At 41.9% G+C, this 102,274-nt stretch overlaps 2 protein-coding genes and 1 long non-coding RNA gene across 3 annotated transcripts; 2 read left to right on the top strand and 1 right to left on the bottom strand.

Moving 5' to 3' along the window:
- Positions 1-15,752: 15,752 nt before the first annotated feature.
- On the bottom strand, positions 15,753-62,153 carry LOC120451798 (ABC transporter G family member 20). Its single transcript, XM_039635753.2, has 9 exons — positions 61,522-62,153; positions 48,291-48,538; positions 30,539-30,698; positions 29,754-30,016; positions 29,451-29,544; positions 22,317-22,744; positions 21,918-22,137; positions 17,575-17,752; positions 15,753-16,936 (listed from the first exon to the last, which is right to left on the bottom strand). The coding sequence occupies exons 2-9, from the start codon at positions 48,524-48,526 to the stop codon at positions 16,182-16,184; spliced, it is 2,334 nt and encodes a 777-aa protein (XP_039491687.1). The 5' UTR covers positions 48,527-48,538; positions 61,522-62,153; the 3' UTR covers positions 15,753-16,181.
- Positions 34,162-35,393, top strand: LOC120451799 (protein phosphatase 1B). The gene has a single exon (XM_039635754.1). It carries the CDS (start codon positions 34,261-34,263, stop codon positions 35,362-35,364), a length of 1,104 nt encoding a protein of 367 aa, XP_039491688.1. The 5' UTR covers positions 34,162-34,260; the 3' UTR covers positions 35,365-35,393.
- On the top strand, positions 44,933-50,735 carry LOC120451800. The gene is made up of 3 exons (XR_005616410.1): positions 44,933-45,020; positions 50,092-50,282; positions 50,353-50,735. It is a non-coding gene; the product is annotated as an uncharacterized LOC120451800 (long non-coding RNA).
- Positions 62,154-102,274: the final 40,121 nt, after the last annotated feature.

The following is a 102,274-nucleotide window of genomic DNA, read 5'->3' on the forward strand; positions in this document are numbered from 1 at the left end:
ATTTATTAAGAGTTCATTCTTTCAAATGAATTCTGGGCAGACCTTCGAAATAAATTATGCAGCGGCGTCATCAAAAGGGTCTTAAAATAACGTTTTCAATTGCTTAAAATACCGCGATTTGCTTTCATGTTTATTTATAAAAGCTCATCTCATTCCTTCGCCAAGAAAAGTCTCACCCGCGGGCTCGTTTAATTGCTGGAGCGTTTTTTTTCTCTCCGCCTCTGAAAATTCCAAGATTGCTTTTGCTCGCTGAAAGCTGCACTTGTGATTATTTTGATATCTTTATAATTTCTCCACCTTAATTAAATAATGGTGTGCTCTTGCCGCATATTTTTAAAGGCAGCCCTTTTCGTTTGCGCCCTAGATTATCCCCAGGAAGTGGCCATTTTTCTTGGAGTGGCGCATTAAATTCATTAAATTTTCAACAACATTGCCAGCCAGCGAAGGTATTTAAAATTCCAGAAAATGGCAAAGGAAAATGTTTTTGCTGCATGCTGGCAAAAATTGTTGTAAAAGATGGAAACCAGGACATTACATAGATAACAATTAGGGTCTGCTTTTCGGGGGTAAAAATACAAACACAGTCAGCGGGCAAATGCCGCACAAAGTTGCCACACAGACGGGACGGTTAGCACTTTCGCTGAACGCACAATGGCATTAATTCTCGTTGCCGAAGGATTTAAATTTTCGCCGGCCAAAATTTATGCAGCTTTTGCGAAATACTCGTATTTCATAAAATTATAAACCAATTTTTAGTATATTATAAAAGACACGAACCGTGGCCGCTGGATACGCGCTAAAGGACTCGCGGGCCTTTTGTCGGTTTAATTAGGTTAAAGAGCCGGCCTGCGGGGGAATGTGTAAACTAAATTCAAAGGGAATTCAGTCGCGCCCCCATGGCAATCGCAGTTTGTTGACCAAAGTGACCCCACAACCGCCAAGGCCCCAAGCAAACAAATTACCCGGTTTTAAGCTCCCTTTCCTCCGATCCACTGTCGCTGTGATATCCATCCCATGATCCCGTTTGGGGATGTTTTGTATTTGGTACAATGACATATTTATTTTTGGCACAATCAAACAGCAAACCTTTGTTCATCCGTTACCTGAAACCCACAAAAAATGGGAAATCCTTATCTCCTACTGCATTGTGGCACGTTTTTCCGGCACGTTTCAATTTTTGTCTATTATACGAAGCCTGTCGCTATTGAAAACAAAGCTTTCCAGCCTTTATCTGTGCACTGCTATAGAAACCCTTCGGACACCATTGACTCGTATAGCAATTACATTTATTTGTTAATAAAACGTTTATCAGGATTTAGCTTTTAGTGATAGGTTAGTATGACAATCGTAGATGAGGAAAGCACTGTTGCCACGCAATAGAAGAGCAAATAAAAACCCATTGATAGAATAAACTGAAAAATGAATTAACCGCACCAAGTGTAATGCAAGGTAAACAGACCTTTTATAAAAAGAATTTCAATGAACAGCTTGGGCAAGCCAAATGTCAAATGATACACCTTGCAATCCTGATCTGTGGTCGTGAACTGTTCATCATCGGGTGGAGGGAAGGCAATCAAAATGTTCTCGTGCTCCTTCACATTCAGATATTGCTGCTGCACTTTAAGTAACACATACAGGAGTAGTGCGACAAGTGATTCAACATGCAGATGCAGGGAAAATGCTGTATTAGCCCTGACAACTGTCAAAGGCAACAGGCGGAACCGGTAGCCAACAGCCAGTAGCCAGCAGCCAGGAATCAGGATCTCTGGCCCACATAAAACAACATACAGTACGCTTACGGAGATGTCTGCGTTGGCCAACTGGTCAACTGGTCAACTGGCCAACTGACCGACCACCCGACCATCCGACCAGCGGGCAAACGACAAACGGAACGGCAAACAAGTCAAGTGCTCCGAAAAAGACTTGCCTGCCGACCAAGTGGTGGCCAAGCGGAGAATTGCTATTAAGCTGCAAGTTTAAAGCAACTAAAAATGGCAGCAAATAAACAGGCAACCGAGTGGACAAGTAACCAGGCAAAAGGACGAGGAGGTGAACACATTCTGCATTACACATACGACCCGTAATCCAGATTCAGCACTGAAAGCTGTCGATACTCTCCGCTCCTCTGTTGGTGCACAGAAATAAATCTTGATGCGATACTCGTACATATTTATTATTAACTATGCACAACTTTATTTGTCCACATGCTATATGGGGTCTACTAAGAGTATGCTTAGTTGAATGGTTTTTTTGGTATGCAATCCAAAGCTAAATAGTTTTGAGTAGAAAGAGATTCATTTTGTTCAGTGTGAGTCTGTGCGTTGGTGTCTGTGAGGGTGTCTGTTTGTGTTTGCATGAGTCATAAGCAAATGTGTGCGCTGGGATATATGGGGATTATGCTTGTTCCATGCGCTGGCTTATGAGCAATGCCAAGTTTACAACAAAACGTGTCAATAGTACACGAAGTCCGACTCTTGGTCCAGCTGAAATTTAAGTCATTTTATTCGGCCACCCACCCACTCTTTGGTCCGCCCAATTCCACAGCACGTACGTAAAAGCGTCGACATGCCATTTACGTGGCTGGTTGAATGGCCACGGGGTTAAGGGGTCAAGGGGTCAGAGGCGTTCGGAGTCCACGACTCGGGGCTTGGAGCTTGGGACTTGGGGCATGGGGCTGCGAAGGAGACACATATTAATGCCGCCCGGCGACAGAGAGCACATTAAACTGATGAGCTTAATTGGAGGCTACCTTCGGAGCGTTCTCCAACTGGCCAGCATCGGGAGCCCCATTCATTGCGGCACGTACAGCCAAAGAATGCTGCCAATTCGACATAGTTTCTGGTTCCAGGCCAACATTTTCCCAAGGCCTGTATTTGGCTTAAGAACACCCTGTGATACTCTGCAATTTAATTTGGCTTATTATGTTGAAAATGTGGCTCACCAATTACCGAAATATTCGGACTGTGTGAAGCTATTACTTATTTTACGTGAAGGGGTAACATTTTCCCATGATACGTTAAGTAATTAATTAACAACGCAGGTGACAAAGTGGCACGCATCTGTCAAAAACTCTTTTCACAAATTGTACAAACAATGAACTGGTCAGCACCAGTCCAAAGGACTCGGCCAAAGGCATTTGGTGTCCTTAAGCCACTGGGCTGCAGTTTTTATTTTCGTTTCGTATGCGCTTTGTGCGGTTGTCATGCGTCTGCCACGTAGCTTCCTTTATCCTTTAGCCTTTGGACTCTGGGTCCACCACCCTTTTCCCCCCTCAAGGACTCCTTTCCTTCTGAGTCCTTGTTTTGGCAGTTTCGGGTGCTGTGCATGTGTTTGTATAGCTCCCGCTCACAGAGTCACTTAATTAAGAGCATAATTTGTAACAAATATTTAGTTGGCCGAAACACAAAGGTGCACGGGGTTGGTAGCCCAAACTCTGGGGTTTCCGGTAAGAGTATTATTTTTTTATACGACTGGCTGACTTCATTAAACGAAAGCGGGAATAAAATATGAAATCAGGAAAAAACACCATTCCATTCTCACAAAAAATATGCAAATTTGTTGGGGGTAGCTATAAAAAAACTAGCGTCCAAATGCAAATGTAAAATATTTACTCGCTGCTCGTGTGATTTCAACATTTTTAATGCCATAACGCGCACACCCCAGCAACTACAACACACTCACACACACACGCACACTCACGGTCACAGCAGGTGTTCAAGCATTTTTCAGTCCAATTACAAAACTGCCAAAAACGGGCAAACAAACAGAAGCACATCCGAAAAACACACGTAACTCAAACAAATGCGAGGACCATTCGTGTTTTGTAGGCCAACTTCATTAAGTCTTACCTGGCATCGGTAACCTGGCACCTTAATGAATTGTAGCATTTAGCTGCTAATTTCGGCACGAGTTCGCACGGCGGTTGTACAAATTTTCCGAAGGATATTCGCCCAGCATGACTGACACCCTTCCGACAGTGAAGGATGTGTCCTGCTGTTGTTGCCTGGGTGTGAGTTCCGGGAACAACAATTCCTGGAATTGTAGCTTAAGTGTATTTAATGGAATATACTGACTTTAAAAGTAATTTTATATGACAAGGAGTTCGTTGTGCAGGATTAAGATAATTTCTTTAAAAAATATAGCTGATACGAATCTATTTTGCTCTGTGGTTTGTTAAAAAGTTTATCATTTGACAGGCAGCTAGGCTGGCAGTCGCAAACAAAATGAAAGCCAAATAAATAAATATTAAACAGAATCACAATAAATGGAGTCACAGCGACCGCGAAACGATAACGTTAGTTTGTTTGTTTATTGAGGCCCAAACAAAAAATAGCAATAAACGCAATTGTTGGGCTTTGCGAGTCGCGGCCAGTGCATAAATATGCAAATTATGCGTATTTGTTCAACCAATCTTGTCGCCATATACCAGAGAGCTTTGCCTCACATTGTTTGCCATTTCGTATGGCTGGACTAATTGCGCACATAAATAAATTGTTATTAATTTGTGCCAAATCAATGCCAAACAATCAGCAGCGACAACAATGCGAGTTTCACACTCAGCTTGAGTTCGCGATGCGAAGGCTGCCAGTTATGGGCATTAATGTTTATTGGGGTAAAGGCTGTTCAAGGGACATAGTGTGGAAAATCTTTATATTGAAGTCAAACTTGAAATTGAAAATATTAAACAGAAAATGAACTTTCTTTCCTTTCATTTTCGCTCCACCATTCAATGCCGTATTAAATCCTTTCAAGTCAAAGCGAATGCCAAGTAATTCACTTCCTTTCCTGTTGAAAATTTGCCATGACTGTCGCAAAAGAGTTTTTAACAAGTAACACAGCTTCAGTTTTTGCCTTTTATAAATAACTGAAAACCTTTCAAAATATTTTATGCCCTGCTTGATAGCTCACCACCCACGACTCCGCGGATCTGACCAAAAAGTAGTTCGTTTCATTGAGTGGAAATATCGAATAATTAAAAATTCAGTTAGTTTTTACAGCCTTCCTTCGCGATACGGTGCCCGTTGAAATTGTTTTTTGTTCGGTGCTGTTGATGCTGTAGTCACAGAGTGCCGTCAGCTTATGAAAACTTTACCAAGCTCATGAAAATTTTACAACCAAAAAATTTGGGAATTTTTGTATGGCAAGCCCAAACAAAGGCATCGACTGACTGACTGAACTGTGGATCTGACTGCGCTTAGTTGCTTGAAAGTTGAGCTTACTTTTATTGTTCGGCTTTTGTGGTAAAGTCCACTTGTACCTACTGCTTAAAATATTTGCACGGGGCTCTGACGCAGACAGATGGCTCATACTTTCAGGCGGGTCTAACTCCGACTGCCGAATTTGGGTATATTCATTTAGAAACTATTCAAATTTTCTAAGATTTTTCTTAAGCATTATAAATAAGAAGTTATATGTGTTTGGAAATTGGCAGCTTATGTTAACTTGTTGACTTACAAGAAAAAAGCAGATGCTACGAATCATTCCGTCTTTTTGTTGAATTAAAAATACATTTCTAATAACTCGACTTTTTCCATTTAAGCGGATATGTGAAAAGGGTATCCCAGCTTTTTGGCCATTAAGTGCCAAAGGCTCCGGCAGTCCTTATGCTTTCATTATTTCTTTGGCTGCTCCTTTTCAGGCGAACGCGATATGCGCGCTAATCTGGCCAACTTCAAAGCTACTTAACTTTTATCCATTTAAGCCATCAACGCAGGCAGGCAGCTGAAAACAAATGGGAAGAAAAAGAGGATTGGTAAGACGCTGGCAAGCTGAGGAGCAGAGCATGATAGAGTGAGAGAGAGGGCCAGATAAAATGCGAAAGAGACAGTGAATTGTCTGTGTGGCCTGGCGACATTTTCGCCTGACTGCACTGAGAGCTTAAAATGTCGCTCGGTTTGCTTTTCTGCTCCTACTGCTGCTGTGCTGTGATTGCGATGGCGGCAGCTGTTTATGACATTACTCATACGCCTCGTTGACCCCTGGCATTGTCAGTGGCCGGCCAAGTAGTAGTCATCGTCATACGTCTCTACGTCTCGCATCCCTTTGCCAGCACTTAAAGTGCACCAGCATATGCCGGCCCATTCTGCAAGTTTTCCCCTGCCATATAGCTTCACTGTACTTCCGTTTCCCCAGAACAAAAGCAACGGGGGTGGGGGCTCAACTGCACTCTCTTTAGCTTTTTCCCCATCAACAATGTTGCCTGCGCTCAGCCTGCTTAGAAATGCAAAGCAGCACACGAGGCAAACACAACACACAAAGTGATTTTTATATTAAGACCACAAGTGCCTGCCACCCGACCACGACCATGCCCGCAGCCACGCCCCCATCTCCGCCCACACTGAACTGCGTGCTACCGCTTTGCTGCCATTATGATGACTACCAGGGCACGCTGATTGCTCAGGAGCGTTTTCCAAGTCGAAGGCTCCACGGAGAAATAAATACTCAACATAATAGGAGTTGAGCAAATTGCATAAAGCTGAATGCATTCATATAGTTACTCAAGCTTAGTTGGGTATACAAATCAAAAAATACTTAAAAAGTGTTTATTCAATTTAGACAAAACAATAGTCCAAGTCAATCTGGTGTTCTCGCAGTGTGCTCACAGGAACTACTAGTGGTTTTGTGTTTGGAATGCGCGTTGCATGAGATAATCTGTGGCTATGTGCGTGCCACACGCCAGGCGTTCTTGCCTAGGATCCAAGGTTCCCCACATCCTGGGGATGCCCGCAGAACACTGCTCCCGGCCACAGTAAGCGCGGATTTTTGATGGTTAATAAAAATTCCAACATTGTCTCTCGCAGTTCATCATGACCACCACATAAGCACAATATGAAGCTGCAGTCGCAGATCTGGCAGGGCAACATGGGAACTCTTCCTGCGAGCGATGACAACATTAAGACGACGCTTGCCACAATTCCTTTTGACATTTATGTCCTTTTATGAGCCAGTCTCAAAACTTCTCCTTGAACACAACCCGCTCGCAATATCTTTTTAAAATATGTTTAAATTGGTAATAAATTGTATCCGAGCTGTTTTATGAATGCTCGACATTTTGTCGCTCTTCGCGAGGACCCACTGCCCCCAAGGCGACGGCGCTTGAGTGACAGGAATTTAAAATTATGTGTCAGCGAAATTTACATATGAGCGGATTGCCGGGGAATAATAACAAAAGCTTTGCAGCCGCATGCGGAAATCTAATGAGCAATATTCCGATACCCAAATGCACATAAGAAAATTCAGTAGATAAGTCGAAATTTAAATATATTCGAGTAAAGATGAATATAGTTTAAAATAAAAATATTACTTTTCCTTTCTAATTACCAATTTTAATTAAAGTGGATTATTCCTCGGAGTTATAGTTGAGCGCTCTCAGCTCTCATCGCCTCTAATGTCAACATAAAAACGAGAGGAAAAGCACAAACTGCTGCGTTATGCTTGCGATTCATTTTGCTTCACTCATAAATGAAAAAGGCAGGCAATCACCTGCAGCTATTTTCCAATCAGCCGGCGACGATTTTCCATCCACCCGACAAATCCCCGCACATTTAACGCTGAGCTCAGCTCAGCTTTATGACCAAAACAAACAAAAACTGGCAACGAGGATGGTCGAGGATGGGAAATAGGGTTTACGTGGGACCTGAATCCTGAACAGCTGCATCGTCCTGGCGTGTGGGGGTCCTTCCCGAATACGTCATCATCATCAACATTGGCATCATCAGCGCGTAGAATTTAGATTTTCAATAATCAGGCATCATTGAAAAAACAAATACGCGCTGGATTTTTGGATCCGATTGAATTGTTTTAGCTGCTGAACTGGATTCGTGGAGTTTCGGATATGTAACACGGGGAACGTGATTGGCTTTGCTGAGTGCGTAACTGAAAACGACAGGTGGGGGATTGGCATTTGTGTATGCCGGTTGCAAGTAGCAAGTTGCAGTTGCAACAATGGCAGCCACAGGGGGGAGAAACAAGAGAATTATTGCGGAGATCCCGTGTTGACAGTGGGGGCAACGTTCAAAGCCAATCAAAGATTTATACCCTCGCAAAATGCAACCATGGACCATGGAAATGTAGCATGAAATCGGAAGAAAACTTCCGATAAGATAATTATGTCGTTTCCCCTTACAAAAGATGACCAAGCTCGATATATTTTTGGATAATCGGCTTAGGGTTGCAAAAGTTGGTTCAGTGACCCTAAATTCACTCACGTAAGTTCGAGACATTGTCAGCAGAGCACGGGCAATCAATTTTCTCTCACTTTGGATAATTTGCTCACACTCGACTCGAAATGAACGAGGCCAGGCCATCCGCATTGACAATTTGCTATAAGGCCATGCAACATTTGCATAATTCAATGAGCATACAATCAATGGCAGCCCACATAATCATGCACGTGGTCAGTGCAAAAAAACAAAAGCAGTGGCAAAAGTATAAGCAAAAAGTCGAGAGTGCAGGGAATTCTATTCGAGCAATTTGGTGTGATTAACTGCTCAATTATTTAAGCATCCCGTGGCGCTTGGGAAAAAAGAAATCCGATGGAGGAATCAGCATCCAACCGACATGCTCCACTGGCTCTCAAATAGCCGGGTGGAAAATGGCAATGGGATCGGTCAGCATACAAAACACTTAGTGGTGCAGGACGCTCTGGTCCTGGAAAGGGTTGCAATCAATTGACATTGATGTTCGCCAGACCAAAAACTATTCCAATGCCCCGTGCTGGGACCTGTCGCTTTTCATCTCACTGAGAGAAATAATGGGGTTTTGCCTTTACGAATGAAACGCAAAGATCTGTAATCGAGAACTTTAAAATAGAAAATATGTAATTTGTAACTAATTCAGTTTAGTTCACTTTAAAAGCTCAGTTTTTCAAATATTTCTTGTAGTGCTTACAATGTGTATCTGATGCCTGCCAGCCTCAGTCGCAGTGACTCGTAAAATCTAACATTTATAGCTGATGACTTTCTGGCTGTGACTGTGCCTAGTTCACGGCTAGTTTGGCATACTTTTAATGGCCCAGGCAGAGGCCGTCTGTCTACCAAGGACTGCGAAGTCGGGCCAACCTTTGTATCATTATAATCCGTGGCCATTTAGTGCCGCTATTTGTCGCTGATATGACTCCCTTTACGGGCTGGGCCGAGCATCTCAGTGGCTTGGCTTGCATGCAAAGTATGCCACTCGAATGGGAGGACTCGTAAAAATACGTTTTATTGCCCAGCAGGACGCGCCTCAAGACATGTCCTGGCCAAAGCCACTTTAATGTCATGCGTGTGTGTTCCTGTGGGCGGAGCGGATGGGCAACTAATTTATATGGGCGGGGGTGGTGGTAAAGGAGGGCTGGGCAGCCTGCTCGTTAATTCGCAGCATGAAAAGCATGAAAACTAAAGTGCAAAGTATGTGGAAAGATGCCTGGAGAAAGGAGAAAAAAAAACAACAGCTACATCCACCACCAACTATAAAAGGACAATAAAATTTAATGATTATGTCAACACTTACTGTACACGGTCATGACGCTTTACAAGAAGCCCATCTACTGACACCCTTTAAAATTGTCGCCGGGCTGTCAGCTCGGCTCTCGATGCTGCTTCATTGATTTTTATATCAATTTTCACACTAATATCTTTTAATATGTAATTTTTATGCATGACACACGTTCACGAGCGCCCGTCTTCATTGTCATGCTCGTGGCACACGTTGCGTATGCGTTATTTTTGATTTTTATTATCAGTTTGCTCTGCTTTTTCTACCTCCCCCCCCTCCCTGTTGCTCTCATTGTTGAGCGATTCAATAAAAAATTGTTGTTCGCATTTCTGCACCGTTAATTAAGTTAATTTTTGATTACATTTTGATAATCAAAAGTTTTGTAAGTGGCTGGCACACGTCCCTTGCATTCATCGTCCGTTGATGCATGGTATTCATTGATTCACGCAGCGCTCCTTGTTGTCGGCGCTTTTTTTATTAATAAAATTGTGTTGATAATTTAAAAGTGCTTTGCACGCGCATCATGTGCATCGATAAGCCTCTTCCCCATCCCTCCCGCCCAATGGTGGCAATTAAATTGCATTTAAAAATGGCATTAAAATCGTTATTAATGCATGTGAAGCAAGGGCAGTTTTATAAGCTGTTCGTGAGGAAAGGGTATATGCGGATAATATAGAATTTAAATTTGCGTAGGTATATTCAAGGAAGTTGTGATGTCAATGTAAAGGTCACTTAGATTTATAGAGTAAAGAATTAACTGCCTATCTATAAATCAAAATAAACTACTTGATCGGCTGCATGTGATATCTCGGTTATCGCATATCCTTTTACACGCTGCTGCATCGATTGAACAATGTCCAATGCACATTTGATTATACCAATATGTTCAATACACACTTAAAATCGGCCACAATGCGTTTTTATTTAATTTTTATTTGCCTTTATCGCTGCGTGTCCGTAGAAGTGTCTGTGTTTGAGTGCCGGCTAATAAATGAGCCCAGCCTAGGGCCAGGCATCATGTCGCAGCCCAACGTGCCACATGGCGGATGCGTGATTCGGTCCAGGCACGTGTCATTTATTGATTTTTAGACTGCCATCGTTTCTATGGTTTTTGCATATTTTCTCTTTTTTTTTTGATAAAGATGATTACAATAGACGGCGGATAGAGACTAAGATGCTTTAAGCAATATTAATGAAGGCATATTTTCGGTTAATGTGGTTCTAAACTCTGACAACAAAATTGAGGGGAAAATATCAATAAGTATACAAACCGGAAAGGTATTATTTTATTTAAGAATATTTTGCATTATGGTATGCAAAATGAATGCATTAAAGGTATTTGCTTTTTTTCGTAATGAATAGTATCTGTGGTTATGGATTATTTAAAACTATTCACAACACAAATTTGCATATCAACAATTCCATACCTCATGACTCTATATTATATTATATTTTTTATTCTTTTTTAATTTATGCCCATCATAAAAGCCATTATTAACCGCTAAAAAGATTGGTTTTTACTTTAACTGAAGTGAAATTAAGTTTTCATATGCATAGGGTGCGCTTTAGGGGAAACATTACGTATTTTACATAATATGAAATACCATTTAATTCTCTCTGCATACTTTTAGTCTGGAAGGTAGGTAAATACAAATAGTTTATATGCGGGGGCATAAATCGTTCTCCATGGCAAAGTCCAGTAACTTTCGCTGCACTGGGAGTGTATAAATACTCAGAGTTCCCGAACGGCTCTCTGGCATTTCGAAAATCATAAATATTTAAAAGGAAATAACTGAAAATGAGCGACCAGTCGACGGATGGAACAACTGCCGCTGGCATTTCATTGAGCCAAGCTGTGGGAATGCTCACAAAAGAGCCATTAGCAGGGAATTGGCAGACACATACAGTGCGAGACGTACGTATATGGCAGGACGACGCTTAGCTAGGCAGTCTCTATGCTGTACGAATATACGTACGTGTATGTGGCATGATGCTCAGCATTTTTCAATGGTCCCGCAGCATCTGGCTGCTGTTATTAGTCGAAGAGAAAAGGCGTGGCAGGACAAGGAATATTCTTATTCTCGTGCTCATATTTCTGGGTGGGGGTGACTGGCGATTCCTTATGGCTGACTTTTGGCTCGGTGTCATTCGCTCCTTGGCCATTATCACGTACTATCCCAGAAGCCAAAAGAAATGTGTATTTATGTACACAACAGGCCGCGGGCTGTTGACGGAATTGGCTTCATTGTGGTAATGTTTTCGCCTCAAGCCGGCGCAAAGGAAAGGAAAAAAACTAAGTAGTTCATTTTAAGATGGAAGCCTCTTTTGTTATAAATTTTAAGTATGGCTAAGTAAAAAAACAAGCTTAAAACTGTGGCGAAACAAAAGACTAAATATGCTTCTGCCAAAGGAAAATGCCTAAAAAGAAAAGCGGGCAGCGACAAAAGGACGATAGGAAATGCAGGGAAATGAGGGCGAATGCGAAGGCGAAGGCGCTGGCGGAGGTAGATGTGGAGGTGGATGTGGATAAGCAGAGTGGAACGCTGGCTGCGTCTTGACACAAATAGGTTTCCGCCCCAAATCCCAAATATCCCCGGAAGCCGATTAAGTGTTGCCTGTGAGCGCGCGCAACAGCATGAAGGCGGCAGAGACTGCAAATTGTCCTCATATTAGGAGTGTGGGCGAAGGGGAGTGGGGTGTGGGCAGGGGGGGAAATGGCGGGCACCAGGACAACGAAGGACTAGGAAAAGCATCGGCGAAGACATCAGATCCTGCTTGGAAAATAATGGCAATACACGCTATTTTGGCAGTTGTTATGGCTCAGCGAGGGTTGCCAGTCAACTATTTCCTTTCATCTTGGATAAAGCCAGATCATTTGATAAGTCTGACTTACGTGAATTAAACTTTAAGCTTTTACTGTAATACAATACTTTCCACAAATAGGTTTACTATAAGCAGGTATACAAAGATCTAATAAAATAGGCTACTACTATTTAACTTGTATTTAAAAGACCTGCTTTGGCATTAATCAATACAATTACATTCAACTACCTGATTTCTTAAAGATTGTTAAACATTTTTTATATCTACTCTTGTAAAAGTGAACTTTTGAATCCGCCCTCCCCAGCTGCCATAAGGCGCAGCCGGCATGTAAACACTGCAAGGCACATTACAATAAAAAATTTATCGTTATTATCCTTTTCCAAAGTGCTTTTCAATTGAGGTATGGACAGAGGCGGCTGCCTGACTAACTGACTCAAAGACAAGTCTTTACTCTCCTTTTTGGTGCTACATATATGTACGTATGTGGAATAATCGAAGGTTGATTGATGGAGGATTCTGGCGTGCTGACAGCGAACGACTTCATCAAAAACGCCAGAAATATCCCGAAATATATGGGAATATCGACACGGTTTAATACGCGGCATATGCGTAATGGAATGCTCAAACAATTACCTAGGAAGCCGAATGCAAAGTGTTGATTTCTCTGATCATATTTACTTAGATTTCGCCAGGCAATTTGCATATGAATGTGCTCCCAAGGAAAGCAAAGCATGGCACAAGAAATAAGAGGCGGCTTACACGCTTAAGCTCGAAGCGACAACTCCATTTATATTATTTCGTTTCCCCTTTGGAAATTAATATGTCATTTCTGCCACCTACACAGACTATTCAAACTCAGCCAGGAGATGAAGGACACACCAGAAAGGAGAGCCAAGGAGTTTTCCCCCCTCTCACACATACACACAAAACTTGATGCTGGGGGAAATTGAAAAAAGGCGAAAAATATACCAGAAACGGGACAGAGTGGTTGCCAGCGGGCGGAGAGTGAAATAAAAATGCAAATAAAATAAAATAAAATAAAAATGTGTCTGTCATGTCAATATTTGCCGCCAGCAGATGAACTCAATTTGCAATTGGCATTGAGTGTGTGCGAGTGAGCGAGTGCACGAAGGTGTAGATGTGTGTCCGGAAAATTCCCGCCCACTTTAATGGCAAATCATGGGAAAATTGATTGACATTTTCATTACACAATTTGCCAGACAAAGCAAACCGAAGGATAATGGAGCGGGTCACCTCAAACGGCTGCGTTCAGCTCAGCTCAGTTCAGATGCTATTGCTGATGCTGTTTGTTGCCGGCAAACAAATTGCACATTATGCACCGCAAATAATTAATGTCAATCATTAAAATAATAAAGTGCATATGAGAGCCGTATGCAGTGTGCCTTAAGTAAGCGTGTTTTAATTGCGATTGAATAATTGAAGATATCTTGCCCGATGACGGTTGGCCAATGGTTAATTATGGAGCATCAATAATGCAAAAATGAGCAGGGCCAAACAGATGGCAATAATTCAACCGGAATGGATGGATGGTCTTTTGTGGCTCTAGTGTGTGATGGAATCTCTTAGGTTCACCTGCCCAGAAGGGCTATTAATTAACATGCTTATGTTGACCCAAGATAAACAAAGGATGAGGGATTTAGGTCCTAGCTGGTAACTTGACATTTCTTGTAAAATTCAAAAACCACCCAGGATAGCGGACAATTGACTTCGGCAGAAGAAACAACGAGGCATCCAAGGGGTCTGCACATTAAATTAATTGAGCAATTAATTAACACGCCGTTGGAGAGGCAGAGGACCTCCATTTGATGGCGGGAAAAGGCTCAGATTGCCTCCGACTCAGCCGCAAACAAAGAAAGCCATCGAAGGCAGCTGGCTTCTGGCGGCATTTCGGTTGGCGGATGAAGATGACGATGGCGATGGCGATGAAAATGGCAAATGCAAAATGGGCCGAGAGGTTATTAAAGCTTCACGGAGCACGTGAAATTATGAAGTTGAAAAATTAATTCAGCGGCAAGACGAAAACTTTTTAACTTTCAATTAAGTGGAAAGCGAAAAGCGCCAAGTCGAAGCAAGCGGAGATGGGTAAATGAGAACGAAATCCACCTCCATCGAAAATGAGATTCGGATTCCCTCGCCATGGCTGCTGTACGAGTATTTTCCAATTTGTGTGCTCGAGTGCCGCCGTCAGCTACACTCGAGTAATCAATGATGGGCGAGGCATCAGGATCGGCATCGCAATCCCAGACGCCGCCAATCGAAAGCGGAATGCCAGAAAAATAATGGCAAATGTGGCTCCTTCGAATGTCCTGGTGGCTGGCTGATGCTTTGAAATGTTATCGATTGCTGACGGTCATCTAATTGTAAGTACACACGTATTGGGCGCCATTCTGGACCCGGACTGGAGTCCAGTGGAAACTCAATGTCTGACTGATTTGCGAGGATTGCGGATGGGGTGCCACTGGACACATCGTACGGATAAATTGAGTCCCAGTTCTGGCAGCTCAATGCAGTTCGATAGAGAGCAGCAGTCACGGAACCGGACGACATGTGGATCCAGTTAGTGTTGTTCCAGCCACGCCCCATGCTGGCTGACCTACATATGCATATGTAACACCTAATAGCATAAGTCGTGTGCATGTGTGTGTGCGCGTCTCTGCTTTTTTTATTGCCTGTTATTTACACTAAGAAAAAACTTGTTTAAGATGCTTTTAAGCAAGCTGTAAGTGAGTATTAGATATTGTGTAACACGTACAATTCCCCTTTTATTAGTAACCATTTCAGATTAAGGATCGACTTAATTGAAATCCTTTCGATTACAGTTTCCGCGTATTTCAAGTGCACCTGGGTAGTAACTCCATCCGTTTGCTTCCTTGGCACTTTGTTCGCTTGTTAAGTTGAGTTTTCGTGTTAAGCGGATGCTGTGTGCCAACCACCCAGCCATCCAACCACCTAACCACCCACTCACTCACTCAGTCATGGTCTACATGCATTTCCGGCTTAATTGATTTTGCCACAAAATGTGAAATGTGTCGAAAACGAGCCACCATGACATCGCCCCTGACATTCCATCTCTCTACGGGAGGCGCCCGAATAATGTCCTGGGCGAAAGGGTCTCTGAGCGGTGGCCCAAACTGAGGTCTTTTCTTTTTGAGGTCTTTGATTGCAGATACTTGGTAAATAAATATTGGCAAAACCAATGACTGATTGAAAGGACCACAGGACCACTTGGCACCAACTTCGACAATGCGGCAACTTTGTCTGCCGTTTGTCCGGAGTCCGGACTCCAAAGTCCGAAGACCGAAGTCCGGACATTTCGACCAGTTTGCTTACCGACTTACCAAGTGCAATCAGAGCAATTACAGGACTCTCTCCTATGTGAATAAATCACAAATACCGAAAGCAAAGCTTTCTGCAATAATTTCTGAGGTAAATCTCGGCAAAGTTTATCTATCAATTTATTCAAACTTTTCAAATTTTTGTTCACGAGCTTACAACATAAATAGAATGTTTCGATTTTGTTTTTAGGGTGAATGGGCATGAAAGTACAATGAAATGGGAAGGCTTATTCTACAAGGCACAACAATTTCCATACTAAGTAGTCGTGGTGATCCGGAACCTATTGCAAGTGAAGTAAGGCTAAGACTAATTACTGGCTAAGAGAGCGTAAGTCTACCCTTAAAACCTAGTAAAATCATAAGAAATAGGCACAGGAAATAATGCGAGTTCAGAAGTCATGACAAGTCCCTTAATTTATGCCAAAAGCAATCACTACTTTAAGTTTGGATAGACAGATAGATTTCAGCTTCCAACATAACATCACATTTATTTCCTGTGTCACATTTGTTTCCCAAACGAAGATCTTAACCCTTCTTGAACTTGAGCAGCAGGATGGTGAGTACGAGGAATACCAGAACCCAGGAGGAAATGGAGATGAAGCCATTGTAGACGACGGGATTGTCGATGCCCCAGCCGCGTTGCAGAATGGATCGCATTGACTCCGTTGGTTTGGTGAGCGGCAGGAAGGCTGTGAAGAACTGCAGAAGCGGGAACATGCCCTCGATCGGCCAGATAATTCCGCACAACATAACGATGGGCAAGAACGAACCCATGGCCACATAAGTCGCCGTTCGCTCCGTGTCCACAGCACAGGAAATAACGAATCCAAAGCTCATGCCGCACAGTCCATTCAGGATGCACAGTGCCACCACCAGCCATATGTTGCCCACCAAGGTAAGTTCGAAGAAATAGAAGCTGACAATCAGCACGAAGATCGTCTGGCTCAGCATCACGGTGAACTGGGTGACCACCTGGGAGAGAAGGATCTCCGGACCCGTGATTCCAGCGACCAAGCAACGCTCCAACATGCCCTCATTCCGATCGATTAACATAGCTCCGGAGGTAACAGCCACGGCCAAGAAGAAGATGATGGTCAGGATAACTCCGGGGGCAGCAAAGTCCGTGAAGTTGGGATTGCGATAGCCATACACAGGATGCTGGAAGTCCACGGGCACACGTCCTAGTTTCGGATTCATATCACAGTCGCTTAGCACGTCGCCCACAAAGTTGAAGAACGTGTACTGGAGATCGCGGTACAGCAACTGTGAGATTTGTTGATCTAGAAAGTAGATAGAAATAATTAGTTTCTCTTATTTACATGCTGATATGTTAGCATTTATAACGGGTGTTTTTTTTAGAGGTATAGAACTTTAAGTTGGCATTACTGTTCAAGATGGCGACCGATTTAACAGCTGTCAAGTGATTTATTCTCAGTTTGGTTTGGCAATTCGTCATGCGTGCTTACAAAATCCAACTCGTGCAAGAATTGAAACCAAACGATCATCAAGCAAGGCGTAGATTCGTCGAATGGGCCCAAAACGAGATTGCTGTTGTTCCCGATTTTTCATAAGCCTCCAAGATCTTGTGATTTAACACCGCTAGACTACTTTTTGTGGGGCTATGTAAAGTCATTGGTCTATGCGGATAAGCCACAAACGCTAAACCATTTGGAAGACAACATTCGCCGTGTTATTGCCGATATACGGCCAAATATGTTGGAAAGTCATTGCAAATTGGACGTCCAGATTGGACTACATCCGAGCCAGCCGTGGCGGTCATATGCCAGAAATCATATTTAAAATGTAATGCCACAAGATTATCTTTCATGTCAATAAAATTCATGTCAATCGAATAATCCATCGTTGTTTTATTGCAATTTAAAGTTCTATACCTCTAAAAAAAACACCCTATATTTACTAGACCAGTCCATTCGCACTGCCAGGTCGGAGGACTCGATGGTTCCATCCTCTGCATACCGACCATCCTCCACGCGTTCCACCAGAGAAGCGGTATAGTTAGGTTGGATTACCAGGGCGGCCCAGGCTCTGCCTTTCCTCACTTCCTCGTAAGCCATTTCATCTTCCGTCACATATTGCTGCAAATGAAACATGAAACAATGTGTCAATCAAATGCTTGCAAAGTAATTTGAAGTTAATATGTTTTAAAATCATGATACGGACAGCTTTTATGGCTTTCTTAGGACTATTCAAACCGCTGACTTGTTCATCTAAGCACATCGAACTGTTTTCGGGTCTTTAGATGAACAGTCGTGTGGGCAAATGCCAGCAGTCAATCAAAAGCTCATTCAATTAGCTTAAAAAGTCATTGCACCTGCCTGCCAGACAGATGCCAAACGGTTGGGTATTGTTTTCGCCGTTGCCGTGCAATTAAAATCGGAGCCGTTGAATTATTGAGCAACGCATGTCGCGATTCGAGGACTCGGCGGTAGTCAGGACAGGATTCGGGGGTTTCCTGCCCACGGCACTTCCTTTCTTGGCAGCTTTGTGAGCTGTCTCTTTGTGCGTCCCGCTTCATTTCCTGTCGCATTGTTTGCTGCATGTGGGGCGTACTGTTGTAGCAACAATAAAAGTAACTCCCCGTAATTAATGTGCGTACTTTGCGCCAGGCGATAAATTCAGCGAGGCAAACAAATCAACAACAAAGGAGAGGCGTTTTCGTTGCGTTGCGTTTCGTTGCCTACTTTTTTGCGGACCCTGTTCTCCTTGTTGTCAACAATATGTTGTTTGTGTTATCTGTAACAATTTCATTTCACTGTGAAATAAATAATGAACTGGCAGCGACTACGGCATCAGCAACGGCAGCGGCAGCAGCAGCGGCTGCCACCAGAAAGTGGAGCAGTCCCAAGGATCTTGAGCTAGTTCCGGGAAGTGCTCGCACATTTATTAAGTCACCATCGAACTGGAGGGGCGTAAAACTTTGCCTAAACTTTTGCCAGTCACTTATGTGTGCCACAACAGCCACAGGAATCACAATCACAGCCGAGGGAGCAAGGCCTGGCCACAAAAACCCAGGCGGCGTGTTTTGGCATTTGTATTTGGGCTTAGTTCGGGCAATTTTGCGGCTTCGATCTGCAGTTATTTAAACGAAAATGGCATAAGGACAGACGCCTCGCAAACAGGCGTGAAATTTACGCAATTGCCGTACTAATGCTGCACACACATTGCTCGATTTTGGGGCCAACACTGGAGTGTGTGGCTTAATTGGCCTCATTAGATTTGATGGCCCAGAAAAGGATGTGTGCGTGAGTGTGGGTTCTGGCCAAACTATGTTGCGCAGGGTGGATTTGAATTCACCTGAACTAGAGATTCGGGTCGGGTGAGGTTTACACTAGGGACCTGGAATAAATTATAATGCGAAGAGCCATGGCTACAGACAATCAAATTGTTGGTCCTGAACAACTTTTATGCTACTATTTAACCCCAACTTCAACATTGTTTATGACAAACTTGAGCCGCAAACTATGCGCAAATGAAGTCAACTTGGTCAGAAGCTCGACGCAAATGAGCTCGAAAGAAGCTGGGAGAAAAACTTTCCCCAGCTACCTTGGCAATTTTTGTTTCGACTTTGCCTTAACTTCGCTCATAAAATCTCTCTAGCTAGGGAAAAAATAAAACCGAGGATGCACTTTCGAGCACTTTCTTCGAGTAGGAGCTTCTTGCTAATCAAGTACCATCAGAAGCGTAGTAGAAAAGGGATTTCAGCTAAATAAAAATATTTGGGGACCTTTGATTAAATCAATTATTAAAATACTTAGGAAACTGTAAAAATTACCATTATTAAATTGAATGATTCTGTTAAGATAAAGATATACTTCTCTAAATTACAACTTCTCCTACCAGAATTTCATAGATTTTCCACAACATCGAAAAGCATGAAATTGGCCAGATTCTACACTAATGAGCTACATTTTCATGCTTAATGAACTTTTAATTAGAAGCAAGGACAACAGCCAAAGACATCGGCCGACCACAATATGTTTTTCAATTTTCCCATAAATTAAGACTTCTTTTTTCGGGCTCCTAGCCGTGGGGGAAGTTTATAAAATTATTACTGCAACCATTCAGGGAGCTGCCTCAGAAAATTGGGAGGTTGGCCCAACAACACAAAGGACGTTAAGACAAGGGTAAAGGAAATGCTTTTGATCTGGTGAAAAATAACCACAAGCCAAAAAGGCTGACAAAATTCAAGAGACAATGAGTGCTGTCGCTACACCCTTTTATTTTCGTTTTCTGAGTACGAATCAAAAGTCTCGAGGAGCAAAAGTCACTGAAATTACATTTTACAGAGTTAAAAGAGATATTTTCAATTCCAAAATGTTTGTATTATCTTTCCGATAAATACATCATACCCCAACTGCACTCCGTTGCCGTTTTGGAAAAGTGGTATGGAAAAAACAGAAAACGCGCCGACTTCAATACAGGAGGAAAATTCAAATTTTCTTGACCCCACCCTTGAGGCCCGCCTGGAGCTCAAAATCCTCCACAGGATTTTGGGAAGGTAAGCTGGGGCAGGGTTTTAGCCAAGTGCTGATGGCACGTTGATACGCTGTTCATTGACCAAAATTAACTTGGCCTTCGTGCTCCCCCTTCGTTCGCTGTGGGTCTTTTTGATGCGGCCTTAAGATACACGTTCGCGTATTATTTTTTCTCCATTTTTCCTTTATTTTTCTCCGAAGTTATACAAATTTAGTCTGATAGCCAGCGGTTTGGGGATGCTTTTCAATTTCCAAAGGTAAAAAGTTTTCTTCACAAATTGCCAGTTGAGGCATGCGGACGGTTGCTGCTGGCCTTATTATTGCGGTCTTTATTATATTGTTATTTGAAAATTTTCTAAAAGTTTAGGAGGTCACGGTCTGTTGGCTGGATAATTTGATGGGACATTGAGGTCTCAATGTTGATTTTTATTTATTTTTTTTCATCGGAACGCAATTGACTGTCGAAACCGATTCTCCGAAAGGACTGTTTAGAAGAGTATCCACAGATTTCCCTGGAATTTACAACAAACCAGCTAACAAGTTTCAATTTTACATGAATGCTGTGCAAACTAATCGTAAAAATACCCACACTCTCAACGACTCTCTTTACTGTTATTATGCTTATTATAGTGTCTAATGTAAAATGCATGAAATCGTAAGCCAGGACTCGAGCCCTCGACCGAAACGAAACTCAAATTAGGCAGCAAAAGCGACTTTGTTTTTGAAGCGTAATTTGCAATAAATTGCCACAAGCGGCTTTTCTTGGCCTCGGTAATACGGTTCTGCTCTGCAATGGCCCACTATTTCTGGCCATCGCCGCCCATGGCAGTTCAGCAAATTTATTGATGATCTCGACCGACTGGCCTGTTGTTGCTGTGCCAAAGATAAGCAGCTGTAATTTGTGTTCGCCAACACCAAGGGCAACGGCCACATCGGAGGCAGAGGCAGAGGCAGAGGCAATGCCAATGGAAGCATCCTCTTCATTTTGCATCGAAGAAGGAGCACGAGTGGGACCAGGAGCAGAGTTGTTCGTTTGGTGGAGAAATAATTGCTACATTATTTAAAAAAAAATAATTAAGAAGTATATATGTACATGCACGCAATGAAATTCGTATAGATATATAGCTAGTAAGGTTTCTTGAATTTAAATTATTATTTATGTAAGTTACGAAAAATGTCCTGCATTTTTTACTCAACGATAAATATGTCTATTAACATTTTATTATATAGGAAAAAGAACTAAGGGCCTTTAGACTCATATGTTAACTAGAAATTGGCCAAGTAAGCAGCACTGCCTAGGCGACTTGGCCAAGACAAAGCCAAGTATATGGAGGGGGTGATTTAGGAGTGCGGCAGGGCGAAATGATGTGTGCAGTAGATTGAAGACCCGGCAGCCTTAGCTTCAGCTTCAGCCCCAGCCTCCACTCGGACCCAACAGGGGGAGCCACTCGGCTGTCCACACAAATTGAAATAAATTACAGGAGCGGACGGCAGGGCGAACGTATTCGAATCGGGGGGCTCTGAATATAAGCCACATGAGTGGTTATTGTAAAGTTCGCACTGCACAATTTAACCAAAACGCCAATGACAGTTGATATTGCACCCCCGGGCTGGGTCTGGCTGCATCTTCATCTGCACTTGCCAGTGCCTCATCCTCTGTTTTATTCAGCCCACTGTTCAGTTCATGTCCTTCTGCTCCCAGGGGATTGCGAAATAGGGGCGTTGGTGCTGGGTAAGTCGGGTAGGTAATTTGCATTGCACTCACCACAACCATGCTCTTGTTCTTGACCAGCATATCGAGATAACGGCAGCTCAGCATCGTCTGATTGCATCCGGTGTGCACTGGACAGAATTGTTCCATAATCATTTCCCCCGACATCTCGTGATTCGCCACGGCCAATTTGAGGCCAGTGGGATCATGGCCGATGGCGTAGCAGAAGAGCAGTATCTGCACCACGGGCAGGCCCACGATGAACAGCATCACCCTGTGGAAAAATCACCCAGAGTTGGTTAGCAATTGATGAGCACTAGTAAGCTCGTCCTATTATTATGCAGCACAAGTTGCATGAGATTGGAACTAGCTTAAAGTAAATAATTCAGTAATATTACTTTAATTGAATAGTTCATTGATTTTTGATGATTTTCTAAACTCCTCATGACTCACCCCACGTTGCGCATCATCCACAAGAAGTTTTTCCAGATGAGGGCGTGCAGGTGATGCGACTGCATCACATGGAGATTATACCAGAAGGATGTGGGTATTTCCTGGGGCGGTGGCAGCGGTGGAGCTGCGGGAGCGGTGGTACTGATCGGATCCCGAGCCGCGGACGACATTGAAATATTATCGCCGAATTCGCCGGATATTTCGGCGGCATGCTGCTCATCGGACATGTCCAAGGCGGGATTAGAGATCGCCGGCACTGTAACCTGCTCCACAATTTCCTGAGCTATCGACGATCGACGGCGTTTTCCCATGTTCTGCAAAACGGAGAGCTTCAGGAAGACATCCTCCAGCGAGTCGGCATTGTACTGCTGACGCAGATAATCCGGCGATTCCTCAGCCAGCATTTTACCGCCACGCAATAGACCGATCTGAAAATGTTGTAAAAATTATATATATAATATATATATTGAAAATAACCCCCAGCTAATAGCCTGGCTGCCCTGACAAACACATCCGAGTGTCCTCGAAATTAAGTTGAAATAGATTTGTGTAACATCCCTGTTTTGTCAGTCAATTGATTTGGAGCGTGCTCCGCAAAGTGTCGTCAAGCCAATTTAACTTTTCGACTTTGATGCGACTTGCCAGTCGTCCATGTCCTTGTCCTCGCCCAAGTCCGCGTCCCAGAATCTTTGTCAAAGTTTGCGCCCCCTATGCACATCCTATTCCTGTTCCTGTTCCTGGCGCCGCTGCTGTTGTTGTTGTGGATGTGTCGATGAAGTTTTATCGACTACCACTGTTCGACGTAATCCCTTGCTCACGCAACGTGCGGAAATTAACTTAATTGATTTCTGTGTCCGTACATGACCAGCCGTCATCCCCTTGGCCTCTCTGCGGGCGGAAAAGTTAGCCATGAAGACGACGCTGCTTGTTCATCAGTTCCACACATCAAATGGATGGCTTCATTAGGCATGCACATGAGTGGGCTGGCTACTGCAGGACCCCTTTGTACCGATTCCGATTTTGCCCCCGGATTTTTCCGAGTGCACAGGCAAATTCTATGCTAAATAAACCACACTTGCACACATAGCTAACAAAGTTTTGCCACTTGATTTGGCTTCGTTCGGCTCCTGATTTTGGCCAGCAAGGAAGGAAATCACCCATTTCCCCCAGAGCATGTTGTGTGTTTGGGCAATACGACTGGCAACTTGCGACTGGCTACTGGCTGCTGGCGACTGTCTTTTCGACTTCTCGGGGCCAATTAACGTCTTAATTGAATTGCAATGGCAAACTAAATTACGGACCTCCTGGCGAGGCAGCCAATTGTAATTTTATTGCCCAACTATGTGATATGCATTATTATGGCCGGCAATTTTGCATGCCATAAATAATTTTCCGTTCGCCTCGTGCCCGGCACGCAGAGGAAATTGAAAAATGCACATGATATTTATGACTGGGTTCGTAGGTGGCACTCACTGCATGTGAGGGAGCTTGAAATTTATTCTAGAATATATAGTATGCAGCTGGCAAAATAAATCTTGGATGTTCATCTGAAATTCCCTAAATTTACATAGGTTCTGAATTTTTACAAGCATAAGGATGCTCAAAGCATTTTCATTAGTGCTCTATTTGTATTCTATTAAAATTGTAATCTACATAAGCCACATTTGCTTACTTACGTTATTATATTGCTATAAGTTTTTTTTTAAACTTCGTAAGCCTTTACAAATAGCTTCAACAGCGTAATATGGCGATAGTTAATCCCCAAATCGTTAACGTTTTATACAAAAATATATACAAAACTCTTGATAAAATTCGTAAGCCGTTTTTTTGTGCTGCAGTTCTTGCAGCTTAATGCTTAATAGCACGCTACGTGCAACGTAGCATTAAAGTGGCAATCAAAGTGGTTGAATCACATCAACACTTCATCAGCGAACGGAAAACCAGTTGGTAATGATATTTTTTCTTGGTTATTGTGTATCTCCCGTCACTCATCAGCTTTAGCAATTATTCAACTGTCCATTTGCATTTCGGTTGTGACTTTTTTTTTTTTCGTTGAGTTGGCTGCTCAAAAGCAACATGCGGAAAATTACGCGACAAACAATAAGGATAAAAACGGGAAAAACGGCAGCAATACAAGAGGAAATGCAACAATATCAACTATTAAAGGCGCACCAGGCGAGGGAATTCGGGGGCTCCCCTCGCCCAGTGAACGCTGAAGTAGAGCACTCGTAACAATATATCCATCACATAATGTTACGCTCCCTGATTTCATTTATTAGAGCAGAAAGTGCTGCATGTACAACTGGGGACAGTCGGAGGCGAAGACACGCCCCTGTGTCTTTGCTGTGTGGCCATGTGGCGTATACGCGATTCTCTGCCTTATTTTTTTTTTTTTGTTTCTGTCCTGACTTTCCTCTTTTTGTTTCAACTGCTTTCTTTTTTTCTTCGCTGTTATTTTCTTTTTTTTTTTGTGGGCCAACCAACAATTTCCCCAGAGGCAAAGGCACAGGCAAAGAAAGGCAGCAGTGCTGACATTAAATTTGGGGAGCAATGTCTGTCAAAAAAAGTGAAGCGCTGCACTTTGTTAGGAGCGAGAGACTAGAAGCCATTTCAGAATCTGTTGTGTGGGACGAGTTGATTGACCTCGTGGTTTAGTGGGTGGGTGGAAAGGTTGAGTGGGTGCTTGTGGGCACATATGACGGAACTGCAGGCGTTGGGGCTTTTCATAATGCGGACCCAACTTTGATGTGGGTTCCAATGTCACCGTAGGTGTTACACTTTTGTCAAATAGAAGCCCAAAAATATTCTGTACTTTTGCAATAAGAATTCTCTTATGGAATGCTAGTTTAAAATTGCATCCTGCCCTTTGGAAACAAGTTATTCCTGCAGAGATACTTTATTAAAATTAAAGAAAAACAAGAGAGAACGCTATAGTCGAGTTCCCCGACTATCTGATACCCGTTACTCAGCTAGTAGAAGTGCAGGTTTGTGGGCGTTAGAGTGGGCGTGGCAAAAAGTTTTTTGGCAAATCGATAGAAATTTAGACGACTAATACAAAAATGAAAAAATATCTAAACATTTTTCAAAAGTGTGGGCGTGGCAGCTTTGGGCGGTTTGTGGGCGTTAGAGTGGGCGTGGCAAAAAGTTCTTTGGCAAATCGATAGAAATTTGGAAGACTAATACAAAAATGAAAAAATATCAAAACATTTTTCAAAAGTGTGGGCGTGGCAGCTTTGGGCGGTTTGTGGGCGTTAGAGTGGGCGTGGCAAAATTTTTTTTGACAAATCGATAGAAATTTACAACATCAATACAAAAATGAAAAAATATCAAAACATTTTTCAAAAGTGTGGGCGTGGCAGTTTTGGGCGGTTTGTGGGCGTTAGAGTGGGCGTGGCAGCATGATTCGACAAACTTGCGCTGCGTCTATGTCCCTGGAGTCTGTATGCTTAATCTCAACTTTCTAGCTTTTGTAGTTCCTGAGATCTCGACGTTCATACGGACAGACAGACGGACAGACGGACGGACAGACGGACAGACGGACAGACGGACAGACGGACAGACGGACAGACGGACAGACGGACATGGCCAAATCGACTCGGCTATTGATCCTGATCAAGAATATATATACTTTATATGGTCGGAAACGCTTCCTTCTGCCTGTTACATACTTTTCAACGAATCTAGTATACCCTTTTACTCTACGAGTAACGGGTATAATAAAGTGTACACATTTGTATTGAAATTCGTTTAATAGGATTATTTACGGGGCTGAAAGTTGTATGCCAACACGAAGTTGTTATTGTTCAATATTTGCCTGCATATTATTTTAAGAGCAAGCTGCATTAAAGAGCAAAGTTACATTTACCACAAAAACCAAATCCTTCAGTGGCCCATTTTACTAGCTTACAGGATTGCTATTCGGTTGCTATTAAGTATTTTATATTTTTGTTATAAATACGTGAATATTACACATCATTCACACATTAAAGTTTTATAATAAAATGTGTGGCCCAATGTGAAGACGATGCCGCAGAAACGGTTTATGCCACATATGTGCTGAATACCCCCAATCACACCACACACCGGCAAACACGTACAAATTTTTAATGTCCATAAATATTTTTCAATTAAAATAAAACTTTTAATCTGCGCATCATACAAATAACAATAACCGAATTTAAGCACGGCAAAGTTTTAACAACACTCTGGGATGCAGTCGTAAATGCATTTTACGATTATGTTTAATGCCCCTGCTTTTGTTTGAGTGCATCCCCGCTGCAGCAGTAGAATCAAAAAACTAATAGCTGTTTTTGCCACCATGGTGCATATAATTTTTATTGCCACATGAATTTTCAGCTTATAAATTGCCAGCAGGCAATAATCACTTTAAAGCCCCTGTTTTTAAGGTGCTTGTGGCATTTGGGGTGGGAAATAGATCAAGTGCCATGTACTCGTTCGTTCCCATTGAAGTGGTTCACTCAATCAGGCTCCAGGGCAGTTAAATTTATGTGTCTGTCTGTGCTGCATTGAGCATTGAGCTCTACTTTACCAGATATTGGCTAAGGGGAATCCCATTTCGGGCACGCAATTCTGTTGACTCAACAGAAAAAATTGGCCCAAAACAAAGGCAGCAAGAAAACAGAGAGTACAGAGTACACAAGGAAATCCAGCAGAAAAACACTACGGCGAACTCCACGTGACGTGCAGAATTGGCGAAAAATATGTGCAGATAACTACCTTCGGCCAAGTTGAACTGAAGTCTTGTCCTCTTCTGTCCCGACTTCCTCGACTTGAGCTGGCCGAAGCCAAAGCGTGCCACGAAAAAGTGACAAAGCTGAAAAAGCAATTTGCTGCCGGCCATAATACTCGTACACCGCAAAGAAATATCAGCAAATTGGATGATCTCAGAAATCGTTAGAAGGCCTTTTAATATTCTTGAAATATTTAGAAATATCCCTGCAACTAGTCAAAAACTAAGGTATTAAGATAGCACTCGAAATATGTGAGTAGCTTTAATAAGGTTAGTTTTTTTTTCAGTGTTTTCTTCCTGTGAGCCAGCTCAGGCGTGCACAATCTAAGCTGAGACCCGCTTGCTGTTCCATTTGAGCTGAGCTGCGAGGCCAACACGTGTTCAATATGAGCAATTAAACACTGTCACCAGAAGTTACACAGACACAACAACTTCTCATTCCCCTGCGTGTGGCCTCTGGTCCCAGGGGCTTTGCATATATGTTAGGAACGTAGAATGGGAACTTCTTCCGCAAGTTTGTTTTTTATAGAACCCATAAACCATAAATTTGGTCCAACAATTCGCATTAAATTCACATTTCAACGCCTGACGCTCGGATTAACTTGGCCAGAATACCTCGTTGTCGATCCCTGTGCCTTGTTTTATGGACTTGGACTGCGGCTCAGTCGATTGTTTTGCTTGACACCCAATCCCAATCCCAATACCAATTCCAATCCCAGGGCGATTCCCAAGTGCCAAATGCTGAATGTCGATTGCCCGCAAACAAAGGCGAGTCTTCTATTCCTGCCAGTGATTTTGTTTATTGGCCATAACTCTTTACCGCAATGACTTTTGGCGGCAGAGCGCCATGACAACGGATTCCCATCCGGCACATCACATGTGGCGTGGTGCTTACTTACGAAAGGGTTCTGGTGGTTTTTGGTGGTGGGGGTGGGTGTGGTGGTGTAAGCGTGTTGACAATTGCTGGCAGCGGCACAGCATGTGAGCCATTTAACACCGTGAGTGTCCTTGGGGGTCAAGTGGTGTTAGGGAGATCAAGCCCCAAAACTGTCTGATTGTTTCCATAATCGGGGACTTGGACCCGAAGGGCTGTGATTTGAATTATGTGCAATAAAGAGCGTTTAATGTTTAAATAGGTATTTTGGCAAAGTTATTTTCAAACTAATAAATATTCCGTGCACACATTTCTGATTAATATCTTCTTGCCTCAATCAATCATTTCTAAGGAATCGATATATTGATTCGCATGCCAAGTGATTAGCTTAACTTTAAAGCATGCAAGCATAACCAAATTGTTAGAAATTATCTTTAGCTTTAACGCTTTTCAAAGATGCCAGGCCATTAAGTCAATTTTTTGCTATACCCCCGAAGGTTTAGCAATTAAAATAATGATCCGATAATGATAAAAATTGTAATATATTTTGTAGTATCAAATGCTCCTTTAAGCCATCCTTTTTATTGAATATCTTCGTGCACCACCCGATCAATCAAATTAAATGGGCCCCCTTGTAGAGTGTCTCAAGTGTCGATCCTGGGCCCAATTCACAATTTCTTCACCGCTCCCCACATCAATCTTTTGCAGAGTGTTGTCATTGATATATTCATGCATCTCACACTCCACTTGAGCTTACGTGTGTGTGTTTCTGGGTAAGGATTCTGTTTGTTTTATGTGTGCATATCCCGTGCGTGTTGCCAAGTATCTGTATCTCAGCCTGTCGCTTTGGCCGTGTATCTATCTGTCTATCCAACTGTCCATTGTGATGGGCGTTTGTTTGCGAGCCTTGTCACGATTTATTCTTGTATTTTTTCTACGCCTGAAAGCGCCCGAGTTCATTGTTTGCTGCACGCATTAAATGACTAGCGCAGTTATATTTCCCTATACAGATCTCATCTGTTTCGCTGGTGGCATAAATAAATCTGAAGTAAATTTTTGCAATGTGTCTCGCTCGGAAATGCCTCGTAAATCGCGCCACGGCCATGGGTCAACACAGAAGACAGCCGTCAGTAATGTTGTACTCCTCGGCTTTCCTCTTTTGGCCATTCATTTATTTTTATTTTTTTTCACTTTCGTACAGGACACGGATTTGTTGCAACCGGCCGCAGGATACAAATTTGCCAAGGGGCAGGCGGAAGCACTTAGCGCCGCATGTTGACAGCGCTTGCCGGAGCTGATAGCTGAACTTTCACCTTGGCAGTGGCAGCATAATATTGCTCATACGCCGCATATTACACATGGATGTGCTGGCTGATCATAAATCACCCGGACGAACAATGCGTGGGTGGCAAGAGCCATTGACACTTGCTTGCCACAGAGCATCCCGAATCCCTTCGTCCCTTCGTCCCTGCCCGCATATCACTTCACCGGAAATCCTCTGACTACTTACCATATGTGCCTGGGCACACTCGTCGATGTAATGCGTGGTGATTATCACAGTCGTGTGACCATTTTTCGTAATGTCCACCAAATGATCCCAGATGCTGCAATCAGGAGAATGAAGAGTTAATCAGTTGTCATCGACATGTAAAGTGTGCACAGTGTCTATTAAGTATGAATATGTATGCAGCTGAAGTAAAACAACGTATTGTCAAATACGTCAACATATAATAAAGTTAAATAAAAGTGTTTTAAATCAAGGAAAATATTTTGATTTAGTCCCGGTGTACGAAGCATTTAGTTTTGCACTCACCTCTGACGCAAAACGGGGTCCACACCCACAGTGGGCTCATCCAGGATGAGCAGCTCCGGCTCATGGAGCAGAGCCACCGCCAGACTCACTCGCCGCTGCTGGCCGCCACTCAAGTTCTTGACAAATTTGGAGGCATTTGGCAAATTGAGCAATTTGAGAAGGAATTCTGTGCGATCCTCGACGTCGCTTTTGGACATGGCAGAAATGATGCCGAAGTAGATTAGGGTCTCACGCATCGTGAACTCGCCGTAAAGGGCTATCTCCTGCAATAAACCAAAATTGGAATACGGATGTTATAAATTTTCGCCAGCTGAATACGGTTTCCTCCTAAAAACACAGCCCACTTTTCGGCATCGCTGGTTTATGACTCCACTTTTCCCAGCGGACTTTAATGAAGATTGGCAATTTATAATATGCTTTAAACTTAAGAATTCTACAATTTTCATAAATAATTTAGATTAAATATTTGTATAGCTTGACAAGAAAATATTTTAGCTTTTTTTACTTATCTAAAAAACATAAATTTTTCTTTAAAATTAGCACCGCTTTTGCTCAGACAAAGTGCATTTGAGTTATTCTTATGGATTGTGAAAATGAAAAGTTTTCCTCTTTTTCTGTGTGAGTGGGTATACGTTTTCTTTTGTGCTTTCACCATTTTATTGCGTTGATTTAATTTAGTCGGCTCTGGCATGGGATAATAAAAAGCACATGAAAAATGTAGCAGTTTCCCGACAAAAAGTGGAAAGTGGAAGGCAGCCGACGCAGTATGGGCGAGGTCAACTCACCTGTGGCATATAGCCAATCCGGGGACCCGGCACTCCGGAACCCCGAGACCCGGGTCGACCGCCGAGCACCCAAATCTCGCCAGAATTGAGGCGACGTCGTCCGACGATGCAGCTGAGCAGCGTGGTTTTCCCGCATCCAGAGGCGCCCAGGAGACCGTATCTGCAATTGCACACGGTTAGTTGAGCTTAAAGTCGTTTTTACTATATAATGAGCTTAAGTGTACACGTATGCAGATGGTTTCCTGCAGGAGCGGCTCTTTCGCAGGATTCCACCAAAAATAGTCTTAAAACTAACTAGTTCCTTAAAATTAAAATAAATGTTAGTTATACTTTAAACACAAATTCCTTAGTTATATTTCGATGCATTTAATATGTTGTAGAAGTGAAGTACTGTCTTTTCCATGTCCCTTTACAGCCATTTAAATTCCAAATCCCCTTGGTGTTCCCTGGCTAAATTCCTTTGGATTGCGAGCAAAGATAATTACAAGTAAATCTGTAAATTCCGGCAGTAGAAAAAGGGCAAACCTATCGGAAAAATTCAACTGGCATTGGAGCTGCATTTGAGTTGGGACCAAAAGGAGGCCAGAACTCTGCTGGTCAGATAGTCGGATATTTTTCGGGCAAGGAGTCGTCCGTGTGTGCATGCCGCTCAAATATTTTAAGCCCTCACACAAAGACTCGGCGGCAGGTGCACTTGCCAACACAGATACAAGCCAACACACTCACACACACACCCGCACTTTCCGAGGCACAAGGATGAAAAGCATCAGGTGAAAAATCAACTGTGAATAGTTTCGCAAAAATATTCAGGCGCAAAAAGTTTCATTGCTCGGCGCACGGTATTCTCTGAGCGCTCTCTTAGTGCCCAAAACCCCTCCGTTTCCCTTCGCCCATTTTCCAGAGCCCATTTTCCACCCCATTTTCCGAGCGCTCTTGTCGTACACCCCACATTTTCCACCCGCACTATCTTCATGTTCAGGTTCAGGTCGGTGTGGTATGTGCGCCGCTTATCTCGTGTGTGGAGGAGCTGTTGCAAAATATATTTAGGGAATGTTTAGCACAGCTTAGCGCGCCAGTCAGCCTCCGCCCACCGCCCACTTACCACCCCCCTAGACGACCTTACCCAAGTTGGCGTATTTTTTATTACGTGCGCAGCGCGCGAGTTTAGAAAATTGTTGGTCTGGCAGTTGGCAGTTAGATGGCGCAGAGGTCGGGGGTCGAGCGGTACGGGGGTCGCGGTTTGAGGTCGGTTAAGGTGTGCAGGCGGGTGTGCGGGTGTGCAGGTGTGTGTTTAGCCATGAATAACATGCAGGTCGATTGCAGGTGGGGGAGCCAGAGAAAGAGCCACACTTGTATAAGCCAAAGCCAAAGCAAAAGCCAAAGGGGTAAATAAAAGCACTGCCCTGCTCCGTCCAGCTTAAGGACACCCGAGTTGGCCAAAAAGGTTGGTTGGATGGTTGGTTAAAACCGGCGGGTGGGCAAAAAACAAGCATCGGGTTGGACAATGAAGCCAGATATGATTAAACACTCCACTAAACTGAAGCACTGAGATAAAACTAACGAAAAGTGGATAATTTGTTGGCTTTAATTAAGTGTTTCATCTCAAATGAACTATTGTCAGACTATTTTCAAAAATATATGCGAAATTAAACTGCAACTCACGAAACCCAATTAAATACATTTATGTGCAAGGAGAAAAGGAAGAATAGTGGTAGAGAAGTTCAATATGTTCAAACTTAATTAGGCTCAAAGTTATGTTGTTAACTTTTATTGAGTCTGAAAAATTAACTTTTTATCCTTGCTAGGTGAATTAATCATTAAAGGATATATAGAGTTTTAACCACATAAAAAGGGTTTCAAATTTTTATAAGCATTTTTAGCTATATGCTCCAATAGTCACAGCTCTTGGCAGGCTAATTGAATTCACCTGTTATGTTTTTGTGTGATATTTTTCCCTGTTTTTTTGTGGTTGTCGCGATTTCATCGTTCGCAGGCCAATTGAGTATGCCCGCCCAGTTTTATTTCAGTTTCCTGCGGCGAATTTCGCTACTTTGCATGCAATTGCCTTTTTGCATATCGCATAGCATAAATGCAATGCCATAAAGCGTTAAATGGGCAAGTGTCGTGTTAGAAGAGGTCGCTGCCGTTAAACTATGCAGGGACTCTAAAGCAGACGCTGGAAACTGAAAAACTGAATTCCAAGTCGCAAATTACCAACATTTACCTGCGGTGTGCGCATATTTCAGCCCCTTAGTAAGCCCTGTTTTTGTCCACCTTCACAGTTGGGTCTGCTGTTTTGCCCGCAGGAAAAACAGTGCAAACAAACAATAAGCAGCGATGCAGACGTTGACGTTGACGACCCCAGTTGATGTTGATATTTCAACCCATTAACCTTTTTTTTTTTAGCTGTGCTGTGCTGTGCTGTTCTGTGATTTTGCTGTTCTGCTGCGACGGCATTTAGTCTGAACCCGATGCATTCCGCAACTCATTTCTGGATGGCCGTGATTGATGATTTCAACGTACATTAGTTCATTAGTGTGTGCAATTAGGTCGCCTGGCATGCATTTCGCTGGGAATGAATTATGCGCTTATTAATTGAAGACTGCCATTGCCAAGTCGCGTGATTGGCAAGGATCATTACTTTGTATTTTGTTTTGAAACTACTTTTTAGCGACAGATATGTCTCTGCCACATTGGGTAAATAAAGTTACCATTTTCCTAATTTTACCATTAATCAAAGTTTGCCTCTCTGCTTTTTTGGGGTTTTATTATGAGCAAAAACATTTTTAATTACATTTTTAATAAGAAGTTGCCTACTCAATAGAGCTGGGCTATATATATGTTACTTGGCACCCATACCCATATCATTTTATTTACCTTGCCGTGACACATTGACGAGTGCAGGGGTAAAAATCTGGCAGAGAAACTGAGATGGTTAGGGCGCTGAAACTTTGCACTTGACTTTAACAATTAGTTTGTGTCCTCCCCCATCCAATGGCGGAGTGGGAATTCCGTAGATGCTTCAGCCCATTCCGCACCTTGTGCCACCCCATTTCATTAGTAGGTGTAGTTGTTGCTAAGCAGCGCGTCACAGGCAATTACAGGGGCGGTAATGCGTATTTAATTAACAAGCTTACTTAGTAGTTTTCCATGGAAAATTTAGCTCATTGTTCGCCAGAATGCCAGAATGCGATGCGAATGCGACCGAATAGCAGTAGTAGTTGGCCGTGTCGGGGGAACGAGCTAACTGACATTTAGACTCTCAACGGCTCGGTAACGCTCCCTGCTGCCTATTTGCCTGTCTAATTAAACGGTAAACTTTTCTTATGGCCATTCAATTCCCACACCGATCTGTTCAGTTATTTGGTAGTTAGTTCGTCGTCGAAAGATGCCCGTAATCGAAAGTTTTCGGGGTACTCGGGATGAAAGTTATCCATGAGTGAGTGGGGAAATTTTCTGTGTGTTTATGGGCTCGATGCTAATTGAATTGTCATTGATTAATTGAGCCTGGCCAAAAATTGTTCGATACTGCAAAAGCAATAACTTCCAGTCGTCACGAGTGTAGATGGATATAGATGCTTCAGAGTACGAGAACGAGAAGCCTACACAGAGAAAAACTCATTCTGAAATGCCCTGCTTCAAATCTCAAATTATTGATTTACGAGTACAGCTACAGTCAAAAAAAATTTCGAGTGCTGCGTAAAAATCAGCTGGATCATAAAATGGGTGGCTTTTTGGAAAAACCGGAAACGGAAAAGCATGCTCAGGAGGGTCACGGAAATGGTCTGCGTTACTGCGTGAGTTCCATGCAAGGCTGGCGATTGGAAATGGAGGATAGCCACGCGGCTTTTTGTCGAGTTAAGGATCCCCATGCAAAGTGGTCCTATTTTGCGGTATTCGATGGTCACGCTGGCAATCAAATATCACAGCATTGCGCTGAACACCTATTGAGTACTATATTGGAAAACGACTCATTTTTAAGGCAGAAATACGAGGCTGGAATACGAGAGGGCTTCCTGCAGTTGGATGACGATATGAGAAAGCAGTATCAGGACAAGCAAGGTGGCTCCACGGCCATTTGCGTTTTCTTATCACCGGACAAAATATATCTGGCCAATTGTGGCGATTCGCGAGCTGTGATATCGCGAAATGGAACAGCTGTCGTCAGCACAATTGATCACAAGCCGTTTACGCCCAAAGAACAAGAACGCATTCAGAATGCCGGAGGCAGTGTAATGATTAAACGGGTAAATGGCATTTTGGCCGTTTCCCGGGCATTGGGAGACTATGATTTCAAAAATGATATCTCCAAGTCTCAGGTCGATCAAATGGTTTCACCGGAACCGGATATAACTGTTTGCAATCGTTCCGAACAAGATGAGTTTATAGTAATAGCTTGCGATGGCATTTGGGATGTGATGACTAGCAACGAGGTTTGTGAATTTATTAGCTCACGGCTTTTGGTGACCTATGACCTGCCAGTGATTGTCAACAGCGTATTGGATATTTGCTTGCATAAAGGCAGCAGGGACAATATGACTCTGCTCCTTCTACTTTTGCCTGGAGCACCAAAAGTAGATATGGATGCCGTCAAGGCCGAGAGGAGCCTTGATCAAACTATTGTTCAGATAACCAGAGAAGTGATTGAGAAGCACGAAATACACGACTTTGAAACACTTATTCGACTGATGAAAAGAATGGCCATCAACATTCCAAATCTACCACCTGGTGGTGGTCTTTATGCAAAATATTACATTATTGAGCAAGCTTTTCACGAGAAATTCCCAGATACTCCGGCTGAAATATATGACTATTTTTCTATGTAGAATATTTGATGATTGGAAAATAAAACATAACTACAGTAAATTGTTATAGTTTATTAAAGTTATATTCTATTTTTCCCCAGTGTATTCTTGGCTTCATTTGTTTATTCCCAAGAAATCCTCCCATTTTGTTGGCCAAAGGAAGTGTGCTACTATGTAGCAACAGCTGTGCGTTATGGCCATCCAATTGCCAGCTTGTGCTTTTGCTTCGTCAAAAGCAGTGGCACAACATGGCGTATACTTGATTTTTTCAATTAGATACAGACGCACGCATTACGCATACGCAATGCGTGCGCACCGAAGAACAATCAAACTCATAAAACTCAGACTTGGCAACAGATTCGCAATCGGACCTTTTCTCGACTGCCTGGTAATAATTAAAATTTGCCTGCCACAAAGGATAAGCCCCAAAAGACAAAGTGAAGGAGTGGCACAGAGGGGCCAAAATGAAAAGTTATGAACTACAGCCTGGGCAGTTACTGGTCCAGTTCGGTTCAGTTCAGTCCAGTCCACTCCACAAAATCCACACCCATGTACAGTACGTGCCGCCATACACACAACACTTGACCCAAGCAGTTGCAACAGTCATAACAATGACTGCTACTGCTACTCCACTGTTCCACTGCTCCACTGTTTTCTGCTTTTCGTTTTCAGCCCCTGAACAGCAGCTGTCCATTTTAATTTTCCAGCTTGTGTAAATAATTTAAACAATTCCATGTCCAGTCCGACAGGAATAAGGCTAAAAAGAACTGCAGAGCGGAAGAGGAAAGTGCTCGGTTATTATTTGTTACCTCGACTCCCGTCCAGACTTGGCCTATTACTTGCGGTTGCCGAGTCAGCATTTGTTTAGCTTTCTTTGTTCCTTGCCATGTTTCTTATTTGCTCCTCCTGTCCGTCTTCAAACCAAATATTTTTGCTAGTCAAGTGCGTCCGTTTTGTGGGAGTACACATAGAAAATAAGTTGCTGAATTTGCATTCGGGATTTAAGGAATCGATTATTGAATTTGAATCGCAATATTCGCTGATTGTTTTCAATATCCATTTCAATAAAGCATAACAAGTTTGTATGACACTTTTTTTTGAGTGTAGATTGCGGGTGCTCTGGCACGAAAAAACAAATGAAAACAATAACATGTGGCCCCGATCCTCCGGACGTCCTGCATCCCAGTCCTCCGGTTTGGTATCTGGTTCTGAGAAGACCCTTCACCCTGGCTGGATGCACTCATGTCCAGTTTGTTTGTTTGTTCTCGTACTCTGTCTGGCAGCGTGTCTGTTGCATATCAGTGACCAGCATATCGTTATTTTCCTATAATTTAGACAATTTTCAGAAGGGTTCGCATATTCAAATAGTTTCTCTTGCGTTTTTGTTTCCATTTTTGGACGGACTGGCTTTTGCCATTTTAATCAACTGTTCTTGGATGCACGACAATTGCTTATTAAATGGCAAAATCAGACAGAGAGTTTGTTCAAACTTTCGGACTGTCTGGCCATTTGGTTTATGGAACTTTGGCCAAATATTTGACTTTGGCTAGGGCCGGTCGACAACATTTGCAACATTTTTCTATTTGCTTCGTTAACCGCACACGAAAAAAAAAAAACGTGGTCTTCCTGCGACTGAATGTTTGCGAAAACTTTGTTTGCCGCCCGTCGCTGGCCATAATGCTAAACTTTCTTGCGTTCAAATCCATTTTTTTGCTGTTAGCCGGACTCTTTTATTTCATTCCTTTTGTCAAACGCAGACCAAACCAATTACAAAATCCACACAGCCAGCCAGGGAACCAAACAGAACTGGGCCATCGGAGGGACAAGCAAAGTTTGGCTTGCAAACAATTGCAATTTATTAAGCCAAGAGCCAAGCAAAGCGCAAACAATGTCCGTGTTCATGTGGCCAGCATAATTAAAAGTAAGTTCAATGCGCTGCTCCAGACAACGGGGATAGTCAAGAATCTCGACTAGAGATGAGCAGAGAAATTTCAAATATTTGCAATTTAATTTGCATTCAAACACAATTATTGCAAGAGATAATACAGTTTAGGAAATAATTACATTTCATTTGGTTAGCTGCAGCAACAAGAAAACGAAATATAATTGAATTGCGGTCAAAGGAGAGGTTGTGAAAAATGTGCGCAAATTCTCAAATACTCTAGAGAGTGATAAAACGGAGGGTAAATAAATTATTAATGATAGCTCTCAACTTATTAGAAGATAGAAGGCTTTATGGAAAACGAACTACTGACGTTACTTAATTTTTAAATTATTCTCAAATTGGTTATCTGCGATTCCATACTCCCTGTAGCACGAACTTAATATGCAGCGAAGCTCGTGTAAGTCGTAATTATGTTGCAATAAGTTGGCCCGGTCTCGAAGTGCGGGTTTTGCTAATGCGCTGGTTGCAAGTATGTGATCAGGCACTTCAATTGCGAATTTGTAAGTAGCAGAAGTATGACCAAACAATGGGGCCACTGATTAGTTCTGAATTTACTGCTGATTAAGATGCTTTTCAAAGGAATTCACTGCCCACTCTGGTCAAATGAACTTTTCCACCAACTTTTCGCGTTTTCCCTGTATCTGTGTGTTTCCGAGGGCCCGCTAACTTTCTGTTGAATTGGCAGTTTATGAAAAATTCAAGGACAGACATTAATTTCGCGCTAACTTCTGGGCCGAAGTCTATATAAATTACACGAAATATCCGTAAGTCATCCGGAAGGAAGAAATACATTCGAAAGTCAGCTGCAAAGATGAGCAAATTAATCAAAAGTGCTGAGCTTGCTTTCCCATTCGACTTTGACTTTATTAATATATATATATTTCCTTCCTTCAAATAGAATACAGTAAATTGGTTTTAAACCGAGCATATTTCCACATTAACACTCTCGACAAATGGCTTTATTTCAAAGGCCTGCATGTTAATGAAATCACCTATTTTCTATTAAATACTTTAAAGAATAAAAAGCGTTGTAGTTTTTATGAGAGTTAATTTATATTTTTTCCCTAAATGAATAAAAGTTAATTTATTATCTAAATGAACACATATTGTGTAGTCCAGCTCTAAGCGTATTTAAAGTGAACTTTATCGTTGTTTCAGCTGGTCGTTTTCAAAATTTAATCAGTTGAAACCACTTAATTATGGAATGGGTTTTAGCCCTCCTTTCTTTGTGCGCGGAAATGTTTAGCCATTTCTATGGCGCAAAATAAATCACAGTGCAGACCTTTTGTTTGGCCATTTGTTTACAGGCTAAATGAAATCATGACAATGTAGCGTGAATCAACAAAATCAGCTGAGAGACAAATTGCACAGAACACGCAGCACCATCGAAGTGCAGCTTCAAACATCGGTTGTACGAGTATCTATATATGTACATATGTATATACATATGCCAATTACTGTTTTTTGATGTCGTAAGCCTCGATTCGTTGCCATTCTATTGACAAGCTAAACGGATCCGAGTTAGGTCCGTGTGGGTATTTATTTAAATTTATCGCACTGAGTTGTGCGTGCGGATGCGAAGCCAATTGCAAAATTCCCATGCAATTTGGACGCGTAGATTCCATGTAATTAACAATTTAGCGATTGCAATGGCAGCCATTTTGTCAGGGGTCCATAACAATGAGCGAATAAAATGCATTTGCTAAATAATGCAAATTCAGTTTTGACGCACATAATTCCATTTTAATGGAAATTTTCTACTTAGCACTGGCGTTGTTATTTTTGCGGCTCGCCTGAGGCGATGCAGCATATAAATAAAGGTGCTGGCCAACGTAATTTAATTGCTTATTTTGCCATTATGGCCATGCAGGCTTCCATAGTTTCGCATTTATGTAATATTTCTGCCGGAAGTTGCGCATACGCCATGTTGAAGGAAGGTCAAACGAAAAAAAACTAAAAAAAAAACAAAAAACCGCCGCCAGTTATGTGGGGAACGTATTCTAATGGTGGAAATAAAAGGGGTGCTCACATACGTGGCATCGCAAGAAGCCAGCTAGTTAAAGTTTTATCATGCCTGACAGCCTGCGCTATTTTATTTGCCCAGCTGCTACACTTTAAATATTTATTTCGCCCCAAATAGTTGTAAATTCTCGGCTCCCATAATCCTTTCGAGGTAAGCCCCTTCCTTATCAAAGGACATAAAGTATGGCAACACCTGATTTATACACGAGGCCCACTTGAATGGAAAATGGACATACAAAATCGGAGAGCAACTTTGTATCTGACTGCCCAGTAATGTTTGGAAAGCGATCTACACTTGGAAAAAGCGGGACTTCAACCGCAGAAAGTGGCTCAAAACCTAAGATTGCAAAAAAGTTATTGCTCATTTAGAAAGTACATTAAATATACATATACTTCTTTATGCTTTTCCATTTTTGTTTTAATATTGATTTCGGTTTCATAATCCTAGGTATTGGTGCAGTGTACAAGTCGCTTTTGGTGAGGGAACGCTTAACTTATTAAATGCGCACACTCCGTTTTAATTACTCACACACATAACCGTGTGTGCACGTGTGAGTTGCTAATTGCGGGCCCATACACACACACACATGCCAGCCGAGCACAATTTTAATGCGCACTTCCGTTTCCGCTGTAATGCCTGCGGCATAGTTTATTTTTATAACCCGCAACACGGGACTTCCACTGCCGCCGCCTCCTTTTGCGGTGCGTAATTGTTAATTTTCAACAGCGCATACTATGCCGCAATGAGCGACCGACTGACTGAGTGACTGACTGCCTGAAGGACTGATGGACTGATGGACTGATGAACGGAGGGACTGAACAACTGACTGACGGATGCATCGGCTTCACAAGAAAGAAAGCCTGACATTTTGATATTGCTGTGCACTGCAAATTACCAGCATTTTAAGTGCGTGGCCGCAAAGAGGAAAAGCGTTAACACGGATAAACATTGACAGCAGCCGACCATTCCGCATCAACCGCAGCACTCACGGAAAAAAATTAAAGGCTCTTTCCCGTTTTAATCGTACGTCTTTGTAAGCCAGAAGAGATAACAGTTCGCAGTTAATTTATTATTATTACGGAAATTTGTACCGTCAACAATCTGTGCTACAACATCTTCAAATAAACCAACAGCTGTAAAAGCAGTCTTAAATACCACCGAAATTTACCTCAGTGCACTTGAATGGTCGGGGAAAAAGGTCGAGGGAGTGCGGAAAGCCAAGAATGAAGCGCAGCTTAAGCAAATTAAGCGCAAAATCACAGCACTGACAGCAAATGGATGGGCAAACAGAAGCCAAGGAGGGCGCATCAGATCTCCAGATTCAGACTTGAGAGCATTATGCAATTATTTAAACATTTCCCAGTAACAGCCATAGCAGCAGCAGCAGCAGCAACAGCGGCCACTGGGCTTAAGCAAATTGAATTCGTCGCATGCTCCTAATTGCGGCCAACACTCAAATGCCGCGTCCTCGCCACCCACCATGTAAAGTCCTGGACCAGGATACGCCGAGTCCCGTACGGCTTTCTTCCCCTTCACCGCCCGAAATTCGTTTCATTTCTGGATAATTGCTGCTTGAATTTCAATTCGAACGGCTGCTTGGCAAGGGGGTGGTGGTTGCCTTAAAACGCTGCTGAATGCTTTCGGTTATCCTGCACTTGTCACAGCCTCAATGCAAATTGAATTTCCAGCGAACCAAATTGGGGCGAAAGCCGCCAGCAAGATATCCTAGTGCTGCATTTCATCTCAACTTACGAAACCATAGCCGAATAAAAGTGTTTCCGGACTAGAGATATAAATCTGATCTGTAAATAGGTCGTAATCCGATATTTTTAGATATTTTCGATATTTTTAGATAAAGTTCTAGTCCAGGCTAGCGAAGTAGCTGCAATGCTCAATGGCAGGCAAATATATGCGGAAAATTAACATTTTACCTCTCAGGCAGAACTAATTTTCTATGCCACTTAACCAAAGGGGGTTGTGCAGGGAATTCGATGACGATGGCTATAAAGTTCGACGACGTTTTGCCTTCTGGCGCGACCAGTACTTCAGTCCTCTTTCAATCAATTAATTATTGTTTTATGCCGCTTTCAATCGCTCAAAAGGACCAAGGGCAGGCAAAGTGGGAGAAAAAACACAAACGGGCAAAGTAGGAAGAGAACACAAGGAGTGTCCTTAGGCGAAGGCAAAGGCAAAAACCAAAGCAAAATGGACGCATACTTTACAATTAATTTGCCATTACGCCGGAATCTTGAGGCCAGGGAAGTGCGGATTGCCCTCTGCCATTTTTAATCGATTTTCATTACGGACTCGTTGGCCCCGGTCCTGTCTGCGTTTTTCGTCTTACCCTCTCGCTCGTCACTCACTTGACGCTTCAATTGGCCCTCTCTAAATGGGCAAACAAACTCTCGACGTGGCGCGATGTCCTTTCCCCACCCTCCCCCAGCCACCAGCCCTCAGTTACCAGTCCTTGGCCCTCGCCAACCGTTGGATGCCTAATTTGACTAATAAGCTGGCCATTGCAACGGCTGTTGAACTTCCGGCGCGACGGGGATGTGGCTGGATGGCTAAGCCTTCGGCCACTTTCTGTAATTATATGCCAAAACAGTTCAGCGGCGTTGAAGCGGCAGTTGGCCTCCACACAAAAAAATATTAGATGCCACTAAATGGGATTTAAGGCCGAAAAAAGAAAGTGGAATACATTTCAATTCAAGTCTCGAACTTTGATATAAACAAAATATTATTATTTTAGTTCGGCTTAAATGTATGCTGTTTTTGGTAACCTTTATATTTATTCCAAAAAATAATAGACTTTTTCTGTTTTTGGTAACCTTTATATTTATTCCAAAAAAGAATAGACTTTTTCTTAAGTGATAGCTTCAAGCCAGCACCAAATTTCAAGTTCTCCGGCTGATTTTCCTTTGAGTGGCCCTTTTCTGTTGGTTCTTCCTTATTGGTTAATCATTTGCCATAAAGATTTTAATTTCCGCTTTTTAATAGGAAATAAGTCTATTGCTGTGGTCTGGGCTGAAGGGACTAATCCTTGCAACACTCTTTGGGCTTTCTGTTTGCCTTTTGAATATTTTTTAAGAATTAAGCGAGACCTTAATTGGTTTGCCAGCAGCCAGAAGCTGTCAGTCCCGATTAAGATTTCCTTCGAGAAGGGTTATTCCAATCTCCACTCTCCTATAGAATTTCATTAATTAGGTTCATTTAACAAGAGAATATCTCAGGGCCACGTGTGAACGACACAAATGACCAAAAGTGATATGATTGCAGCAAGGCAAAGTGGTGTGACTAAACGATTTGACATACCATCAGCCACTCGAACTTCCAATTAGATGCACACAGAAAGAAATGAAAGAAGTATTTTAACAAATAGTAGGTGTTGGTACTATTAAACTCTATCGTTCTATAACATTATTTATTATTTTCAGTGCATCACTGGGTGCTGGTTTATTTGTGCTGGATAAATCGTAGGCACACACGAAAATTGGAAGGCAACTAGCAGTATTATAGTAGTAACTGCTCAAAGTCACCTGGGTGGTCATCGATTGACAGTCCAACAAGGCGTTTGAGTTTCTGTTGAAAGCCATTCAATAATGTATTAATTCCTGTACTCCGGACTGTGATTGCCGGGCTGTGACTGAGGGAAATCAAAGCTCATCAACAGCCGACACTGAAATAATAATTCGATTGACGCACTACCTCAGATACAGGACCGATTATTGCCCGGGCTAGCAATTTCTTACGCAAATACAGGTCGAATTCAAAAGGCGTAACACCGACATCAACAGTATGAGGTTAAACAAACTATTGATTGGCAGGTTTTGTGCGGCCTAATGACCACATTCCCTGATGGTCAATACTATTGAGTCCGGTGCATTAAATGTAGATTTGTTTATGCATAAATCGGTCTGTAATTAGTAGATAATGATTTTGCTATTGACCTCAAATAACTACAGACTCGAGTCCGGATAAATTACACATAGCCTACACACGTGAAGTCAATTGCAGTGTTAAGTTTATGATATCGGGTAAATATAGTTTGCAATAAATAAGATAAAATCAGTAAAAGCTGAATTCTGTTGACGTTGAATCCATACTCCGTTTATTACTTTATTCGTGGCAAAAGTAATATAAAACTATTTGTATATTCCCTAAATGGTGAAATGCATTAAATTTTCCACTAATGTTTAGTTAGCCAGTTCATTTGTAACACTTGTTTGACTTAGGCAATGTTTTTCAGAGTGTGCTATACTTTTTTACAATCAATTTACGGTTAACAACACATTAATTGTTAAGGCCGAGTCAAGTATCAACGACGTTATTTACAGCTCTGAAATGGAGCTTCTATTACGCACAAATAAAACCTGTAATTGAAACACAAGTAGTAAAGAAAGAAAATGACAGTTACGTGTACGTAATCTATCACAAAATAATTATAACCCCATTAAACTGCTCTGCAAAATGGCTTACACTTAACCTTAACCTTGGCCCTGACTTTGTATTGAATAATTCAATAACAATTTACAATCAATTAAAAGCGGCTGCCGGCTGGCGGCTAGCGGAGATTAAAAATCTCAGACATTGGCCAAGTTTATTATGTGTGCCTGAACTCAATTTAGCGTTACTCATGGTCCATTAATTCGCCATTTTCATGGTAGGTGCAATAAAGTGCAAAAAAAAAAAAGCAAAGCCAGAGACCGAGCGAAATACAACCAAAAGTCGACGCTGCCAAGGACCCAGAAAAAGGGTCACTTCCAGTCGAGAGGAGGGACCAAGCAAATGGCAACCCGGCAACTGTCTGGACCCCTCTCAACGACCAATTACAACTAAACAGCTTTAATTTAATTTGAGCCACCCAGCCTACCTACCAACCAGGCCCACTGCCCCCCATCCAGCCCATCCAGCCCATCCAACCCATCCACCCTGTTGACCCGATCCCTCCTCCTCTTGGCCAAGAACAATGGCGCGGATGTAATGTTCGCATTATGCTCGTTCACAAATTGTAAGCAGCCATTATGTTTCTTCGTGTTGCCCATGTTTCCCCATCCTCTGCGTGCTCGGAACACCCCTTTCCCCTGAGCTTTTAGCATTGTAATGCCTCTTGGTCCTGGGGGCAGGGTTCCCGCCCCAAAACATCGCCGTGTTCTCCATTGTTCCAAACTGGTCGGTCTGGTCTGGTCCCCTGCTTTTCAGTCGCCCAGTGGGCTCGAGTTCTCGTATGTCAAAATAATGGCGGCAACGGGCAGTCATTGTTATGGTCCTGGTTGTTTCACCTGGCAAAGGATGGCGGTCACGTCATCATCATCATTATCATCCGAAAAACCCGATGGTGACTGCACACCCAGAAATGCTGCTGCATTCCTGCTTCTGGGTATGCCCAAATGGTTTTGGTAGAGCGAATTTCAAAGTCTGAACTATTCGCAATGTTTTCAATAACTACACACGGTACATATCTGCTGCCCATATAAATCTTCAAAATGTATATTTGAAAAATAAATGGATATTTAGCATTAAATCGCAATTAGAAACAGAGAGAAAAATTAATTAATTTATTTTCCTGCAGTTAAATAAATTCAAAATCCCAAACAGTGCATTCAATCATTCCAATTAAATAATTTAAATGAAAACAACTCTCTCGGCTTCTAGCTTCAGAATTTGAGTAAAAAAGAACTTGGCAGTAAAAGTGAAAAGACTTCGTATACGGTAAATACAATTTGCAATATACAAGTGGCAGGCAGAAACGGCGATGACCACAAGACAAGACACAAGATGTCCTTCTGTTCGGGCCAAGAAAACCTTCGACCTGTGGTCAAGAGCAACAAGTTTGCAGTGGGACGGGATGGCAGGGGATAAAAGTTGAAGTTTGAGGAGAAGTTTCGAGTGTTGTGGTTTTATTTGATGTCATTGCGGGACACTTCGTTTTTGGGGTCAGTGAAATAAAACATTTAATTACTCGCACGAGACATCGGACAGGACAGCAATTAGTTGATCAATTTGTTGGCAGCGACGCCTTAAAGAAAACCACTTTGTCTTTAAGTAATTGACTGCGGAAACGGATGGGCATGGAAGTCGATTATGAAATCGTCAGCAAATTAACCACTCCAGTGAACTGAGCTGGAAAACCACGAGCAACTTACTGTTCGGTTCTGGTCTGATATTGGTTATGGTTCTTAATTTAGTTAATTTCCAGCCCTTGAAAATGTTGAACGGCCTTTAACTTTTCTCCAAAAATACCTACTATAAAAATTGACAGGAAGTGTAAATAGATCTTAAGAGCTTTCGCGTCCATTTGATGGTCACAATTAATTCGTCGGTCTGGCAGCTGAAAGCGTGGGTCAGTGAAGTTTTTTGGCTGTCTTGCTTTTATTTGCCTGCCATTTGCAAAAGCCATTTTCGCAATTCAATTTATTCAGCCGATGCGCGACTTTTCAATCCGCCAAATCAAACACACACCGATGGCCATAAATTCAGCCGCTGCAGAGACCGCGTAATTTCTGCGCTTTATTTATGCATCAATGGCGTGATTTATTTGCAAACACTCTGGCCCAGACCACAAACATCACTTCAAGTGTTCATTGTTGTCTACACTTGTCTTGTTTGCCTATCCGTACGAGTGTGTATATGATTTCTGCTCTCGGTGGCTGGGTAAAAAAATAACTATAATTCATTGCAAATAAAGCAAGAAAAAACACAATTATTTATCATGAAGCAGCCAGACATTCAGACATCCGAATGATGGCCACAGGCTCACAGCCACCCACCCACCTTCCACCCACACCGCCCACCTTCCACCCACTTCCTCCGCTTTTCCACGGACACGGACAAAGAATTCAACAAAACAAATGTCAGTCAGTCCACAGACAAAAAAAAAAAACAAAAAAAACAAAAAAATGGGGAAGACTGTCTGTGCCGCGCCTACAAAAGCGGCTCAAAGTTTTGGGCGACAACAAAAACACAAATCTTCTCAAATTTTTTCCCCCAATTTTTGTGTGCACTGAAGAAAATATTTAGAAAAAACTAAAATAATTGCTGTTTAAATTATTCACAATTAACTAATTTGGAAAGAGATATTCTTTTTTCTCCTGTTTGCATTTTAGACATTTTAGTATTTGATCTTATCGAATTATTGAATCAATTATTATTATTATTTTGAAGTGTAAAAGGCTCAGGCATTTCGGGTGCGGTGACTGACAGCGTGGGCCCAAAAGCTCAGGGAAATCGGATGAGGAAGTGGAAGCGGGTCCGTAGTCCGGAGTCCCCAGACCCGGAGTCCTGAGGCCGTAGTGTGAGTCCGGGCGACATATTTTGTGCTAAATCTTCTTGTTCACACTAACGCGCCGCTGACAGTTTTTCTTTCTTCATTTTGGTGTTTCGGTTTTGTGATTTTTTTCCAGCTGTGCCTCTTTTGTGTGTGGTTGTTGTTGTTGGTTTCTCACAGATTTTCAAGTGTGACAGTCAGTCAGTCAGTCAAGTCTGTTGGGCTGCTGCCTGAGCAGTGTGAAATATCTCGCTAAATGACCAAAACAAACACCCACATCAAGGCAATGGTTATATCATGGCCAGGCCAACGCCATACCCCTGCATCTTACTCAACTTTGTGGCTGGCACTGACGGAAATGTTTTTACCTGGGCACGGTACAAATTACTGAATAAGAACTAGGGATAGATGACTCAAACTGGTATTCCTAGAACAAGTATCTTCTGTTTTTTATTAAAGAGATTGCAAGTCACTTAAACTTGTAAAAGCACACAATTAAAATTAACGTTATAGCGTTATTAGCATGAAGTTAGCCTACAGATTAGCAATCATTAAATGCCAATTAGCGTCGTTAAAGGCGGTCGTTTAAGAAACAAATTACAGTTTCCTTATTACTTATCAATCATCGTGCATCAATTTACAATTAAATTAAGTTTTTAAAGTAATGTTTGAAATTTCAAACAATCTATGGTACTTAAAACTGACATCAATTTCCTAGGTACAGTATCTGTGCGCTGGGGCAACTCTGAAGATCGCTTAGACGGGTTTTGGTCTCGGCTTAAAAACTGGTTTTTTAAATCAATGGATGCTGGGGCTCGACAATAGCCCACATTTGTTGTTGCCGCTGTTAATTTGACAGTTTTTCAAGCGCCGCGCTGACATTGACCCACTTTCAGTCTGTCGACTGCGGCTCATCGTCTTGGCCACTTTGCTGCCTCATTTGAGTGTGCGAGTGTATTCGTTCGTCGGATGTTGAGTGCTAATTGCGGTCAGTAACATTTCGCGGCCATTCACACAACACTCAACAGCTCGGACTCAAACTCAAACAATGGCAATCCCAACTGCTCAATGCATCTCGCGGAAACTGCATTTGCATTTCGTTAGCGGCCATTTCCCCCCCACCGAAATCCCAATCGTAATTCCAATATCCCCATGCCCGCAGTCCAAAATTTGCATATTCGATTTCGGATTGGGATTCGGATTTTGGTCATCACGGTTCTGTGCGGTTCGCGTGTGGGGAGCTGCATATGATTTCCGCTTTTTCTGTTTGGTACCCACACATTGCTTTTAATCATTGGCCGGCGTCTAATGAGCTTAGTTTTGGGATAGAAAAACACCACATTTGCATATGCTGGCATTATACAAATCATATTGCCGCGCTTAATTAGAAAATGAAAACATTTGGCTTGGAAAACTGGTAGTAGCTGCGCTCACGGATCACGTATGCCAGCTGTTTGTAAGGTTAAGTTTGGGAGTTGTTATTATTTCAAAAAGATACCAAATCAAAGGTAACTGCATTCATAAAGTTACTAACAGACTTAACTGATTTTAAGGCACTTTAACACTTAAGCATAATTGCTCCTGCTGCACATGCAGCACCTCCAGCCAGAGACACTTTCAGCATGTGTGCAACCATCTAAGCCGCACAGTCTGCATGCAACTGAGAACTAGACCGTACGTACGTATATCTTAATCCATTCGAATGGGGTACTCACATGGATCCCTTGGGCACTGTCATGTTCAGGCCGTCGAGGACAACGTTGGGGTTCTTGCTGCTGCCATACATTTTGTGGGCCCGCCGCACACAAACCGCCTGCTGGCGGCGCGTCGCCAACGTCGAGGGCTGTGAGATGAAGAGACGCCGACGTGCCGCCAAGTCCAGATCGCTGTTGGCCGTTGTCGCCGTCGCAGCTGGCGCCGTTGGCGGTACTCCGTCGGCAGCGGCGTCCATTTCGCGGCAGTTCTGCAAATAGCCCATAAATCGATATTAGTGTTGGTCCTTACATGGATATAGACGGCAGTTGGAATACGTAAAACTAAAATTGGCACAGCACTTGGCCACTGGAGTTGATATTGCTCCCGTTGCTGCTCTTGCAGCTCCCTCTGCAGCTACAGCTGCTGCTATTGGTGTTGCTGTTGTGCATTGACAAGGAAAGTGAATATCGATAGTGATAGCCCGACATGACCCACGCAACGACATCAGCACACACTGAATATCAAGGATCTAATATCTGAAAGAGCCTTTTCAATCTGTCTTTCATTTTAGATAATTCTCAGAAAATATTGGTTTAACACTACTGAATGTAACTGCACTAATTTAGCTTATATTTTGTATATAAATTATTTGTAAACAAAATATAAGCAGATAATTTAGCACTTAAACTCAAATAGCACGTTCCTTCCTAACTAAATCTTAGCCATTTTTTCGTCTCAATATATTTCGCTCTAGAAAGATGCATTTTATCCTTGAATAGTGCATTTAGAGTCCTTCTTCAACCATTCGCTTCATTTAAATGCAGCCGTTGGTTCTGCCCATTCGTGTCACTATAACGCAGCCAAGTTGCAACATTTGTCGCTTCTGCTGCTGTTGCTGCTGCTGATGCTGCCTTTGTTGTTGCTGGCTATTTTAGCTAGTGTCGTTGCTGCAGTTGTTTCACAGTTGATTAAACCAATTTTTGTATATCGTCAAGCCAGAACGAAGCATAGTGGAAGGTTTAGCCTCGTGATGGATATTGCTGTCATGTAGATGCGACCCCGCATCCTTGCACCATTTCTCGTGCGGATGGTGGTGGTGGATGGTGCTGCGGATGGCGTTTGGCCACTGCCCATTTTTGGTTCGAACGAAATCAAATTTTGAAAATGGATCCCCTCGTCGCCAGTGAGAGAGAGCCCGATGTCCGGATAACCAGTGTCCTGTGTCCAGGATCCACTATTTGCCAGCCCAGCCCCAACTACCAGCGAATCGCCTGTGTAGTGGCATTTGCCAGTTAACGACAATTTGGCCAAGTGCTTTGGTAGTTGCTTTTTATTTTCATTTTCATTCGAAATTGACATTTTGCTAATCGAAAATGCAGCAAACAATTTGCCAGCTTGGGCAAAACTTTTGCAATTATTTTGCACAGCTCAACGGAAAAAACAATGGGGCTGAATCTGGGGTTTTCCAAGGCAAAAAAAAAAAACAACAAAAAAAAAGAAAAAATGCAAAAGAAACCGAAACAAAGCCCGATGCCATTTATTGATTTACTTCTCACTAACAATAGGCAGGGCCAGGGCAAATAAATAAAAATAAAAATAAGCATAACAACAACCAATAACCAACCAAGTAACGGAAACAACAACTGACGGGATGTGGTTGAGTTGGCCAGGCTTTCGGTTCTACTCTGTTGTTCAGTTCGTTTCGTTTCGTTTCGACTTGGTTTGCTTGGTTTGGTTTAGTTTTGGCTTTTTTGGCCAGCTCTGACTGCAAGAAATAAACTTTCTTGATAAATGACTTCAATGTAATTAATTTCTGCTCAGCTCTCTCGCTTGCAGCCAAAAAATGGATGGGCAGGATGGCAGGGTCAGACAATTCCCTGGTACGGCAGGATCTGGTATCCTGGTATCCTGGTGTTTTGCGGCAACCTCAGACTCATGAGCTATATGCTGTCACTGCTAATGTTAGTGGGTTTGCCCTCCGGCATTTCAATTAAGAAATATTGTTTAAACATGTAAGTAGCCAGATGCGTTGCAGCAATCATCCTTTTAATACTCATACTGATACTGATACTACAACTATAGATGCTGATGCTGATGCTACAGATACTGATGATGATGCAACTTTAGTGCTAAGCTGATTAGAACTGCAAGTGGATTCACTCTGGGAGCCACAGCTGCGGAACTTATTGCTCATCCGCCCTGCGGTTCGGTCAACCGCTCACAGACTTCAATGTTAATTAACTTGTTTTTAATCCAATTAATATGCACAGCACAAGACCATTGAGTCTTGGACTCTAATTAAAACTTTTGATCCATCCCAGAGAATTTCATTGCTAAGAACCGTAGGGCCAGAAACACACATAACTACCTTTCTTACTCCCCTCACATATTATAAAAGTCTTGCGGCTAAAAAAAGTTATCGTGTTGTATTTTGTCTATTATTATGCTAAAAAGGATGGACTTAAAATACACCGTATATCTATTGTTTGAAAATAAATTCGGTGGCTATACATGCTCTTTAATGTATATATGTAAATACAAGAAAATTCCTTCTTCGAATTCATAGATTGTGGGAGTTCACCGCTGGGTCTCTAGTGTTAGCCTGTGCTGCTGAAGCGGAGATTGCCTGAAAGTTACAAACAAACAATAAAACTTTGCTGCAGTCATTTTTCAAGGCACGAAGAGGAAGGTGTTAGTGGCAAAGTCCCAAACCCGTTACGAGTATCCTTTAATGTAATAAAGCCTGCAGGATCCGCATGCGGAATGCGGAGTCGAAAGGGAAACTGTTTTGCGGCCGGACGAATCTTTAAACTTGGCCTTGCCCAGGGTGTATCTCTCGGATAGTAGGTACGTGTGCCTGCACAGATTTGTATCCGCATTCTGGAAATCTTTATGGGCTTTTTGTAAGAGTTGGCAGGCAGTCGGAAATAAATAAAATCACACATAGCACCGGATAAACCGACGGATGGGAACAGGGGGGAACAGGTGCGCACATGCATGAAAGGTAAAATATGTTTATATAAATAAAGGACCGAAGTATCGGGGGGCTTGGTGGTGTGGGGTAAAGATCCCAAACAAAGTTTGAAGTTCAGCAACATAAAGAAGTGCAAATTGTTGCGTGCTGCGATTGTATCTATCGAATGTGAGCACACGAAAGCTATTTCCTGCCAACAAATATAAACGCCGCAATAAAAAGGAACAACGGCCACGACGACTTCAATGGCAATAGCTACGCCCATAAAGCAGGCGCGACAATGAGTCGAGGGGATGCCAAAAACTTTTTTGCCAAAACAAACAACAACAACACGGGGAACAGGGAAAAAGTTGTAAACTGAAATGATTATCTGGTGCCTGACACTTGTCTAGCCATAGATACACGTATCTCTCTATACGGCGATTTGTTTTTAGGCAGGTAAATAACCAAAATGTTTAACCCCCAACGGAATGCGAGTCACATCTCTTCCGAGCATTTGCTTTAGTGCGTTTTTATTTGTGCGCACAATGTGCGGCTTGATTTTTGCCACATTTATGGGGATTGTTTAGAGTTAACTAACCATTCGGTTACAGATACGGTCTACGCTTGGTATGAAGTAATCCAAGTATATGAGCTATCATAGCAAGAAGTGGTAGTAACCTTCTAGATCATATAGCCTCTAAATATGCGCGTGTTATATTCGTTAATTGGAATTCCATTTCTATCAGTTTTGATTTTGAAAACTATGACACTCGAATCTGCCTGAGTGAATCATTTGAGTGCTGGCCCTAAGCTTCCAGCACATTAACTATGTGCTTTGCCACGAGTCTGAGGCCATCCGGAAATGGGTCAATGACAGGCCCCAGATCGCCGCACTGTCATTTGCATACAAACATATACATGTATATGCAAAGCGATGCATGATGGGACAACTCTTTGCAGACTGATAAATATTTATGTTTATTTTTAGTTTTGCACATGCGGAGGGGGGCAAAAAAAAAAATGCGAATTTCCACAAAATTTTACGCTCAATAAATTTGCACAACAAAAATTTCGCCGGACAGCGGCGAAGCCGAAAAATGCGCTCATGTGTTAGTAATGGCCGCACATTTCGTGGAGGAGTAAAATGTTTTACCAAATAGTTAGCAAATAATTCGCAGCAGCCCATTCTCCATTCGGTGAGCTGCAAATGGGCAAATAATTTGGCACAAGTCAAAGGCGGATTCCTCTTCAGGGCAGCTCGGCTGTAGGCCTTAAACCGTTTAACATAATTTCCCTTGGCCACATTGTGTATACGCCTCGTGGACTCGGCCACAGAGGAGGAAAATTGCATTGTGGGAAACAGGCTTAAATGGCTAATAACAAATTGTTTGCATTTAAATTCCATTTTCACATAATTTTCAAGCTCCTAAAAATTGAAAGGCTGCCGCACAACTTAATCAACCGACTTTAACACACTCGAGACAAACTGGCGCACACACACGAGCTGGCATATTTGTTCGCCGGCTTAAATTTTGCATCCTGCCTGCTTGGCTGGCAAAATATAATTCAGAAATCCAACAAACAATTTCCTGGGTGTAACCGCAAAATGTTCGAGCTTGTTGAAATGGCCAGAAATGTTCATAGATCGTTTGTTATGCTCGTTGGTTTGGTTTTCCCAATGTTGCTACTATACTTTGCCAGGGATTTGTATGTGCATGTGGGGGCCTTTTGCCATCAGCTAAGCGCTTTTGTATTTAATGAAGCCTATTTTTCTTACCGAACATGAGCCGCAATTATTACGAGTCATTAGTTGCCTGTTTTCCTGTTAGAAGTTCCTGCTCCAAAGCACAACAGACAGTAGCGCTAACAGTGGGAATTCAGAAGTCGTCCAAAATATTTGGCCAAATTCCATTTTTTGTAAACAAAAATATACAGCTTTTAGAGCAAAGTTAAGAAAACAGGAAATAATATTTATTCAATTGATTAAATGAGTACAAGTTCCGTCAGTTAAAGTGACCTACATTATTTTATTAAACGAAAACTTGTATGGCATGTATGTGAACATGGAGCAAAGACAAGCTTAATATGTAAGTTACTCAATCGATATGATGTCGGCTATTTGAAGGCCATTGTGCAGTTGTTTAGGCCTGTCCTATTTCGAGTAGCATACATTTGTGAGCTTCCAGCTGTTGCATAAGACATGTGCATACACTGAGGCGAACCGGTGCCCACTCAACCCACATCTGGCCCAATTAAGCTGTCACAATGTCGGTGGAAAACCGTACGCCACCCAGTTATGAACGATTTTACCAGTCTCGTATTTTTGCAACCATGGGTGTTCAATGGGTATTCGCCATTTCCTACTGGCCTGAGTCAGCGTATTTGGCCAGCGATGTTAATTGAAATTTGTGAATTCAAAATTCTAGTTTACAGCTGGCCTGGCCGAAAAAGCCATGTTCGATGCAATGAAATAACGTCGAAATACGAGGCAGACGGCCACGAAATCAGCTTTGACAAATAACTGATCAGGCAAGCGAATCGATGCAGAGGCAGAATGGTTTGCCGATTGCAATTAAAACGTGTTCCAATCGGTATGAATGATAAAATTTAAGGGGCCAAGAAATATGAACGGCTGTCTTTTGTTTGAACTGAATCGCAAAATAATTACAAGCTAAACCAGTGATCTGATTTCAATGCAATCAGCCTGGCAACCTCAACAGCTACACACGCGTATGCATTTCCATTAACAACTCTACAAATAGTTCTAAACTGATTGCTCTCTAATTACAGTGCAAATTAAGAGGGAAATTAATTGCTATTGTGGAGTATTTTCAGCCAATCGGGCTGAGCTAATATTAAATAATGGTTATCCTTCCTAATTGCCGACCACCTTTTACGTGAACTTTCTCGAAATATGCACTGCCTGATCTGTGCACTTTAAACCGAGGGAAATTAGCAATTGCCGGGCAATTACCTGCCGTGTGCAATGATTAGGCCCGCTAATAGCTTATACAACTACCCTATAGAACTACCTAAAACCACCACGCTCTTGACCTCCGAATTATCTAGAACCCGGGTGCATCTCGAGGAATGTGCATCCCCAAGTAGCAAACAATGAAGTCATCATCGCGAATTTGAAAAAGGGGCTGGGACTTGGCCAACTGAGACTCAATATATCAACAGTCGCTTCTAGCCGTTCACTCTGCCACAGTTTGGTGTGAAAAAACCGGATTCGGACTTGTTAGCCAACACGCCTATGACAGATCTGTCATGAAATGGGGGTCAGCAAAGGTTGCCCTTTGGCTGGCTATCGTCTTATAGCCATTGCCGTTTCGCAAGTGCCCATAACCGGCAGCTCGTGCGGTAAAGTTTCCGTATCTTTGACTTACGACCCATCACTTGAGGCCTGCACTTGGCAATGAATTTGGCCCGTTGTTTGCCCAAATGGAGACTCGATTGACCAGGAATACACTAAAACAAATCCTTAACTGACAGATGGTTTCAATTTTAAGATGGAAGCAGATAAAGACAGTTATCAACTATAAACAATACTTTATTTCTCAGTTTCACACTTTTCGCATTATCTTTTAAGGAAGCTGAGCTGTTTTCTAAACATTTTCTTTCAGTGCAATGACGTCAGAATACTTCGCATGCGGTGCCGGCTTATATGAAATGCAAATGATTGCAAAGTGTATGCAATTTGAACACTACCCATTAAATTAAATATAAACACTGTGATGTATCCATGGAAATCTAGAAGCTTCAAGCATGCGAATGTGATTTCTATTTATGAGCACACGAGCTGTGTGTGTCTGGGTTCATAAATTTTCCAGCTTCCAATTGAATCGCATGTGCGCAATGTCCGGGAAATTGGCTAAGGTCAGTTACGGCCGTTGTACAAGACAATGTCCAATGTCCAATGTGCAATGTCACAAGGGCAAAGGATTGCATCGTGATTCTTAGTTCCCAGTCGGTGATTTTCACACATTCCCAGTAGTTTTTCCCACACACCCGCACCATTGAGTCCTCAAACACGTTGAAATATTTATGTCTTTGCATATTTCACCGACACATTTGCACTTGACAATAACAACAGGGAGGAACAAGCGAAGCAGTCGCTAGGTCGTCGGTGCATGACAAGGATTAGCGTGGAGGGGATGACGACCAGGACTACAAGGACAACGAGGACTGGGATGACGACGACGGCGACGGCGACGGCGACGATGATGATGATGATGATATTGTACTGCTGTTGCTAGTGACAATCAGTGCAAAAGAGGGAAAGATGCATAGCAGCCTAGCTGCACAGAGAACAAAGGCCACACATAATATCTAAGTCATCAATAAAAATTTTAAAACTAAATTAACAGAATGCGCATAAAACTGAATGCGTACTTTAAAGCAATACAAAATTACAATCAATGTGAGAGTCAAGAAATAAAGGAGGAAAGGTTGTAGATCTCATGGATATTTCTTAGCTATGACTTTAACTTAAATCTTTCAAAGCACGGAATCTTAAAAATACTCCCAAGTTTTCCCTTTTATCTCAGTGCTACGAAGCAGTTTCAGAAGCAAACCCCCGAGAAACTGGCGCCGCCGTCAGCAGCATCAAGACATAAAGTGCATTGCGTCTGGGCGCTTATCGGGGGAACGAAAGCTTGGGGCTCGGGGGCTGGGTTTAGGTATCATCAGACAGCAAATAACATGCCAGATGCAACTGCAGATGCAGCTGCACGCAAAGTGTTGCTGTTATTTGTGCGGCAAACGCAACACACAGCGCAGGGAGTCTAGAACAAATCTGTGTGACACCGACAATCACTTTTCAGCCCAGCAGTTCACATAAGCAAACAAACAATGCGGCAAGCGCGGCTCACATTCAACATTGGGCAAATCGATCAAGTATACGCCGTGTGGTAAGCTGGCAAAACTTGAAGTCAAAATCCTGGCAAACGCACTCGCCCCTAAAAGCCAAAAAAAAAAAAATACGAAGGGATTCAAGGACCTCAACTGTTTAGCATTTATTTGCATACAAGAAGAAGATTGCGCGCCCGCTTGTTTGCTCTTTTCTGGCTGAGTGTGTAAATATTTAAAGGCTTTTTATTGCTTTCCTCCTGGCGGGGCCTAAAAATTTCATTCATATTCGTGAATGGCAATAGCAGACACTGGCCAAATTATGGCCTCTTCAAAGCTTTAAAGGCCTTTTAAGGCTCTTCGCACCCAGGGGAGAAGGGCAAGAAAGTTGTTCAATCGAAACGACAATTAATTGGCTAAAATAAATATTCACGACAAAAGGTCATCGGGGTCTCCTGAAACAGTAAAATAAGGAAATAAATAAAGGGCAGCAAAACGAGCGTCAAATGCACATGAAATGCACAAGTCAAAAGCCATTTTGTTTTACCATAAAAATGAAAATACAAATTTATTTGATTGCATTTTTATACACAACGCTCCGTCTCCATATTCATACATACAGTTGTACACGAAATAATAGGAAAATGTTTATTATACGTTAATTTAAAATCGTTTCATTACTATTAATAAATTATCTACAACGTCTCAGACCATAATTTATTTAATTCAGTGAGGTTGTGAAAACCCATCATATTTAAAAATCCAATCTTTTGGCATTCCATCTTTTTGTTGAACACAGCTGTGCTCTCTGGGTAGAAGTAAATAAATAAATATCGGTGACAAATGCTTTGTATTTCTCTTTTATTCAAGTGTTTGCAATGACTATAGCCTGGAATTGTTTGGCTATGATTTAACTAACCGAAAAAAGAGGGTCATTCGTTTGGGACTTTAATAATTCTACAGTAATTACTTTGCCTGGCATTCACTATTGAATTAGCATTCTTTTATAGAGTTCGCATTGTAATAATTCACAGACGACCTCATGCGAGCTGCAGAGACTATAATTTCCGTTAACGTTTTGATGTGTGAATTGTGCAAACATTTTCCAAACAATTATGCACAGATTTCCACGCTCATTTTCAAGGTTCAACTGTATTTTCAACTAAATTTAGTCAACACCAACGGCCAACAGACCAACAGACCAACAAACCAGTAAGCCAACAACAGTGGCAATAACAATTAAAAATGCGCTGCCATTGCATTTTATTCGGTTTAACAGTTGAGCGCTTTCAGTCAAAAACAAACACTTCCCAAAAAATGGAAACTAGAAGAGGGTGAAGTAGAGCTGTGATCCAATTCCAAGCCACGGCTTTCAGCATAGAGCTCCCAGCTGAGCTTAGTTGCTTAGTCAACTTTGCTGGGTGAGTAATCGCTGAAACTGAATTCTACTTTACTTGCTTCACTTCTGTGTTTTTGGTTTTTTTCCTTGCTTGGGCAAGACCACCAACCGAAAAGGCCAGACTGTAAGCGGCTTTTAGCAGGGAGAAGCGTTCAAGTGTCACTTGAAAGAGTCATTAACCCGGAATAATCTGTCGAGAGTGACTTAAGGAGTCGCCTCGTGGCACGTTGATGAGCGGTGGACAGGCGGATGGTAGAGTTTTCAATTAAGACGGTGACAAAAGGAAATTCAATTAAGTGCTGCGATTTGCGAATCGCAATGCCATCCATAAAGAGTTCTCTCAGTGTCACCGATCTGTAAGCCCTTGAAAATCATGTCATCGCATTTTCCGTCTGTTCCATTCATAAAACAACACCGAATTCCGTTCGCCAAATGAAATCACGGCCCATCGTTTGGCACTTCATATTCGGTGTGCCCCTAGGAGACCAATTCCAACCGCCGAAAAAAAATGAAGGATGAGGAGTATCTGAAAAAACCAGCTTTGAAATGAAATGCAAATGGGGAGCCCTAAAAAAGCGTTGCAATGTCGGAATGAAAAGCGGCTACATATGCCTGTTTATATGCAAATATTACATATCGTACATATGTGCGTAAACATTTGGCAATTACTCGGCACCGGAGCGGTGTCTTTGTTTCTTTTATTTTTTAAAATTTTTTTTGTTTTTTTTTTTGCTGCCTGAGGCCCCTGTTTGTTCTATTTGCTCATATACAAAGTATGCAAAAATACATGCTCGTAACATATACACACATAGCCGAATGGCGGCGACCTTTCGTCTCGTTTTGCTTCTGGGGAATTTCAATTTAAATTCTGATTAAATTTCAGTGCGCTTCAATGCAGCAAGTCGTCTATATTTTTTGCATCTGTATATCTGTATACATTTTATTGATTGTTGGTCGGAGCAGCCTCGCAGATTATGTCTCATTTTTCCCACTGACACTGGGCTCACTAAGCTGGCATTTGTTATGCAAATTTATTTTCGATTACTTGTTACCAAAGACTTCCCTGAGATTATGCAAATGTGCCGAAAGGAGGACCGCCCTCCCCTCACATCTAACCATCTACACAGATATCTGGCCCATAGATCTACATTATTGCTGCCTTACAAGTGGCTTATTACAGTTAGTGTTTGTTGGCTGTCAGCAGGAAGTGGGATAAACGTTGCAAATATGACGAGAAAAGAAAGTTTGCATATTCTCATGAACATTTTTGGCGGCATAAAAAAGCTATGAGTTGGAAAATCTTTCTTCACTTTCGCCGTTGTAGACTGTTTATGTTTATCGACAAATTGAATCCATTGATTTCGCATCAAAGTCAATTTTATTCCGGCCATTTGCCCAACGTATTTCATAACTTTGTTAGGGGTATTTGCATAATTGATTTTACTTCCTTCTCAAATGCTATTTACAATAATTAAACTTGACTGAATTGTCAGTGTGGAAACTTGCAAATTGATTTTATTGATATTTATTAATGGGCCAAGACAGCGAAAAATTAGGGCAACAAATGTTTTATAATAGCCGCATTGCGTATCGTTTAAACTCGAATATAATCTTTTGAATGCTTGTTATTGTAGACAAATGGGAAATTAAATTGACAATTTCATTTAAGTGCAGTTATAACACCCTGCAGCAATTCATTATTTTGAACCCACAAACTTGAAAATTGATTTTATTGATACTTATTAATGGGCCAAGACGGTGAAAAATTAGGGCAACAAATATTTTATAAAGGGCGCATTACAAATCGCTTGACCTCAAGTATATTCTTTTAAGTGCTTGTTATTGTAGCTAAATAGGGAAAATTAATTGACAATTATTGTATCAATATTTAAAGAACAATTATAACACCCTTTAGCAATTCATTTTTTGACCCCAAAAATAAATATACCTTTTTTATATCACATTCTTTGGCTTCTCACGCGCTGCTCATTTATTATGATGTTTTTCAGTTATCTGACACTTTTTGCAAATAAAATCAAACAGATAAATTAAATTTGCCACAGACTTTTGGCTGTCGTTTTTTGTATATTTGTTTGTCGTTTCCATAAAGTCCGACTTTGATTGCATTCGTGGCACCATGTCTCACGCCGGAAAATCGCATAAAAAGGGAAAATATATGTATTTGCATTTGAACGAATACTTTTATTGGCGGTTACCTTTGGCTCGCTGTGTGGTCGTTTAATTGAATAATTATATATACACATACCCACGTATATGCCTATAATTTTTTTGCTACTCGGCTTGTATTGATTCGCATAGCTTGTAAATCAATTGCCATTACATGTGCATCGCATCCGCTGGCTGGCATGCAAATGTAACAATTGGCCAAAACGACGATGAGCCTTGACAAACTCAATAAAGGCCCACTTCCCACAGTTAAGAGTTGTCAAAGCTCGACAAATGGAAAAGTAAAACAAAAACATTGAATGTATAAATAAATAATTGTGCAGCGGCTTGGCGTTAATTGCACTTTAAAAAGTCCCAAACAAGTGCCGAAATGGTAAATGCAATTTATTGCCGTCGGCAATTGGCAGCTAACGAGTGCTTCAAATTGAACACGGATGCACTAATTAGAATTTTTGGTTAAAACAATTAGCAATTTAAGCAGAATTATTTCAATTTAGCGAAAAAAATTACCCGAAAAGTTGTATTTAATTTCCGTTGATAGAATTGGCAGCCGATGAATGCGAAATTTATTACTCATGCTTCCCAAAAAGCCATTGGGCATTCATTGAGTTGCTGTGGACCAAGTTTACTTTTAATAGCACGCGAAAATCATTCTGACTTGCAAGATCTTAAGAAGCTTTTGCACGGCTCTACATATTCCTCATCGGCTTTATGGCTCTCCTGGCAAAAATGGAAAAAATTAAAAAAAGGAAGTAATGTGTAATGCTTTATTAAGTGTGAGTCACTTGATTTCCAGTTTTGTGCAAATCATGTGAAATAATTAATGTAAGCAGATCCAAAAGCACACGCCTTGACCAACATAAATTTCATAATTCTTCATTAGTTAAACCATTATCTAAAAATTAGTCAGAGTTTAATGGTTTCCCTCTTAGGTCACACCTCTATAAATTTAATTGCTAAACTTAGTGGGCGCATCGTAACCTTTATGCTTTTAGTTGTTTAAAACCGCTATTTTTTTGCCGAGCAGGTCAAAGTTAACTAACGAGTCGAGTTTTGCGGTTTTAATTGTGCCAAGTAACGCGGCCACCTCGATTATAGTTGTTGTTCTTGCGGCAACTCTCATTGTTGCGGTTTGTGGGTAAATTTTAGAAAGGTTAAGTACCCGGTTACAGACAGCAAATTAAATAATTATAAGCGGCTGTTAAAAAGCCGGAGTTATGGGCCCTTTGCAGAAGGACAGCTGATATGCACAACTTTTGAGCAGAAGACACTTCTCTAGTACTCTAAAAGTGCACTGTAAAAAGCACTTGAATCTTTCTTTATTTTCAGCCATGCAGTTTTTCCATTTATAAGGCTCATAAATATTATTTTAGTAGTTTACACAAATGAAGTATCAGTTAATGTTTTGTTAAACTGCAACAGTTAATTAAATAATCCCTCTTAAAATTGACTTCTTTAAACATGGTTTTCTGCGCTACAAACTTAAGCCATTCGCTACATCTTTACATCGGTTCGACAAAAGTCGGCCGAAACCCAAAAGTTCAAAAAACGTGAGACAAAAGTCGCGGCAACAAAGGCAGCAGCAAGCAGCAAAAGCAGAAGCATTCATTTGGAGATTCAACTTTGCCTGAGTTTGCATTTTAAAGCCGTTGCTGTTGACCTTGGACTGCATAAATCGAATTGGAGCAGGTCGTTGACGAAGCTGGTGTTTTTTTTTTACTGAATGGTTTTTTCTTTTGGGAATGCGAAGCCCTGCATTATCTGGGCATCCTTGAGCTGGTTGAGTGGGAAATCCCCACAGCATCTACTTTAGCCATTTGGCATTTTAATGTGAAGGAGGCCAATGGCCTGCGGTTACCTGTGCTCCTTGAAGTTCTTCAACGGACCGCAGCTGCTTTTATTCCGACGAGAAACCACGGATTGCAGGAACTGTGGCAACAGTCTGTTATTGATTTTCCTTGTAATTTGTATTTTCCCCCTATATTTTCGTTGTTTTGTTATTTTTTGCTGACTAACTTTTGGCTTTGCGGCTGGCAAAAGTCAACAGAAACGTAAAGAACACGTTTGCTTTTAGTTAACCTGTTTTGGCAATGCCCAAAGATTGCGATTGAGCAAAGATTGAGCGGACACAGATACAAATACAGATACAGATACACCGAAGTACACACACAGATACCGCTGACTAGACGAAGCGTGGTTGTTGTTTTGAATTTTTGTTTTACTTGCCCAATTAGCCAACTGAAAAATTACCACACTGAGATGGATTTGAAAGCTGCACTGCACAATAATCGCCGCTAAAGTTGGCTCATTCACAATTGGCTTGCAAAAACACTACGATCTGCAAATTGCTCTGATTTATGTCAAAGCGAAAAACTCGCGCGCAAAACCACACTTAAAGTATCTTAACACTCAGCTCAGGTTCTCGGCTTTGTTTGCTCAAGCGTTTCCGCGTTTTGCTTCTCGACTCGCCGACGACGTGAATTCAACTGATCACAACTCTCAACCCAACCGACTTCGTAGCGCTGACAGATCGCCCAATTCGAAAATAGCATCGGCCTTATCGACGGCTACGTCGTCGTCGGCAGCGACGTCTCTTGTTTAAAGCCGCGTTTATGAAGCCGTCTAAACGACGCGTCTAAAAGATCAAAAATAGTAAGTGGAGTGCTTCGACTTCTCTTCCCACTTGACTAGCACAGGTGGGAACAGATCTGAGTCAGGGTGGTAGTCTTTGCTCAGCTGAGCTTAAAGCCGATCATTTGGCAAAGAGCTTTGATCGTGCTAAGAGGTTCCTGTCCTGGCTAACACATATGTATTTTTACTATTTGTCCACATTATTGAGCCAAATCGGTACATTTAAATATATTGTATTGAGTAACTTTTATAACTTATATTACCATTTCACTAATGCAGCTAGCCTGCTGAAAGGACTGGCTCATACGAAAACTTAATAAAAGATTATCATTCATAGTGCATTGTGCCGTAACAAAAACACACGAGGCCCGAGCGATAATAGCAACAATGCCGTCGACCAAATGCGACCTCCGACCTCAGAGTTGGCTTATGTGCGTTGGGCACGCAAATCGGTTATTAGCCATAATGCATACGTATTTTATACACACACACACACATTTATATCGCACATTTTCGATGGTGCATTACTGCGGTTGTCTGATTGTAACGCCCGATCCCACCCACGGCCCCTTTGTTTGTTGCCTGGACTCAAAGATAAGCGGCCCCCGGGCTCATTTGTACTAAATAACTGGAACAACAAAAAATAAGCAGCCGTACGAGCGGCAAACAAACTGTCTATTAGTTATTGCTGTTTGATTTGCAAAGCGTTTGTCATTTGTTAAATAAATTGATGGCCATTGCGGACCGCTTGGCAAATAGCAAGTAAATACGAAATACGAAAAGGGACACAAGTGGCTGAAATATCCGGAAAAGCTAATATTGAGCCTATGATTTAAGGCAGGCCCGAAAATGGCACTGGAATCTGGAAGCCAGCGACCATTGTTCGCAGTTTGGATGAAACTTTAAACTGGAGGGCTGTCAGAAGGCCTCAAAAGCAGCGGCAGTTAAGCATGACAAAACGCCGGGGAATCTCGGGAGGACACCCCACTCCATTATCCTTCCGAAATCATCAGCTGTCAGTGCAGTGAGTTGAGACTTCAGCCACCAAAAAACGAGTCTGCAGTGTCACTGAATGAGAAAGGAGCACGCGCGAAAGCACAAGAGACTGAAATGACATTGACATTTTGAATAATGACGCAACACTATTTGAATGGGAGCTGCACGACTAAAAATTAAGTGGTTTATTTAAATCTGTGTATTAGACAAACATAATTAGATATGTTTATAAGAAATTATAAAAAATTAAATATTCATTTCTGCCAAATCATTGTGGATATACTTGAAACTATTGAAGGTACATATATCCTTGATGAACAGTTAATTTTTAGTCGTGTATTGACAGTTTTCCCAGGACACAGGCCACCAACGGAGTTTCCAATTGGACTGCCCAGTGGGAGAAGCTCGCCAGACTGCTGGCAGAGATTAGCTGCAAGTTTTGAAGGATGTTCCGGTGCCGTTTTACGCGAAGGATCCATCTGGAATCCCGGCTGCTCCCAGCTGCTTTCAACTGCTCTTTCTCCGGCCAATTGCGAATTGGCTGAAGTTGTCTTGGGTTCGTGCCCAACGAGCGGGCATGGCTCCTAATGAACAGTGTCTAGTGCATTTCGCTGGGGGAAAGAATGTCATTAGAGCCACCATCCCGGGCACACCTCTTAAATGGCCAAATGCCGTAGCAAAGCCCCGGCGAAGACGATGCCAAGTGGCCATAATCACAGAGGTGCAATTTGCAGCGAGCAAAAGAAGGAATAAATTCGCGCACAAAGTGCCAAGTTAAAAGCACAAACAAAACAGCAATAAGGATACGAATAGGAATAAGCAGCAAAGAGGGGAAATAGTTGGAAAAACTAAAATTAAACTGGCTCTGCAACTGCACACTATGCACCACTGTTTGATATAATTTCCATTTTATACTTTTTGTAGCCGCAGCAACATTTAGCTTTAAGGCCGAGTGTTGAAAAAACAACTTGAGATTGTAATTAGTTTTTGTTGCTTCTGGGTTTAACTGGAGGGAAACTTTCAAATTGAACCAAAGACGCCGGCAAAGGGATGGAATATTTTGCGGTCCCAACTTTTACACACTGGTCTTACCAAATTGCAAATATGTCTGCGAAAAATCTCATTAAGTATACGAAATGTGGTACGCGCCATGTCGCCGAGGGAGAGGGCATTAAAATGCAATAAGAAAAAACCGAAGGGCGAAACGAAAATGAGAGAAGGAAAGTAAATAAAAATTATGAATGTCGTTTGCCCAGATTTAAGAGAGACGAAAGGAAAGGAAAAGCGAAAAGTGAAATGGAAAACGGGAAACGGGAAAACGGGAAAACCATAGAAAAGCGAGTTGCAAATGACTTAAAGTCCATTGTCCCTCTCGCTCTGGCAACAGGTAACACTGCCTAGATGCTACCGGAAAACTCGGCCACGGACTGGGTCAAGTTTGAGAGGAGTTTGCTTCAGTTGGCAGTCTCTTCCCAACCACAAAGTTCACTGGGTTCATCTAACGAGCAGTTTGAGTCCTTGTCTAGGTCATTTGGCCAGCGATGAGCCTTATAATGCGCTTAATTTGCGTATGATGAGCTTTTGCACATCATTTGCCGCATTTTTCATAGTCCAAAACGCCATAAGATTTCTGATGTGTAAGGAACACAAATGCCGTTATTTATTTTAATCATTGTTCGGAAGATGTATTTGTGAACAGCGATAGTTGGATATTTGTTTAACTTAAATGCTAAAACCTTTAAACCGAAGAACATATGTATATAAGACTTGTGGACCTTAATACAGAAAATCTCACCTTGCCGCCACATTCAATTTCAACGCCAACGCGGTGACTTGAAATATTTGACTTTATAATTTTCTAATTTCAATGTTTAATTAAACAAACTGGCTCAATTAAAATGGCACAACCCAGCCACATTCAGCAATGGAAAGCGAAAAGCACAACAACCGCGGAAAAAATGGCTGCGGAATTATTTCATTTGCGAAAGTCGCTTTCATTAGACGATTTGCTGGCTGCAGACGTCGACGCTCAAAGTCAAAAACGTTTTAACCTTTTAAGCGCCACAGTAATGCGACCAAAGCTGCCGTTTCGGGTGGTTAAAGGAGTGGCAAAGGGCCTTTGGGCGGTGGGCGGTGGTTGCTGGTCGCACAGAAGTAGGGCGCAGGATGCCAAGGACACGATGCGGATGCTAACTCTGATGGGCTCTGGCAACACATTGAGGTTACGCGAAGCGAATGGAGACAGCCAGACAGCAGTATCTAGCTCAGATTCAAGCCAAGTCGAGTTGTGACAGGGACTGACTGTGATATTGGGTTTAGCGCAATGCCGCATATTCCGATGCAATGTTGAGACACATAAACTACAAAATACTACTAATTTAAAGCGAATAATACTACGTAAATTCGAACCAATACGAATAAGCTAGTGACAACATTCATAGCTGAAGATTCAGGCTTTGAATAGTAGCCACCTTATCAAAGCAAAGTAGAATTTATAAGAAATTCTTTGCAGAACAATATATTTGCAGATATATAAGAAGTAAAGCCCCCACAAAGACCTCTGTTTGGCCACTGCTAATTATACTTGAAATGCTGGCCTTGCCATCAGCATCTCAATTGTTTGTCTGATGGTGCCGCGCGCAACATGGCGTATACGTGATGCTATGATAATCATGCTTATTTACAATAAATCTCGACTCCGGCGCTCCGTTCAGCAGTATCCGGGCCAAAGTGAAGTGTTAGGAACATCAACGCGCTCCGTAGGCCGATGATTTATTTAATGCGTAATCTCTGCCAACGCCTGCCAGGCGAGAGAAGAAGAGGGAAATGTTAGAAACATTATGATGACAGCACCTCAAGACTATTATTTTTGCTATTATCGTTATTATACCCTCGAGCTGAGTGCTTTGTTTGGCACCCTTGAAAATAATCAATTAATCGCGCCACTAGCCAGGGCGAAAGTTTTTGAGCACCTCAGCTTAAGTTCGTCTCAGTTGCCGGGCACTTTTTGAGTCACGTAATTAGCTTAGTCTGGACATCAATCAAAGGATTTTTCAAAGGACGAAAGGAGGTGGAGGGGGTGGGTGCAGATGCCAAAGCCCGTCGAGCGGATAAACATAAATCTGCAAAGTGTAAATGACAAAAGTTCGGGAACAAGACGCTTCCCTTTGGCAGGAGGTTGCTGGAGATTTTGCGTCCTTGGCCGCCCTTGTTGTTCTGACTATTATTGCCATTGTCATTATCATTAGAGTGCCACAACAGCCAGCAACAATCACAGCTGCTGGTTTGAGGGGAAAAGCATCTTCCAGATATACCTACGTCTATATAAAGACTGTGGCAAGTTTTGACAGCTACCTACAAACCAGCCTAAGGACATAAATATTGATTGATTGCTGTCAAGCAGCAGAGTTGTCCCCAAAGCCGACTCGTTTACCTTGTGAATGGTACACAGCAGAAAAATGTAATTCCCAATTTTGTGAATGCTACACTTGAATGGTACACACAAATACTTACGTAATTTTAATTGCATTGAATATTACTGGTATGAATACTGAATAGTTCCGCCTAATGACTCACAAATCAGTGAGCTTTTAAGAACCTGTAACTTTTTTATTCCCCGTGCAGCTGTCTGGGATGTCAACAATTGTGGCTTTCGCAGCGGCAATAACAAATGGAAGGGAAAAGCTGCAAATTTATGTTTATTAGCTTGGACAATGTACCAGACAGCTCGAATACGGAATAAATGCCTCTCTTCTACCTGTTCTGCACTGCTTAATCCCTGCTCGGCTGTGGCTATTATTCATATATGGTTATGTCGAGTGATAAGCGAGTAAATTGCATTCAAGATGTGTCGGCGACAATCATCAATCATCGCATAAATCGTCAAACCGGGACGAAGCAAGAATAGCAAATGCAGGACTCTTTGGACTGGCGATAAATTTTTACGATACTCACTCATATAAATATAAGGAGGACAAAGGACGACTTGAAGCTTATGCCGGATGTCGCTTAAATGCAATCAAATTGAAAATCAAACCGATGAAGACATTTGACCACGCCCCCTTTTGTTGCATTAGCCTCAGCATTTAACCCCTCAGTCTGGCTAAAATGGAAAAAGCAGTGGGCTAAAAGGGAAGTATAAAAAACCAGCGACCAGCGACCAACTCAATGAGATTTACATTTTCCAGCTATTGAACACGGTGGCTGGGTCTTAAAGCATCGGATGGTAGACGGAGTTTCAGTCCTGGGCGGCAGGATTGGGGGCAAACCAGTTAAGTCAGCATGTCTCTGGGTCTCTGGCCAAGCGAGCGAACAAAGACCAGGGCAAAAAATGTAAGAACTATTAAGCGGCATTAGCCGCGCGTTGCGCTTTGTATTTTCCAACGCCCCATCGCCCCATCGCCGCTTCTCCTTTTACTTTTTTCTAGATATACTCGTATATATAAATATATATTTCCCTCTGAATTGGGAATCCCCTTTAACCGGATTCAATGCGCTACAAATCACGGACACAGTGTCAGGCATTGTCGACTCCACCAGTTACTCGTTTTCAACTTGCACGCAGCTGACTAAATGTTTGGGGAAAAATAGCAAAATAAATAAACCAAAAATAATAAATAAACCAATAACCATTTAAATTTCTGCATTCATTCATAAATATAATTTTAATCAAATAATTGTTCTTCCATAAGTCCATTTGCGTGCTGTATAAAGTGCAATTCAGCTTATTAATAATCTTGTAAAAATATATTGACTTCAGGGTGACTCAGTATTCTCTGTTACCCAATCCAGGCAATTTTTTCTGCTCCTTTTTTCTGCGACGCGGCTGCTGATTCCGCCTCTGTTCGTGGTGCTCGTCGTCGAACTTTTTGATCGAATGTCAAGTCATTCAAGTCAATGTCGGTCGCTTGGTTGACTCTGCCATGACCATTCCGGATCCACTTCCACTTGGACACCCCATCCTTTTCAGCTTGCCCCTCCTTTCCAGCAATTTCCTTCATTCTTTGGCCGCGCGCGAGCATTAAGCTTTTTTTCGACCAGCATCCGGATATATGTATATATGTATATATATGTATATATGGCCATCGACATCCTCGGGAGCAAAAATGGACGATGGGGCGATGGGCAATGGGCGATGGCCAGTGGACTACGGTTTGAGCTGCTTGCAAATCTAATTTCATATTTTATGAAGTGCCGCACCGTTTGCGGCTGCCCCGCCTCCCAATTTGACGCCTTTTATTTCACCTGTATAAAATGGCTGCTACCTTTGCTGCACTGGAAAATCAATTGTTGAGCACATAAATTTGTTAGCACGGAAATTGCACCGTTGGGCAAAATTTATTTTTAAAATGCATTCGTCGAGAAAAGGGAAAAAGCTAAACCGCAATTGGGTTGAGGGTCGGACAACGATATTGACAGCACTTCGATTTCAGTATTTTCCACTTCTTCATTAGAAGAAGTATATGTACTATCCTCACCATTGGTATATCGAGTAATATCATAAATTCTTGGGAAAATCCACAGCATATCATAAATATCCTTAAACAAACCGAATTAATAAATAAAAACGCTCGACCACACTTATCTGGGCTAATGCGATGCACAAACGCTTGGCAGGTGAAGAAATGGGAAAAATTTGTAGCCAAATGTCTCCGGGTGTGAGCAACAATTTATCTACCGGATAAAGGCAGCAAGTGCGGAGCAGTTGAAAGGTAGCATTAATGTTTTTGCATGACATTCTCCATGGAAGCGCGTCCGAGCGTTCTCTGATGCCAAGGACGAAAGCGGAAACGGAAACGGCAATGGCTACAGCGATGGCGACGACGACGACGACGACGACGACGACGAATGCAACTGGCAATGGCGACATTGTTGAGAACATGCACGTGAAACTTGTTACACAAGAACTCCTGCCAAAGGCGAAGGAAGACGAACACTCGGCAGCTGCATTTGCAACGCTTCCAAGGAGCAGCATACAAGAAATCTTAACAAAAGCGGCAATTCATTTTAGCATTCCTCGAATCCAGAAGACGTGCACCTGTCATGTGTGTGTTTTTGTGCGAGATAAGGTGTTGTTTTGGGGTCGGAAGGGAGGTCATCCCGTGTCAAGTGATACTCGTACTTTGGGCAGGCAGCCAAGTGCTTGGCAATATGCTAAAAGGGCAGCTAGCTGTCTGGCAAGAGGATGCATTCAGAAAGTTAAGGGCACAAATGAGATAACTGCTGCGAATGGGGGTTGAAGATATCTAAAGAAAAGCGAAACGTTACGCAACGCAGCGAGGGACTTTTCAGCAAATACCTTCAAAGAAAGTATTCATTTCTGCTAGAGAAAGCAAATTTAATTTTTGCTCATTTCAATGCTATTGGGTGCAGAATGGAACTCATTTCTATCACTTTCGAAATAATTAGCTCGGCTTCAGTGATGTCGATATAAAAAATATCATTCATTTCATCATTCAAAATACTTATAAGTAGAATGAATTTTTGGCCTTTAGTATCGGCATTCATAATCTAACGAGTCTTCTTAAAATTATTAGTTTGTCCCACTGCATTTAACTGCACCTCCGTGGATCAGAGTGTCTAGAACGCAGCTCCGACGTGACAGCTCCAGCTTGTTTCACTTGCCACTCGGGGAACCAAACAATGTGGAGCATTCAGTCAAAGCATCGCCGAATGGGGGCCATGTGGCACGTGGGCCATTTGGCCACAAAAGCAGCGACGCCTCCTTTTGGCCATCAGTCAGCAACATTGAATTGAAATGCGCAATGTGTGTTCGCGATCGAAAACAAGAACAGCAATTCAGAGCAAATGGGGCACCGTCACTTGCCACCCCGCTTCCAATGCCCGCCGGGCTGCTTTGCCCCTCATCTGACCGACTGTCAATTGCACAATGGGCTCAGATGACACATGCAACCCCGTTCCGATTTTGCTACTTTCTACTACCCGAATTGCGAGTAGCGCCGTATAATCGCATAGATGTCAGGCCGCAGAGCCAATGGGTTGGAATTACACACGCATTGAGCGAACTAAACGACCCGTAACCCGGCTCCATTTCATGGCCATTGCAGCCGGAATGCTGCCAAAAACTGTTGCAGATCTCCTCCAGCGATTACCGCGGCCAAAGGGACAGCACACACAAGGCGAGATGTGGTTATAATTGCTCTGTCAGAGAGTTACAGCTACAAGATAAGCGGGCATTGCGACAAGGATATTTCGAATGATTGTGGGCCAAATTGCGGACCCAGCATTTTCTTGCTGACTTTCATTTTGCATTAATATTTGGCAAAAATATACTTTAAAAGACATTTTTTTAGCTAAATTCTTTTATATTTTTATTATATATAGCTAAATTTTACTTTCATTGATTTTTATATACAATTATTTCTTCAACTCTAGAATAATTATATATAAATATAGAAGACGAGTGCACTAGTGCTCGGTCGATTTCACCTGTTCCGAAACTAGTTTGGCACTTGATAGGCCGGAAACCGCAGCTAACTGCTGCTGCAGACCATTTAGGGAATGAGCCATAACGCGACTATTGGCTGAAACCGCCAGTCGGCGGAGATGTCTTCTTGGGAAATGGGGAAATTGGCTCAGACAACTGCACTTGGGATCGTGCAGTGGGTAATTGTGGTGCTCGTATGCACTCAATTTTTGTCACTGCGCCGAGTGTTTTGCCTTTGCATGCATAAGTAGCCATTTAGTGTTGTTATGCTTATTACATGTGCACACACTCAAGGGAACTCACAACAACGAGACCAGAGACCAGACGAGGAGTCAACAGTCGTCTGGTGTCTCCGGCAGTTAGGCCCATTTCTGAGCAGTCTGCTTAAGTGCTGAGGTGTCTGCGCCAAACTATTACAGCTGGTACACAGAGGAAAAATATCTTTAAAATTGAAAATAATATATAAGCGATGTAGGACTGCGCGACACCAAATTCTTAGCAAGGGATACGCTACAACGTGGTTCTCCGGGCATTTATACTGGCAGATCCTTGATTTGTTATGGAAATGTGGTGCATATTCGTAATTATAACAGTAAATAAGATAAACTAGCTTTGAACTGGAAAATACCTATTTAACATTAAAGTATCTTAACTTTCTCTGTGTAGATGAATGCACAACTGGGAACATCTACAGTGACAGCCATGGCAGACAATTTCCATTTTTGTGTGCAGCTCATAAACCTTCAACTTTAGCATCGGCAAGGACATTATGCAGGTGTCCTTACATCAACGTCCATGTGGATGCTGCTCCTTGATATTTTTATGTGAATTTATGTTTTTGATTAGTGCCAACCTCTCCTGACTTATACATGCAATACTGCAGCTTTAGTTTTGTTGTTAGCTTCGCCTTTGGTCCAAGCTCTAGCATAGGCATCAAATTTCATTTGCTGGGACTTTAATAAATTTAGCTTGAGTGCAAATACGAAACACACATTTTCCTTGTTCCGGAATTCTTTATAATATATTTCAAATACGAAATGAGGGGTTTTTTAAAATAGCTAATTACTATGCTGACTAAAAGTATACACATAAAGACAGCATTGCATTTAATGAGGCTGCCAAGTTGAAATTTTTCTGAATCTTTTCTTTCATTTGAAGTCCTCCTTGAGAAACTCGAGAATCCGAAGTTGGGAACAACTTTAGCAATCTATGACAAGGCTCCCAAGGGCGGCCCATCCTCTGCAAAGCTCGTAACGCTGCCACCCCTCCCCTCTTCACTCCGACTCATCTTGTTTATGGGCTCGTAAAGCAGCGCGCCTACTTTGGGCTTATAATTCAGCCCCAAGTCTCGAGACCCCTAGACCCCAAGACCCCTCATCACGCACTGATTTCACAGATCCCCAGCCAAGGTTGTGCCATGCGGGCTGTCACATTTACATATGGGCTGGGACTTATGCGAACTTGTTTTCCTTTTTTCAGCTTTTGTTCTGCACGGGCGCTGCAAAGTATGCAATGAAAACGAAATTTATGCATTTTACCTAATAGAAGTGCACAAATGCTGCACATAAACTATTTAAACTGCTTGGCGTGGGTGCTTGCGGCAGAAATTTATTTAAATTCAAGCAAAAAGAACCTCGACAGTACACGCAAAATACACACAAATATTTCAATATTTATTGCCTGGCATAAAAGTCCGGTAAATAATTTAAAATGTCAAATGGCGAAAAACAATCCTCGTCCGACTGGCTTAACTGGCGTGCAGGAAATGCAAAAATATTAAAAACTGCATAAACATTTAAATAGGTTGGTTAGAAAACTGGCCAGGCTCCCTGCGGACTATTGATTTGTTCGATTTGCTCTTTCGTGTGGATTTCGTGGATTTATGCAATCTGTGTGGAATTTGGTTAAGCCCAGCTAGTGCAGGTCCCTAAACTGGCACTTAAAATTTATTTATGCGCTACACACAAATTTAATTGCGTTTGCTCAGATGCCAGGAGCTGCGTCCTTTCGTTTGCGTTGTCCTTGCCAGCAGCGAGCACAATAAATAGTTTATTTAGGCATTGTTCTTGGCTGACGAACAAATGAAAAAAAGGCGAGGGGCTGGCCCTGCAGAGACAAGAAAACTGAGACTGCGAGTGAGGACTAAGGAGCATGCGTTGAAATGAAGAAATGAAATTTTCATTGTTTCCCGCGCCCCAAGTGTTTGAAAAAGTGTCGCATTTTGATTGCGTTTTTCCTTACATTAAACAGGGTTTGGGCGTTCTTGGTCACGCTCGGTTGCCTAGGTATCTCCCTTAGCTGCTTTCAGCCCCCCTTCCATCCCTTCGTCGCAGGACCCTTTGAGGGACTCACTCCGGGGATACAACTCCTCCACTTGCACCTCGCTTTGTTCGCAGAGTCGATGTCCTTGTCAGTGGTGCCGAATGCCACGCCCCCTTTCCTGGCACTGCGCGTGGCAAAGTCATCTTTAATTCATGAAGCCCAGTTTTTTGTTTTGCTTCATGCATTCCGCTTCCGTTTTTCGTCGACGGGTTCACTCTATATGATTTAAAAGCTTACATTTCAGCAGAGCTCATTGTTGTAGGAAACCTATTTGTAGCTGAATAACTTTGTCTATTTTCGAAATGCTTGTTGCAAGAAAAAGACCCTTTTCTAAAATCTATTATTCGATTTATTCAAAATTTATTCTTTAAATAACTAAACAGATAAAAAGCACAGCGCTTTTTTTATCATAGCTATTTTTTCCGGCTGCTGAAATATTTTCTTTATATTAAAGTGAACTCCTTCCACGTTACTTTAGTTATGAAAATGCCGTACGAAATTAAAATGGAGTGTAATAAAAGTAGTCGTAAAGAATATTTTATTACTCTAGTTTGCAGCTTCCTTGCACTTAAAGTCAAGCCCTACTGCAGTACTTAATTTGGTTTAATAATCTCGAGTCTTCCTGATTGCTTTAAAAGTTAGCTTCATTCCCTGGCAAATCCCCCAAAACTCTCTTCTGGCCGCTAAACAAGTCGCCGAAATTCATTGAAATCCACTGCCAAAGAAAACCGTTTTCATCCTGCAGCCACGAAAATAAGAAAACACAACTGACAATGAGTTTGCATTGTTAACGCGGCAACGGCTGCGTCAGTCGCAAAAGGTGTTCAAGCCCGCAGCTCGGAGCTTTACCTGGTGGCCAGGTGGCAGGTGGCCAGGTGGGCAGGTCCTTGAACGCTTCAACACCTAAAGGAGCGGCTCCGGAGACCTCCGTCTCCGGACGCATCGCTCCCGTGCTCCTGCGTTTACCTTTGGCTGCGGCAAACGAGTTGTAAATATTTATTTATACGCGCTGCGCGGTTTACAAACTGAATGGCTAGCCAGGCAGCCCGCACCATTGCAAAGCACCAGAAACCCACTAACCAACTTACCAGTGTTGGCCACTGGGGATTATAAAGCAGCTGCGGATAAAAATAGTGAAGAACGACGTCTAGTTAAGTACCTGAATGCCTCTTACAATTTGTGCTCCATTTGTTAGCAATTTAACTCCTGTACCGTATTTCCTATATTTCTATTTTGAATTCAATAAATATTTCTGGATGTACTTCTGTGATACTTTCTAACCTTTTCTATGCCAGGCTCTACTGATAGATACCACAGCACAGCGCACAGCACTGATTCGGCCCACTAACCCACCTGGATCCCTCTGGCTGGCTGGATGGAATTTTGATTTAGAATTTCTTGCCCGGCAGTGGCTCGACTAACTAACTAGAGTGCCAGCTCGAGGATTTTAGTTGTTCTCGGCGGTGGCCATCAAAATTGAGAGTTGCGCTGCGGCGGCGTCACGTCACTGGCAGCATTTTTATTCGGATTTTGGGGTTTTTTATTTTTTTATTGCCGCAGCTACACGTTCGTTTGCCGCTGTCAGCAGTTCCCGTCGTTGGCTTGATGTTTTTTCTATTTTTGCAACTTTTTTTTAATCTTTCTTTGAGTTTCTTTTTTTTTTGTATTTTTCTCTTTTGCGGCTCGACAACATCTGGCAGCCACTAAAATCATCATCAGGCGGCGGCAGATGCTGCCGTTGCAGCTGGCGTTCCATCAAAACATAATCTATGGAAAAAATCTAAACGAGCTACATCCTGAATATGTGACAAGTCGCGCACTTTTATTATAAACATTGAAGCCAACTACAGACCAAGTTCATGGTACCCTATTTTTTCTTGCTAAAATGGGTAGTGCAGAACCCCTTCTTTTGTCCCATTCAAATGCAGTTTTACAGTTCGCTGAGTGAAAACTTAAGCGGTTTTATTCAGCCACACATACTCGCCCTACAAATTCGCAGGTGGGCACCAGTTTTTGTGTTGTGACAGCAATTTTTCCCATCATGGAGTTGCAGTTTGGTCAGTTTGTCAGCGCATAAATGCAGTTCTAAGCTAGTTTTGCCCACCACGAAGCACCAATTTTTTATTTTCCAGTTTTTTACAATATGCAAACGTGGCTTTAGTTCTAGCCGCGGTTTTAGTTGACTTTCTATTGGTTTTTTTTGGAGCTCAGTCAGCTAGGTGGAGATGTGGCAACAATTTGCCAAAGGATTTTAATGGAAAATATACAATACCGCAAAATATTTTATTCAATTTGTCCATCAATGACGGGACTAAAACAATTTGCATGACCCCTTTCCAATTTGGAGCTCAATTTTGAATGTATAATAGTAACAATGAAACGAATCTTCTTTTAATAAACTCAATTTGGTTTCCGTTGAAATATACTTCTATAAGAGCATTAGGTCAACAATTAAATGTTTGTGACATTTGAAATATTCCCTGAAAGTTTGACAAAATTCCTTGGTTACTACTCTATTGGGGGCTTAACCTGAAACACTGAAAGGGTTCAAAGCTGTGAAGCAGAGTTCACAGCGAAATATAATAAACACAGATACAAAGGGGCAAAGTTCAAAGCAAACAACAAAAATATAAGTTTGATTTTCTCAGATAATAAGAGGGAACTAAATCTATTAAATTAAATGAGGTCACGAAAACCGTTCAAATTTCTATGTTAGATAATTTGCCAAATGTTTTGAACAATTTCTGGGTGAAATCAGAGATTTAAATGATCTAAGAAGCAAAACATGAGCACAATTAGTAAGTGGATTTTTAAAGCCACTTTATTATTCCTTTGAATTACACTAATTGGAAGTGTTCTGCATGCTCCAAAATATATCTTTTAATTTTTTTGGATTTTTCCGCCGGGACTCCGACCTCGGAATGATCCCCCTTCCTTAATGCAGACGTCGGGAAATTCCTCTAGGCATTTGTCTATGTGGCGGCTAATTTATAACTTGGTGACAGTTTATGTGTCGCTTGTGGGTCGCTCCTTGCGCTCAGTCAGCAATAAATCCATATTCAGCGAACATGGTGAAAAAAATACAGGCCATAAAAGCATAAAGTTGCATATATTCGCCAAAATGAACGAGCAAAATGAAAAAAATAAAAAATAGCCGTTTCCCCGGCTGTTATTGTTATTGTTGCTGTTGTCGTCAGCCGGAAGTCGGAAACCATTTAATTTGCCCATGTGCAACTGGGTCTCTCGTCCTGCGCTGCTCATCCTGCGTTTTTTGGAGTCCTGCGGCTGTTGCTGGCGCAGCTGACATGTTTCCTTCGGGCCGCCCTCTTTGCCTTTTATTTCTGTACTTTTTTCTGGGCTTGGCAAATTTTAACGCTCAACATTTAATTCGGGCAAACGAGTTAAGAGTAAAGTTGTGTTAAGTTTTTGTCGAGCGCTCGGCAAAAGAAAAACAAAAGCGGCAAGTGCTGGGTAAATGCTGGGGAAAAAGGGCCTTCTGCTGAATCCAAAAAACAGTCGGCAACATTTATTTATTTTGCTACTGCCGTGGAAGACCCCAAAGGATTTGGATCCAGTCTTTTACATACAAAGTCTTGTGCGCAGAATTTTAATTTGCAATTAAATGCAGCCCACAAGCAGCTTTGCATCAAAATGCCAACCAGGGGGGCCAAAAACACAGTGGCCAGGGGTAGCTCCAAAACGGGGAGGAAGTGAGTGGAAAAACCAGGTGAGTGTGCCTCTGTTTTTGAGAGAAAGGTATAGGTGCGGTCGATGGAGAAAGCCAAGGTGGCGGTTGCATCTGGAAAGGAAAACATTCCGTTTAGTCTCAGTGCAGCAGCAGTGCCACGCCCCTCAGATCCTTTGCCGCCCCTCATCCATCTCTCGGAAAAGCAGCAGCTTAAGTATTTTCAACGAATGCGAGTGTTTGAATTAAAACTTTGTAATTTCCCTTGTTTCATTTCATTTCGTTTTACTTGAAATTCATTTCTACTGTCTTTCCCACGACTTACCCCTATTTATTCCACTCCCCTCTTGTCCAAACTCATCTTCAGCTCTGTTTTCATTTTCTTGACTTTTGTTATGGCTGTTTCTGTTGCTGTTGCTTTGCCCATAAAATGGCTACCACTCATCCATCTCCCGTCTTCAGGTTGGTTTAGCATTTTCGGTTCTTGGCTTTAGACTGCTCCGAAAACTGGTGAAATCTAGGGGGACACACTGCGCAAAATATCGGAGAGCAAATATTTTTTCAGCAAACCAAAAAAGGTTATTGCGCAAGCAGAAGTATGAGCCTATTGTGAGAAATAAATGATAAATAAACATAACATTCCTCTGAAATCTGTGTATGAAGATCATATATACTTTTGATTCAAATTTCGCGATGTGCTAGGATATGAAGGATTGTGTTTTCACTGTATTGAAGTAGATAGGGATAGAGAATGAAGATATAGAGAAGGTCAGAGAGAGAGCGTTGTCAGTTGGTCGCCCGGGACGACCGTCAAATGCATTGGAGGGAACTTTTGTCGGCATCGTCCCCGCATCGTCCTTCCCCTCCAGCGGGGCACTAAAACTTGCCTTTTGCAGTCAAAGTGCAATTTGTTCAGGGAACTGCAATTGCATCCCATTTCCCATTCCCCATTCCCCGTTGCTCTCGACTTGTCAGAGTTTAATTTGTTTACGCTTCTCGCAGTTGGCCCTTTCTCTCTTGGCAGTTGGCAAAAGCTGTTATAATTGAACTAAGCCCAGCGGAGGCTTTCAATTGTCATAAAATGAATTTGGCACAATGAAAAAATATAAATCCCATAAGCTCCATAGGAAAAAAAATAGACGCCCCGATATAGCATTTTGTTAATTTATAATCCTATAAAGCCATTAGCTGTAACCCACAAGCATACCAAATCGCTCTTGTTCTCACGAGAAAATGGCTCTTTAATTAATTGTGTACTTCAATCGGCTTAACACTCATTTCACACGCACTTCTGCTGCATTAGGGAGGGAAATTCTTGGGCATGCAGCGTTGCTTACTTAATTAAATGTGGGGCTTAACCTAAAATGAATCAAATGGTCGCTCTGTGCAGAATATCGTCCTGCCAGGGATTATCAACCTGACGGCCTCGCAAAGAGAATGCTAGAATGCTAGAAAATCAAGCATTAATTTTCATTAGGTGGATAAGCACAGAAACACTAGTGTTTTAGTGTTTTAGCCACCGTCAGAGAATCGTCGACAATGGCCATTCAGATATCTGCAACTCGGACCGGAGGCTTAATAACTGTCCGCCTGAATTATACATAAATATATGAATGGAGGATCAACTTGCCAGCCACAGAGTCCTCGGCCACTCTCTTCTGAAATGGGTGGTCATATTACTGGAATTTAATAAAGGTAATTTTCAATTGAATACTATGAACCGCTTTAACTGGACAATTTATAATCAAACCTATATTATAAACATAAACATAGCCCACAAAAAATTAAGTTAATTGGCATTTAATTAGGAGGAGATCTTGAGTGCACGCATGTGTTGATTTTTAAGGTAATACAACTTGTGTGAGGAAGTCCTATATCGTGTTAACAGAAATAATATTTGGCAAGGACAAGAGAACTTCGGTTCAGAAATCTTAATCGACTGACTCAGTTGTTACTTCATTTTGGAAATAATTATGGTCCTTACACCGAGCACATCACAAGAGCAAGGACATTCGGATGAAATGATGAAGTTGAGTTGAGAATGAAGTTTGCGTGCGACATGAGCCCAGCGTTTGACATTGGCGCCAAAGTTAACATGTTACGTGATTCGGGCCAAAATAAGCACTCTCAACAGGCCGAGAGTTGCCCTTAGTTTTTCCTTTGAAAAGTTGGGGTTGAAACTAACCATGTTTATCATAAAGTGGGTGGCATTGTTAACCATAAACTAACTGAGCTTTTTGTTCATAAGCATGCACCTTTATTTATAACTAAAGGTTTTAGCAGCATTAAAGCGCAAAAGAATATGTTCACCACTATTATTTTGACCGCCACTGTATGTAGTTGGTTGTGCGTGTTTAAGTTTTATGTCTACATTTGCTGAGCCTGTGCAGCGTTAGTACGGAACTAAGTAAATTTTAGTGCAAATGGGCAGTCGGGTGAACACGGACGAGCAGTTAGGTGCCGGGCTAAAACCCAAGGACCCGGCATAATCATAATTAAATAACTTTTGTCACAATGCCAAATAAGCCTCATATTTGGGGTGCACATCATTTAGGTGAATTTACGTACACACACATGCCCAGCAGCGTCGACGAGTATGCTTTCATTAGGCATTCCAATGCCAACCAGAAAGCCCCAACAAAAACACATACATACACCCAAGCAAAATAATGGAGCAACAAAAAAATACAAAAAAAAATAAAACCCAAGCGCAAATGTGCCAAATAATCCGCTTAAATAAAATGCCAAGAGAAATTCTCACAGTCGCATCCAATGGGCTGCAGCAGTCGCATCCTCCATCAGTCCTTGGGCCACTTTTTTGTTTTGTTTGGTTTTCTTTGTGTTTTGCTTGCCTGTTTGCCTGTTTGTTGCATGTGTGTTGGCCGAAAGCCGCAAAAATGGCAGAACAACAACGGCATTGCGAGCACCAAATGCCAACTATGGCTAGAAATGGCAGAGCATAAACATCTATAAATGTGTGGGCAAATAAACTCAACTTTAAAAGTATCCTCTTATATAATTTAAACGAAAAAGAATAATATTATTTATATAATTTCTTAGTTCTAGCTGTCAGTTTGCTATTAACCTCTTCTATTCTATACTTATATATATTTCCATAATGCATTTTGCCTGCACATGTATGACGAATGTATTAAAGTGACTTACACTTACATGTAATGTAACTATTTGTCGTTGTAAAAAAGTACATATGCATAACATTATTCTACACTCCATGTCATTAGTCAACTAATGGATATCAAAAGGGAAAACATTTTCCGTATAAGCTTTTTAGCTACCACTTTTTTGAAACTTGTGGGTTTCTCTAGCAGGTTGAGTGGGTTGACTCATTGTCATGCGGACCGCTAATTAAGCAAATAGAAATGAACAACCAAGCCAAAAAGGTAGCTGAAATCAGGCAGCATGTGTTTTTAGTCGTTGCAGTCTCTATTTTCACTACACTATTCTTTGCCAGGCACCCACATAAAGCAGTAAAAGTGCAGTAAGTTGAGCTTAAGTATAATGCTAAGCCTGATTAGTTTTATACAAACAAAAGTACTTAGAGCTGTCATTCTAAGCGAACAAGTAATGATTTCCCCAACCCTTGACTATGTCAACGTAGGTCTAAATGTGTTTCATTCTCGCCTTTTGGCCAAAAAAGATATTTTCCTAATAATCAGGCGACGCCTTGGTCGTTGACTTTTGTATTATTTATAAAGAACGTATGGCTAAAACACAGCCAACTAATTAGGATGAGTGAGCACAAAAAGGACCTACGAGGTGTTTATCAAAAGGCGCATTCACTGAACGAAATAATTAGCGTTTTTCAGCACCCAATTAAGGAGCAACGTGTGTGTGCGTAGGTGGTATTAAGGCCATTATAATTAGCCGTGTTAGTCATTAGCGTGAGCCGAGTAAATTCCTCGCAATCGGCGAACAAAGCAAATCCGCCTGTTGAAATATCAATCATACGCCGCGTGGACCACTCAATCTAATGGCTCAACTGCTGCATTTCTTATGCATAATTCGCAAAGCAAAACAGCCACTGACGGACTAGCCAACTGGCTATCCGACACACAGTCCGTCCATCTGTCAGTTAGTCAGTTAGTTTTCCAGCCTGTCAGTGAGATTGTGCAGAGCGTTGTCTAATGATTAACCCCCATGATTGAATATAATGCCTTTGAAGACGCAGCCCAGACAGCCGACTAAGTGCCTGTGGACCAAGCGAAGAGTGCAACGGATGGCCATTGTCCGAAGCGACTATTGAATGCTCTTAAATACAGTGGGAATATATGCTTTAAGCCTATCTAACAACAACTTAAATTTAAATGTGTAACTTAAGCAATGGTTTAAAAATGCATGAACAAAGAAAATAATTGCTTATTTAATAGTTTAGTAAATCATTTTTGTGAGTGTTTTAGATAAAGTCATTAAACGTAAAAATCCAGGTTCAATTTAATATAGTCTGTGTGTGTTATTGTTTACATTTCTCAATAGTCTGCTTATACCTTTCGCAGTACTCTTGGCAGACAAACTTGGCCGGACTTCTGGCTGCTTCTTTGACTGCTCATCATCGTGATGTTGGACAAGCCAAAACAGCAGAAAAACAGAATGGAGGAAACATTAAATTTTTTACTTAAGCATAGAAGGTCTGCTTGCTGTGGCAAAATAAAAACACAAATTTTGGAGGGCAGTAGAAGAAGAAGGCTTGGGTCCGGAGAATGGAAGCGCAAAAATGGCTAGTCTGGTGCACAGACAAGGGAATTGGTGTATATATGGCAAGTGGCTGGCTAGATGGCTATGAGCAGCGAAAAATGCTATGGCACAAAATGGGAAGAGGCAGCTCCATTCAGGCCAGACAGAAGGGGCATACTTTTCATAGCCACTGTGTGCGGTTTGCGGTGGCGGCGGGAGCTGCCAGCGTTAGATATTTTCATTTAGTTTCCTGTTTTGCCCCAACTGCCCCCACCACCCATTGGAAACTGAAGGCAAGACGAGTCGAGTGGAAGTATCAAAGTTACTGAAGTGGGAAAAGCGGGGACTGAAAGACGGCGATGGGAAAAGCGCCGGAGAAGGGGTGCCACTCAAATGCTTAACTATGCAAAATAAGTTGCATTTAAGATGCTCCATTATGCATGTTTATTTTATGTCGATGATACTGTTAGGTGGCAACCACGCCCCACCGGCTGAAAGTATGGCCAGGTATAATGGTAATGGGCGGCCTGCCAAACGCTGAGTGCCAGCCAAGTTAAACGAAGCCTGAAGAGGGCTAAGAACAACGGCCAACAAGTATATGCTCGACAGATCAAAAGGAGTTGAACAGTTTTGGCCAAGAAGAGCATCGCAAGCAAAACGCTTTGTCATGCATTTTTATGGACAAACTCCTCAAGCTCCTCCGTCTGTAAATCGCTTTTATGACAGCACACACATACGGCTAATAAAATCGCATTGCAAATTGTTGCATTTGACGGTTACCGATGGGGAAATAGGAAGGCAATGACGCCCTGCTTCATGGCCAAGCACCGTTTATAGTCCTGGCTCCTTTACGGTCAGGCTTATGGGACTTCAATCGACACTTAAACGGGTGAGGGGATATGAATTTATACGCTCACTTCGAAAATTCGGAGTGTCAAATAAACAGTCAGCTGAGATTTATTTGAAACACAGCCGGATTTATTTTGCAATCATACTTAATTGATATAACTGAGATTTCAAGCTGTATAAATTGACATGCTCATCTTCCTAAGAGCATATTAACAACACTTTTCCTAGTGATAGATGCACTTTCAATTTGGTTAAACACTTGCAGCGAAGTTACGTGAACCTTCTGACCGTTTTCGTAGCGAGTGTTTAATGAGGGTTCATTAGCATTGACCCCGCACACACGCCGATACATGGACACACCCACGTTGGCCAAAAGCAGTTGCATGCCCGGTGATTGACGACTCGCATTACGGACAACGGCGATCTGGAGGTCCGGAAAGTGGACCACAGTGGGTGGAAACACGGGAAGTTCTTCCGCCCACCGGTGTCTGCAGGTGCAGTTAATCATGGCCGACGAGAGCGAGAGTGAGTAAACAATGGTCGGTCCATTCCGAACCGGACCGAGCCAAACTGAACCGTGGAGGCCATGCCGCAAATTCCAATTACATCTCCGGCTAACAGGGCGCAGTATCTTGGCCGCAAATGCGATACAGTTGCGAGGCACTCGTACACAACTTTTCCACTTGGCAGACGCCGACCGCATACATCATCCCTTCCATTTGCACGGCCATCGATTTTCGGTTAACGCCCTCGACCAGCAGCATCAGCCACCGCAGGAGCCACAGGACAAGTTGCCGTCCTAGGACATCCGCATCCGCATCCGCACTCGCATCCTTCTGCCCCCAGCTCCTCGTCCTTAGCCTCATCCTGCATTTCCACTTCCACATCTACAACCAGATCCACTCTGCTCGGCGGTCGCCTTTAATGCGAAATATTGGCATTTAAGGCCACTCCATCGATATCAGCAGCGAGTCACGGTTAAGCGGTCACCCGGTTCGAGGCAGATAATCCCCGGTGGCTCAAGGTGTGTGTTCCAGGTTACACAGAAGAAAATGTAGAAAACAAAAACCAAATATATTTAAGTTACATAATCATTAAAAATGTAAAGCAATGGGCTGACTTAAAAGGACTTGCTCCGCGATTATTTCAAACAATAGTTTAATAACCATTTTGATTAAAACTTTTTATGCATAATTTTCTTAGGAATTTTAAGCAATATATTTATTTGTTTCTCTGCACGACCAGCATAAATACATTTTAATGAGCATCTCCGTTCGCCTCGCATGTAAATAAACTTATAGTATTACTTGGTGGTCGCCTTAAGCTCTGTGTTGCAAGTTTCTGTACATATTGCGGTGCCAGTTATCAATGAACTGAAACTATTCAACATGCGGTAAATGCTGGGACTCGTATAATCGGATTTTACCAAGGAAAACTATTCAAAAGTTATTGATCAACTTGTTAGGAACTTTTGCCAGGGCTTAAAACTAAAGTTGGGGCTGAATTGATACCTTACAAAATGGTCAGACATTGTTTGGGGTGCGATCCCAGTGAGGTGGATCTTAACGCTGGATTTTACCGTTGCGAACCAATAACCTTTCAATACCTTAAACTTCTTTAATGATTTTCCCTCAATCAGTTGGCAATTGTTGATAGTTCGATCCGCTGTCTGACCCATAAAGCTTCGGGTGTCGACTTGTTTGACGCTGAAAGTAAAAAGAACCTGCACCATATTCATCTTTATTTGATGATGGCCTTTAGGGTTTAACAATTTTCTTTTACTATGCAGCATCGGAAAAAGTGGTGGAAAGTGGGCGGCGGATCTCCACGGTTGCCTTTGGTTAGCCAGTGGAGCGTTGGGCGTAAAAACCACTTGGAACTGCATTGGACATTGTTTAAATTGCTGCGGTTCGCGTACGTTGAATTTTCGTCTCTTGTTTATTTTGCGCTTTATTTCGGATGCTGGATACTCCGTGCTTTTTGTTTCTTTTCCTTTTTTTTTTTAATACTTTTTCGGTCTGGTCTCCTTCCCTCGTGTTTTTTATGGCTCGGTTGGGCGAGTGTGGGGAATTGAATAAAGCATAATATACGCTGGCGATTTCGATACCCCTTCACTCAGGGGCGAGGTCAGGGGTCAGTCGAGAGCTCAGAGCTGAGAGCAAAGAGCAGGAAGCACCGAACAGCGTACAGTGAACAGCGAACAGCGTGCACAGCCATACAAAAGGGCGAAAGAAAAACTTAATGTAATTGAATTCATTTATGGTTTTGTTTGGCTTTTATTTTTCTTTCGGCTTTTCACTTACGCTCGCAAAAATGCCAAGAATGTCGGATGGTTGTTAATAAATATTTCATTTATTTGCCGGCTCATGCCGAAAAGGGATTTCCTCCGCATCGTCGCCCTAACAGCCTTTTGTTTTTGTGGCCTTTTGTGCTTTAATTAAAAATATGCACAGGCAAGGCCAGAATGTCCCAATTCCGTACCGCCAGAACAAAGCACTCAACTAAATACAAAAACTAGCGTCGATAGACTAAGCCATCCGCTCCACACCCCACATCCCGCTCGTTGCCCGTCGCCCCGTTAAGAGGACATAGTTGTCCTTTTTTGGCTGCCCAGTCCTCGGAAAAAAGGGATATTGGGTTATTAGTGAATATGCTCTCACACAGTACATGAAAGATTTATGCAAAGGACCCACTCAGCCACTGGCTTTGAACCCGCACCCATCCGTACCTTCTGCCAGTATGCAACATATTTCATAATAATCGCCTTCGGCCAACAATGCCTGCCGCACCAGCCAGCCAACTCTCTCACCTGGCACGGAAAGTTATCCCTTTTTGGCTCAAATGAAACCCCAAGCCTTGGCCTGCTCATGTGGCTAATAAAATAATTGAAATTCCCTCTAAGCTTGAAAGGCGCATCAAGTTGGGTTCCCTTGCCAGTTCCCTTACCTGCATACAAATTGGTATGCCATTGCCAGGAATCCTACACTGCCCACTCCCATTCTGGAAATACCACAAATATAAATTTCCCAATTTACAACCGCTCTGGAGAGGGCTTTCTAGGGAACATTTTAAAGGCGAAATAGACCATTAATCAAAAATTGTCACTACAAATATTTCCCTTTACTTATGCATTCATTGTTTCCTTTTATTCTCTGAGTGCATTCACTTCGGCATTAAACTCGTTCGAGGGGGACTTGTGAGTTTACATGGACTTCCTTGGAGTTGTCTTTCAATACGGACGAGCTCATAAATTATCAAAATCGAAGTAAAAGTTTCTCCCCCTTAAAATCGCCATTTAGCTGCATCCTTTATTTTTTTTTTAGATATTTTTCACATTTGCTTCTTTTTTCTTTGATTTTCAATTTCAATAATAAAATTTGTTTTGCAATTTTATGCCGAGTTGAGCAGCAGCAGCCGTAATAGAATCACTCTCCCATATCACCCGACCCTGTGCATTTGGAATGATTCTCGAAGCTCGCCATGTTTATTTGCATACACATCAAGATGGAGAGTGGAGATACATACATAAGTGAACAAGGATTCAAATTCAGATTCAGATTTAGATTCGGAATCCTACTCGCCTTGCTTCACTCGTTCTGCATTTACATACACGCCCAAATCTGTTGTCAAACTAAAATTTTATGCTTCAAACATGCGAGAATTTTCCGCAATTCGACTGCACAAATTTGCTGTCGAAGCTTAAGGACGATTTTAAATATGTAATGCCTACTTGAGGCAAAGTGTTGACCCATTTTAAATCGTCACCTGACTCAGGCAACGCAACTTAAAACAAAAACAAGAGAGAACGCTATAGTCGAGTTCCCCGACTATCTGATACCCGTTACTCAGCTATTGGCAGTGCCAAGGAGAAATTTTTACACTGACAGTTTTTGGCGGCGTGTGGGCGTACAAAGATTTTTGGCAAATCGAGAGAAATTTACAATACTAATAAATAAATTTTAAAATCTCAAAACCAGATCCCGATCAAAAATGTGTGTACTTTATATGGAAGGAAACGCTTCCTTCTGCCTGCTACATACTTTTCAACGAATCTATACCCTTTTACTCTACGAGTAACAGGTATAATAATAATAAATTATTTATGAAACTTCACAAAAGCGTTGTTGAGTATGATCTTGGTTAATCTTCAGGGAGAATATTTTAATTTCTGTTGGCAAACTTGGTCATTTATGCATTTTTATTTAAGCACAAAATAACAAACAGTTTGGTTCGATTTCTTATCCGATTTTGAACCCTTTATAATATGGGTTTTTTCATTGGTTTCAGCGGCATTTTCCGCATTTTACTCAATTTTTCGAACCAGAATTTATTTAGCTGAGCTGCGAGCATTAACCGCAGCTGATTGCGGCCGGAAATTCAATATATTTTCGGTTATTTGCCAATGGAAATCCCCCCAATTGAGGGTCATAATTAAACCCGATAATCGCGCATTGATGGATACATTTGGGGGTCATTCAGCTGCCGTACGATAGCATTTCATTTTGGTTTTTGCGTTCAAGCCTCCTTGCACGCCTGCCACACTAAATGTGCAAATTTACTTGGTTTCTCCGGTCAAATAGTTGCACTACTTTATAATTAGATTGATGGACTACATGGCCGTAGCACCATGTGATTAGCAGGCTAAGTGGGTCTGCCAGGATGCATGCGTGGCATATGCCGGCAGCCGTCGTCCAGGTGACAGGACCTCCTGCTCAACAGCACTTTCTCCAGTGCCACCCCGCACCACCATGCACCACTCTGCACCACCTGGCGCACCTGCTTTCTGGCCGTTTCTCATGCCAGCAGCACTTATCACAGCCTCAAGCTGACTGCATGGCAGGGGCACTTGCTCGGCAAATAGAGCGTCATTAATTTAACTAAAATAGTCACGGCATCGCTGTTGTCTTGGCCTCCTACTCGTTCCACTTTCCGTCCTCCCCGTTTTTCCCCTACCCCATATAAATGCAATCATTTTAACCTGCACTTTCAAAAATTGCCTTAACGTTGTCATAATATATTATTCTCTATATAGTTTACTTGTTGATATCATACATAGAAAGTATTTCAAAAGAGTTTCCCAATTGTAGCCTAATGTATTTTAATTATACTTTTTTTTCCTAGTTTTTCTTCCAGTGTGCCTGGGCTGTCTGTTATAAATGTGCAACAACTACACGGCGACAGGCAGAGAGCTTGAAAAATTATGCATCAAGTGACAACGATGGCGAATGCCATTTCATTGCATAACGAACAAGAAAAGGCCAAAGACCAAACCCCTTCGCCACCCGCCATTGGATTCACTCCAACTCATCTGAATCATTTGAATCAACTGATTTGAACTCAACTCAGTCCACACTTCATTGCGCCTCGGCATTCATAAATATGGCGCATCGGAAATGTATTTAGTTTGAGTAGTAAGAGCGGAAATGCCTATGCCTGAATGGATTTGATTTGCCATCTGTGTGTCTCTGGGTAAATATAAATATGCAAAGGAAATACATGTGATACAATCGCAAAAAGTATTAAAGGAATCTCAACCGACTTGGGCCAAGCAAATTGTATTAATAAAAAGACGAGTAATCCTTAAGGCGGAAATGGGGATAATGAATCATTTGTGATATATGCGAGGGTGAAACACAAATATGAAATGGACGTCTGGCCTATTTATGGTACACTTTACGATTTAAAACTCAAAACGAACATGGTTTTTCCATAAAACTACACATAAAGCTACTACATTAGCATCACAAGATGCGTAACGAAACACGATATGCTTAAAGTCCGTGAATAACAATTATAATGAAATATTAAAGTTCTTAGTACAAGATAACTTTTGGAAATTAAAGCTCGCATAGTAGAATTCCTTTTCGGAATCTGTTTGAAAAAGTTTGCTCCTCGAGCCATTTTTACGGTAAACCGCCAACATTTTGGGAAATCCGGATTCCGGACCAACTTAATTTGATATTCGGTTTCATTTTGCACTGGCCCATAAAAGTATGCTACATTTAATTTGAACTGCTTCGTTTATGTGCATGTGTGAGTGCGCGACCGTGCGCCTAAGCCACATCATCAGCCGCTGGCTAATTTCTCTGTACTCCCCCGCCCCTTGCAAATGGAAAGAAAATATGCGGGAAAGTAAGCCGAACTATGCCGACAAAAATAAATTGAATTTATCAACCGTTGACGTCGCCGCACACAATCACATCGAAGGGTGTGGGAAGCGAATGTTTTTCACATTATTTCCGTTCAGCCTAAGGCAGTGGCCACGCCCCTCCATTCCATTCCGTCATGGAAAGCATACATATACAAGCATGAAAGAAATCCAAATGCATATATAACATAATATATACTAAGTTATTTTCCATTCTTTTTAAGTTTCAAGAAAGTGTTGTTTTCTAAATACGTACAAGTATATAAAAATTATAAATTTTACCTATAATTGTAACTATTCCCATTTGGTCCTCCTTTTTGGTGACAGTGTAATAATATCTGTTATAATAGGAAAGAGCTCAATAATTATAATTTGGTCATACATAATTTGGCAAGCTGTTGGCGCAGTTGCATTACGTAACACAGCCCATATAATATCGAGGAAAATACACAATAAAACTCAGCCGCAAATAAATGATGCCCTTGAGCAGGGAACGATCCTTTCTGCCTCTTCCCTGGGCCCACTAGCTGCCCAAGTGTGTGTGTGTGTTGGCTTGTGAGTATTAAACTGATGACAATCAAATACACAAATACAATTACAGATGCGAAAACACACGCACACCCCGGCACCCACACTCGCACACATGCCAAGTCAGACAAATAAGCAGGACAAATAGTGAGCCCAAGGGGTGTACGAGTGGGAGCGAGAGGGCCTCAGACCGAAGCGGGACGGCAGATGACAACAGGACTGAGCAAATATTTTAGCTGCGACTGAAACAAAGACATATTACTAGCACAGGATACCAATGTTTGGCTGCTTGTGTGTCCGTGCCACCCATCTACGTATGTGTGTCTGTCCAAATTGAATTTGATTTATTGAAATTTGATATTTTCCGTGATACGAGTGCTGCAAATCAAGCAAACATGAGCAAGAAGACGTGCACTGTGAAAAAGCATTATTTGGAAATAAAAAAATAAAAAATAATTGTTGCCTTTCGGAAACTCAAGAGAATTGAGTTCAGTTCTTGAGCTTTAAAGCGTACATACATATTTATACATATTTTGGGTACTAAAGTTTCTGAGTAAAAAACTTGCATTGAAATAACGTTGTTCACAGTGCAAAATACAAATAGAAAGACGGGAACTATCAACATTGGCAGAGAAGTTGACTGCGAGGCGACACAACTACACATATGATGGCTGGATGGTTACTATAGATGGTTATGTGGCATGAGAGCCACTTGGCACACATTTACCAATTGTCTTTGCCCTCTGCCGAAAAGGAAAAACTATGCGAACGTCTTCGTTTTTCGTTTGCTTCATATTTTGTTTGAGTTGGGTTAAGCAAATGCCTGAAAAAATGGCAGTGCCGAAAATTGATCAAATATCCTCAATGCCTTTTGTTTTCTCAAAAATGCATATCTGCAGCTATGTTCAGCACTTCAAAATTAACAATAGTTGATAAAACTAAATGTTTGCATTTATAAAATAATAAATAAAATATATTTCCAAAATTCTACTCCCACGGGTGTTTTATTTGTCTATGGATACTCTGCGTTTGTGAGTCGGCAACCCTTTCCAATTTGGGTTTATTGACTTTGAATAAAAGTTAATCAAACTCGCAGTCGAAAAGCAAAGCCAGACAGTCGGATATCAATGTTGTTTATAGAAAAGGTAGTAGTAAACTTTACGTCAAACAAACTCACACCCCGTAAAGTCAACTCATTCGATTTGCGAAGTGTTTCGCACGTAGAATCGAAGACAAAGCCATGCTCAAATTGGGCCAAATGAAATCAAATCAAATGAATTCGTTTACCGAAGAAGGGGCGAGACTACGGGAACATCTGACGCCATGCTGTTCTGATTGCACTCAAGCACAGCAGCTACAATATTTATTACTTTTGATTATGTTCGGAGTGAACTTTATCAATTTTACAGCAGTTAGCCAATAAACCACAACAGACAACAATCGAAATGGGCAGGAATTGGGCGGGCCAATATCATTATTATTTGTTGCATATAAATCCTAAATGGACAATGACTGTCACATGAAATAAATTAGAAATGACAATAAATGAGCGACTGCCAAATGCCAAATGCATGGAAAGGGGCCAGCAGTGCGGTTAACGGATTTGGCCTGTTGACAGGCAAACAGTAAGTGTGTCACTTTAATTGGCAGAAGTGGCAATGTACTGACAGCAGCAAACTGTATACTGTTGGCCAAAGTCTTGGCCCTTAACGCTCCTCCAGCCATTGCCACACGGCAATTGAACAACAAACAGACCAACAAGACCCTGCTGGGCTTAACTGAACTGAACTAAACTGAACTCTTTGCATATTTGTTGCAGCTGCAAAATTTATGCAATGATTTTTTCCTGCTCTTTGCTCTGGGCTTAAAACAACACCATAGAAATGGGCATAAACATGTGGCAGTCACAGTGCCTTAAAACTTGTGCGACTAAAAAAGCCAACAAATATTTATAATACCTTAAATAATACATTTAAAAACCATACATTAAAAAAATCAATAAATTATATAGCCATATACATTGATTTTAATTCAAATTTGTTAAAAAAAACTCGATCAATAGAATTTTAATTCATGTGTACCAAATCTTAAATCAAATCAAAATAGTATATTTAATTTTAGATAAAATGGCTATGACCACTGTGCATGCAATCAAAATGCATTCACTGTCCTGTTTCGAACGCCCTGGCAAACTTTTGTTTTTTGATTCTCAAAAATGGAATGGAAAAACACACACAGAGGCAAACCCACAAACACACTTGCCCACACACCCAAGGGAATGAGTGAGCGAACGACACGTGCAAAATGTTGATGTCTCTGGTTCCGTTTTTCCAGATTTCAGATTTCAGTTCTCTGTTTTTCAGTTTTCACAGTTTTCCCAGTTTGCTTTTGGCCACTCGGCCTGCTTAGATGCTTATTAGTCATCAACTTTCTCCGTCTGCCTGCCGGCAGTTTTCAGCAGTGGAAATCAATGCAGATTGCCAGCCATACAGCCCCAGTCGAGTGCGAAACGCAATATTGATCCGCTCGTTCTGGCCCGCTTTTATGCCGCTGACAATAACGGACCCTGATGCGGTGCCACGCCCTCGCGGTAGGCGGCGATTTGGCTGTTTGTTAACCAATTCATTTGTCATGGCTGCTACTGCAGCGGAATCTCTGGGAAACGGCATTGCAGTTGGGGTTATGAAACAAACGAAAATTTGGTTTTTCGAGTTCGATATGATACTGCAATTCAGGAGGAATCTGAATGCGTTCTTATTTTTAATTACATTAAAGGGGTTGAGTGTAAGCTTATTAATTTTAACAGCAAGATAAAATTGGCAAAGTTGAGGGTTCTGAAATTCATTTAATTATTAATTGGTTTTGCCATTAAAACAGTTTACAAGCTTCATGATTATTTCGGACATTAAATCGAGAACAACCAAAGAAGTGGATTGCAGTTAAAGCCCACAAATCAAGGCCTGTCAAATTAATCTAACTTGGTCCCAAAATATGAAGTAATATATATCATACAGAATTGTCTTCAGACTCCGCATTGACTATTACGAAATGATGACTTTTGTCATGCCAAATGATTGTTTATATACAGAATGCAATTTGAGATATGAATTCAAGAGAAAATCATACTATGAGCGGCTGCGGTTGAAAGTTTGCAAATCGACATATATCGACTAGCTTCCAGCCAAGAGCAAATTGGGCATGGGAGGAGCAAGGAGCCGTTCTTGCGTAAGCTCAATCAGGACATGGACTCCCACTCAGGACCACCCACTCAGGACCACCCACTCAGAACCTTCCACTGACCCACTGGCTCCTCCACCCTCCGCTTTTACTGAAGCCCCACTCCCAATTGCTGACCATGTGCAATCGCCTGATATTTGGTGGTTGCCTCGGTCGCTTTATGACTGCACTGGGACCAATAATTTATGAATGAATTCATGAATGTCGAAGCAAAGTGAAGTGCCGTATCTGGTATATAAAACTCGAATTGGAAACGTCAGCTTATGAGTAGTCCTTGGTCACTCGACCCCAAGGACCGGACCAGGCAAATTTTGTATTTGATTACGTCGATGTCCATTAATGTATCCTGCCTCCCCGAAGAGCGTTGCCCAGGTGAGTTGTAGTGAGATGAAGTGTTTACGGCCCTAGCTCCTTTTGCCAGAATGTCCAGTTTGTGCGACCCGAAAGTGGGCAATCCTGCTGAATTAGTAAAATAAATTACCTCTACGACCATATACTATGCGTACGAGTGTACATATAATGAGGAAGGACACCAGTCGGTTGGGTATCTCTGCTTTGGGACAGCCATCTAATTATAAAGCTTATGGTCCATCGAAATTTAGGGGGACTTTGTGAATATTGAGCTATGAATTTAAATGAATTAATAAAATGAAGTTCACACTATCGCACATACAATTAGTCGGGCGAAGTGTGTGTGGGTGGGGGTGGGGGTCGTAATTCAAATGTTTGTTCGCACATTTTGATATCATTAATGTGCATAATTTGCTCGGCATTGCCATTGCCCCCGAATGGCGCAGCGATAAATATTTTAAATTATTCATGGCGAATTCGCTTTGGGCGACCCATTAAGTAAATCAGCAATGGTATTTTAATTTAGTCACCGGCTACTTTGACCAAACTGTTAAAGGTTAAGCACAAATTTAAATTTAAAATGAGCATCGCAAATATCCACCACGAGTAGTTACATGAGAATGTCATGTCGCCCTGCCACTTTCAGTGGATACAGTGCCAAAATCGGCATCGATGTTCACCTTCACTGGCTGCTGCCAACTGGCATGAGCCAGATCAATGACTGTCAAGGCATCCAGTCATATCAGAGCCAAAAACTAACTTAAATCTAAACGGATTCCTAGGCTTTGAAATACTGTGCTTTTCGATGAGCTTTTTAGTCTAACCAACACATTTTATTAGAAAATGGTTAACTAATAAAAATAAGGCTATTGCAATTATGTGTGTATATAACATATATAGCATCTGGATATAGTATCTGTGCGGCTATTAGGTTAGACTTTATATTCTAAACTTGAAAATGATATGCCCAAGGAGCAATGGGTACCACTATGAGCAGCCAAAAAAGCCATATTGAACATTTGTACCGCTGTGCATATGGATCTGTCCGCGTGTGTGTTCTACCAAAATGTAAATACATATTGCTGCCAGTAGAGGTAGATGTATTTGCCAGCATGCTTGACTGAGCGCGCGAATCGCAACATTACGTATACGCAGCGTGCAACGGCATGGTATCTCATTGCAATCGGCAAAGTAAATCGCACGGCAAGAGCACACAATAATTTCACACACAACGAAACGAATCGAGACCAGAAAGGACAAGGACTCCCTTTCCAGGACGCATTGGTAAATTATGCGTACCCCTGAACCAACTACACTTGCCCTCCCAACCTACAAGCTGCCATTGCTGCTCATGCTGCAGTCGGCGCTTTGTTTGCTCGACTTGCCGACTTTGATGGTACGAGTATTCCCGATATTTGGCTAACAGTAGCGGCAGAAGCAAGAAATATATTTATTTAAATTGCATTGCAGGGCGACCATTCCTCGCAACGCCTTGCTCTTTCCACACGGCAAACAGACACATATTGGCATCACGTGTGCCAGCCAAAGTCGCTCAATCATATTGGCCGGGCCAACACAACGTGCCGGAGCAACTGAAAGTTCGCATTTCTAGTGAGAAAAATGGCAGCCCAAGCAGAATGCAAATAATTTCTGCTGCATTAAACGCAGCGAAAATCCAAAGTCAGTAGAGGGAAAAATCAATGATCTTAAAACGCTCTGTCTTCGGGAAGTTAACATTTAAACAGCAGCTAGCTATATATTGTAAAACTTTTCTGAAAAGTTTAATATTCCTTCCGTGAATAAAATTTTTGAATATATTTATAAATATATTTATTTATATTTGTAAAAACCCAAGATACCCAACATTTAAAGAGTAGCATGTGCATGCTAGCATGCGGTAACTATTATTGCAAACATCAGCGATAACAGCATCGATATGTAGTAGTGCAGATGGAGGTTTTGTTTTGCAGCTGGATGATCCATTTGGCCCCTGGGTTGCTGCGAATTGCTCCTTTTAATATTTTGCAAGTGCGAACACTCCGTTTTACCATTGTGGAAGCAAGAGTGATAGACAAACAGGCGATGTGCTGACAAAGGACAATCGGTGATGAGCTGCAACAGAGACGTGGATGTGGATATGTATGAGGATGAGGATGTGGACGAGGACAAGGACGTGAAAGTGGAAGTGGACATGAGCCTGGACGTGTGTAGAACAACTCGTTACTGTCAGCAGCTGCCAATGTAAACACAAGTGGCTAGCCGCAAAAGGAAAATTGCTGGGCAATGTGAAAAGCGCAGCAAAGAAAACGGAAAGCCCAAGCCCCGAACAGGATGAGAACTCAAAGGACTCAGCTGGCGGACTGGCGATTGGCGCGGAAATCAATTGTTGTTTTGACAGCGACACGGAAATTGGTTTAATGAAGCAAAAATAGATATAAAAAGCCAGCTGACAAAGCTAACAAGCCCAGGGATGGATGCCGGCAAGGCGGCGGCTAATTAGAGTCCTGCTCCCAGATTGCAGCCACGCCCCCCTTTCTGCCAGTCCGCCCTCCAACTTTATTCGTCCTTCGACCCGTCCGTCGCTGATGATCAAAAGGCTGTTTGATTTATGATGGCAGCCAGAGAAATTAGCAAAAGGGGAAAATGGCAGAAGTGGGATAAAAGTTGCTTGCAAATGGGCAAATTATGCACACCAACGGGAAAACTCATTTAAAATGCTGCCAGGAATTAAGCTAGGTGGATGCAGGTGTTCTGCAAAACTAACACATAGCGGGTCCATTTAATATTTAAGATTCAAAAGTATAATTAAGATAAAAATTTTAAAAAAAGTTCCAAAATATTTGCAGTGTAAAAAACGTTTTAAAAAATACACAAAAGTTTTTCAGGAAATCTCAGAGTTCAGACATTAAAGAGAGGTTGAGGAAATCCCAAATGCTTTTCTCTCTTCGTAATGAGTTGGAAAATTGGTAGATAAAAATGCGGCGAGCTTTGGAGCGTCCCAAAAGTGTGTTCATTACTTAAACTAATTACATTTTAAATTAACATTACCAGGCTGGGCAGTAAAAGGCTCATAAAGGAAAAAGACTGAACCACTTCCTGAACCACTTCCTCGTATGTATGCGCAGCACGCAGCTAAGAAAAGGCAAGGTGGAAAAGGCGGAAAAGCGGGCGCCGGAAAATGGGAGCAGGCGACGTCAGTCAGGCGGCGACAGTCGAAATGTATTGAAGTCATTACGAATATGGCCACAGTACGTGGGTTAAAAGGCGGTCAGCCAATGCCGCCCACCATTCGCCTTTTGCAGGGTAATGACAGAAATTATGTAATAAAAAGTTACAATTTACGATTGCATTCTGAACTGGGTAAGGATTCTACGCAGAAGGTAGAGCTTATACACAGCGAAAAATGCCTCCATAAACTAGGAACTCTTTGGTAACAATTCAAAGCCCTAAAAAATAATAACGCTTCAGTTGCATGTCATGTCAGTTGCAGTGATAAGTCACTTTCGATTTCGAAATGAAAAAAGTACAAACGATTTTAAGTGTGTTCCTGTATTTTTCACCGTGTGGGCCACGTGACCCAGACAAAGGCAATCGGAGCTACAGGTGCCAGCCGAGGGAATGAAATTGAGTCTGTCCGGGGTCTTTGGATGTTCCTTACAGCCAGCGAGCGTAGCACTAGTACAATGAACCGTCATAGATAAAGGACATAACAATGAAGCCGAGGCAGACGTGCGGGTCAGGTGTGCAGAAGGACACCACCAACACACCGACACACCAACACACCGCCACAGACGCAAACAGACAGTGGCAAAGGTAAGACGAGGGCCAAGAACATTTGCACCTGCCCGGGAAAATAAGTTATAAACGCAAGACAAAGGCAAAGTCTGCGGTGTAGGATGGGGCGGGAGTAATAAGAAATGGCAATAAATTCAAAAAACTAAAACAAGCCTTACATCACTGAGACGAACTGGCAATTCCTGATTTTATTTACTTCTTAGCACCTTTAAAAATTTTCAGTAGATCCAAAATATTAAGTATAATTGTAAATTGTGCCCATTTATGGTTTTTCCAACCTCCATTAGACTAAACCGGATTTTTTCTCAAACTTCAACTTACAACACGATTTTTTTTTCCGTGCAACAAGGGGAGGCAAAAGGGGGCCAACTTCGGTGGGCATATGATAAACAGAGTTGAAGCAGACTTGGAGCGTTTGGAGCATTTGGAGGAGTTGGAGTGGCTGGTGCCAGACCCTAATAAAGGTGTCAGGCCGGAGAAAGTTGGCTACCGTTTGTGAGTTGCCAGCGAAACGTGATTGCAAATTGTAACCGCCAATGGGCCGTAAATTGAAACGTGACTAAGGCAGATAATAAAATGCATAAAATCAGGCTACTCACTGCCAGCGGCGCGGCTTGATGGCCCAAACACAGGCGCAGACACGTGGAATGGCCCAAACCTCAAAACGAGAGGATTGTCCTTTGTCTGCATTGTTTGGGGATTGGATTGGATTTGCTGGTTTGATAGTTGGAGCAGGGCGAGCGGTTTGTTTGGAATTTGTCATTAAACGGATGCCACTCTTAACTGAAAGCCAGCGAATCCTGATCCTTTGTTTCCGGGGCATAGTGACAAAGCTGCAAGCGAACCTGCAACTAATATTGCAAACATTTCGTTGGTTTATTCATAATTGGGAAGCAAGCACCCATGTATTTTAGCTCTTAAAATTTCTCAAAGCATAGGGGTCTCTAATGACATAAAAAGGACATACATAACGAGAATTAAAGCTGGCTTACATTAGTCCCCACTGATTGGACTCAATTTAGTACATTGTTCGAGCTAAGTTTTGGGACCAAAAACCACATTAAACATTGTCTTGGGCTCCCCTTTTTATTTTGATTTTTTCCTTTCGCTTTTTGCCAAATGAGCACAGTGAAGTTTTAATTAATTCCATAAAAGCAAGCAAAAGCCGCAGGCAAACAGGGAAGCAAACACACATTCCGGCGAGAGTTTGAGAAAGAGGGTCAGAGACAAATAGCGATAGAGACAGTGGAAGGGGATGGAGATGGAGAAAAGTGGCTGGGCAAACGTAAAAAGTAAATGAAATATTGGCAGTTGGAAAAGTCTGTTGAACCTGGCCAGGAAAACTGGGAAAATTCGGTTGGGGGCATAGCAAGGTTTGGGTCCCTCGGAGGTTGGTGCCGTTGTCAAAGTCGTTGTCATGCTAAATACTGCGGCATATTTAAACAGCAAAAATAACAAGGAAAGTACACAAAAATAAAAGAACATACAAAATCCAACCAAAAAGCAACAAACAGTTTCAATGCAAAAATAAGCGAAAAAGAACGAGCCAAATTCGAGAGTAAAGCAAATGAAATTGCAAAAGAACAAAAGGAGTTTTGCAAGCCACAAAGCTATGCAATGAGTTGAGAGGTTTTTTTTTCGGAAATGCCACATTAAAATGTTAATGCCAATTGCAAGTAGGTTCTGAACATACAAAGTAACTGAGCTGAAGAGCGGGTAGCAAATTGGTTACAAGATCAAGCAGTCCAAGAAGAAAACACACAGTAACCGGAAAAACTAAACATCAATGCGCTCGAAGATACAGCTTTCAAAATTTAAATGAACAGAAGTGGGATAGTTTCATTTCATCAAAGATTCATTTGACAAAGCTCTGAGATTGCAAATCTAGCAAAGGAAACCATCCAGGCAATACTAAATTCCGCCGCAACAACCAGTCGAAGAAAGTTCCTACTACCAAAATAGAATTGAAGACTTTGCAGCAACAAAAGCAACTGCTCCAGCTACAAAAGAAAGAAATAGTTGGGGAAACAAATAAAGACCAGTTAAATCGAGCCGGGAAAATTGCACAGGCGCAGCGTAAATTCAATGCCCTTTTTTATGGTAATCATTCGAAATTGCCTAAGTTGCATTTCAGAAAATAGGGATATTTAAAAATCGGTTTCTTACTTCCTTGCTAAGTTTTCAACTAATATATTCTCTGTGTAATGACTAAGGACGGTGTGAGTTTTATCAGATCGACTAGGCACTTTCATCCTTTAGGGAAAGGCTCCATTTCCCCATGAAAAGGGCATGAGAGAGAAAACTTTATAAACATTTTAAGTGCAGTTGAAGCCGAGAACAATGGGAAACCACGGCAATGGGTGCAATGAAACCGAAATCGCACAAAGACACCAAATACACCAAACACAAACAGAATCTCGGGCATGAGTGGAAGTAACAGTAGCAAAAACAGACACAGAAACAGAAACAGGAAGCGGACTAACAAAGCAAAACGGATGCGGAAATGGCAGCAACTGATGTTTGAAGGAGTTCTCTTTTCGGCATCTCCAGCTCTCAGGCTCCGCATCCTGCTGGTGAAAGGAGAGTGAAGCTGGTGCTCTGGTGCACCGAAAAAGTCAAAAGTCATCTGCTTATTTTTTTTATGTTGCCCTCTAATTTGCGCCCGACTCGACTAACATTTGTATTATAATTTTCCGAGCTTTTAATTGTGTCAACAGTAAGTGTTGTTTGCGGAAAGGAAAGCAAAGGTCCTTGCTCTTGAGATCCGGGCAGGATGGCACAGTTACTTAACCTTTAAGCCAATGAAATGGCGACAGGAGTGGGGAATGAGGAAATTACTGCCAAGTCAAGCCTACAGGCATCAGAGTGACAAATATTTGGCGCATGTGTTGTGCCTCCGGCGTTTCGGGGCCCCAAAGAATAAATGAAATGGGTTGAGTGTGCAGGCGGAAAAAGTTGAAAATTAAAATTAAACGTTTAAATATTTGAGAGGGGCGCCCGCCGTATCGGCTCTCTGGCAGGAAAAGTGTTAAATTGCCGCTTTCAGCAGAATGTCGATTGATACAAGGGTGGGATTGATTCGCTGGTGGCACGACTAATGAAAGCCATGTCGCCCCTTTGCCAGCCCCCAGCCCAGTTTACTCACCATTTAACCAGTGATTGGATCACAACGGCCCCATCGGCCACGCCTAAAAGGACCTTCGGCCCCAGGACGATATGGAATTCATGTGAAAGAGCACAGCGGGCCAAGTGGAACGCAAAAAAGCAGCACGTTTTATTTATTTTCCGTGCCAAAGTCCATAAGAAGATACTCTTTATATGTGTGCCATTAATTAAAGGAGTATGTATGGAAAAGCCTAATTCTTAGGATAAGATAAGATAAGGATAATGATAATGATAACAATTAAAAATAGAGTAAAATTGTACTAAAAATATAATTTTCATAATATACACAGTAGCTTGTGGATTTATTTAATACTATATGCCCTGACGATTGGCTAGTTAATATTGCTAATGGCTGTTTTTCCAAATTAGTGTAAAAAATAGCCATTATGCGAGCCTTGTGGTCCAGGAATGGGAGCCAAAAAAGAGGACTCTGCAGCATCGGACCATCGGGGGTGGTTACATATTCAATAGCTTTTGAAAAGCATGCTTAACAATAACAGCAGAGAGCAAGAGGCAGATGAAAAAAGGGCGAACCATCGGAGGGGCTCCATCACCCATCATGGAGCAAGCACACACTCAGACATTTGCATGTCAAGTCCTGGCGAGGTCCTTCCACCCCATCCCGCTGGCATTAAAAACGACCATGAATAAATTTTAACAGCGCTTGTGTGTTAAAGTATTTAATGCTTAAAGGCTCAGGCAGTCCGGCCGTGCGCCTTAAGCCATGCCACATGTTGAGCCAAGTGCCTGGAAGAAGGAGCGTTACGCAGGAATGTGTGTGAGTGTAGCTGCACCGAGAGAAACATAAAGCAAAAATAAAATATTGATTAATAAGCCAAAAATGAATATAGTCATAATTGTATTATCGTATTTATATATATTTGTTTGTCTTATGGTGAGTTGTTCATATTTTGTAAGAACTTACCCCTTTCTTTTTCCTGTGCATGCTATTACGATTGTGGGAGTGTGCGTAGATGAGCAAGTAAGCCTGAAGAACTCTGTGAGTGGGTGGATAAGTGAGTGTGGGTGTGGGTGTGTATGTGGGCACTTGTCACTTTGACAACACGTCGCCATCGTCATCACTTCACACTCAAACATTGCCGGCGTTGTCAACGACGTCCGACCGCTTTTTTCCCCTCAAAGTCCTCACATCCCAAGAATCCGTTCTCGGTTGGGGCTTCTTAGTGATTAAGCACATAATTGGATTCATTCCGTCGTATAGCTCGTCTTCTCTCTTCAGAAACTTTTTGATATTTTACGATGCTGCGGCAAGGATTTGTGGTGCCAAGCATTAATTGCCTTGTGGTTGTCAACAGCATATGTCGGTTCCAGGCAGATTTCCCTCTTACACGTACGTGATAATCAAAAAAAAAATGTTATAAAATGTATTATATTTAACAGTTAAAAAGAGTAAGTAATGCGCATATTTAATCTTATAAAATCTGCAGATTTGTAATTTTAACCATTTTTTGCACAGTGAATACAATTTCCACGCGTTTCCAAAGAATTTAAATTATCGAAATTTCGTTCAAGGACATTTAAGCCCGGAGCAAGGCCTCAGACAGTGGTCAGTTGGGGCTGAGGATGGGGAAAGGACATCTGTTCGCAGCTTAGCAGGAGCTTAGTACGACGAGCGCCCGATTGTCTGAATTATGAAAATTGGTCATCACATGGGGACCGCAGATGCTGACGTGGCTGGATATGGGTGTGGATTTTATAAATACCCCGTGACTGTGTTATAAATTATTCAATTTCCCTAATACAAAATCAATTCTTATAAATTGAAGTGGTCTTTGGCGGAGAGCGATACGAAAATCATGGTAGCATCATTATCGTCGCTTAATCATCATAACAATCAAAGGGTCATGTGGGTGAGTGTATTACACAATAAACATCATCATTAAATATATGGTAATTGCACGTAACAGTTACTCAGTTTCAGTTCGGATGGAAACTCGGCCGCTTTTGATCTGTGGAAGAGGGTGGTACTGTGGTTTTTCCCGGCTGGCAATGGATGGTGTTTCTCTGGTTGAACAAATGTGGAAAGCCGCATTTGTTATGCAAACGCTCATTAAAATGTTTGCCGCGTTACGCATACGCATTGTTGGACGAAAATGAAATCGCACACAGTTTACTTTTGCTCCCCTCCAAATTCCATTCGATTTGTGTCATTTTCCTTTTCAGTTTTTCGCTTTTCCCTGCCCCACAGCATGACCACTTTTCGTTTTAACTTTTCACAGTCCGAAAGAAGACATTTTCACCTGCTGTTCTGCACTTTCCACTTCAAGTACAAGGCCAAGAACGGTAGAGTTGTGCTGCACAGACACTCTGAATATTTTAGGAATTTCTTAATTGTTCAGAAGCGCAGCAAGAGAAAACAAAACAATTCTTCCTCGGCCACTTATTCTACAATCCTTGTGTGTATTTAATAATTCAAAATATAATCGTTTTTATTTCTCCACTTAGAAAAACATTATTTATTCATTTCAATTAGCCTATCGTTTAATATAATATTTAATATTCAACTCAGTTTAAAATATTATTGAAGATTACCATAAGTGTGCGGGAAAAGCGAGTATTCGATTTACATGGGATTATTCATGCAATTTTAATTGAACTTTATATTCTTCGAATAAATATTATAAATAATAAGTGAAAAACTGTATTATAGCTTTAAGTTTTTCTCAGTGTGCGCGTTTCTGCGATTATATTTTATATTTGAAAAACAATTTTCCAGCAACGACAATGAAAATGTCGGCTAAGTT

The sequence above is a fragment of the Drosophila santomea genome, chromosome 3R (genome assembly GCF_016746245.2).
Source record: "Drosophila santomea strain STO CAGO 1482 chromosome 3R, Prin_Dsan_1.1, whole genome shotgun sequence".
Classification (NCBI taxonomy): Eukaryota; Metazoa; Arthropoda; class Insecta; order Diptera; family Drosophilidae; genus Drosophila; species Drosophila santomea.

Coding starts and splice junctions, on each gene's coding strand:
- LOC120451799 (XM_039635754.1), top strand. CDS start 34,261: ATGGGTGGCTTTTTGGAAAAACCGGAAACGGAAAAGCATGCTCAGGAG.
- LOC120451798 (XM_039635753.2), bottom strand. CDS start 48,526: ATGGACGCCGCTGCCGACGGAGTACCGCCAACGGCGCCAGCTGCGACG. Junction 30,699..48,290: donor ACAGTGCCCAAGGGATCCAT/GTGAGTACCCCA, acceptor GTGCAATTGCAG/ATACGGTCTCCTGGGCGCCT. Junction 22,138..22,316: donor TGGATGATGCGCAACGTGGG/GTGAGTCATGAG, acceptor ATTTTTCCACAG/GGTGATGCTGTTCATCGTGG.